This window comes from Pelophylax lessonae, assembly GCF_965119305.1.
Source record: "Pelophylax lessonae genome assembly, chromosome: 3".
Classification (NCBI taxonomy): domain Eukaryota; kingdom Metazoa; phylum Chordata; class Amphibia; order Anura; family Ranidae; genus Pelophylax; species Pelophylax lessonae.
In genome coordinates this window covers 654,213,316-654,357,494 of record NC_138770.1, presented here as the reverse complement: position 1 = coordinate 654,357,494, position 144,179 = coordinate 654,213,316, and the positions used below count along the sequence as shown (strand labels likewise).

The 144,179-nt window shown below is 45.8% G+C and overlaps 3 protein-coding genes across 3 annotated transcripts in view; 1 reads left to right on the top strand and 2 right to left on the bottom strand.

Moving 5' to 3' along the window:
- Positions 1-132: 132 nt before the first annotated feature.
- Positions 133-2,675, top strand: GPR75 (G protein-coupled receptor 75). Its single transcript, XM_082252077.1, has 2 exons — positions 133-312; positions 757-2,675. Exon 2 carries the CDS (start codon positions 901-903, stop codon positions 2,512-2,514), a length of 1,614 nt encoding a protein of 537 aa, XP_082108203.1. The 5' UTR covers positions 133-312; positions 757-900; the 3' UTR covers positions 2,515-2,675.
- Positions 2,676-36,940: 34,265 nt separating this feature from the next.
- ERLEC1 (endoplasmic reticulum lectin 1) lies at positions 36,941-94,894 on the bottom strand. The gene is made up of 14 exons (XM_082249456.1): positions 94,629-94,894; positions 85,752-85,856; positions 84,106-84,186; positions 82,945-83,022; positions 82,803-82,860; positions 80,166-80,206; positions 58,990-59,213; positions 56,984-57,113; positions 51,524-51,682; positions 49,234-49,293; positions 47,189-47,313; positions 44,102-44,179; positions 41,432-41,507; positions 36,941-37,137 (listed from the first exon to the last, which is right to left on the bottom strand). Exons 1-14 carry the CDS (start codon positions 94,782-94,784, stop codon positions 37,066-37,068), a joined length of 1,443 nt encoding a protein of 480 aa, XP_082105582.1. The 5' UTR covers positions 94,785-94,894; the 3' UTR covers positions 36,941-37,065.
- Positions 94,895-139,925: 45,031 nt separating this feature from the next.
- Positions 139,926-144,179, bottom strand: part of CHAC2 (ChaC glutathione specific gamma-glutamylcyclotransferase 2) — an 86,347-nt gene continuing 82,093 nt past the window's right edge. Inside the window, exon 3 of the mRNA XM_082252008.1 lies at positions 139,926-140,521. Within this exon, the coding sequence (XP_082108134.1) occupies positions 140,138-140,521 (384 nt within the window). The 3' untranslated portion in view covers positions 139,926-140,137. The remainder of the gene's footprint in view (positions 140,522-144,179) is intronic.

The window sequence follows — 144,179 nt, the reverse complement described above, 5'->3', positions numbered from 1 at the left end:
TAGATGAGGATGACGTCACAGATGATTTCTCAGGGTCGTGCGATCCCCCCACCATTGTCTATACTACGAGCTCCTTAAATCAGCATCAGCATCAGCGGCGAGCACAGAGCGAGCCCAGCATCTCGTGCGGCCAGCCAATCAGCGGCGGCGTCTCTTGGTGCGCTGCGCCTGGTGGTGCTGGGTAGCGGGCGGGTATTGGAGGGGATGGGCACACATTGGTAATTGGCTGGTAGTGCGGAGCTGGCCATGTCTAGCAGGGTGCTCGTATCTCCGGATCGGTCCTCCCGGTGTACCGGATTGCAGCCGTCACAGGTAAGGGATCTCTCTTCTTGTCATCATGTCATTGCTCCTCTGTCACCTTCCTCCTCCTCCCCCCATGTCTGTGCATGATGATTGCTGCAGAGGGCCCTCCGCTTGTGTGGCTGTATAGGAGAAATGGTGGATAGGTGGGTGGTCGGATGGTTGGATTTGGAATAGATGAAGGTTGTAGAAGGCTGGTGGTGTCACCATGGAAGGGGGATGGGGTGATGGGGGGGCTCCAGTGCAGATGAGGAGGAGGAGGAGGAGGCCAGTGCTGATAATGCAGAGGCTTGTTGTGATGATGGAGGGGAGGAAGAATCAGGAGATTTTTCCTCTATTGCAATGCAATCTGATTTTATTTATTTGGTCTCCATCCATCCGGATAGCTTTGTATTTTAGGAGATTTCTTGTGATCACATGATTGGCAATCATTGATGTTTTTTTTTTTTTCACCAGGCCCCGTCCAGATTGACAGATTTGGCTTGCTCTCAGCCTGAAGAAAGTGCCGTTGAATGGTGCGGCTCCATCCATGGACTCTCCGGGGAGAGGGAATTCTCTAATCCGGCACAATAGGCCACCTGGAGCCCTTCAGTCTTCACAATGAATTTATCCGACAGAATGACTGATTTTGCCGATCAGAACCGCTACGACTATGTCAACAGCACCTCCGTGTCTCACGTGGGCAACGGTACACTGCGAGACATCCAGCAGATCATCCACACGGCCACGTTGGTCACCTGCACCTTCCTCCTGGTGATTATCTTCTGCCTGGGGTCCTACGGGAACCTTGTGGTCTTCTTGTCCTTCTTCGACCCTGCCTTTAGGAAATTTAGGACGAATTTTGACTTCATGATCTTGAACTTGTCCTTCTGCGACCTCTTTATTTGTTGCATCTCCGCCCCCATGTTTGCCTTCGTCTTGTTTTTCGATACCGGCAGCAACGTCCCCGACGCATTTTGCTTCACCTTTCACCTTACCAGTTCCGGGTTTATCATCATGTCTTTAAAAACCGTAGCGGTGATCGCCCTTCACCGGCTGAGGATGGTTCTCGGACAGCAGCCTAATCGGACGGCCTCCTTTCCCTGCACTTTGATGCTCACGGTGCTCCTTTGGACCACGAGCTTCACCCTTGCCACGCTGGCCACACTAAGGACACGAAAGTCTCGGATATGTTTACCTATGTACAGCCTTATCAGCGGAGAGGGTAAAATTATCCTGTATTTGTATGTCATAGACTTCACTTTTTGCGTGGCGGTTGTGTCCGCGTCCTACATCATGATTGCCCAAGCTTTGAGGAAAAATGCCCAAGTGAGGAAATGTCCCATCATCACAGTGGACTCCACAAGGCCCCAGCCATTCATTGGGCCTGGCGTGGATGGTGTACAATGTACTGTCCCTGCTCTGTACAGGAACCAGAATTATAACAAGCTTCAGCATATCCAGACACATGCCTACACCAAAAAACTGAGCCAAATGCCCGTCCCGGGAAGCAGACTGCAGCTCGTGTCAGCCGTCAACCTATCCACAGCCAAGGATTCCAAAGCAGTGGTGACTTGTGTAGTCATTGTCCTCTCTGTGCTCATCTGTTGCCTCCCGTTGGGGATCTCTTTGGTCCAAGACGTGTTGACCAACAGCAGCAGCTTTGTCCTGTACCAGTTTGAACTTTGCGGGTTCACTCTGATCTTTTTAAAGTCGGGCTTAAACCCCTTTATCTACTCCCGTAACAGCGCTGGACTGAGGCGGAGGGTGCTGTGGTGCATCCAGTATGTGGCGTTGGGATTTTTATGCTGCAAACATAAAACCAGACTGCGCGCTATGGGAAAAGGCAGCTTGGAGGCCAACCGCAACAAGTCCTCCCACCACGAAACCAACTCCGCGTATATGTTGTCACCAAAGCCGCAGAAAAAGTTTGTAGACCAAGCCTGCGGCCCGAGCCATTCTAAAGACAGCGTGCTGAGCCCGAAAGGCTCTGGGGGGCATCAGCATTATGCCCAGAGCAGCTCCACCCCAATTAATACCCGTATAGAGCCCTACTATAGTATCTATAATAGCAGCCCCTCCCAAGAGATAAGCACCCCCAATAGCCTGCAGCCAGTAAATTCCACATTCGGTTTTGCCAAATCGTATATTGCCATGCATTATCACACCACTAATGATTTAATGCAAGAGTGTGAGACCACTTCTGCCAAGCAAATACCTGTGCCATCTGTCTGACCATGAGACTGTAATATGCATCTTGTAAGCATCTCCAACATGTGTTATTGCCATACAGCTATAGGTTTACAGTTTACTATTTCACAAGTATTAGGACTCACGTAATGGAAAAAGATATTTTTCATATAACTTTATTAAACAATGTAACAGTTCACATTAAACAGAGTGGGTTTTTCTATGTTTCATTAAAGAATTGATCTATAGCAATCTATATATCAACTAGGGTTCATCCAAAGGTTCCTTGTGTAGTGGGTAGTCAACTGATCTCCTGCCTGGTGGAGCCCGTATATTTCTGACAATACTGCCACTTGGCAGCACCAGTGGTGTGGGACCAGTGGAGCTTTTCTGATCCTTTCTCAGGTAAGAAACAAGTGACACCAGTGACCATGTTATCTGTTAATGGAGCATTTTTACCACTGACCACCAATGTAAGGGACATTCTTCCCATTGACCACCAATGTAAGGAACATTCTTCCCACTGACCACCAATGTAAGGAACATTCTTCCTCACTGACCACCTACGTAAAGACTATTCTTCCCACTGACCACCAATGTCGGAGGGCAGTCTTTTCCCTGGTTCCAAGTGTAAGGGGACCCTCTCCCTGCATAGTTAATCATTTTTATAGGGGATCCCCGAGAGCTAAATTTTATTTTCAAGGTTCTCCCAAAGGTTGAGAGCGTCTGTTCTATAGCATTGTTCATTTTAATCTTGGGAGCCATTTGTGTGTGATATTTTATTTTCATATTATAAAGCCTCCCGTTTAATCTGGATTACTACTATAATAAGTTACTTTATTGTGCATTAGCAGGTCGCTGGTATCTCTCTCCAGCATTGCACAGATATGCAGGATTCTATCACAATGGAACACAGTGAAGGTGTTGCCCATAGTCCAGTAGGATACCAGAGAGTTAAACTACATGATTGCGGCTCTCCTTTCTTCTACTGCAGCTTTGAGATTTGGTAAGTTCTGACTGGTTGCTGTTGGCTACACTGACACTTTACCTTAAAGGAGAACTCCAGCCAAGTTAAACATAACCATTGAAGCTGAACTGAGCTGAGCAGGCTGATATAAAATAACACCAATGCTGTCATGTATCCTGTAAAATATAATTAAAAGTATTTTGCTTTGTACTTGTACTTGTAGCTTGGCATTAACCTCTTGTGATACTGTTATCCAATGAGGTGTGCTGCGTTCAATGGCAAGGAATATGCTGGCAGGAGGAGAGAGCAGAGTGATATATTGCAGATCTTTTGCTGCTGCTACTTTATTTCCCAGTCACAGGCTGGGGGCATGGAAGTGACTAAGTTGTATTGCTAAACTGCAGACCATAAAACTCGGGTCACCGGGATGGCTGTGCTGACTATCAGGGCTGTGTACATTTCTGGAATGGTTGGACAAAAATACAAATTATTTTGCAGGTTAAACAGCTCCCAGATATGTATTTCTACTGTGAATATTGCTGTTTGCCTGGAGTTCTGCTTTAAATCTACAAAATTAATTATGTGCTAACGTAGGCCTAATGTTTCTGGTAAAAAGGGACTTGCTGCAAAGGAAGAGGGTGACTACCTATCTGTACTGCTTCAGGAGGAATTGTGTGCAATCGAGAGAGCACACGCTCCCTGCTGATTAGAGAGTTGTAGTTCTGATTTAGCAGGGGGCGTGTTGGAGCTCTGCAGAGAGACCGCTGCTTCCATACAGAGAGCAAAGTGTCCTTCATTCTGGCAGGGACAGGCTTCTCTACTCAGGTTGTGTCTGCTTTCTAAAGAAGATGATTTAACCTGAACATTTTGTTTGGGCTTTAGGTTGTTGCATTCACCCTGGGCCTTGCGTTTTTGAGTATTTTTTTGGGTGTTTGCATGCACATTTTCAGCATTTTTGAGCATTTTGCTCAGTGTATTTAAAGCATATTTTGAGCTTTGGTTTTTGTTTTTTTTTATTAGCCAATATAGAAAAATATCATCTGTTTTATCATTTGTTGCTTTGTTTTTCAGCTTTTTCATCCACTTTTGCTATTTATTATTACTATTCATGTATTGATTTACTTTTTTTTTTGTAGGGGGTAAGGGTTAGGGGTTAAAGGTTATAGTTACGTTTTGGGGGCTAATTTATTTTATTTACTTTTTTTTTTTTTAGGTTAGGATTAGGGGTTAATGTTAGTGTATGGACTAGGAGGTAATATTAGGGGTTAATGTTAGGGGTTGGGGTTAGGATTAGGAGGTAATATTAGGGGTTAATGTTAGGGGTTGGGTTTAGGATTAGTGGTTAATATTAGTGTTAGGGGTTAGGATTAGGAATTAATATTAGGGGTTAATGTTAGGGGTTGGGGTTAGGAATTAATATTAGGGGGTTAATATTAGGGGTTGGATTAGGTTTAGGGGTTAATATTAGGATTAGTGGTTAATATTAGTGTTAGGGGTTAGGATTAGGAATCAATATTAGGGGTTAATGTTAGGGATTAGGGTTAAGAGTTAATATTAGGGTTTAATGTTAGGGGTTGGGTTTAGGATTAGTGGTTAATATTAGTGTTAGGGGTTAGGATTAGCAATTAATATTAGGGGTTAATATTAGTGGTTAATATTAGGGGTTGGGGTTAGGATTAAGAGGTAATATTAGGGGTTAATGTTAGGGGTTGGGTTTAGGATTAGTGGTTAATATTAGTGTTAGGGGTTAGGATTAGGAATTAATATTAGGGGGTAATGTTAGGGATTAGGGTTAGAGGTTAGGAGTTAACATTATGGGTTATTGTTAGGGGTTGGGGTTAGAATTATTTAATTTTTTACTTTATTGTATTTTATGTATTTATTTTTATGTATGAATGATTATTATTGTTTTAGGTATTTTACTGATTGTATTTATTTATTTATTTATTAGTACATTAATTATTTTGATTTTTTTATAAATTATTGCATTTGAGCAGACAAACGCTCAAAAACGCACAAAACCACGCAAATAAAGTGCTTCCATGCATTTCTTTAAAACGCTTAAAAAACTCATCCATCTGTCTGATTAGAGCAACAAAAAAAGCTGCAGAACTTTTTTGAGCATCAAGCGTTTGGCTTCAGGCGACTTGTAGCGGAGATGTGAACCGTCTCTGTAGAGAATAATTGATTATTTTTTTTCTTCGCATTTTGGCGCTTCGTGCTTAAAGCTAAAAAAAAAACGCTGAGGTGTGAATGGGGCCTTAAAGCTGAACTCCAGGTATGATCCGTACTGCATATTTACATGGGTCCAGCTTGGCACAGTGTAAGCGTATACGTTCTATCTCATAACTGAGCGACCATTGTGCAGTCTGATAATGACTGTAGAAGTTGGTGCTACTACGGTGAAAGCCGCTATTTTCCAGCTGACCCATTGCACTCTGACCACAGTTAGTTGTTTGCTCTGCTATCATTTATAGATGTCATTCATGTTTTCAATAACTACAAGGAGTTTTCTGGGGTGGTAATGTCACAATCTCCAACTTATCCAATCAGGGAATGTCTTGTATTAACCGCATGCTGACCGGCCGGCGCACATATACTGCAGCAGGTCGGCTCTATTACACGAAACAATGTACCTGTACGTAGTTTCCTGTAAAAGCCATTGGGGGCGCACGCGCGATTGTCAAGAAGGCGAGCCAATCAGCAAGTCCGGCGGATGCGATGTCCGCCGGCCACCCATGATTGCTCCCCATAGAGACAGAACGGTGGTCTGCCTATGTAAACAGATGAACACAGGGATCTTGTGTTCCTGCTATTTAGGAACACAGATCTCGGTGTTCATCTAGTGAGTCCACCCCCCACACAGTTAGAAAGCACCTCCTAGGGCAGTGATGGCGAACCTTGGCACCCCAGATGTTTTGGAACTACATTTCCCATGATGCTCAACTACACTGCAGAGTGCATGATCATCATAAGAAATGTAGTTCCAAAACATCTGGGGTGCCAGGATTCGCCATCACTGTCCTAGGGACACACTTAACCCTTTGATCACCCCCCTAGTGTTAACCCCTTCCCTGCCAGTGTCATTAATACAGTGACAATGCATATTTTTAGCTCTGATTACTGTAGTAATGTCACTGGTCCCCTCGAAAGTGTCAAAAATGTCAGTTAGGTGTCAGATTTGTCCGCCACAATGTCGCAGTCCCGCTAAAAATCGCTGATCGCCGCCATTAAAAAAATTAAATAAATTAAAATGCCATAAATCTATCCCCTAGTTTGTAGATGTAATAACTATTGAGCAAACCAATCAATATACACTTATTGGGATTTTTGTTTACCAAAAATATGTAGCAGAAAACATATTGGCCTAAAATTATGAAAAAATTAGATTTTTAATTTTTTTTTATTGCCTGTGTTTTATAGTAGAAAGTAAAAAAAAAACATTTTATTTATTTACTTTTTATTTTCAGAATTTTCACTCTTTTTGTTTTTAGTGCAAAAAATAAAAACCACAGAGGTGGTCAAATACCAGCAAAAAAAAGCTCTATTTGTGGGAAAAAAGGGACATCAAATATATTTGGGTACAGCATCATACGACCGCGCAACTGTCAGCTAAAATAACGCAGTGCGTATCACAAAAAGATGGCCTGGTCATTAAAGGGGTAAAACCTTCCGATCTAGAAGTGATTAATTCATTGAAAAAAAATACAAAGCATTCTGTGAATGGCAGCCATCCTGAGCAGCAGTACGGTGTGCAGAGGGGAAAATGCTTGGCACAGGACCCAGAAGATCATTTGAATTAGCCCCGGCTTCCACAGTGATTATTACCTCCCTCAGGTATGAGATATGCAAACTGGAATATTGTAAGTATAAAATAAAGCGCATACCCAGAGTTTAGTTTTATTGTGGTTTGTAGAGGTGCAGTGGGCTTTAAACAGCTCCTGGTGGCTAGGGAGGCCCCGCTTGAAGCAGAACTAAAGGCAAAACTTTATTTTTGTTTTCATTTTGGACAGAGTAATGTGATGTACCAATACCATTCATTTTTTTACAAGTACGAGTATCGATACTGTTTTTGTAGTACTTCCTGATACCAATTACCAAAACCTACCGCAGCTCTTTTGTTTATGCTTCAGCTGTCAGCAACGGCACAATGCATTGAAAAGTTATAAATAGTTATAAATATTAACAAACAATGCAAACAAAAATAAAAGTTTTATTATTAATAGTTTATAAAATAGAAGTAACAAAAAAGAAGGAGAATAAGGAGTTAATTAAGGCAGATTAGAGGAAATTAAGGGTTAATAAAGGGGTTAAATAAACAGAGCAACATTATAACATATGTTTTTTTTTTTTTGTTTTATTTTACATAACAAGTTGCTTCAAACTGACTTCATCTGCAGATCGAAGTTCATCCCTTTGATCTGTAGATAAACAGAAAGATACAAAAAAAAACAATGTTTCTTTTTATCTTTCTGTTTTTAGCAGCTGGGCAATGTTGTTGATAAATATTTGGCTGCTTTTTTTTTTTTTTTTTGACAACTCCAATTGCAGGGACTTGGTTTACACTTCAGTGCCGGTTCACATTTGTGCGATGCGGGAACGCTGCGAATATGCAGCGTGATCCCGCATCGCATCGCACATCTGGCAGTTCGCACTGCCATATGCGATACGCAGGGGGTGTCAATTAAATGTTAACGACACCCCCAGTTTGATCGCATATCGCAGTGCGATCTGACAGTTCACACAGAATCGGATGGCACAAGTGTGAACCACTGTGTGATCCGATTCTGATGCGGCTGAAAAAATGCCTCATGTGTGTGTTTGGTGCGGATACAGTGTGAATTCAGCCATACAAAGTGTATGGCTGAATTCAAATCCGCACATCAGATCGCATGTAATGAAGGAGCAGTGCGCTCCGAATTACATGCGATCTCGCAAGCCGCACAAATGTGAACCGACACTCAGAGAGAACCCCACTGACAGCTGAACAAGTCATCAAATGTTAAGGACCCGGCGGCCCCGCTCCTTAACCACTTAAGCCCCGGAGGATTTTCCTGCTCAAAGACCAGGGCCTATTTTGCGATTCGGCACTGCATAACTTTAACGGACAATTCCGTGCGACGCTGTACCTAAATGAAATTGAGGTCCTTTTTTTCCCATAAACAGAGCTTTCTTTTGGTGGTATTTGATCACCTGTGCGATTTTTTTTTTTTGCGCTATACACAAAAAAAGCGACAATATTTTTCACATTTTTTTATATGAAATTCTCAAAAAATAAAAAAAGGTAAAAATCTAAATTTGTTAACATTTTAGGCCAATTTGTTTTCTGCTACATATTTTTGGTAAAAAAATCGCAATAAGCGTATTTTGATTGGTTTGCGCAAAAGTTATTGCGTTTAATAACTACGGGAAAGATTTATGTCATTTTTATTGGTTTTTTTTTTTAACGAGTAATGGCGGCGATCTGTGATTTTTTTTTTCGCGGGACTGCGACATTGCGGCAAACAGATAAGACCCTTGACTGACATTTTTGACACTTTTGGGGGTGCCAGTGACATTACTACAGTAATCAGTGCTATACATATGCACTGTGACTGTAAAAATGACATTGGCAGGGAAGGGGTTAACTTTATTAGAGATCCAGGAGTTAAGTGTGTCCCTAGGGGCGTGCTTCTAACTTTCAAGGGGTGTGGCTTGTGATGTAACCACAGAGACATACAATCCTACATAGCAGGATCGTGTAGTCTCTGCAGTTACACCAGGGAGAATGACAGGCGGCTTTGTTTACATCAGCCGCCTGCCTTTCTCCCTCTCCAGTGGGAGATCGTGAGTGGCCGGCGGACACTCGCGCGGGGATGCCTGTGAACGAGGGGGGGGGGGCGGGAGCGCGCCTCCGGCGGGGCATGCTCACCCCCTGCAGGCTCCTGGGCGAGCGACGTAGTACTACGTCACTTTGCCCAGGAGGGGCTGACCGCCGCAGTAAATGTACTTGCAGCGGTCGGCAAGTGGTTAACAACCGATAACTGCCAATACTCGCACAAATGCTTAGTATTTGCATCAATACTGGTATCGGTACAATCCTAGTTATAACCCCTGTGAGGTTTTTGTGCCATCCATGTCCTATTGGGGAGAGTCGCTCTTCACTTCCTGTCCCATAGCCACAACAGGAAGCGATTGGAAATCTCTCCAAAGTGAGGGAATCCCTGGGGGTCATCAGGATCACTCGAACTAGTGTCTCTATTTCCCCTCTTTTCCTGTTCTGATGACAAGAGATTGAGAATGGTAAGCAGAACAAATAGAGAGGGGGAATCTCCCTAACAGAGACACAGACAGCAATAAAAACTGACAGGTGTTCTAATCCATCACCACTCTATCCAAAACTAAGGTATACTTTAACCATCCTGGACCTATGGCCCCTTCTTAGCTGGGACCACGATTCCCGCTCTTCCCTATTCCCAACTATATTCCTGTCCACCTGGGAGTTTCAGTGGTCCCGTCTATTGAGTGCTCCATCATTACTGCTATAAACCATGAAGAGATGGAGCGTGGGAACCACCCACACCGTCCCTGGGAGATAAAAAAAAAAACGTCTACCAAAAGCTAAAAAAAAAAAAAAAAGAACGTAAGTTGTCACGATTTCCTCTTTTAAATCAGGTCAGGTAATTAAAAAAAAAAAAAAAAAATTTGGATTGGATTTTTGGGGGCTCTGCAGGAGGACAGTTGTCTCAAAAAGATGCTGCTTTGCTAAATGCTTACCAATCTTAGGCCTGGCGTACACTTGCATCCAGGGAGTGGTAATCCATGGTTTTACTGCCCCTCAACCCCCTACTGCCCTCTTAACACAGCTACCTTTGGGGGGTTGTACATATTCAGCTGCAAGAATTATACCCCCTGACACCCCCCACCATGAAACTCAACCCAATAAAGTGAATGAGGCCATGCCACAACCGCCCTGCAAGCCCGTGCATGGTAAATGTTTCACATACCTTTTGGAAATGCATGGGTTGAATGTAGGGGGGTCAGCACTGAGGCTGGAGTGCCAATACCATACAATACCATACCCTGTGGACACTCCATCCATGGTGCACCTTCAGCATCTTGCTAGCTAGGTTGTTGGCTGACACAGGTGAGTCGGGTCACATGACCAGACCAGAGCGGGTGAAAATATGTAAGTATACACATCTTTTTTTTTCTTTTTTTTTTTTTTACACAAGTTAGTCAGCAAAAATGTTAGGAGGTGGGAGGAGACATTTTAAAGACTAGTTAGGTTTAGGCTTGCAATATACTGTACATGCAAAGATGCCAAACTGCCCCCCCCCCTTAGGGTTAGGGTAAAGGCGCCTCCATCCCTGCAATAAACTATTGCGCCCAGGGCAGCCGTCCCTCCTGCCCAACCCTTGTCTCGGCCCTGTATCCCTCTATAGTGTGTACTTGTCTGAATCCAGAGCACTAAGTGCCATTTCTCTCTGCTGATTCCTTCCTCTGCTATCAGCATGAATCACTTCTGACAAGTTTTCCTGACACCAAAAGAAAAGAAAAAACTTGACAGGGGAGGAAGCTCCAGCTGATTGTCTCAGCTCTGTTCCTGTGTGAAGGGGGTGTAACCCTTCCCTCAAATCAGCTCTCAGAGTTCTCCACCCCCTGCTTTTCAGAGCTGAGAGATATTGTGTAAATTCTGCACTTTGAATGGATGTAGAGAAGAGAAGACTGCAGATAAACAAACACAACTTATGTAGAAGGATTCGTTTTATCTCTGTGTATCCTCTAAGGCCAGTCACTTCACTGGGTATATGTAAGGGTTTACAACCACTTTAAGGTTACCATTAGTGCAAACAAGCCTAAACTCTTTAATTAATTAAAAAGTAAAATCCAGTGTACTCACAAAAGGAGAAATAACACAGGCATTACAATATCCAAGATACCACCAGGCACATCCATCAGATTTAGCAAATCTAACGCGTTTTAAGGGTCATGCCCTCTTCCTCAAGCTAGCTCTGAGGCAGAGGGCATTGGCCCTCGAATTGCGGTAACTGCACCCATCCTGACATATATGCGCCTGGTGGTGTCTTAGATATTGTAATGCCTTTGTTATTTCTCCTTTTGTGAGTACAATGGATTTTTACCTTTTTTAAAGTGGAAGTTCACCCTAATACTAAAATCTCCAAATCTCCTGGCATCTGCAATCTATGACTAACCTATCTAGCCCTGTAAAAAATAAATCGCTATCCATACCTTTTCTGAAGCCGCTCCGGTCCGGTTTCCAGCAGAGAGCCAGCCAACAATGGCTGCGAAATGCCTGGCAAGTGACTACTATGGGGCTTCCGTTGTCGGCTGCCTCCTTTGCACCCGCCTTCACATTAAAGCCACCACTGACAGCTCAGCGTGGGACCGGATCGGCTTCAGAAAACGTAGGTATAGCAATTTCTTCTTTACAGGGCTAGATAGGTTAGTCTTAGATTTTGGATGCCAGTAGATTTAGAGCATATGTGTGCACAGCTTATTGCATTATGGTGTGCACTCCAAAGTGTGTGTGTGTGTGTGTGTGTGTGTGTGTGTGTGTGTGTGTGTGTGTGTGTGTGTGTGTGTGTGTGTGTGTGTGTGTGTGTGTGTGTGTGTGTGTGTGTGTGTGTGTGTGTTTTATATATATACACAGTAGGGCAATGGACAGTGTCACTAGGGCAGTGGTTGGCGTCATTAGAGTAGTGGACGATGTCAGTAGGGCAGAGAATATTGTCTGTAGTTTAATTGTATTATTATTATTATTTTTTATAATTTTTTATTTTTTTACAATTTATTAGGAGCCCTATTGGGGAGCTTTGGTAAAATATCAGGGCTCTAAACAGACCTGATGTCTCACTTTTCAGACAGATTCTCCAGTCCCTTTCTCTGCAGCCAAGCAAGCAGCAGACAAAATCTGTGCAGCACAGAGTGATTAGGGTGTGCCCAGGCACACCTGGCACACCCTGTGTGCACGCCTATGATTTAGAGATTTAAGTACTAGGGTGAACTTCTACCTTATTCGTTAAAGAGTTTTACAGTAATGCAGTAGGCTGGTGCCCCTTCTTTGAATGTTTGTGTTTTAGCATTGGTTTTCCCCGAATTGAAAAGGGCAGCAAGGCTTCAGTGCACATTGGTGGTAATCTACAGTGGTCCATTTTGGTGGTTTAAGGTGGAAGATCTGTCCATTTGGGTTCCATGAAGATTGGACTGTCGGGAAGGTTGTCATACCTGTAGCACGGACTTTGTGTACCATGAGTCTAGGACAAGACTTCCATTACCATCCAACGGCTCAATGTGTTGAAGAAAATGCTCCAAAACTGCCATTGATTCCATTTAGTTTGGTTCAACAGAAACTCAGCCAAACCAAGGCAAGGGGGAGCGGGAACTGTCTACTGATTAAACACCCAGAACAGCCCCCAGACCCATCTGATGGGCACTCCTGATATCACTGGTCATGAGGGATATAGCTTTTTTTTTGTTTGTTTGGTAATTGTTTTCATTTTGTCTTTTTTTTTTTTTTATCTCTTCTATTTTATTTCATACCAGCCCTGAATCAGAATACAGCCATGATGGTCATTTTCCTAACTGAGCCTGTGAGATGTCTACATATCCAGGCCCGAGTACAATGCTTCCCACGGCTTCTCATGGGGTACACCCACTATTGTTCTTTTTTTGTAAATTTCCATGTTTGTTGATCACAATTGTCTGATTCCTGAATTTTCAGCATTTGTGTGAATTGAACCCTACACAGAGACTGCACCACAGAGAAATCTGTACCCGCTTTTGTGTGATCATTTGACACTTTGTAAATGTATACACATCATGTTCTTCACAATTGTAACAATTGTTACTATGGTCACTGTGTAACTAATGTGTTACATTTGGCCTCAATGATCTAAGTAAGACCTTGTTCTACATTCCAGGAAAGACACCATTCAGATTAAAGACCTGTACTGAAAAGTGACAGTTGAAGAAAGAAGTTTTGCATCTGATTGTTGATTGTGATCAAATGTAGAAGTTCTTAACCACTTAAGCCCCGGAGGATTTGGCTGCTCAAAGATCAGGGTCTATTTTGCGATTCGGCACTGCGTGATTTAACGGACAATTGCGCGGTCGTGCGACACTGTACCCAAATGAAATTGACGTCCTTTTTTCCCACAAACAGAGCTTTCTTTTGGTGGTATTTGATCACCTCTGCGATTTCTACTTTTTGCGCTATAAACAAAAAAAGAGCGACAATTTTGAAAAAAATTTTTTTAACTAGTAATGGCGGGGATCTGCGATTTTTTTTGCGGGACTGCGACATTGCGGCAGACAGATTGGACCCTCTTCCTCAAGCTAGCTCTGAGGCAGAGGGCATGGCCCTCGAAACGCGTTAGCTGCACCCAATCTGACAGATTTGCGCCTGGTGGTGTCTTAGATATTGTAATGCCTGTGTGATTTCTCCTTCTGTAAGTACAATGGATTTTTACCTTTTTTAAAGTGGAAGTTTACTCTAAAATCTCTAAATCACCTGGTATCTACAATCTACGACTAACCTATCTAGCCTTGTAAAAAAGAAATCACCATACATACCCTTTTCTGAAGTCGCTCCGGTCCAGTCTTCAGCAGTGGAAGCTCTGCAGAAGAGACGGCCAACAACCGCTGGGAAATGCCTGGCAAGTGACATCGCCCATAGAGTTACTATGGTGCTTCCGTTGGCTGCCTCCTCTGCACCCGCCGCCACTTACAGCTCTGCGTGGGACCGGACCGGATCTGCTTTAGAAATTGTATGTATAGCGATTTCTTCTTCACAGGGCTAGATAGGTTAGTCTTAGATTTTGGAAGAAAGGAGATTTAGAGATTTTAGTATTAGGGTGAACTTCTACTTTATTCATTAACCACTTAAGCCCCGGAGGATTTGGCTGCTCAAAGACCAGGGCCCATTTTGCGATTCGGCACTGCGTAACTTTAACGGACAATTGCGCAGTCATGCAACGCTGTACCTAAATGAAATTGACATCCTTTTCTTCCCACAAACTGAGCTTTCTTTTGGTGGTATTTGATCACCTGTGCGATTTTTACTTTTTGGGCTATAAACAAAAAAATAGCGACAATTGTGAAAAAATAACAATATTTTTCACATTTTTTTAAATGATATTCTCAAAAAAAAAAAGTAAAAATCAAAATTTTCTAACATTTTAGGAAAATTTGTTTTGTGCTACATATTTTTGGTAAAAAAAAATTGCAATAAGCGGATTTTGATTGGTTTGCGCAACAGTTATTACGTTTACTAACTGCGGGAAAGATTTATGTCATTTTTATTGTTTTTTTTTTTTAACTAATAATGGTGGTGATCTGCAATTTTATTTTTGCGGGACTGCGACATTCCGGCAGGCAGATCTGACCCCTGACTGACATTTTTGACACTTTTGGGGGAACCAGTGACATTACTACAGTAATCAGTGCTATACATATGCACTGTTACTGTAAAAATGACACTGGCAAGGAAGGGGTTAGCTTTATTGGTGATCAGTGGGTTAAATGTATCCCTAGGGGCGTGATTCTAACTGTGGGGGGGGCGTGGCTTGTGATGTAACCACAGAGACATACGATCCTACATAGCAGGACCGTTAGATCTCTGCTGTTACATCAGGGAGAATGACAGGCGGCTTTGTTTACATCAGCCGTCTGCCTTTCTCCCTCTCCAGCGGGAGATCGCGAGTGACCGGCAGACATCGGAGCTGCCGGTCACATGCGCGGGGATGTTAGTGAACGAGCGGGGGCTCGCCCCCTAGAGGCTCATGGGCGAGCGACGTAGCCCTACGTCGCTTTGCCTGTAGGGGGCTGACTGCCGCAGTAAATAGTCATGCAGCGGTCGGCAAGCGGTTAAAGAGTTTTACAGTAATGCAGTAGGCTGGTGCGCCTTCTTTGAATTTTTGTGTTTTAGCATTGGTTTTCCCCAAACTGAAGAGGGCAACAAGGCTTCAGTGCACACATTGGTGGTAATCTACAGTGGTCCATTTTGGTGGTTTAAGGTGGAAGATCTGTCCATTTGGGCTCCGTGAAGATTGGACTGTCGGGAAGGTTGCCATACCCATAGCACGGACTTTGTGTACCATGAGTCTAGGACAAGACTTCCATTACCATCCATCAGCACAATGTGTTGAAGAAAACTTCAAAACTGCCACTGATTCCATGCAGTTTGGTTCAGAATGTGAAAAATATATTTTTTTTTCAGAATTGTCGCTCTTTTTTTGTTTATAGCGAAAAAAATAAAAATTGCACAGGTGATCAAATACCACCAAAAGAAAGCTCTATTTGTGAGAAAAAGGACATCAATTTTATTTGGGTACAGCAAAGCAATAACCGCGCAATTTTCCATTAAAGTACGCAGTGCCGCATCGCAAAAAATGGCCTGGTCATTAAGGGGGTAAATCCTTCCGATCCATAACTGGTTAAAGTGGAACTTTAGTCAGAAAATGAAGTCCCGCTAGATCACGTCAGGGTGACCCTTTTTGTAGGTATAGCTATGTAAAACATTATAAATAAGTGTCTATACTGTTTTTAACCCAGTAATACACTGTCTCACCCTGCTCTGCACATGCTCAGTTGCTCTCCAGTTTTAGGCCTTGCTGAGTTTGTAGAGGACGATCTGCTGAATGAAACCCTCCAATCCTTTACAGCCAAGGAAGCTGCTTCTGTTTGTTCTGCAACTCAGTGGCGTCACTAGGGTTGATGCCACCTGGTGCAGTAAAACATGGTGTCAGCTCCCAGGGGCAGGGCTGCTGTTAGAAATTACAGGGCCCCGTGCAGCCTACCTGGCACCCCCCCCCCCCCCTCCGTACAGCCTACCTGGCACCCCCCGAATATATCAAGACAAAATTCTCACAAACAATACATTGAAATCATTATTAGCGGACACAAACATAACAGAACAGAGTGTGAATTAGCCCTTTTTAATAGTTTTTTTTACATCTAAAAAAAATAAAATTATAATTTATTTTAAAATGTTTACAATTGTTTTATTTTAACAATTTGTTTTAAATTCATTACGTTTATTATTTTTTTTACAATTTATTTTTTTACAGGACAGGGAAGCTTGCAGCGCTGCAGGGGGTGGCACAGTGAAAGGAGGGCTCATGAGGAGGAGGGGGGGGGGTCAGAAGCAGGCAGAACAGGGAGGGGGGATCAGTGTCAGAGAAGCAATTAAAGGAACGATGCCATGTGTCTGTGTCTCTCCCTGCAGCAGCTGAAAGCTGGCAGGAATGGGAGAAACTGGCTTTCAGCTGCAGCAGGGAGCCACACAGGGCTTTCTTATGTGATTGCCCCTCCACACAGATGCCCTGTGCTGTTGGAGTCCCCCTGTGTGCCCGGGCCCCCTACAGGAGGACTGGTAGTCTCCCCATCAGTGGCCCTGCCCGGGGGCATGGAGCAGGCTAGTGCATCGGCACGGCTCTCTCCCGCTAGCCTGCTACAGTGCTCTGTCCTGTCACTGCAGAGTGACAGCAGGAGCAGGACAGAGCAGTAGATACTCTCTCCTATCTAGTCTGCCACAGTACCCTACTGGGCAAGCTAGTTTCAGGCTGAAGCGCATGGTCACAGTGGGCACCCCAAACTGACCCCTTTAAAAAACAACGTGCCCAGTGCCAGCACGCCAACCCATGCGCCATCATGGAAGTGACTGTATTGCGGTCGTATATCACTTCTTATTTGATGGCGTCCCTCATGCACCGACTGGAGCAAAAAAATAGGCCTGAGCATTTCAGACTGAGCAGGCCAGTGTAATCCCCCACACTCTAATCCTCCCAGTGTAATTCCCCTAAGTGTAAATCCTCCCAGTGTAACAGTGTTATCCCCCAGTGTACTCTCTCAGTTTAATCCCTTGCAATGTAAATCCCCCCCCCATTGTACATTCCCTCAATGTACTGCCCCAAAGTACTCTCCCTCAGTGTAATCCCATCCCATGTAAATCCCCCCTTATTGTAATCCCCTGCAGTGTAATCCCCCCAATGTAACAGTGGAATCCCCTCCAGTGTAAACTTCCCCAGCATAATACCCCCCTATTGCACTCCCCCATGTAAACCCGCCAATCTACTGTTCCAAAGTACTCCCCCTCAGTGTAATCCCGTCCCATGTAAATCCCCCACCTTATTGTAACCCCCTGCAGTGTAATCCCCCCCCCCCAGTGTAAAACCCCTTAAGTGTATTCCGCCTCTAGTTTAACCTCCCCCAGCATAATCCCCCCCCCCCCCCATTGTACTCCCCCATGTAAACCCTCCAATGTACTGCCCCAAAGTACTCCCCTTCAGTGTAATCCCGTCCCATGTAAATCCCCCTCCCACCCCCATTGTAATACCCTGCAGTGTAACAGTGGACCCCTCCAGTGTAAACTCCCTCGTAAATCCCCCCCAGTGTAAATCTGACCAGTGCGACTGTGCTCAGCGTAAATCTCTCTCCCTATATTTACATACCTCAGATCAGCGTGGCTCTGTCCACACAGATGTCCCTCCTCCTAGACTCTGTTCACACATGTCCCTTCTCCTAGGCTCTGTTGACACAGATGTCCCTCCTCCTAGGCTCTGCCCACAGAGATGTCCCACCTCCTAGGCTCTGCCCACACAGATGTCCCACCTCCTAGGATCTGCCCACACAGATGTCCCTCCTCCTAGGATCTGCCCACACAGATGTCCCACCTCCTTAGCTTTTCCCACACAGATGTCCCTCCTCCTAGGCTCTGCCCACACAAATGTCCCTCCTCCTAGGCTCTGTCCACACATATGTCCCTCCTCCTAGGCTCTGTCCACACAGATGTCCCTCTTCCTAGGCTCTGTCCACACAGATGTCCCTCCTAGGCTCTGCCCACACAGATGTCCCTTCTTCTAGGCTCTGTCCACACAGATGTCCCTCCTCCTAGGCTCTGTCCACACAGATGTCCCTCCTCCTAGGCTCTGTCCACACAGATGTCCCTCCTCCTAGGCTCTGTCCACACAGATGTCCCTCCTCCTAGGCTGTCCACACAGATGTCCCTCCTCCTAGGCTCTGTCCACACAGATGTCCCTCCTCCTAGGCTCTGTTCACACAAATGTCCCTTTTCCTAGGCTTTGTCCACACAAATGTCCCTCCTCCTAGGCTCTGTCCACATGGATGCCCCTCCCCCTAGGCTCTGTCCACACGGATGTCCCTCCTCCTAGGCTCTGTCCACACAGATGTCCCTCCTCCTAGGCTCTGTCCACACAGATGTCCCTCCTCCTAGGCTGTCCACACAGATGTCCCTCCTCCTAGGCTCTGTCCACACAGATGTCCCTCCTCCTAGGCTCTGTCCACACAAATGTCCCTTTTCCTAGGCTTTGTCCACACAAATGTCCCTCCTCCTAGGCTCTGTCCACATGGATGCCCCTCCCCCTAGGCTCTGTCCACACGGATGTCCCTCCTCCTAGGCTCTGTCCACATGGATGCCCCTCCCCCTAGGCTCTGTCCACACGGATGTCCCTCCTCCTAGGCTCTGTCCACACAAATGTCCCTCCTCCCAAGTTCTGTCCACACAGATGTCCCTCCTCCTACGCTCTGTCCACAGAGATGTTTCTCCTCCTAGGCTCTGTCAACACAAATGTCCCTCCTCCTAGGCTCTGCCCACACAAATGTCCCTCCTCCAAGGCTCTGTCCTCACAAACATGCAAGTTAGCATACCTGGCATGCTGGGAATGTACAGTATCTCACAAACGTGAGTAGACCCCTCACATTTTTGTAAATATTTTATTCTATCTTTTCATGTGACAACACTGAAGGAATGACACTGCTACAATGTAAAATATTGAGTGTACAGCTTGTTTAACAGTGTAAATTTGCTGTCTCCTCAAAATAACTCAACACACAGCCATTCATTTCTAAACCTCTGGCAACAAAAGTGAGTACACCCCTAAGTGACAATGTCCAATTTGGGCCCAAAGTGTCAATATTTTTTGCGGCCACCATTATTTTCCAGCACTGCCTTAACCTTCTTGGGTGTGGAGTTCACCAAAGCTTCACAGGTTGCCACTGGAGTCCTCTTCCACTCCTCCATGACGACATCACGAAGCTGGTGGATATCAGAGACCCTGCGCTCCCCCACCTTCTGTTTGAGGATGCTCTACAGATGTTTAATAGGGTTTAGGTCTGGAGACATGCTTGGCCAGTCCATCACCTTTACCCTCAGCTTCTTTAGCAAGGCAGTGGTCGTCTTGGAGGTGTGTTTGGGGTCGTTATCATGTTGGAATACTGCCCTGTGGCCCATATTGACACTTTGGGCCCAAATTGGACATTGTCACTTAGGGGTGTACTCACTTTTGTTGCCAGAGGTTTAGAAATGAATGGCTGTGTGTTGAGTTATTTTGAGGGGACAGCAAATTTACACTGTTATACAAGCTGTACACTACTTTACATTGCAGCAAAGTGTAATATCTTCAGTGTTGTCACAGGAAAAGATATAATAAAATATCTACAAAAATGTGAGGGGTGTCTGGAACGCATAGACATCACCAGGCGCTGGGTTTCATCCCTGGTGATGCTCTGCCAGGCCTCTACTGCAACTGTCTTCAGTTCCTGCTTGTTCTTGGGGCATTTTTCCTTCAGTTTTGTCTTCAGCAACTGAAATGCATGCTCAATTGGATTCAGGTCAGGTGATTGACTTGGCCATTGCATAACATTCCACTTCTTTCCTTTAAAAAACTCTTTGGTTGCTTTCGCAGTTTGCTTCGGGTCATTGTCCATCTGCACTGTGAAGCGCCGTCCAATGAGTTCTGAAGCATTTGGCTGAATATGAGCCGATAATATTGCCCGAAACACTTCAGAATTCATCCTGCTGCTTTTGTCAGCAGTCACGTCATCAATAAATACAAGAGAACCAGTTCCATTGGCAGCCATACATGCCCACGCCATGACACTACCACCACCATGCTTCACTGATGAGGTGGTATGCTTTGGATTATGAGCAGTTCCTTTCCTTCTCCATACTATTCTCTTCCCATCCCTCTGGTACAAGTTGATCCTGGTCTCATTTGTCCATAGGATGTTGTTCCAGAAGAACTGTGAAGGCTCTTTTAGATGTTGTTTGGCAAACTCTAATCTGGCCTTCCTGTTTTGAGGCTCACCAATGGTTTACATCTTGTGGTGAACCCTCTGTATTCACTCTGGTGAAGTCTTCTCTTGATTGTTGACTTTGACACACATACACCTACCTCCTGGAGAGTGTTCTTGATCTGGCCAACTGTTGTGAAGGGTGTTTTCTTCACCAGGGAAAGAATTCTTCGGTCATCCACCACAGTTGTTTTCTGTGGTCTTCCGGGTCTTTTGGTGTTGCTGAGCTCACCGGTGCATTCTTTCTTTTTAAGGATTATTCCAAACAGTTGATTTGGCCACACCTAATATTTTTGCTATTTCTCTGATGGGTTTGTTTTGTTTTTTTTCAGCCTAATGATGGCTTGCTTCACTGATAGTGACAGCTCTTTGGATCTCATATTGAGAGTTGACAGCAACAGATTCCAAATGCAAATAGCACACTTGAAATGAACTCTGGACCTTTTATCTGCTCCTTGTAAATGGGATAATGAGGGAATAACACACACCTGGCCATGGAACAGCTGAGCAGCCAATTGTCCCATTACTTTTGGTACCTTAAAAAGTGGGAGGCACATATACAAACTGTTGTAATTCCTACACCGTTCACCTGATTTGGATGTAAATACTCTCAAATTAAAGCTAAAAATTCTGCTTGTTTGTTTCATTACAAATCCATTGTGGTGGTGTATAGAGCCAAAAAGATTAGAATTGTGTTGATGTCCCAATATTTATGGACCTGACTGTATTTCCATTTAAAAAAATCATGCCCCATTCAGTTTTGGCGTTTTGTGATCTTGAGCAGATTCGTTGCAATTCTGCCCCGCGATTCCAAATCGCACTGCAATGATGGCAAAACTCACCATGCATGTTGACAAAAGCATCTAAACATGGTGCGATTTTGACGCAATTGTAGCGCAACCACAAAGCTTGTCTCCCAAAAAGAAGCAGGAGCTTATATTAGACAACAAGCTTTGCATGTTGTGGTTGGCCACGATTGCTGAGCAATTTATTTTGCGACCATCAAGGCAAAACTGCACTGCGTTTAAGGGCTATTGAAAATGAATGGCACCCAAACACGCCTGGTGCGTTTTGTCATTATTGCAGTGCAATTTGGGATCGCGGGCAGAATCTCATCCAATGATCAGAAAACACCAGATGTGAACGAGGCACGATTCATTTTTAAAGTGGAACTTATCTATTTAATGGTTTCAAAAAACAGCTACATCCCTGGCATTCCGAGAATGCTAAGTATATATAGATATAGGCAGTGCTAAATCCTAATTGCTGGTAATGCTCCAATATGTGCAAGATGCAAATGATGTGCAAACTACATATGCAAAAAAGTGTAAACAATATGATTATATTCAAAGGTGCAATACCTGAAAGTGCAATGTCTATGATCAAACCATAAATTCATCAAAAGTGCAATACCTGAAAGTACAATGCTGTATAAAGTGCTTCTCTGTGCAAAAATGCAATTAAATGTATATATAGAATTAAACCATATATGATGAGTAAAAGTGCAATATGAAAGTGCAATAATTAATGTGCAGCAATTACGTGCTCAAGTGTGTATGCATATGAAGGTGCACAGTAACTGTGCATATGAAACTCCAAGCAACAAACAGTCCAAATAATGAGTCCCTTGTGCAAAAAATGTGGCAGCCCAACATGGTGACTGTGCGCGATACAAGCAGTAGTGGTGGCACCCTCCAAATCACCGCCAAACTGTGGAAGGAATGCAGACTCACCAGATGGTGTTGATCTTCGTTGGCATATGTCAACTAAAGATCAGTTTGCAATTTGGGGTCTCCGTGTGTACACAAAAATGCCGTGCAGTATAGGCCCTTACCCCTGTTGGAGACTAGTAAAAAACATTGGGATAGAAAAAAGATGGGGCTTTACGGGCCAGTGGGAGTAGAAGGATCAGAAACAAAACCAATTGTAAAACCAAAAATACATTTTATTGATATGAAGAGTAAAAAACAAGCATGGGCTACCATGCATATATACTGGTAACAGACTGACATAGAATTATAAAATCAAACATGTAACGTCACTGGTAAGATAGAAACATATCCCATAAAGGGATTATAGCCAAAACAAAGCCTGTATAAGGTGGAAGATGGGTCTCAAGCTGGATTCGGTCACGGGAGGTCCCCAGCAAGCCGACGCATTTCGCTCAAGGCTTCCTCAGGGCCTGAGAGACCATAACAGGCCGATGTTTCCTTCTTAGCAGTGACTTGTGTTAGGCGACAGGGCTGTAGCGATACAGAGGCTGTCCGGAAGATATTGCTTCCGTATTCACCGTACAAAATCTATATAAACATCAAAGACATATTTCTTGCACTGGATCCGGTATATTGGGTCCCAACTGTGTCATCAAGGGCAGGGCTTCTGGGTATAGCTCCACTGTAGCCTCTTGGGGTAGGTTACCCCTCAAAAGGTGGATGTCCTCTCCCTGGTTTATTCGTCCTTATATGTGCAATCACCTCCAGATATAATAAATCTCTCCTCAGTCTAAAAAGTGCTCCAGGCAGGAAAGGAGGCCTATATAAGCATATATTCCAATTAGGTGGACCAACGGTCCTGGGCTGCCCAAGCCCTCTGTATTTCGTACGCTCACCACCTTACTCTTCATATCAATAAAATGTATTTTTGCTTTTACAATTGGTTTTGTTTCTGATCCTTCTACTCCCACTGGCCCGTAAAGCCCTATCTTTTTTCTATCCCAATGTTTTTTACGGGTCTCCGTGTGCTGGATGTGCTGAGAATGCCAAGTGTCTCATTTGTTTGTGTTTTCAATCAAACTGTCAAACCAACCAATGGCTGGTGTCATAACTGATCATGTGCAGCACCATGACCGTTGCAGATCAAACAGAAGCAGCTTCCTTGCTTGAAAAGGATAGGGGAGCTTAGTTCCGCTATAATATTCAAATAATAATATTCAAAGCAAACTCTCCCATCCATCCATGGCTCAATGCTTTATTTTGTTGAGAAATCACTTAGAATCTCCCAAGCATCTCTAGCTGTGCTCATCTTAAAGTGGTTCTAAAGTCTTAAAGTTTTTTTCTTTAGCTCGATCTGATCCAGCGCTGTGCACAGGATCAGCGGCTCCTGCCGCTCTCTCTTTTCCCACTGGGCAGATTGATTATATCTTTTACTTGGATGTTATAATTTGGATAAAACAAAAACTTTTCATCTTTATTTCAGGATGCAAAGCAACAAAATGTGATTTCATTTAAGGGGGTGATGCTTTTCTATACCCACCATAATTGTGAGTGGTGCAGCCCTGCACCCACTTACAGTTTTTCAAATCACACTTTAGCAGCATGTAAGTAAAGATGCTAGTTTGGAAGATCATTGCACCCTTTTGTATCTCGCACTCTTTTTTTTTCTGCTCCCCACTATATTTCAAAAGCCGTCTCGCTTACATAAATGAAATGAAAGGGCAGCGAGACCTCACATGAAAATGACAGGACCCGGTATGCTATTAAATCTGCCTTTATTATATTATTATTATAGGAGCCATTGTGCTTGCTGGCAGGTTTGCAATTCACCCAAAAAGAAGAAAAAACCTGAACAAGCACAAAAAAAGCAAACTTTACCCTTTTACGGAAATTTTAATGTATAGTGAAGTTAGTAAAACCTAAATTGTTACACCTACCTACCTCAATGCTGCCTGACCTCCTCTTGTTCTTTTTATGGTGCCTCTCTGCTGCCTGTGCCCTCGTTCCCACACCGCCATTCTGAAACTCCTTTGTGGTGTCACAATATAATCCTAGTGCACATGCGTGAGATGGAGCGCATGACATCATGAGGGTCATCGGCTCATCTTGTGCAAGCGCCTTACAACATTAGGTTCATCTGTTTAACCACTTCCAATACAGGGCACTTTTATCTCCTTCCTGCCCAGGCCACTTTGTAGCTTTCAGCGCTGTCACACTTTGAATGACAATGGTGCGGTCATGCAACACTGCCCAAATAAAATTTCTATCTTTTTTTTTACACAAATAGAGCTTTCTTTTGGTGGTATTTAAAGTGGAGTTCCACCCTATTTTTATACTTACCTCCATCTTCTCGCTCCGGGTCACCTGAAAAAGAAATGGATAATCGCATATTTTTTTTTTTTTTTACTTACCTCGTAGCGAAGAAAATATACTTACCTTACTTCCTTCTTCCTCCTTCCTCGGCCGCGGCCCCTCGTCACTTCCTGGCTCTGCAATGATTCCTGGGAGCTGGACGTCATAGCTCCCAGGAATCATTGCGCCTGCACCAGCCCCGACGTCAGTTCCGGGTCGCGCGCGTCATCCCCTTCTAAACAGCTTCTGGGCATGCCCAGAAGCTGTGGAGGGGTGACGCGCGCGACCCGGAAGTGACCTCGGGGCCGGCGCAGAGCATCGTGGGACCACAGAAGGCGGAAGAAGACGCCGAAGAGGACGCGCTGGCTTCAAGCTGCCCACATCTGAGATGGCAGCGCTGGACAAGACGTTTGCAAGGTAAGTATTTCGTCTTGCAGGTAAGTGCAACCCGGGACAGATCAGAGGCTAGCCATTGTGGAATGCACTAGCCCTGACTGTCTCGGGGGTATTAAAAAAAAAAAAAAAAACAAATCCAGGGTGGAACTCCGCTTTAATCACAACTGGGTTTTTTTTTTATTTTGTACTAAATAAACCAAAAAATACTAAACATTTTTTTGGAGGGGTGTGTTTTTCTTCGTTATAAAATTTTGCAAAATAATAAAAAAAAATATTCTTTATTCATAAATTTAGGCCAAAATTTATTCAGCTACATTCTTTGGTGAAAATAACCCCAATCAGTATGTATTATTTAGTCTGCAAGAAAGTTAAAAAGTCCACAGACTATGGTATGTATCTAAAAATTGATCAATCCTGATGTACTGATGGCCTTTATCATTTCTTGAGGCCTTAAAATGCCAGGACAGTACAAATATCCCCTAAATGACCTTTTTGGAAAGTAGACAGTCTAAGGTATTTAGTAAGGGGCATGGCACGTTTTTTTAAATTGTAATTTTTAGTTTGTTTTTTTGGAAAATTAAAAATGTTATGGTTTAATAGTCACCAGTGCAGTACAGCGTCGTAATTGAACTGGTGTGACTGGTGACCAGTGTGTAAAAAATAAAAAAAATAATTTTTTTTTTTTTTTTTACATACTGGTCACCAAACATTTTTTATATTTTCTTTCTTTTTAACATACTGTGTTCAGAGCAATACAGTGTTATAGTAACACTGTACCACTCTGGGAAGTTGATCAGATAATTTTTTTTTACATACTATGAGGGCTTATAGCAGTGAATTTCACTGCTATAAGCAAATATTTTTACTGAATGACAATGTGAAGACACTGTGTATTGTTGGCCACAGCTAATCGCATGGTACAAATGGGCTGTGATTGGCCCTGTCTGTGTACCATGTAATCACCATGACTAATCACAGCTAGAAAACACAATTGTATACAATAAATGGTATAAAAGGAAGCCATTCATTGTTTACAACTGTCATGTGATTTGTTAGAGAGATCATATGGTACCGGCAACGGGCTGAAATAATCAGTCATCCGCTGTGTCCACCCAGATCACACCGGAGTGCGGCCCGTTCTTGGGAGAACATCATATGATGTCCCCCAGAACAAGAGGGTTCCCACCCGTCCATTTTACAATGGCCCAGGCGGGAAGCAAATAAAAAATAAAAAGCCTTTTCCTTTTAAACCGATTACTGGCACACAGTACATGTGCAGACTGGTCATTTCCATCTCACACATATGCAGTATGACAATACTGCAATATCGTTCAGATTAGGTACAAGATCTTCCTGAAGGCACTAATAACGTTGCCTACCCAGGGGATATCAGCACAGCCGGGGTTTTTGTCATCGGTGCCTCCAGAGAAACCAGAAGGCGGACACAAGGAAACCCCACAGTGTTAGATTATTTTACATCAGAATTCAGAGATGCATGTTGATATGAATTTTAGTAAAAGAGGGAAAAGTCCGCTTTAACCTTCAATTATACTGCTGCCTACAGGGGAATTGAACATTGGTGAAACAAAATTGTAGGCCAGCCCAGGATAACTCTTCCTACTAACCAGCATGCGTCAGTTTTGTAGCAAAGCAGAACAAAGCATGATCACAAACACAGTGGGATGTGAAACTGTTCCTCAATGGGTTTTAAGAAAATTATTTTTCTGCAAGAAAAAAAAAAAAAAAAAAAAAATTTGATTTTTGACTTACCGTAAAATCCATTTCTCTGATGTTCATTGACGGACACAGCTACTGATATTCCTAACCATTGGGCTATACTGCCCCCTACAGGAGTAGGACACTAGGCAGAAAAAATGTCTGGCTCCGTCCATAGGGGGTATACTCCCTCTCTCTGCTATAGGTACTCAGTTTTGTTACAAGCAGTCTCAGAAGAATTACAACTCCACAGAGGGGTGGGTGCTGTGTTCGTCAATGAACATCAGAGAAATGTATTTTACGGTAAGTCAAAAATCCCATTTTCTCTTTCGTTCACTGACGGACACAGCTCCTGATCTTCTTAACCATTGGGACGTCCCAAAGCAGTGTTAAACATGAGAGGAGGGAACAGCGAAAAATAAATTCCCAAGGCTAAACTATAGCCAAACAGGAAAACAGCAGCTCAACCACAACAACTGGAGCCCACCTGAAACAAACAATCTCAAAGAGGACCAGGTTCTCTAAACAGCAGCCTGCAAAACCTTGCACCCAAAAGAAGCATCTGCAGATGTCAACACATCAACTTTATAGAACTTTGTGAAAGTGTGCACCAATGACCAAGTGGCCACCTTGCAAACCTGCATCACTCACGCCTGATGACAGAAAGCCCCAGAAGCACTGAGCGCCTGAGTAGAGTGCGCCTTGACAGGGAAAGGAGGAACCTGACACTTCATGGAATAGGCCTGAATCGCCATCTGTCTGATCCATCTGGAAATGGTCGCAGAGGAAGCGGACAACCCTTTCCGATGCCAATCCGTGAGAACAAATAGTAAGACAGGGGTGAACAACCACCTTATCTCTGTGAACCACCAAGTAAGGTGAATGACAGGATAACGCCAATTCGGGCACCCTGCGCGCAGAGGTGATAGCCACCAAAAGTCTACCTTCTGAGACAGCGTAAGCAGAGGAATCTCCATAAGATTCTCAAAAGGAGGCTTCTGGAAGACCGAGTAACAAATTGAGGTCCCAAGGCGGCAACGGAGACCGGACTGGAGGAGTCAAGTGCCGAACTTCCTGAAGAAAAGTACGCACCAGGGAGTGTGTGGCCAAGGGGAGTTGAAAAAGACCGCCAAGGCCAACACCTAGCCCTTGATAGTACTCAAGGCCAGTTTCTGCTCAACTCCCCGTTGAAGGAAGGCCAAGATCTGAGCCACCGGAAAAAGAGCATAGATGAACCTGAAGATAATCACAACACGCAATGTACATCTTCCACGAACGATGGTAGATCTTCCGAGAAGTAGATTTCCTAGCTTTTAACAGCATTGGAATCACTGACTCAGACAAACCTCTATCCTTCAGCATCTGGCGTTCAACAGCCAAGCCATCAAAGCCAGGGACTGTAAAGCAGGATGGAAGATTGGCCCTTGGGACAGCAGATCCTCTCCGAGAGGAAGCTTCCAAGGAACGTCAGCAACCAGCGGCACCAGATCGGCGTACCAAGCCCGGCAAGGCCAGTCCGGGGCCACTAAGGTGACCGGAATCCCTTCTGCCTCCAACCTGCGTAAAGTCTTGGCAAAAGCTTGAGAGGAGACCGTGCCACAAACCTCTGCACCTTTGTTGAGCCGAGACACCAACAGATAAACCTCAGAGATGCCCCACTGGAGACACAACTGATGAAACACCTCTGGATGAAGGAACCACTACCTTTGGTTCCAACACCTGTCGATTGAAGTAATCTGCCTGCCAGTTTTCCACCCCGGGAATGTGTACGGCGGAGAGGACTGGAACAAAATGTTCTGCCCACCTTAGAATGCCGGCTACCTCCAGAGCTGCCAGGACACTTCTTGTGTCCCCCTGGTAATTGACCTAAACCACTGTCATGGCATGGTCCGATTAAATACGCACTGGACATCCCTGGAGACGATCTATCCAATGTTCCAGGCACAGTCTGACAATTGATCGGTAGTCTGGATTCTTCCAGTGTCAATACCTCCTGAGCAGAATATTTGCCGAGGACGCCTCTCCACCCAGACAGGCTGGCATCTGTGGTGATCACTGTCCAATACAAGGGGAGGAAGGATTTGCCCAGCCAAAGGGCCAGAGAACGAAGCCACCATATCAGGGACTCTTTCGTTCCCCGGCTCGGCCGGATCGGATTGTCCAGAGACTGCGGATTCTTGTCCCATTTGCCCAGAATCTCCCTTTGCAGGGACCTCGTATGGAACTGTGCATATGGAACCGCCTCAAAGATAGACACAATCAGGCCCAGCACCCGCATGCAAGTCAGAAGGGATAACCATCTGCTGGACAGCAGGAGACGAATTGCAGCCTGCAGTTTCTGGAGTATGTCCAGAGGAAGGAGTACTCTGGCCAAGGCGGAGTCCAGAGTAAGACCCAGATAGTCCAGCTGTATGGACGGAACCAGAGCAGACTTCTGAAAATTCAGAATCCAGCCGAACTCTCTCAGAGTCCGTATGGGGATTTCCAGGTTTTCCACCAGAGCAGGAGACTCCGCTCACAGAAGGAAGTCATCCAAGTAGCTCAGTACTGCGATCCCCCGCTGGCGTGGCACCGGGATAAACACTATTGTGAAGACCCGAGGAGCGGAGGCGAGACAGAGGCTAGACAAAAGGGTAATGCCACAAACTGATAAAGCTCCTTTCCCACGGCAAAGCCAGGGACCGGCACTGACTGGAATGTAAAGGTAGGCGTCCTAGATGTCGATAGAGGCAAGAAAATCCCCGATGCAGGGATGCCACCACCATGCAAATGGACTACATTCTGAACTTCTGCACCCGTACAAAGCAGTTCAGCGCCTTGAGGTCCAGAATTGGACGCACCTTGCCTTCCTTCCTGGGAACTGTAAACAGGTTTGAGTAAAACCCCTGAAAACATTCCGATGTCGGAACCAGGACAATCAACCCTTTAACAGGTCTTGCACCACCCCAAAAAGACCCTGTAAGCGGCCTGGGGACAGGCTCAAGTTGGAAGGAAAGAATCTCTTTCTGGAGAGTAAGAACAAAACTCAATACGGACTTGTATCCGGACCATATGACTTTGTGGACCCACTTGTCTTGTACCAGGGAAGTCCATGGGTCCGGAAACCCCACCCCCGATATGGGTGAGAGCGCACACTCATTCTGAAGGAGCCTTTTCAGTGAGTCTGGAGAAGTCCGCTCTCGACTTGCCAGACCAAGTTTGCCTGGATCCACCAGAGGAGGCCCTGAAGGGCTTCAATCTCTGGTCAGTCGCCCGAGGGACGATAAAACTTCTTATGAGCAAAAAAAGATGGCCCACGTCTTGCCTCGTGAGACCCTTAATGATGTCATCCAGGGTAGCTACAAACATGCAATCTACCTGAAAAGGAAGATCAGTCAGGCCTTTTTGGAAGTCTGGTCCGCAGACCAGCTGCTCCCCCTCCAGGTCACAGCATAAAAGCTTAGCTCACTCGGTCAGAGTTTGAGACGACAGAGCAATGGTGAATACCGGTCACAGTGCCCAACCAGCCACAGTGTACATATTGCGGGCCACAGCCTCTGCCTTCCTGTCAGCCGGGTCCTTGAAGGCTGCTTAGGGATTACAAGGGGACCGCTTGGTTGTTCCCAGTCTTTAGCGACAATTCTGTCAAAATAGGAGGGAAAAGGAAACACCTTTTATGCTCTGGATGGCTTGTGAGTGCCCAAGGGAACTGACCCCTCGGTTGCTGCGTCTCCCATCTTCAAGGTCTCACGGATAGATACAATTAGTGCATCCACCAGCGCCTTTTCGTGCACGGCTACAGGAGTGGAGGAATCATCCTCACTACCTGAGAACTAAGGACGCGTGGTTGCAGACCCAGCAGAGTGAATCACATTCGTGGCGATCAAATCAGATTCAGGATCTGAGTAGACAGAAGAGGCCGGGGGCACATTTTGCCAGCCCGTCACCCAAAAACCACCTCCACCTGGGACACAAAGGAATCCAGGCCCGCTGTCAGTGCATCAATAGATGGTTGGGACCTGGAGGGCCCCGCAGCCTCAGAGGGAATCAGGTGGGGAAATGTGCTCCAAGGACTTCATGAGTCAATAGGGGGAACCCCACAAAAAAAAGGTGTAAAAACACTACTAAGGGACATCCCCCATTGCTCCCGCAGCACCACCCGTTCGCCAGTAACAGAGCACCAATCCATCCTCAGCAGAGAGGGAGAGGACCATGTGACGGCGGGTTTCAGACACCTGGCCTTCTCATCCAACTCGTGACCAAAGACCAGGCAATCTCACACCCTGCCGTCACTTGCGTAACAATGCCACTCTCAGCTGCACCCGGCTTGCGATATGTTCAACTCGTAGGCCAGCCCACGTCTGGCGGGGCTATGTCACATCCAACCTAGCACGGAGCTGAGGTCTGTGTGCGCTCGCTGGCCAGACTGGGGTGACCACTGGATCTAGATTATCCAGCCTGTTGCCCAGTCCGGCAGTTGATTGTAGATCTCACAGGAAAAAAAACAGGAGAAAAAAAAAATCTAAAAAAGGAAAAATTGCCAGGACCAGAGATCCCAGCAAGGAACTAGGTCGTTAGTCCTGACTAGGCAGAAAAAAAAAACAGTACCTATAGCAGAGAGAGGGAGTATACCCCCCTGGGACTGCCCATAGACGTAGCCAGACTTTTTTCAGCCAAGTGTCCTACTCCTGTAGGGGGGCAATATAACCCAATGATTAGGATGATCAGGAGCTGTGTCCGTCAATGAATGAAAGAGAAATCCCATTTCCTTTCTCCTTTATTGTGGGGGGGGAAAAGGAAGTCTTAACCTTGGAGACATCCAAAAGCCATCCAAAATAGGGGTGGGCAACAGCAGACAAATACTAACAGACCCAAGAAAACAAAACAGAATTGGGGGCTGCTGCAGGTCAAAGTGTCACCTAAAGGACCTTACACCAGAAGCTGCCCTCAGGTGAGGCCTGAACATCCACATGGTAGAACTTGAGAGAACATGTAAATAGAAGACCAGGTGGCAGCCTTGCAAAGTTGGAAAACAGCCTTATGTCTAAGAACCCAAGAAGCACATACAGATCTACACCCTGTTACAATTATTCTATTTAAGTGTAACAAAGATTAAATATTTTGTTTTTTAGTTTAACTCATGGATGGCATTGTGTCTCAGGGCTCTTTTGATCACTGAAAACAATCTCTGACATCTGCGATAATTAGATTGCCAGGTGAGCCCAATTTAAGGAAAAACTACTATAGGAGGATGTGCCACATTATTAAGCAGAGCACCATTTTCATACAATATGGGGAAGAAAAAGGATCTCTTTGCTGCCGAAAAGAGTGAAATAGTTCAATGCCTTGGACGAGGTATGAAAACATGAGATATTTCACAAAAACTTAAGCGTGATCATCGCACTATTAAGAGATTTGTGGCTGATTCAGAGCACAGACGGGTTTGTGCAGATAAAGGCACATTGAGGAAGATTTCTGTCAGATTCATGCATCGGATCAAGAGAGCAGCTGCTAAAAACATTACATAGCAGCAAACTGATATTTGAAGCTGCTGGTGCCTCTGCAGTCCCACAGACATCAAGGTGTAGAGTCCTCCAGAGTCTTGCAACCGTGCATAAACCTTCTATTTTGGCCACCACTAACCAATGCTCACAAGCAGAAATGGCTGCATTGGGCAGAAAAATATATGAAGACTAATTTTCAAACAGTCTTGTTCACTGATGAGTGCCGTGCAACTCTGGATGGTCCAGATGGATGGAGTAGTGTATGGTTGGTGGATGACCACCCTGTTCCAACAAGGCTACGTTGTCAGCAAGGCGGTGGTGGAGTCATGTTTTGGGCCAGAATCATGGGAAGAGAGCTGGTCGGCCCCTTAAGGGTCCCCGAAGATGTAAAGATGACCTCTACAAAGTATGTGGAGTTTCTGACTGACCACTTTCTTCCCTGGTACAGAAGGATGAACTTTCTGTAATAAAATCATCTTCATGCATGACAATGCACCATCTCATGCTGCAAAGAATGTCTCTGCATCAATGGCTGCTATGGGGATAAAAGGAGAGAAAGTCATGGTGTGGCCTCCATCCTCCCCTGACCTCAATCCCATTGAGAACCTTTGGAGCATCCTCAAGCAAACGATCTATGAGGGTGGGAGGCAGTTTACATCCAAACAGCAGCTCTGGGAGGCTATTCTGACATCTTTCAAACAAATTCAAGCAGAAACTGTCCGAAAACTACACAAGTTCAATGGATGCAAGACTTGTGAAGCTGCTATCAAATAAGGGGTCCAATGTTAAAATGTAACGTGACCTGTTAAAATGTTTAAAAAGTTAAAATGTTGTTATAAGCTTGATTGAAATAGCTTTTGATTTCAGTAAATATGCTGCAAACAACAACAAATGACAATTTTCAGTTCTTTACAACCTATAAAGTGTTTTGAAACGTACTGTGCGTAATAATTTGGAACAGTGCATTGTAAGTTTTCTATGTTTAAAAAAAAAAATACTGTTATTAGGTTTGTTCAATAAAATTTGAATTGTACTCCTAATACGTAGTTGATAACATGGGAATTATGCTGACTGTTATTTACATCAATTATTTAGGTAAATGAGAAAAATATAATTTGCATAATAATTTGGAACAGGGTGTAGGAGAGTGCATCTTGACAGGACAGGGTGGAAACTGATCCTTGGGATCACCTTGGGTTGATTTATCTAGGCCATCCAGAGATGGTGGAATGAGAAGCAGGTTCACCCTTATGAGAACCATCAAGGATGACAAAAAGGGAACCAGTCTTTCTACAAGAAGCAGTGGCCAAGAGATACGCTCTAATAGCCTAAACCAAATCCAGACAACAGAGGGGCATCTCCTTTTGGTGAACTGGAGCAAGATAGAGGGAGAGGAACAATGTCATGATTGAGGTGAAAAGCCGAAAATGCTGCACCTTGGGTAGAAACTCCTGTGCTGTAACACCACCTTGTCTTTGTACAAGACTAGAAATGACTCTTTACAGGATAAAGCTGACAGCTTAAATACTCGCTTTGTAGAGATGTGGATTACTAAAAACACCTCCTTGTGGATGAATGTGGTAAGGGGAATGTCTCAGATGAGCTCAAACTGTGATTTTTGTACAGCGGAGAGAACCAGGTTCAGATCCCTTAGAGCAGGGGTGTCAAACTCAATTTCATTGCGGGCCGCATCAGCAATTTGGTTGCCCTCAAAGGGCCGGTTAGATCTAAGAATAGATGTCCAGAGCACCCCATGCCCCCTTACATGAGATGTTAAGAGCCCCCCCCCCCCACCATCATAGGTCAAGAGTCACCCACCCTTCCTTACATCACAATGCACCCCCTTACCTTGTGCTACTGCCAGGAAGAGGATGTGGGTGGATCAGGGAAGAAGAAAGTGCAAGGTCTGGAGGAGGGCTGGAATCAGCTTAAAGAGTCTGCTGAATGCGGAGACCAGGGGAGGCAGAGACAAGGTGGTGTTGTGGCTGCACAAAGAGGTGCAGGATCTGTAGGAGGAGTTCTATCCTCCTCTCAGCTGCAGACTGCGGAGAAGGGGGGTGGGCAAAGACAAGCCTTTTTGTAGCAGCACAGAGAAGCACAGAATCTGGCAAAGGAGTTCTGTTCTCTGCTGCCGACTACTAAGACAAGCTGGAGGCAGAGACAAAGGGGTTGCCGCAGCTGCAGGAGAGGTGCGAGGGCCACATGAAACGCATTCAGACCGCGGGCCTTGTGTTTGACACCTGTGCCTTAGAGTCTCAGGAGTAGGAACACGGGAAGACCCGTTGAACAAAAGTCTTAAAGTGTCACTAAACCCACATCAAAAAAAAAAAGAATATCAATAAATGGTGTATTATGCTGTTCATACTCAGTCACTGAGACTCGTTTTCTGCAAGAAACCTGGTTGATCCTGCTGCTCTCTATCTCCCCCTTCTGTTCATGTCCTCAATTCAGCTAGGGATTTGGCAGCTGTGGTGGCAGCTCTGCACATGCTCAGTTTTCTGTGAGTGTCTATGCGGAGCATTTCCTCCCTATCACATCTGAGCAGCCCGTGTGACTATAGTGTCAAAAATGTGGGCGTATACACAGTGGTAAATGACAGCCCACTCTCTCCCTCCTCACTAATCAGCTAAACACAATGGGGGGCGGTGTTGCATGTAGATTGATGGAGGCTTCACATCACTATTATTCTAAGACACAGGCTGGAGGGGGGTGATACAACCTGTGACTGGCAGAAATCCACCAACACCAAGTTATTGCTAAAAAATAATAAAGATTTGATTTTCAAATATATATTTGTATGATAATTTAAACAGTTTATTGATATTTAATTTATTTTTACTTTGCATTCCAAAGGCTTTTTTTATTTTTATTTTGAACACGTGACCAGCAGCACAGGACTAGAAGCTCCTCCTGCTTAGGTTTCCCTTCAGACAGGCAGTGAAAGATCTGGGTCATGTGACAGCTGGACATTGATTAGGAAAAAGTACTTAAATGCTTTAAGTAACCAGTTTACGACCACCCTATAGCAGATTTACTGCTACAGGGCGGCAGTTTTGTGCAGAATCACATATATACATGTGATTCTGCAATTCCATCTAGGGGGTGCACGTGCACTGCTTCTGCTGTGACCATTTCTGCACCCACTGATCATGGAGGAGAGAGGCTGGACGGAGCTCGCATATGTAAACAATGCAGAGCTCCATCCTGTCAACAGAGATGTGATGGGATTTTCTTTCCCCGCAGGGACTCAAATCCAGCACACCCCTTAGTGAAAGCAGCACACAGTACAGAAAAACACTGGTTAGGCACACATTTAATCCTAGATTTTTAACCCCCTTCCCAGTCAATGTCATTGGTACAGGGACAGTGTAAATTTTTAGCATTGATCACTGTATTGGTCCCCACAAAGTGTCAATCTGTCCACCGCAATCCCACTATTTCCATTACTAGTAAAAAAAAAAAAAATCCCAGTATATATACACACCATAGTTTGAAGACACCAACTTTTGCGCAAACCAATCAATATACACTTATTGGGACTTTTGTTACCAAAAATATAAAGCAGAATACATATTGGCCTAAATGTATGACGTTTTTTTTATTGGATGTGTTTTAAAGCAGAAAGTGAAAAAAAAAAAAATGTTTTTAAATGGTTTGTCGTTTATAGTGCAAACAATTAAAAACCGCAGAGATGATCAGATATCACCAAATGAAAGCTCGATTTGTAGGAAAACAAATTATATAAATTTAATTGATGTAAAGGCTTGCACGTTCTCGCCACTGTCAGTCAATATAACAGTGCCGTATCTCAAAAGATGGCCTGGTCATGAAGGGGGTAAACCTTCCCGAGGTGAAGTGGCTAAAGTAATGAAGGGCTGTTTGCAGAAAACGGAGTGGTGATGGGGGGGGGGGTAAATCTTCCAGAGGGCAGGTGGTTAAAATAATTACAGTGCCATCGTCCATATACAGAAATAGAAGGGAGAATGTAAGTTAAACTGTGTGTGTTTAGTACCACTTTAATGTCCCTTAGTTTGGGCCAAGCTGGCTCAAATTAACTACTTACAGCACGTATGTCAAACACAAGGCCCGTGGGCCGAATGCGGCCCTTCAGATCATTTAATGTGGCCCTCGCACCTCTTCTGCAGCTATCCCCTCATCTCTGTCTCCACCTGGTCAGCAGTCAGAACCAGAGAGGAGGATAGAATGCCTCATACAGATTCTGTAGCTCTCTGTTCAGCTGCAGAACCACCTCATCTCTGCTTTGCCTGGTCTTAGCATTCGGCAAACTCCAGCCCTCCTTTGGTCCTCCTCCAGACCCTGCACTAAAGGGGGTGCACTTTGATGTAAGCAAAAGGTGGGGGACTTTTGATAGTGGAGGGACTCTTGACATCTGATAGAAGGGGGGAGTGGGGTGCTCTGGACTTACAGATACAACTGGCACTTTGAGGACAACCATAATGCTGATGCGGCCCGCTATGAAATGTAATTTGACACCCTTAACTTACAGCACTAACAGGTGAGCTTGCTGAGCATGCTGCATGAATTTTATTTGACTTTAGCTACATCTAGTATCCAGCGCTGCGTTCCCCCAGTGCGACAAGTTCTTCCCGGCCTGGAAGTGTGCTCAGATTTACCTTCTATACTTTCAATTATTATTATTAGTGAATATGCGTTTTTCAAAGCGATCAGAATCTACCTCTTAAGTAAATCACCTCTAAAACTGAATAAAAAAAAAAAAAAAAGAAGCCATATGTATTTAAAATCTGTATTTCCAATATATACACACACATATACACAAATCTTAGAACAGTTCTCCTTTGTACAGTGTTGCTCCCGCTGATTCAGGTCCCAGATTTTTCAGCATCATTTTTAGGTCTCAGTTAGGAACTGAGAGGAGGCCGTTTTCATCAGCAGTATCCAGAATCTTGCATATCACCGGAGATTCCACCTAGGGGCATTGGAGGAAGACACAATGAATGCCACTCCAGACATGTAGGCTGGCTTAAAGCACAGGCAAGAGTTAATTGGTTAATCCATCCACAAATGATTACTTCTTTTGAGGACATTTTAAGGCTTGCATACAGCAATCTAACCCTGGTATCCCAGCTAACATGAAAATGCTAACTGCCTGGCTGTCATATTGACTCAATGCCTTTATTATTTTAAAGTGCTGACCCAAATACAAGTTACGGATTTGTTCATGACCAGCTAGTCACAAAATGCTGTCAGCAGATAGAGGCATGTAACTAGTAAAGGTTTCCTTTAACCATTTAATCCCTTCCTTCTCAAGCCTATTCTGGCACTTCCTCCTACATGTAAAAATCTACTTTTTTTGCTAGAAAATTACCCCCAAACATTATATATTTATTTTTTTTAGAAGAGGCCCTATAGCACAAAATGAATGGTAGGTGTTGAAATGTTTTATGTCACACGGTATTTGCGCAGCAGTTTTTCCAAATGCAATTTATCTGGAAAAAAAACACATTCATGAAAAAAATATAAAAAAACAAAACCGTAAAGTTAGCTCAATTTTTTTATATAATATGAAAGAAGATATGTTGAGCAAATAGATACCCAACATGTCACGCTTTAAAATTGCGTCTGCCCGTGGAACGGCAGTACAGGAGGTCTGGTGCTAGAATGATTTCTTTCACTCGGACGTTCGCGACAGAACCTCACATGTGGTGCGATCACCATTTACATATGCGTGCAGGAGTAATGTATGCGATCGCATTTGCGTGTAAGAAGGGTGGGACGTTGGCGCTTCAAATTTTTATTTATTTTTTTACATTTTTTTTTTTTTAGCATGGGCCATGACAGGTTCTCCTTATGGAGAGATTTGGGGTCTACTAGACCCCAAATCTCTCTTCTGTCGCCCATGCAGCGGTCCAATCGGCTGCTTCTCTGGCCGCTGGTGGCCAGGTAAACAAAGGGACGGAACCGGAAGTGACGAATACTCGTTGCTCCCGGTTTCCAGAGAGAGAGGAACAACATCAGTTCCTCTCTCTCTGTACCAGGCAGCCATCGACGCATCATTCCCGGCCTCAGCGATGGGACCGGAGAGCCCAGCAGAGGCGGCAGGAGGGGGATGGGACCCCCTTCCCACACCCGCAGAAGTGATCCAGTGGCTAATTAGTCACAGAAATTAATGATACCGGGATGATGTCTGTAGGTGCAGGCATCATCTCGGTATAACCACTGAAACCCAAGGGCGTACCCGGGAAGTGGTTAAAGACCGGTCCTTTTCTGACATCTTTTGTATAAATCAGCTTATTTTGCTAGAAAATTACTTAGAACCACCAGACATTATATATTTTTTAGCAGAGGCCGTAGAGAATAAAATGGTGGGGTTTTGCAATTTTGTTATGTCACACGATCATTTGTGAAGCGGTTTTTCAAATGCAAATTTCTTGGGAAAAAACTCTTAATGAATTTTAATGCACACAAACATAATGTAATACCCAATTTTTCGCTAAGGTATAAAAGAGGTTACTCTGAGTAAATCGATACCCAACATGTCACGTTTTAAAATTGTGCCAACCTATTAAAATACTTTAAAAGCCTTTACAGGCTACCGGTGGAGGAGGACTTGGTAGTAAGATTATTTCTCTTTCCTCTTGTTCGTGGCAAAACTTTACGTGTGTGGTGCGATCGTAGTTTAGGATTGTGTGCGGTACCAACGAGTGCATTTGCCTTGTTTCCCTTGTGACAGCAATAGGCAGTGACAGGTAATCTTTATGGCGATCTGGGGTCTCCTCTGCCCTTAAAAGCATTTGATCAAACCAAGATCAAAGTGATCAGATGCTTTTCTAATTTAGAAATGGAGCTGTTTACATCCAGGGAAACCAGAAGTGACGAAAATGCTTGTGGTGTCCGTTTTCCTATACCGTAGAGCTCATCAGGGACCTGTAGATACGTATTCGCCAGCACACCAAGGATCTTGCAAAAGCAGTCAAAAAACTTTATTCCAGAGAAGATCACATCAAAAAAATTAGTGCGCACTAATTTTTTTGATGTGATCTTTTCTGGAATAAAGTTTTTGGGCTGCTTTTGCAAGATCCTTGGTGTGCTGGCGAATACGTATCTACTTGTAACCGATCCAGTGGCCAACTGGTGATCGCTTCAGCACCCAGTACACAAAAGCCTACAAACCAGGAAGGTGTGCGATAGGAATATGAACTATATCTCATCGGGGAGCTTTCGGTTACTCAAAAAGCTCTATGGTAAGCCGCGGAAGTGTAGGCTTCAGTTCTGGGTTTTCCAGTTGGGAACGGAGATTCCAGAGAGGCACTGGTGGGCATCATCCAGCTACACCACTTAAAAGCCGCAACATAAATATAGGTATTACGGTCTTCAAGTGGTTAATTGGAAGTGTTTTTTTTTTTTTTTTTTGGAAGGTTTAACCCACTAAGTGCATAACTATCCACGTATTTTTTTTTTTTATTAAAGTCTAATAACGAATACTAATGAATAACGACTGACTAAATTAACTAATGAATACTAAACTCCTTGATAAATCACTGCCTACTAGACAGTCTGTTTCTTCACCTGACATTTTTCTTTAACCACTTCCGCACTGCTCACTAGAGCTGTACAGCGGCAAAGTGGCTCGATAACGTCTGGCGACGTAGACCTACGTCACCAGACACTCCCCCTCCTCGGCAGCGCGCGCGCGCCGCCGGAGGCTCACTCCCGCTGTATTCAGTCACAGCGGGAGTCGGGCCAGGGGAGGAGTGGCGGTGATCGCCGCTGCTCTTCCCGATTGTCGGTGAATCGAGTGTGGAGATCCGCCTGCTTGTGTAAACACAAGCGGGCGGATCTCCTAAGTGACAGACTGGATCAGATTGCAGGGTTCAGCATAGCTGAACATCCGATCTGTCCTTGTGTCACATAGTCCCCTCCCCCCACACACGTCAGTAAGCACCAGGCATACATTAACCCCTTGATCACCAATAAAAATGAACCCCTTCCCTGCCAGTGTCATTTTTACAGTAACAGTGCATATATATAGCACTGATTACTGTAGTAATGTCACTGGTACCCCCAAAAGTGTCAAAAATGTCAGTCAATGGTCCGATCTGTCCGCCGCAATGTCGCAGTCCCGCAACAAAAATCGCCGATCGCCGCCATTACTAGTTAAAAAAAAAAACAACAAAAATCTTTACCTTAGTTAGTAAACGCAATAACTTTTGCGCAAACCAATCAAAATATGCTTATTGCGATTTTTTTTTACCAAACATAGGTAGCAGAAAAATTGGCCAAAAATTAAAAAAAAATTTGATTTTTACATTTTTTTGGGGGGAATTTCATACAAAAAAAATGTGAAAAATTTTGTTATTTTTTCAAAATTTACGCTTTTTGTTTATAGCGCAAAAAGAAAAAAAAAAAAAATCGCACAGGTGATCAAATACCACCAAAAGAAAGCTCTGTTTGTGGGAAAAAAAGAATGTAAATTTAGTTTGGATACGGCGTCGCACTTCCGCGCAATTGTCAGTTAAAGTCGCACAGTGCCGAACCGCAAAAAGTGGACCAGACGAAAGACAGCAAAATCCTCCGGTGGTAAAGTGGTTAATTTAATTAGAGTTACACTGTCCATAAACTAGCAGATTTTTAAAACAGACATTTGTACGAATATTTTTCTGGTCAACCAGACTCCTCCAAAACAAGGAAGCAGGTAATTTAAGTTGTAGAATTAAACAAATTGCCAGAATTGTTTTTTTTTTGGTAGACTACCTTTCAAATGGCAATACTAATAATTCACTTTAACATTAAAAAAAAAAAAATCATGAGTATTTTAAATATGTAATTGATTCACAAAAATGATCAAAATTAATGTCTAATTTATGTCTACACTTAATTCTTTATTGTATCTATGACGGGGACATGTTTGCCACCCAGGCTGGTCCCCACACCGTCATTTTTGCTGACATCAGTAGGGCTGACTGTCTATTCCTGGCGCAGCCATCCCTGAGTGTTTTACACAGCCCCAAAGCCTACTATGATGGGTATCCCAGGACGTTTTTGGCATGGGGTTTCATTCTCGCCTAGCCACAAAAAAAAAAAAAAAAAAAAAAAAGGTATCCCCTAAAGAATTTTTTTACAATATTTTTTATCGATTTGCTGAAGGTAGGGAAATTATATTGGATTTTCTACACAATCTATATGATCAGGACTCAAAATATACTCTTATAGACAGAATTTTTCACTGATTGTTTATAATGAAGTGAGAAAACAGTACTTACCCCGAGAACATACTGGCATGTTTGTGGCTCGAGCATATATACAGTAACAGCATGTGGGGACTCTGACTCTTTACACCTATCAGAAAGAACAGTAATCAAGCCAACATAAGTGACAACCCGCTACAGTGGGGAAAATAATTTTTTGATCACCTGCAGATTTTGTAAGTTTGCCCACTTACAAATAAATGAAGGGTCTATAATTTTTATCAAATGGGTGTTTTTTTGTTTTTTTTTAAATGATAGAGACAGAATATCAACTAAAAATCCAGGAAAATACAAAAAAATGTGCTATAAATTAGGTTGCAGTTCAGTGAGTATAATAAGTATTTGATCCCCAAGCAAAACTTGGTACTTGGTGGAGAAACCCTTGCTGGCAAGCACAGAGGTATGACGTTTCTTGTAGTAGGTTAGCAGGTTTGAACACATCTCAGGAGGGATTTTGGTCCACCACTTTTTGAAAGCTCTTCTCTAAATCTTTAAAGAGGAAGTAAACCCTCCTCTACAACTTGTACCTATAGGTAAGCCTATGATAAGGCTTACCTATAGGTACTGTAAATATCTCCTAAACTTGCACCGTTTAGGAGATATTTACCTTACATGTCGCCAGTGACGTCACTGGCGCATGCGCTCTGAAGGAACGGCCGATCGTGCCGTTCCTTCAGAGCCCCGTGCCGTGACTGTCGGCTCCCGCACGCGTGCGCGGGAGTGACGTCACCGCGGCTCCGGCCAATCAGATGGCCGGATGCCGCGATCCCGGAAGACGGGCGACTAGACATGTCGCCCGTCATAGAGGTGAGTGAGCGGCACGGCGGGGGCTCGTTCTGAGGTAAGTATTGCATAATGAGCTAGTATGCGATGCATACTAGCTCATTATGTCTTTCTTTTGCAGGGTGTAAAAAAAAAAAAAAAAAAAACTCAAACGAGTTTACAACCTCTTTAAGGTTTCTTGGCTGTCTCTTGGAAACTCAAAGTTTCAGCTCCCTCCATACATTTTCTATAGGATTAGGTTCTTAAGATTGACTAGGCTACTCTATGACCTTAATGGGTTTCTTCTTGAGCCACTCATGTGTTGCCTTGGCGGTATGTTATAGTCATGCTGAAGACCCATCCATGACCCATCTTCAGTGTTCTGGCTGAGGGAAGAAGGTTCTCATCCAAGATTTTACAATACATGGCCCCTCAAGGCGGCAAAGTCGGCCTGTACTTTAGCAAAGAAACAGCCCCAAAGCATAATCTTTCCACCTCCGTGTTTGAAGGTAGGGATGGTGTTCTTAGGGTCATAGTCAGCATTTTTCTTCCTCCAATCATGGCGAGTCGAGTTAATGCCAGAGAGCTCAATTTTGGTCTCATCTGACCACAGGGCTTTTTCCTAATCCTTGTCCATTGGCATGAATGTACATGTGACTTCTTGAGGACGACGACTCTCCCTGTTTGGAGGAATAAAAATGCAATGATCCTAAGAACACCATCCCTTCAGTCAAGCATGGAGGTGGAAACATTATACTTTGGGGCTGTTTCTCTGCTAAAGGTACAGGCCGACTTTGTCATTGTGGGGCCAATGGACAGGACCATGTATTGTGAAATCTTAGATGAGAACCTTCTTTCCTCAGCCAGAACACTGAAGATGGGTAATGGATGGGTCTTCCAGCATGACAATGACCCAAAGGCAACAAAGGAATGCAAAGGCAACAAAGGAATGGCTCAAGAAGAAGCACATTAAGGTCATGGACTGGCCTAGCCAACCTCCAGACCTTAATCCTATTGAAAATGTATGGAGGGAGCTGAAACTTCGAATTGCCAAGTGACAGCAAAGAAACCTTAAGGATTTGCAGAAGATCCGTAAAGAAGAGTGGACCAAAATTCTTCCTGAGATGTGTGCAAACCTGGTCACCAACTACAAGTAACATCTTCCCTCTGTGCTTGCCGACAAGGGATTCTCCATCAAGTACCAAATCATGGTTTGCTTGGGGGGTCAAATACTTATTTTACTCACTGAACTGCATCTCAATTTATAACATTTGTATCATGTGTTTTTTTTTCTGGATTTTTGGTTGATATTCTGTCTCGATCATTTAAAGCGGTTGTAAACCTTTAAAAAAAAAAAAAAAAAAAAAAAAACCCAGCAAGACAAAGGCATAATGAGCTAGTATGCATCGCATACTAGCTCATTATGAATTACTTACCTTAGAACGAAGCCCCGACACGGACCGGGCGCTGACATGATCCCATGGCGTCTCTCCCGGGTTCGGCAGCTCTGGCGCTGTGATTGGCCGGAGCCGCGATGACATCACTCCCGCGCATGCGCGCAGGAGTAATTTTCCTGCAAGCTCCCGGCAAGGGAAGTTGAAGGTCCGCCGGACCTTCAGAGCGCATGCGCCGCTCGCGTGAGCAGCTGCATGCATTGCAAATATCTCCTAAACAGTGCAGGTTTAGGAGATATTAATTGTACCTACAGGTAAGCCTTATTATAGGCTTACCTGTAGTTAAAAGTGAAAAAAAGTGGTATGCTACCACTTTAAAATACACCTATGAGAAAAATTATAGACCCTTCATTTCTTTGTAAGTGGGCAAACTTACAAAATCTGCAGGGGATCAAATAATTATTTTCCCCACTGTATATAAACAGCCTTAAATAATGATGGAGAACACACACATACACAATATACTCACTTTAATTTTACTATGACGTGTCTAGGCTTATTCGTGAAGTCACAAATATCTCCTCCGCCGTAGTAATGGGACACCATCCTGGAAAACATTAGGTAGGAAAGCCTTTTTTTTTTTTAAGTAAAAACACAAAAACAAAAAAAACACCTACATAGGATTTCTCTTCGCAGGTTTTGGAGATTCCGCGCATGGCCTACAGGTATGACATTGAAAAGAATCTCCTTTTTCAATACCTGAACAACGTTTGTTTTTCTTTTTTACTGTACAGGGGACACAGGGATGCATGGGTACATTTACTGTATTGTAAAAGGTGAACTAACCCTAACTAAAGTTGAAGAAAAATATTAAGAAATACATTGTACTTCTAGCCTTTGATTTCATAGTTTCTTTTATTGAAGGCATTTTACAAGTGAAAATTATTTAAAAATAATAACATATGGCAGTGCAGGAATTTAAAAAAGGAAAACAAAAAAAATGCAAGACCTGGGCTTTAACCACTTCAATACCGGCCCTTCCTGCCCAGGCCAATTTTCAGCTTTCTGCGTTGTCACACTCCGAATGACTATTGCGCCATCATCCAACGCTGTCCCCATATGACATTTTTGTCATTTTTTTGAGACAGACAGAGCTTTTTTTTTTAGTAGTATTTAACCACTTCAATACAGGGCACTTTCACACCCTTCCTGCCCAGGCCAATTTTCCCCTTTTAGCGCTGTTGCATTTTGAATGATAATTGCGCGGTCATGCAACACTGTATACCTAAACCAAATTTATGTCATTTTCTTTTTAATTTTTCTTTCTTTTGGTGGCATTTGATCACCTCTGGGTTTTTTCCTTTTTGCTAAACAAATAAAAAAAGACCGAAAAGTTTGAAAAAAAAAAAAAAAAAAAAAAAGTTTTTTTGTTTACGTTATACAATTTTGTAAATGAATACGTTTTTTCGAGCACTGATGAGGAGGCACTGATAGGGTGGCACTGATAGGCAGCATTGGTGGGCACTTATAGGCGACACTGCTGGGCACTGATAGGCGGCATTGATGGGCACTGATGGCCACTGACGGGCGGCACTGGTGGGCAATAATGGGCACTGGTGGGCGACTGATAGATGGCAATGATGGGCACTGGTGGGCAGCACTGATAGGGAGGGAACTGGTGGGCAGCACTGATGGGGAGGGCAATGGGGGGCTCCCTGAGCCCTGATTGCCATCCCTGGTGGCCATAGTGGGCATCCCTGGGGTCATGGGTGGGCATCCCTGGTGGTTCTAGTGACCCCCCCCCCCCCCCCGAGGATCTGCACTGGTAATCAATGATCTGATTGCCAGTGCCGACGCCCCCCTGTCAGGGGAGCCGCCGATCGGCGCTCCTTTACTCGTGCCTGCCAGGCACGTACTGAGGAAAGCCGATCAACGGCTCTTCCTGTTTACTATGTGACCAGTCATGATTGGACACGGCTGGTCACATGGTAAAGAGCCTACGTCAGTAGGCTCTTTACCGAGATCGGAGATGCAGGGAGTCAGACTGAGACCTCGCATCACCGATCGCCGGGGGGCGCGCAGAGCATATTATCCTGCCGCCGTCATATGACGTCCGGTCAGGATAATACAACCACATTCCCGCCGTCAATCTGCTATAGGGCAGGCGGGATGTGGTTAATCACCACTGGGGTTTTTCTTATTTGCTAAATAAAATGAAAAAGCTGATCACGTGGTAAAGGAGTGCTGTGATTGGTCCTTTACCGCAATCTGGTATTACCGGGCTCGCAAGGGGCATGGTTCTGGGGGGACGTTTATGGACAAGAGAGCCACACTGTAGCCATCTTTGGGTTATAGTGAGGGCCCAAGGTGGGTAAAGTATAACTAAAAGCAACACTTTTTTTTTTTTAGTTTTGGATAGAGTGGAGATCAGTTAGAACCCTTGTCAGGTTTTTATTGCCGTCTATACCCTTATAAGGGAGATTCACCCTCTCTTTGTCCTGTTTAGCATTATCATTGAAAGTGAAAGTAAAAGAAAATCCCAATTTTTGGGTTGTCCCCAGAAAAGTAATTAAATAGGAAATCTTCCAACTAGGACAATAGTTTAGGTGACCTGGGAGCCCCAACAGATTCCCTTAATTTGCAGGTATTTTCTCTCACTTCCTGATTTGACTATAGGACAGAAAGTGAAGGTTAATCTCCCCAATGGGTCACAGATGGAAAAAAAACCTGACGGGTCATAACCCTCCGTTACTCTACTCAAAAAGAAAAAAAAATAGTTTGCCTTTAGTTCGGCTTTAATCCCTTGGATTCTAAACACCTCTGAAACAGTCTATTCTCTATAGCAGGGCCGAATGTGGCCCTTTGCTTGCCTTTATACGGCCCCTGGGGCACTATTCCTCCCACTGACGCCAACGATGGGGCACTATTCCTCCCACTGACGCCAACGATGGGGCACTATTCCTCCCACTGACGCCAACGATGGGGCACTATTCCTCCCACTATTCCTCTCAATGACAAAGGGGCACCATTTCTCTCAGTGACAACAATGGGGCACCATTTCTCTCAGTGACAACAATGGGGCACCATTTCTCTCAGTGACAACAATGGGGCACCATTTCTCTCAGTGACAACAATGGGGCACCATTTCTCTCAATGACAACAATGGGGCACTATTTCTCTCAGTGACAACAATGGGGCACTATTTCTCTCAGTGATAACAATGGGGCACTATTGCTCTCATTGCCAGAAATGATGACATTGTTTACTCCCACTGACATCAGGACATTTTATACGCCCAAAGGCCACAGTCCAGCTCCTCCTAAAAGTCTCAAGGACCGTAAACTGACCCTTTGTTTTTGAAAGTTTGGAGGCCCCTAATCTAACGGATTGAAAATTGGCAAGCCAACCTCCAGCAGCAGAGAAGGACCTCCAAGGCAATAATTAAAAATGTCAAATAAGAAAAACAAAATGCTGCTTGTAGACCCTGTGATGTTGTGGCAGGGCACTATAATACTGTAAGGCTGTGACTCAGCCATGAGGACATGTGTAACCACCTCATTTCCATGTTCTCCAATATTACACTAATAGAGGGACATGCAGTAGTACAGTGACTTGCCTCACAGTCTGGACTCCGTCTCCTGGAGGGTGGAACAGCCTTGCAGCATTCTTCTTTGCCCAGTCTAGATGTTGCTCTTCTTTCCATTGGCCAACAACAAGTGTAGTCCTGCCAGTGTCTTTATCCTACAAATTAAAAAATGTGAATAAATGTAAAATAACCATCAGACTGCCAACCGGGGTCAGCAAACAAGTGGATGCTGCTGGATTTCAGGACTACCGGAAAGTGTCACCGATACACATTTTAGTTATTCATAGAAGCTAGTAAGCAGAATATACTGGTAGTTTTATCTCTCTCAGATAGCACCTACTGTTCACCATAAATGAAGGCCCCAAGCACATTGGGCGTTTAGCCTCACAGCATGGGGCTCCGGCATTTAGCTGCAGGCGGAGGGCACAGGTACACTATCCATCCCCACTGCTTGCAATCCAACAATCTTCATGAGAGACTGCCCACTGCTGTACGGTGCACCTTGCTGTACCTAGGTTTAGGATCAGTATTCACCCTAAGACGAATGCCTTGAACACAGACCTTGCGTTTCGGACATTCGTCCTTGGGTGCATACTGCCCTAAACATAAGTGTCACTCCATGCCCTGTCCAATTACAGCAGCTGTCAGTCTCTCAGTTTGACAGGCTGTGCCGTCAGTAGGGCTAAACGCCAGAGCCCCATTTAATGTAGCTGAATGTCCAGTGTGCATAGGACCTAAAAACAATGAAAAAGCAATTAAAAGTAAAACCCTAATGCGTAACCTCTGCAGCAAATGGGTGCAGTTGGAACTCAAGTGCAGTGATATTACTGGAGTCCTGAAGTACACAAGAATCCAGTTGATAGTAGGGATCCACCGATTATCGGCAAAGCCGATATATTGAGGGTCGATCTGCACTTTCCCCGATATATCAGAATCGGCCCCTGAGGTTACCGATATTGCCAATATTTCGGAAAGTTCTTGTACCGGAGTGATGCCTGCAGCTGGAGGCATCACCCCGGTACCGGCGTCCATAGCCGACAGGTCGGCTGTCTTGTAATGACAACCGATGCGGCTGGGAAGCCACTCAGCTGTCATTACAAGGAGCAGGAGGGGACGGGTCTCCCATCCCACCGGGAGACCCGGGCATCCTACCTGCACGGCCGCCGAAGACCCGATCAAAGTCGCATTCGGCATCACTTCTGGGTGCTCAGTGCCAAATTTAAAAAAAATGTAACTTGGCTTTTGGAAGCTTTTAAGTGCAGAGGAAGGGCCCTTTAGACCCCCAGATCCCTCTACAAGAGTACCCATCAAAGAAAAAAAAATAACATTTTTTTTAAAAAAAAATGTACAAAAATATCGGCTGATATGCATTGACCAAAATATCGGTATTGGCAAAAAAAAAACTGATATCGGTCGATCACTAGTTCATAGGTAAAACGACATCTAACCAAAATTAAAATACAGATTTACAGAAAAAAACAGATTTCAGAAAATTACAACAGCTGCAGATTGAAAAGGAAGGTAATTTTTAATAACATTCAATTACAAAATAACTTTTGTCGCCATTGTATACGCTATATTAATTTTTCTTTATTTTCTATTTTTTTTCCCCTACGAAAGTAGAGTTACCCTTTAAATACACGCAAATTGCAATGCATTTGGAGCACACCTGGAGTGATTTTTGTGGTGTGAGCCAGCTCAGTGTTTATAATAAATACTTCTCAACAAATCCCAAAAAATTCCGTAAACGCCCCCCAATTACCCCAGATCCCCAACTTCTAGAACTTCATCCATCCCTGGCCTACTGTCCATTAAAGCAGAAAAGTCATCCTTTATTTTAGACTAAGTTCTACAAGAAAACAAATGATTGGTTCATACTTTCAGGAATTACCTGAAGAAATAAACATACTGAATAAATCAAATAAATCATGTATGCAGTAAAACGAGACAAACTTCCATGTGGCACGATGATGAGGATGATGATGATGAGCACAGCAACGTTTCTAAAGACGGCCTATCCCTGCATGCATGGCTCATTATCGCCATCTCGTGGTTGTAGCGAGTATTGCAATTACCTCATGGTATTGATGAACATGTTTTCCATAGCAGAATTCGTACTTCCACCAGCCAACACCCTGAGAATGGCATCAGAAAACATACATAAGCAATGCTGTAAATAATGTAAATGATCTCAGAGCAACCAAACAAAGCACACTGCATGCAATAATATTCTGTATATATAAAGACAATGTATAAGTGTTTTTTTTTAAACCTGGCAATCAAAACCATGAATCGTTTCACCTTACTAGCTCATCCTAGCCACCAGAGAGATAGTCACCAAGGCCACAGTACTGGAAATGGCTCTATTACTTAAAGTGGTTGTAAAACTCACTATAGTGTGTACTTGTCTCAGTTAAGAGCACAAAGTGTCATTTCTGTCTGCTACTTCATTCCTCTGCTATCAGCATAAATCCCTTCCGACAGGTTTTCCTGACACCAAGGGAAAAATGGTGACAGTGAAGGGACGTCCAGCTGATTGACAGTCCAAGATCTTTTCCTGTCAGCTGTCAGAGCTCTCCTCACTGAGCTCTGGAAAGTACCTTCAGCTCTCCATCCCCTTTTTTCAGAACTCTCAGACAAGCTTAGAGGTTCAGAACTTTGAACGGCAGAGATTCCAAGCCTTCCGTGTACTATCCAAAACTAAAACAAAAGTTTTGATCAGAATTACACTTTAAAGTGTATGTTTGGGTCGGTGTATATCTGCAACACGTGCACAGTTTCCCACTTTTTGTCTCTTTAAAAGAAGCAGCAAATACAGAAAAGTCTCTGAAGATAAAGATATCCCTCAAGTCCAGGGGCTCATCACAGGCTCTACTGAGAAACCCCTATGTGCCGGTATTCGACAAAGCACTCTTCAACATGATACAAGTCAGAGGTGACACCAGCTGCAATCTAATAAGAAAAGTTGCTTCAACTCAACATGCCAGTGCTTAGCGGAACTAAACCCATCTATTTAAGAGTTTCAAAAGAGCAGTTGCATATCACTCATGTGCCAGGATTGCCAACTGTCACATTTGCTTGTGTTCTCAACCAAACTGTCAAACCATCAAATACGGCTGGAGTCATAACGGATCACATGTGCAGCATCAGGGCAGTTACAGCTCAAACAGAGGCTAATATGGCAACTTCCTTGGCTGAAAGGAATAGGAGAGTTTAGTTCCGCTTTAACTTCCAGTTGTAGGGCTCTTTCACACACGGAGTCCGCCAGGTGGACTCTGTTTTTCTCAGCGAGGGATCAATCCGCCGATCCCCCGCTGAGCAGGCGGATTACAGCTGTGTCTCCACGCTGTGTGCAGAGACACAGCTGTCAGGTCCCTGCTGTTCTCTATGGGGGAATCGGATGGGAACGGACCGTCTGTCCGATCTGCCAGACGAATGGAAAATAGGGTTTCCATCCGTCCGGTTTTGACACATCGGATGTAAGCAAACATGTCTCCGCTGACATCCAATGCCCCATAGAGATGCATGGGGCATCCATTCAGATCCGCCAAAAAAACTGACAGGTGGATCTGAACGGACTCCATGTGTGAAAGGGGCTGTAGGCTGACAACAGTGCCTCTGCTGCACCAAAAGTTCAAGCAGAGTTCACCTCTGCTAAAGTACAGAAGACATCTCCCTCTCCATAACATAAGGAGGAGGTGTCCTGTAGCCCAGCAAAGAAGAAGAACAGGCTGACGATAATGCTCATGATTTCAGTTAAGCAGAGGCAACTGTGTTACCTAAAATCAAGAGCCCACTGGGTTTTTGGCAGATCAACAGGTATTTTATATGTATCTATTGCAATAATAAAAAAAAAAAAAAAAGACAAAACATGGGGAAAAATATTAGTGTACTGAATATTTTCGCTTTTTTTTTTTTATTGCCGAGACATACTCTACCCCACGTGTCAAACACAAGGCCCGCGGGCCAAATCCGGCCCTCCAGGCCATTTCATGTGGCCTTCACACCTCTCCTGCAGCTGCAGAAGAGCTCAAGCCCCTGTACTTTGTGTTTGCTTTCCAACAATGCCTACACCTTTATCCCAGCAGATACACAAGATAAGGGGGGTTCACTGTGATGTAAGAAAGGGTGAGGGACTCAACTTCTGATGGTGGTGAGGCTCTTAACATCTTATGTAAGGGTAGGGGATGCTCTAGACATCTAGTCTTACAGATACAACCGGCCCTTTTGAGGGCAATCATAATGCTGATGCGGCCCGCGATTTTAATTGAGTTTGACACCCCCTACCCAGTGCTAGCTTTGAATACAATCAAGAGATAGCATGGCACTGTACAGATACAATACAAGCCAAAATGTCTTCCTTACCCCATGAAAGCAGTAGGATCCGCTAAGAAACTCTTTGATCAGCTGCTCATCGGTCAGCTTGGAGATGTGTGTGGTTCCCACAGTCACATGCTGCTGAGATCCCACAGTGACCGGCTTGTGAATGGTGGAAAACTTGTCCTTCATGGATGGTTTCTCTTCCTGTAATAACATGTATAAAACATACAATGACAAACATATTCAGAGCATTTTCTTACTTCCCACAGTAGATCCAAGACATGCAAAATCATTCCTGTCTCTGGTGGGTAGCCAAATATTTTCTGGAGGGTGGGGTTGGGCATATGCCTTTATGAGTGCACCCAAAATTTGTGATCATACAGTGGACATTAATGGCTCCATATTTAGGAGCCAATCAGTACATTGTTTAGTCATGTGATCATGCCATTAATTAACTACTTCCAGCTCACCCACAGTAGTTGTACTGCAGGCAGGATCTACAAGCCGATCGATGTACATGTACATCATGCCCGTTCTTCCAGTATGCATGCATGCACCCCCCTGCCGACTCATGCTGTGATTGGATGGACCCCAAACTCACATCCATGTCTTTATGGACTTTGCTTTGTACACTGGTGCGCAGCCATGTTGGAACAGGAAGGGGCCATCTCCCTTTCTGTTGGGAGCATTAACCTCCCTGGATGAAGCATGAGTTTGTTAGCTGATTTCAGCCAATGAGCGGCTGAAGTCAGCTGATCGGCTGTGGCCCATCACTCACAGAGGGGAGATTTACTAAAACTGGAGTGTGCAAAATCTGGTGCAGTTTTGCATGGAAACCAAACCAATCAGATTCCAGGTTTTATGGTCAAAGCTTAAATAAACAAGCAGAAGTTAAAAGCAGAATGGCTGCCATGCAGAGCTACCCCAGATTGTGCACTTTCCAGTGTTAGTAAATCAAACTGCAAAAAACACAGAACTTGGTTTACTGTGAACAGCAATCTGGCAAAGCAGGGAGAAAAACCAGATAGTAAAGTAAAAGCAGCACGCATTACACATTGTTAGGCACACAGTTAATCCCTTGATTGCCCCTAGAGATTAACCTCTTCCTAACCAGTGTCATGATAAGTGTCAGTGTACAGTATTATTACTGTATTAGTGTCACTTATGTCTCGTTTCCACTGAGCAGCACGGTTCGGTACGCTACGCAATTTTTTGCCGTTTTCATTGTGAATGGTACCCTAATTCCGAACTGTACCACTTTTTTGGGGTACCAAGCACATAACATTGCATACATTAACAGAGAACCGTCGATCACAGCTTTCCGGCTACACCATGCCTATAATGAAAGGATACTATTGGCAGTGGAAACACAAGGTGTACAGTTCCGTACCGTACTGAACCGAACCGTACTCAGTGGAAACAAGGCATTAGTGTACCTCCCAGCAAGAGTCTGTTAGTGCCAGATTGTCCACCACCCTATCACAGTCACACTATAACCACTTGACCGCCAGAAGATTTAACCCACTTCATGAGCAGGCCATTTTTAAGCTTTTTGGCACTGTGTTACCTTAACTGACAACTGCGCGTCATAGAACGCTGTACTCAAACTACATTTAGATCATGTTTTTCCACAAATCGAGCTTTCTATTGGAAGTATTTGATCACCATTGGGATTTTTTGAGCTATAAACGAAAAAAGTCCGACAATTTTGAAAAAAAAAAAAACATAATTTGTTACTTTCTGCTACAGATCTTTGGTTAAAAAAAAAAAAAAAAAATTCATATTCAATAAACTTTTTTTTTTAAATCTAATTTCTTTATAAATTTAGGCCAATATGTATTCTGCTACATCTTTGGTAAAAAAAAAAAAAAAAATCCCAATAAGAGTATGTTGGTTGTTTTTTTACGAAAGTTAAGGTGTCTACAAACTATGGGAAATATACTTACATAGTTACATAAATAGTTACATAGTAGGTGAGGTTGAATAAAGACAATAGTCCATCCAGTTCAACCTGTGTAGGTGTGTGTGGCTGTAATCATCTCACATAGCCCTGAAATCATTTTTTTTTATACTAGTAATGGTGACGATCAGCGACTTGTAACAGGACAGTAATAGTATGGTAGGCAGCCTGACACTGACACTTTGTGGGAACCAGTGACGCCAATACAGTGATTAGTGCTAAAAATAAGCACTGTCACTGTACTAATGACACTGGCTGGGAAGGTGTTAAAACATCTAGGGTGATCAAAGGGTTAAATGTGTGCCTAACCAGTGTTTATGTGTGTACTGTGTGGTGCTTTGACTAAGGGATGTGATGGTTTTTAATCCCCGCTTTGCAGGGAAGCAAAAACCACCACATCCCCACTGACTGGACAGAGCTCTGTATGGTTTACATACAGTGCCTTGAAAAAGTATTCATACCCCATGAAATTTTCCACATTTTGTCATGTTACAAACAAAAACATAAAATGTCTTATTGGGATTGTATGTGATAGACCCACACAAAGTGGCATAGAATTGTAAAGTGGAAGGAAAATGATAAATGGTTTTCAAAATTCTTCACATAAAATATCTGACAAGTGTGGTGTGCATTTGTATTCACCCCCCTGAGTCAATACTTTGTAGAACCGCCTATTACTGCAATTCCAGCTGCAACTCCTTTTTGGGGATGTCTCTACCAGCTTTGCACATCTAGAGTGTGACATTTTTGCCCATTCTTCTTTCAAAAATAGCTCAAGCTCTGTCAGATTGGATGAAGAGCGTCTGTGAACAGCAATTTTCAAGTTTTGTCACAGATTCTCAATTGGATTTAAGTCTGGACTTTGACTGGGCCATTCTAACACATAAATATGCTTTGATGTAAACCATTCCATTGTAGCTCTGGCTGTACGTTTAGGGTTGTCCTGCTGGAAGGTGAACCTCCGCCCCAGTCTCAAGTCTTTTGCAGTGGAAATACACTTTATGAAGAATATATGTTGAATTGTCACAAAGCCTTTATATTTTCTCTAAGTGTGGACAGATAACCCCCACAGGTCCAACCAGGAGATCTATCAACAAGGAGGCCATGAAAGAAGAGACTTCTGCTAAGAAAATAGGACTGTTCAATTTAAGTAGAAGTAAAAAAATATTAATATGTCCTTGTAATAATTATTCCTTCCTTTCTCTCTGCTATTACAATTTTATAGTACCTACTCTATCTCAGGAGCGAGCAAGAGAGGATAGCTACATTCCTACATACAGAGTAACTAGGTTGAATAACACTGCTGCCCTCTAACAGGAAGTCGGATCACAGAAAACAAAAAAAAAAAAAAAACCCCAAAAACTTCAAAACCAAACCAAAAACAACAAAAAAAACAAACCCAACTCAAAAAACAAAACCTAAACCAAAAAAAAAAAAAACCACCCAAAAACACCAAAACATAAAAAAACAAAAACAAAACTAAACTTGATAGAAAGGATTTTTTTTTTTCTAAAGGTCATCTTTTAAGTTCGTTTTTCGGGTGGAGTAACAATTTTCCCACTCCTGCGGCTCTCCCTCCCAATAACACCCCCCCCCCCCCGTGACAGCAGACCAGGGATCCTCTACCCACACCCCCTGTTCAAAATATGAAAAGAGTTCTGTGAACGAATGCATACAAGTTCCGTCAGCCTCTGCGGGTGTTGGATTGTAGTTCTCAATGAGCTGCGAGGGAGCTGGTGAGCACTCATAGTCCATTGAGCTTCCTGACATTCAGTAACTGCCTGCCCGTATCAGAGGTACAGGCAGACCGCTACACTGACCGTCTGCAAGAGCTGGACACTGCACACTCGGTCTGCTGATCACTGGTGCAATGCTTTACAGGACCCTAAAAAAAAAAAAAAAAATATGCATTTATTATTTAAAAAGGTAAACTTGGGTGTGATGGGCCGGGTTGAAAATGGTGCTCCTGCCTAAGCTACTATACATGCTCTGGCATTCTCCAACATACCTCCCTCTTAAGCACTTCCTTCAGTTAGAGTCCCTCCTCAAGCCCTTCATCGGGGGTCCAATAGACATGTACTTGCCTGGTGCAAACTTAAGAATCCCACTGACCTGGGGGGGGGGGTGGGGCTACCCGACTTCAATCTCTACTATCTGGCGGCCCAGCTCTCACAGCTCTTCCACCTTAACGCTGACAGGTCGAGGGTTCCTGGCCCCCATTTGGACGCCTGCATCCAAGCCCCCCCTGTCCATTGTAGTGATGGACCTCTGTGGAGCGGAGACGTGAGGCGATCGTAAATCTATGCTATTCCACTATAGACTGATTAGGGATGTGGTGTCCGCTAAGCTGGCTCTTCCCCTACTTCACGACCATACGCCCCTATGGTATAATCCCTGAATTCCATTCCATCCCAGATGCGTATGTGTGGGCCCAGTTCAGAATCATTTTTTTCTCCAATATCCTCGACTGTGACAGACGCTTAAGCCACTTAGTGCCATTGCCCCAGTTCCTATATTGGAAGTTGTCCAGAGCTCGGATCCTAAGTATCTTATCTCGATCCTATGTGACATGTTACACACGCCAGCCTCTAGGGTACTTGCATATGCCTCCAAGGTTAGGTGGGAGGATGATGTGGGTAGACTGGAAGATGATGAGTGGAGCGATGCACTTGACACCTGTAAATTGGCTTCTCCCTAAGCTGTCCGATCGCCTCACCCAGCTATATATTCTCCACCGCACTTACCTCACCTCCCTCATGACGGCAAGATACAGACATGACTCCTCATGTCCCATGTGCCAGTTGGATCGAGGAACTTTCTTCCATCTTATGTGGAGCTGTCCGGAGCTACGGGGATACTGGACGCAAGTCGTCAGGTTCCTACACGACACTATGGGCTCCCCCCTGTCGCTGCACCCCAAGCCATGTTTATTGGGGATCTTCCCCGATACTAGCGTAGACAAATTCACCACCCTCTTTCTCCATGAGATGCTGTTTCTTGCCAGACAGATGGTGGCATGTCAATGGATGCATGATAAACCCCCCACATTTCACGACATGCTGCGGGAGGTCAACAACACGGTGCCCTACAAAAAGCTACTATATACTCACCGAGGCTGCCCTACCAAATTCAATAAAATATGGGACAGGTGGCTGCAGGCTCCAGAAACGTGTATTTGAGTACTAAGTGACTAATATGCAGAGTACGCTGCTGCCTTCTTATGTCATATACTTGCAACCTTGTCTTGATTATGTTTGGCTATTTCCTTTTTGCCCTGCCTATGATTGATGTACCCAGGTATATTTTGAAATTCTATGCTCTGCTGTGTTCTCATGGTTTTTATCTTGTTTATTCACTTGTATGTCTTTTTTTTCAATAAAAGAACTCGTTTGATTTAAAAAAAAAAAAAAGGTAAATTTATCCTTAAATCTGAAGTGTACATACTTAAGTAGAATTTTTTCTTTCCACAGTATAGTGCTTGCATTACTGTGTATGTACTACGACCTACTGCAGAGCAAACAAGTGATTCAGCCCTAAACAATTACCTCTTTGTTGGGTTTAATAGGTGACTTTAGTGTCTCTTGTTGCTGTTCAAGCTTTTCCAGACTCTGAGGCCTTAGGGGTGACCCTGACAATGACTGGCAAAAAATATCATTTATAGGGGAGGTTTTAAACCTGTGAAAGAGAGAGAAAAGGGTTAAAATAAGCAAAAGTCATAGAAATGGGAGGTTGTGTGTCATTTTAACTTTTTTTTTTGCATTTTTTTTTTATGATTATTAAATTTTTTCACCTGATGAAGACTTTTTGTTTTACAAAGAAACATTTATGATACAACAAAAATCATTTCTACAGCTTACTTTGTATCTTTTGTCTTATTAAAAAAAAGCTAGTCCTGAACCTTCACTGCTGTGATGGCTCACCAAGTTCTAAAAACAACGGCCTTCCTTCAATAAATGTCATCAAAATGGCAATGCCATATATTAAAAGTAGACAAGTGCTCCATCTGCTGGCTCTATAACAGAATGCATTCATGCTATTATGCAATATTTCATATTTAACCACGTCGGAAGATTTTACCCCCTTTATAACCAGGCCATTTTTTTTGCTATTCTCCACTGCGCAACTGGTAATTGTGCGGTCTTCTAACACTGTACGCAAACAAAATTTTCATGATTTTTTCAAACAAAATAGAGCTTTATTTTGGTGGTATTTGATCACCTCTGCAGGTTTTTTTTTTTTTTTTAAAGCTAAAAAAAAAAAAAAAAAAATACTGACAATTTTGAAAAAACAAAAATAATATTTTTTACTTTCAGCTAATAAAAATATCCAATAAAAAAATAAAATGTATAAAAAAAAAAACAAATTCTGCATCAATTTAGGCCAATATAGAGAAATATATATATATATATATATATATATATATATATATATATATATATATATATATATATATATACACACACACACACACACACACACACACACACATATATATATAAATAATACAGTCATGTACACAATTTTCATATTTTTAAATGAATACATTTAAAGAAGTAGACCAAGAAGTATTCCCCAAAAAAAAAAAAAAAAAAATTTTCATGCTTTTAGGCCAATTTGTATTTTGCTACAAATTTTTGTTGCACAAAAAAAAAATCGTAATAAGCGTATTTTGATTGGTTTGCGCAAAAGTTATCGCGTCTACAAACTAGGGGAAAGATTTATGTCATTTTTATTTAATTATTTTTTACTAGTAATGGCGGCGATCTGAGATTTTTAGCGGGACTGCAACATTGTGGCGGACAGATCGGACCCCTAACTGACATTTTTAACACTTTTGGGAGGACCAGTGACATTACTACAGTAATCAGTGCTAAAAATATGCAGTTTCTGTAATAATGAGACTGGGAGGGAAGGGTTAACCTAGGGGTGATGAAAGGGTTAAATGTGAGCCTAGGGGAGTATTTACCAACTATGGGGGGAGGGGCTTGTAAAATTACCATAGGTACCTGTGGTCATATATAGGAGGATCACAAGCGCTCTGATTATTTCAGAGAGAACAACGGTCTGATGTTTAGTAATGAGACTGGGAGGGAAGGGGTTAACCTAGGCATGATCAAAGGGTTAAATGTGAGCCTAGGGGAGTATTTACCAACTATGGGGGGAGGGGCTTGTAAAATGACTATCGGACCTGTGGTCATATATAGGAGGATCACAGGCGCTCTGTGATTATTTCAGAGAGAACAACGGTCTGATGTGTTTACAATGGCACCCAGTGCCCTGGAGCAATTGGTGCCGCCGGTCTCGTGCATCAGCATCCTCACTGCCTAGTGGGGGCAGGGGTGCGCTCGCCCCTAGGACCGCTACCGTGAGTCAAAGTACCCCCTACGTCGGTTCGCGCAGCTGCGCAAGCCTCCCGCAGTAAATCTGCGGTGGGCAGTCAATAAGCGGTTAAAAAAAGTTCTCTCCCCCCTTCTATGCTGGCCAACCTGTGTAAAAAAAAAAAAAAAAAAAAAAAAAGGATGTGACCTGGCAGCACCTATGGTGAACTCACCTGTACTTTGGATGAGTGCACAGTAGTGGTGTCAAAATGATAACTTCATATTCACAGGTGATAACTTCTGCTACAGACAAGATCTCATGCTTGGCCTCCGGGTGGCATATATACATGACTGTACTGCTTCGTGGTAAGTTCTGTTTTAAGCTGCACGGTGTTCCGTCACTCATTTCCAATGGATAGTACGGAGTCATCTGTCCTTCAATATTTTTAGTGGGGATCTGAAAATAAAACAATGTTGAGAAAAATGAAGTGTGTATCAGAAAAAGAAGGGTCTTGGAGAAAAGTTGAAGGGTGAACACAAATTGAAAAGAGCAGCCTGACTAAAGAGCCAGCCACAACAAAACACCGATGGACACAAACTCCTCCCTCACTCCCAAAAGATTTTAATTGTATAGATCTACATCGGAGGGAGGAATTTGTGTAGGTAGTTGTTGCATCAAAGTTAAGGCTGCCATTGATGTCTTGAATTTCTGCTGAACCTGATGAAATTGGAGCTGTGGGTGGCCCCTCTCAGCACCGTCCAGATCAATGTGGTCTATCTTTAATCAACTTCTGTTGAAAGAGAGGGGTGGAAAATTGCCACAGTCACTGTTTAGGTTTTCTGACGCTGATTAGCGAGGATGGAGGAATCTAAAAAATTTCTCTTAACCACTTAAAGCGGAGTTCTGGCCTTGGGGGTGAATTTTAGATGAAAATACCCCCGGGACAGTCAGGGCTAGTACATTCCACAATAGATAGCCTCTGAACTGTCCCGGGTCGCACTTACTTGTAAGAAGAAATACTTACCTTGAAAATTTCTTCTCCAGCGCTGCCATCTCAGGTGTGGGCAGCTGAAGCCAGCACGTTCTCTTCTGCCTCCTCTTCGGTGACGTTGGAGTCCCAGAATGCCCTGCATCAGCCCCGCTCGTCCCTTCCGGTGCAGGCGCGGCATCCCTGCACAGTTTCTGGGCATGCCCAGAAGCTGCTTAGCAGGGAATGCCACGCTTGCACCGGAAGGGACGAGCGGGGCCGGTGCAGGTGCATTGACTCCTCCTGGGAGTGATGATGTTCAGCTCCCAGGAGTCATCGCAAGCCGGAAGTGACGGCGCAGGCCGCGGCCGCAGAGGGAGGAAGGGGAGTATATTTTCTTCAATATCAAGGTAAGTGAACAAAAACAATAAAAAATATCGGGAGCATCCATTTTATTTTCAGGTGACCCTCAGCAAGCGGATGGCCCAAAATAATTTTTTTTTTTTTCGATTTTGAGGCCGGAACTCCGCTTTAAAGGACCAGGCCCATTTCTGACACTTGTTGTTTACAAGGTAAAATCAGTATTTTTTGCTAGAAACTTTTTTAGAACCCCCCAACATTATAAATATTTTTTTTAGCAGAGACCCTAGAGAATAAAATGGAGATTGCTGCAATACTTTGTCACACCAGATTTGCTCAGCGGTATTACAAACGCAATTTCTTTTGAAAAAATACACTTTTTGAATTAAAAAAATAAGAACAGTAAAGTTAGCCAAATTTTATTTTCTAATGTTGTGAAAGAGAATGTTACGCCAAGTAAATAGATACCCAACATTCCATGACTCAAAATTGTGCACACTCATTGAATGGCGATAAACATTGGTACTTAAAAATCTCCATAGGCGACGTTATAAAAATGTCTACAGGTTACCAGTTTAGAGTTACAGAGGAGGTCTTGGGCTAGAATTATTGCTCTCGCTTTAACGATTGCAGCGATATCTCACATGTGTGGTTTGAATACCATTTACATATGTGGGCGCGACTTACATATGCGTTCACTTCTGCACGCGAGCTCAGAGGGACGGGGCGCTTTAAAGTTATCTATTTTACCTTTATTTTTACACTGTCCCTTTAAAAACTGAATTTTTGTGAAATCTTACCTGTAAAATTCCTTTCTCTGAGTCCTCCGACAGTCGCCGCCTCCTCTAAGTCATCACTGTGGGGTATTGTCTTCCTATCCGTAGGAATAGCTAGGCATATAGACTTAGTCCAAAGACAAAAGGCATTAGCATATACACACCCATGGGGGCTGTCCCATCCGGTCAATACCCCCCCTGCATCACCACTCCCAACTCAGTTTGGTAGCATAGCAGTAGGTAATTAGAACCCCAAAAGAGGGGCGGGGGCGGCGACTGTCGGAGGACTCAGAGAAAGGAATTTTACAGGTAATATTTTACAAAAATTCAGTTTTCTCTTACGTCCTCCGACAGTCGCCGCCTCCTCTAAGTCATCACTGTTGGGATGTACCAAAGCAGTATAGACATGAGGGGTGGGAGACGCAACCGTAGAAAAGGCAACGCAGTACCCACATCAGAGAAAGGAATCTTACATGCACCGTAAGAGAACCAACTGGGCAACAGAAAAAACAATGCTCAACAGGAGCAACAGCCCAGGAAAGCAAATGCCAACAGCCAGGGACCCAGAGAAAAAAATTCAAGGGTCCATCATGGCACAGCCGCACTGAGAACTATACGGCCAAAAGAAGCATCAGCTGATGCCAGAACGTGAAGTGTGCACCGACGACCAAGTCGCAGCCTTGCACACCTGGGCCACCGAGGCCCGATGCCAACAGGCCCAGGAAGTACTCAAAGACCTGGTAGAGTGCGCATTAACAGGGAAGGGTGGAACACGTCCCTTCAAAGCTTAAGCATGCTCAATGGTCTGTCTGATCCATTTGGCAATAGTTGCTGCGGACGCAGCCATGCCCTTCCGAGATCCCTCAGGAAGGACAAAGAGGGAATCCGTCTTCCGAAAGGATTCCATAGACAGGTAAACCCTGATCGCCCTGACAACATCCAAGGAATGCCAAGCAATCTCCTTTGGATGCTTAGGCTTCGTACAAAGCGAAGGCAGGACAATGTCCTCATTAAGGTGAAATTCAGAGATCACCTTGGGAAGGAAGGATGGGGGTGGTCGCAAAACCACCTTATCCTTGTGAATTATCAAGTAAGGGGAGCGGCAAGACAACGCCGCCAGCTCCGACACTGCGAGCCGAAGTGATCGCCACCAGAAAAGCAACCTTTTTGGACAGCAGAGGCAACGATATCTCCCTGATGTTTTCAAAGGGAGCACGTTGCAACGCGGACAAAACCAAGTTCAAGTCCCATGGAGGTAAGGGCTCCTTCCTGGGAATGAAGGTGCGCACCAAGGAATGAGACGCCACAGGGCGTTGGAAAAAGGACAGCCAGTGCAGACACCTGGCCCTTTATCGTGGCCAGCGCCAGGCGCTGATCCACTCCAGACTGGAGGAAAGCCAAGATTCTCGACACCGAGTAAGAGCGAGGGGAGAACCCCCTGGACTCACACCAGGTGAAATAGGCTTTCCAGGTACGGTAATAGATCTTACCAGAGGAGGATTTCCTAGCCTTGATTAGGGTAGGAATAACCTCAGGGGATAGACCCTTGTCCTTCAAGACCTGGGTCTCAACAGCCAGGCCATTAAAGCCAGCGACTGTAAAGCAGGATGGAAGATCGGACCTTGAGACAGGAGATCTTCCCGCAGAGGCAGGCGCCACAGAGGCGCCACTGCCAGGTAAACAACGTTGGCGTACCAGGACCGGCGAGGCGCCACCAGAATTACCATGTGCGGTTCCGAGACCAACCTGCGAAGGAACCGGGATAGTAACTCGGAGGAAAGGCATACATAAGACGATACTGATGCCAAGGGGCCACCAACGCATCCGAGGGGTCCGCCAACAGACCGGTTGCCCAGGACTCCACCCCAGCCCGACAGGCTGGCGTCCGTGGAAACCACTGTCCACACCAACGGATGGAAGGACTTGCCTTCCGCCACCGACGGGGACTGGATCCACCATAGAAGAGCCAATCTGGTCTGGCGACTCAGGGAGACATCCAGATCCAAGGACTGAGGAAGTCTGTCCCACCTGGCCAGGATCTCCGCCTGGAGAGCCCGCGTGTGGAACTGGGCAAAAGGTATCGCCTCGAAGGCCGACACCATCAACCCCAGGCCCCGCATGCAGGTCCTGAGTGACGAGGACGGATTGTCCCTGATGGACCCGAGTTCGTCCCATAAAGTCCGGAGCTTGTCCTCCGGCAAGAACACTTTTGCCTGAGCGGAGTCCAGAACCATTCCCAGATAGGGAAGGCGAAGCGACGGGGACAACGCTGATTTTTGAACGTTGATGGTCCATACGAACTCCTGGAGCGTCTGCACCGTGATGGACAGATCGCGCACAAGGTCCTGGCTGGCACGCGATCTCAGAAGCAGATCGTCCAGATACCCCAGGACCGCAATGCCCTGGGCCCGCAGCAGGCCCAGGACCAGTGCCAACACTTTGGTAAACACCCTTGGAGCCGAAGCGAGACCGAAAGGTAACGCCACAAACTGGTAGTGGTCCTCTGCGATAGCAAACCGAAGGTACCTCTGATGACCCTCGAAAATGGGGATGTGCAGGTACGCATCCTTCAGATCTATCGAAGCCAGGAATTCTCCTGGACTCAAGGAGTCCACAACCGAACGGAGAGACTCCATTCGAAACTTCCGAACATGCACGAATCGCTTCAGCGCTTTCAGGTCCAGAATAGGACGCACTTTGCCCTCCTTCCTGGGCACAGTGAACAGATTCGAATAAAACCCCCGAAACCTGTCCCGATGAGGCACCGGGACAATCACTCCCTGAGCAAGCAGGTCCTGCACCGCTTGATGCAAGTCCTGCAGACGCCCCGGAAGCAGATGGAGATTGGAGGGAAAGAATCTGTCCGCCGGCCGGGAAAGGAATTCGATCTTGTAACCTGATCGAACGATTTCCTGGACCCACTTGTCCAATATCCGGAGCAGCCAAGGTTGGAGGAAACCGCGCAAACGTCCCCCCACCCCTGAAATGGGTGAGGGCGCCCCTTCAGGCAGAGGTGGAATGTCCCGCCGAGCCGGCATTGCCGGACTTCTGCTTACCCGCCTAGGGTTTCTTCTGGTTGCCCTGGGCCTTGAAGGGCTTGCCCTTGGATTGGTTTCCGAAAGGAACGAAAGGACCCCTGATTGGATTTAGGCGCAGAACTCCACTTGCCTCGGAAAGACTTGTTCTTCGGGTTCTGGGGCAGCATAGTGCTCTTGCCCCCCGTGACGCCCTTCACCAGGGTATCCAACGCCTCGCCAAAAAGGCGAGAGCCAGCATAGGGAAAATCAGCAACTGTTTTCCGTGAGGACTGGTCGGCCGACCAGCTCTTCAGCCATATCAGTCTCCGGTTAAGTACCGCGACACTAGAGAGGCAAGCCACCAAGGGAGCCTCATTTAAGGCTGCATCACACAAATACATGACTCCTTGGTGGATCTGATCCAACATTTCCAGTCGGGCAGGCGGTACGTCATCAGACACTAGATTGCTTCTAAGCACCTTAGTCCAATCAGCCACCACCTGAGCCACCAGAACGGACGCGAAAACGGGTTTGAGCAACGAACCCGCCACCGTATAAGAATGGTGGGCTAGAGACTCCAACCGCCGGTCCGTGGGATCCCGGGAAAACCGGGGTATCTTCAGTAGGAACCAAGGTAGCCTTGTTCAACACGGCCACAGTGTGGTCTACCTGTGGAGGCACACACCATCGTGATTCCGTAGCCGGCGCAAAAGGATAACGGAATTTTTGTAAAATCTTACCTGTAAAATTCCTTTCTCTGAGTCCTCCGACAGTCGCCGCCATCTTCATATTTGTCACAATGGGTATTAGACTTTGCTCCGAAGGAGTAGCTAGGCAACAGAATATGTTAATATAAAAGCTTTTAACATATCCCACCCCCAGGGGGTGGTCCCCTCAGTCAATACCCTCCTACTTCCTGTATCCATACTTCAGTTTCAGTGGAATAGCAGTAGAGTATACAACCAACCCCAAAAGAGGGGCGGGGACGGCGACTGTCGGAGGACTCAGAGAAAGGAATTTTACAGGCAAGATTTTACAAAAATTCCGTTTTCTCTTTCGTCCGCCGACAGTCGCCGCCATCTTCATATTCGTCACAATGGGGAAGTCCCAAAGCAGTGCAAACATGAGGGGTGGGAAACACAGCCATGCCTAAGGCAACGCAGTCTCCACATCAAAGAAAGGAACCTTACCAAAGGAAGGAAACCAGCTGGGCAACATGAGAAAAACTTGCTCAACAGAAGCAATAACCCAGGAAAACAAATAACCTAGGGATAAAAACATATATCCCAAACAGCCAAGGAGCCCAATACAAGGGGCTCTAAGGAACCGCCGCACTAAGAACCTTGCGGCCAAAGGAAGCATCTGCCGATGCCTGAACATCCACTCTGTAGAATTTTGTGAAGGTGTGCACGGTCGACCAAGTCGCGGCCTTACACACCTGGGCCACAGAAGCCCCATGACGACAGGCCCAAGACGTACTCAGAGATCTGGTAGAGTGCGCCTTCACAGGCACAGGGGGAACTTTCCCCTTCAAAGCATAGGCCTGTTCAACAGTCTGTCTGATCCATTTGGCGATGGTAGAAGCCGACGCCGCCATGCCCTTCCGAGGTCCCTCAGGAAGGACAAACAAGGAATCAGACTTGCGGAAAGATTCAGCCGATTTCAGGTAAACCCTAATCGCCCGAACAACATCCAAGGAATGCAGCTCCACCTCCTTCGGATGTTTGGGCTTCACGCAGAGCGAAGGCAGGACAATATCCTCATTGAGGTGAAAATCCGAAACTCTTTTCGGAAGAAAAGAAGGGTTAGGTCTCAAGAACACCTTATCTAGATGGATGACCAGATACGGAGACTTGCAGGACAAAGCTGCCAGCTCCGAAACCCTGCGAGCCGAAGTGATCGCCACCAAAAAGGCGACTTTTTTGGACAACATGGACAACGAGATCTTCCTGATCTGTTCAAAGGGAGCATGTTGTAGCACGGACAGAACAAGATTCAAGTCCCAAGGAGGCAGAGGTTCCCTCCTAGGAGGGACCAGATGTCGCACCCCTTGCATAAAAGTACTAACCAAGGAGTTAGACGCCACAGGACGTTGAAAAAGAACGGCCAGCGCAGACACCTGACCCTTGACCGTAGCCAGCGCCAAACGCTGGTCGACACCCGTTTGAAGGAAGGACAACACCCTAGACACCGAGTATGTGCGAGGTGAAAACCCCCTGGACTCACACCAGGCAAAATAGGCCTTCCAAGTACGGTAATAGACCTTCCCCGAGGAAGATTTCCTCGTGTTGATCAAAGTGTGAATGACCTCCGGGCAGAGACCCCTATCCTTCAGGACCTCGGTCTCAACAGCCAGGCCGTCAAAGACAGCGACTGTAAAGCAAGATGGAATATCGGCCCTTGAGACAGGAGATCATCTCGAAGAGGCAGACGCCACGGGGCGTCGACCGCCAGATTCACGAGGTCCGCGTACCAGGACCGGCGAGGCCAGTCCGGCGCCACTAGAATCACCGTGTTGCGTTCCGAGTGCAACCTGCGAAGGAACCTGGACAGCAATTGAATCGGTGGAAACGCATACATCAGTCGGTACTGATGCCACGGAGCTACCAACGCGTCTGACGCGTCTGCCCGAGGATCGCGAGACCTTGCCACGAACCTTTTCACCTTGTTGTTCAGACGAGACGCGAACAGGTCCACATCTGGAAGACCCCACTTCGCGCACAACTTCTGAAAGACATCCGGGTGGAGAGACCATTCCCCCTGGTCCAGGGTCTGGCGGCTCAGATAATCCGCCTGCCAGTTCTCCACCCCAGGAATGTGAACTGCCGATATCGCCGGGACGTGAGTCTCGGCCCAAGACAGAATGTCGGCTACTTCCCGAGCCGCACGGGCACTCCTGGTGCCCCCTTGGTGGTTGATGTAAGCCACCGACGTGGCATTGTCCGTCTGCACCCGAACCGGACAGCCCTGTAGTCTGTCCGTCCAACGTTGAAGGCAGAGATTTATCGCCCACAATTCCAGAATGTTGATCGGAAGGGAGGATTCCTCCTCCGAGCAAGTCCCCTGGGCGGACAGAACGCCCAGAACACCACCCCAGCCCGACAGGCTGGCATCCGTGGTGATCACCGTCCAAGAAAGACGACGAAAAGACTTGCCCCCCGACACCGTAGGGGACTGGAGCCACCACAGAAGATCCCTTCTGGTGCGATGGCTCAATGAAATCTGAAGATCCAGAGATTGTGGTCGCCCGTCCCACCTGGACAGGATCTCCGCTTGGAGACCCCGCGTGTGAAACTGGGCGAATGGAATCGCCTCGAAAGCCGAGACCATCAACCCCAGACATCTCATGCACGTCCGGAGTGACGAGCACGGAACGTCCCTGAGGGACCTGACTTCCTCCTGAAGAGTCCCGAGCTTGTCGTCCGGCAAGAAGACCTTCGCCTGGACTGAGTCCAGGATCATTCCCAGGTAGGGAAGTCGAACCGACGGACCCAGCGTCGATTTCGGAAAATTTATCGTCCAACCAAACTCCTGTAGAGTTTGCAACGTGACGGACAGGTCCTTCTCCAGACCCTGCCTGGTCGCGGACCGAACCAGAATATCGTCCAGATACCCCAGGACAGAGATGCCCTGGGCTCTCAATAAGGCCAGAACCGGTGCAAGCACCTTGGTAAACACCCGCGGAGCCGAATCGAGACCAAAAGGTAACGCCACGAACTGGTAGTGATCCTCCGCAATGGCGAATCAAAGGTACCTCGAAAATGGGGATGTGAAGGTACGCATCCTTCAAATCGATGGAGGCCATGAATTCTCCTGGAACCAGGGCAGCCACCACCGACCGCAGGGATTCCATGCGGAACTTGCGAACCCGCACAAAGCGGTTCAGAGCCTTCAAGTCCAGGATCGGACGAACCTTGCCCTCCTTCCTGGGCACGGTGAACAGATTGGAATAGAACCCCCGAAATCTGTCCCGATGAGGAACCGGAACCACCACTCCCTGAGCCCTCAGGTCCGGCACCGCTAGGTGCAGATCCCGCAAACGCTCCGGAGACAGTTGAAGATTTGAGGGAAAGAATCTGCTCTCCGGCCGAGAGAGAAACTCGATCTTGTAGCCAGATCGAACGATTTCCTGAACCCACCTGTCCCGAACACGGGCCAGCCATGGAAGCGGAAAATCGAGCAAGCGTCCCCCCACCCCAGAACCGGGTGAGGGCGCCCCTTCAGGCCGCACTGTTGTGGGCAGCGGATCCGGACTGGCCGGATTTCTGCTTTCCTGTCCACGGCTTCTTTTGGGAGCCCTGACCTTTGAATGGCTTGCCCTTATAGTGCGACCGAAAGGCACGAAAGGACCCCTGAGAGGGTCGAAAGGAAGCATGCTTCTTACCAGGAGCCGCCTTAGCCTTGTGGGATTGGGGCAAGAGCGTGCTCTTACCCCCCGTGATCCCCTTTATCAGTGTATCCAAGGATTCGCCAAAAAGGCGGGAACCTTCATAGGGCAGATTGGCTAAGGTCTTGCGCAAAGATTGGTCCACCGACCAGCACTTCAACCAAACCAAGCGGCGAGACAACACCGCCACACCGTGTACACGTGCTGCCAACGGAACCATATCCAAGTCCGCATCACACAAATACATGACACCCTGATGGATTTGATCCACCATATCCAATGTCGCCTGAGGGGCAGAATCAGCCACCAAAACGCGTCTAAGCACCTGCGTCCAACTCGCGACAGCCTGGGCTGCCATAAGTGAAGCAAACAGAGGTTTCAGCATAGAACCCATAATAGAGTAGGTACTACGAGCAAGAGACTCCAGCCTCTTGTCCGTGGCATCCCAGAACACCGGGGTATCCTCAGCAGGAATCGCAGTGGATTTATTCAAAACCGCTATCGTGTGATCCACAGGAGGCGGTACACACCAATGCTTGTCAGTAGCGGGCGTGAAAGGATAACGCAATTTGAACCTACTTGGTACAGCAAAAGGCTTGCGTATATTACTCCATTGTTCCTTAACAGCACGCTGAAAATCATCAGTGCAGGGAAAAACCTGTGAAGTTTTGCGTCTTCTCTTCGTCCCATAAGCCGCCAAGGCAGCAGGGGGACATGGCTCATCCTGCAATCGCAGCGTTTGCTTGATAGAAGCAACCAATTCGTCCATGAGTGCAAGCTCTTCAGACGAGCCCGGGGAAGAATTATCAACCCCTTCAACCTCAGCCTCCACCTCGGACCCTACAAGATCCAGGGAGGAACGGGACCCCGACAAGGAGACCCCAGCCACAGCAGCCCCATCACCATCACCCTCTGAATCAGAGGAAATTGAAACTCTGGGACTTTTAGTGGATTGAGCAGCCACCAGCATTTGCACCTGAGCAGCAAGGTTAGCCACAACCGCAGCCAAATCTCCCCCTTGGGAGGAAACAGCAGTCCCCTGGCTTCCCACCAATGTGGCAGGGAATTTGCTTTCCTGAGAATCCATGCCCCAAAGTATGTGGAAAAATAAAGGGTTAACTGCCCCTTTAAAAAGCGCGGCGAGCGCAGCCCACCGCACACACACACACCACACAAGTTCGACCCCCACAGGGAGAAAGTACAACTCAGGCAAGGACACAGGGATAGGGAGGTAAAAACCTGGAGAGACCGCTGCTGCTTCTGCCTCGATCGGTGCGCTCCGGAGAAAGGAAGTGCTGACATGCAGGGCGCTCTATGAAAGCCTATGGAAGGCTACAAGAAAATGGCCGCCCACAGCTTAACCATGCGGCCGGAGCGATCGCCGCCAAAATGGCGGCATTTGGCGCCGAAACACCGCTCCTCCATGCAGTAATGCAAGGCAATGTAAAATAATGGCGGACCGCCTCAGCGGACGCCGCAAAGTGCACAAACATGATACAATCATGTCCCTCCGCACACAGTCTGGCACACAGTAAAATCACACAAACTGACACATGACAGTGCAGCATAACCCCCCCTCCTTTCAGCCCACAGAATGCAGCCAGCAGACAGGGAGACCAACAGTGTGACCAGAGGCAGGGTTACACAGTCCCAGACTGACACCCCCCACACAGACAGGTCCCCACACAGATACACTTACCTCATAAATGACGTGGGGAACCCGTACAGGCGAACAAGCCACTGCACACGTGACAGGGAGAGTCGCAGCCAGGACGCAGAAGAACTGGGGTTAAGAAACCGCACAGCGTCCAGTGAGGTAGCCACCTCACCATAGCATCCCTGCACCAAACAGGGATGGGTCGTTCAGAATGTCAGGAGTGGTACCCGACTGAACGCTCGAAGGCAGGCTGGGAAGCCACTGACTGCGACCAGGGGAATCAGCCCGAGACCCAGCCCGCACGAATCCTCTTCATCAGAAGAACTAACTAATGCTGACAAAAGTAACAGCTAAGTAAAGCAAGAGAAAAAACTCAAAGAAAATTAAAAGAGAAAAGAAAGGCTGAGACAAAATGCCCCAGCACAGAGACATCCAGCTACTCCTGACAAGCTAGACTTGAAACTGAAGTATGGATACAGGAAGTAGGAGGGTATTGACTGAGGGGACCACCCCCTGGGGGTGGGATATGTTAAAAGCTTTTATATTAACATATTCTGTTGCCTAGCTACTCCTTCGGAGCAAAGTCTAATACCCATTGTGACGAATATGAAGATGGCGGCGACTGTCGGAGGACGTAAGAGAAAAAGCAATTTGAACCAACTAGGTACCAGGAATGGACGTTTCAACATGCGCCACATTTCATTAACCGTGTAATGAAATTCAGCTGGGCAGGGAAAAACCTGCGCAGACTTGCGGGTCCTGTGCGTCCCAAACGAGGACACAACGCCCGGAGGACAGGGCTCATCCTCTAAATGTAAGGTTTCTTGAACAGAAACAATTAACTCATCCATGGTCGCCCGTTCTTCAGGTGACCCTGGGGAGGATGTGTCAACACCCTCCATGTCAGCCTCCCCTTCAGACCCCGGGGGGTCTAAAGATGAGCGGGACCCTGAAAAGGGCACGCTCGCAGCAGCCATATCCCCATCTGAATCAGAAGAGAGAGACAACCTGGGCCTCTTTCTCGCAGCCCGTTCAGACATTAGCATTTCCATATTTGCCACCAAAGTCGCAACTACAGCAGCCAGATCAGGTCGCAGCGGGGCCACAGGAGAACTGGGGCCCCCCACCAAAGCTGGAGGAAACTTGCTTTCCTGAGAATCCATGGCTCAAGTTACCCAAACAAACTACAGTGCAAAAAAGTGTACTGTCCCCTTAAAAAAGCGCTGCGGCGTGCGCAGCCCACCGCTACTGTCACAGCTATGAAAGACCCCCAAAGGAGAAAAGAAACTGAGCCAGAAGCAATATACAGAGGGAAATTGAGAGGAATAACCTGCAGAGCCCGCAGAGCGTTGCTGCCAGTGTCCTTGCTGCTGATGGAAAAAGGAAGTGCTGCTGGAGAGGGCTGGACTATAAGCCAGACCCCAGGAAAAAGGCTGCCCCATAGGGATGCATTGGAGGCTACGCCAAAATGGCCGCCGACATGCGGCCGGACCGATCGTTCCACCGCCCACAAAATGGCGGCGGATGGCGCCAAAATGACATGCATGATCGCCCCAGAGGAGCTATACATGTGTGTCCACAGTAAAGATGGCGGACCGCGCGAAAATGCAGCGCTGCGGTCGCCGTACAAATGTCTGAACCCCCAACATGCACCTAAGGTGACACAGGGATAGGGACCCCCAAGGCAACATACAGAAGTGCACAAGCGAACCCCGCAGGGATCGCACAGGGAGTCACACAGGCACAGACACGGGGAAACATACAGCAACACAGACTGTCGCCCCAAACAGAGGCCCCACACAGAAACGTACTTACCTGTACCAGATGGCGTGGGGAGCCTCCATGCACGGAAAACCTCTGTCCTCATCTGACAGGGAGTGCCGTGAGCCAGGGACATGATGCTGCAGCACCGCAGACTAGTCCTGTGAGGTAGCCACCTCACGGCTGCATCCCTGCAGCGAACAGGGATGGGTCGTTCATAATGCCAGGGCGAACCATAGCTGAACGCTCGATGGCGGGCTGGGGGTCCATCTGACCCTCTGTGCCCTGGAGAACCAGGGCGGTCAGTCCGAATCCCAGCACCGCATGATCCATCTTCATCCGAAGAGAAGACTAACACTAGAGCTGATAAAATAAACAGCTAATAAAGTAAGAGAGAAAACTGACATTTTCAAAGAAAATCAAATAAAAGATTAGGAAGGCTGAGACTGAAGCCCCAGCACAAGGTAGCCTGACGCTAGGCAGATTAAAACTGAGTTGGGAGTGGTGATGCAGGGGGGGTATTGACCGGATGGGACAGCCCCCATGGGTGTGTATATGCTAATGCCTTTTGTCTTTGGACTAAGTCTATATGCCTAGCTATTCCTACAGATAGGAAGACACCCAACAGTGATGACTTAGAGGAGGCGGCGACTATCGGAGGACGCAAGAGAAAAAAAATTTTTGATCACTTTTATTCCTATTACAAGGAATGTAAACATCTCTTGTAATAGAAATAAGCATGACGGGTCCTCTTTAATGTGAGATCTGGCGGTCAAAAAGACCTCACATCTCATATCTATACTTAAAAGCAAACCCCCCCCCCCCCCAAAAAAAAGTCATCCTTTTTCAGCATGAAAAAAAAAAAAAAAAAAAAATGGGCCCATTAAGGTTGTTGGGAGGAAGTGACGTCATATGTCATCTTGCCCTCACTCAACTTCTAGCCTGGGACATGGACGTACCGGATGGTTTTCCCCGCTATTGACAGCTCCGGTAATCCGGTAAGCGGGGAAAACAACCAGGAAGCAGCGGGTGGGGGGGGTCAACCTCTCCCTCCGCCCATAAAAGTGATCCCGCGGTGAATCTGCCACGAGAACCACTTTTATGTGAAAGAGGACTGCCTGCCCTGTAAGAAAATACCGGGGTTATGGCAGCTATCTTCTGCCATAACACCGGTATTTAACGTCAAAGTACCGGTGTAAAACTGCGGTGGGCGGTCCAGAAGTGGTTAAAGCATATAGATACTCCTGCTATGTATGTGTGATTCCAAAATATGTGCTGCTGTCCACTCAGTGCTAGATACACCTCGAAAAATACAATTATACAGCGCTTGCAAATGAAAATATTTAATCATAACAATGTGTTAAAAAAATAAATATAAAAAAAAAAAAACATACAAAGTCTTTCATATAAAGTGCTCGGTGCTCCAAACTCCATTAATAAGGTGCAGAAGGGCTTCATGTAAACATGCTGTGAAGGGTGTCACACTCTCCTCTCATATCCCCAATCACCAGAGAGATTGGACCCTCAGCTTTTCAGTCTGGGGGTCAACCAAGCTTGTATCTGGTGTTGTGGATATCAGGCCTCCGGGCGTCTAAATCGGGTCTCACCAATATTACTCTTGGGGTGGCTTTACTACCCTCCAGGCTTTTCTATTTGTAGATTGCAAGACAAGAGCACCAATAGAAAGCCGTATCTGTTCTCAGCCAAAACTCCCAGAGACTGTGAGAAGCGCTCTACACCACAGCCGCTAGAGGATCCCCGGGAGTACAGCGTCCGCAATACCCTGTATAGGCTGGAACAGAGCTATAGCTATAAATTTCCCTTGTTCAGTCTGAAGGATGAATGAGCGAAATCTGCATGTGTATGGCTAGCTTTAGCCCACGTTCACATTGGTCCAATGTCAAATCTGAGCCAATTGCCGGCAATGGCACCGTCCAAATCAGTGCGGCACCGCACTAATTCCCAAAAGTAGTTTCTGTATTACTTTTGGTGATTTGGGGGGGGGGGGGGGGGGGATTTCCATAGACATCTGTGCAGGAGCCTGCACAGAAGTCTATGAAATCACCCCCGTAGTCAAACAGAAATGCCTGCGAGTTTGATTTCAAAAGAGCCTCAGTGTAAACCTGGACTCACACTGGGTCAGAACTTGTGCAGCTGCTGTCTCCTGGAAATTTTCCAAGTTTGGCTGGAATGGGCAAAACCCAGTGCCTGAGGTGTAGAAGTGTCATGATGGTGCCTTGAAGCAGATCTTCATCCCCCAGATCATCTGAAGCTCTGTGCAGGGCAACTGCCTGTCACAATAAATTGGCACACTTTTTTTTTTTTTTTTTATTAACACCTTAGAATTGGTCTTGCCCACCAGCCGATATTCTCACCCAGGTGAGAATGATGTGTCCCTGCTGCCTCAGCCTCCTGGGGTTCCACATCACCTATCCCAGGAGGCTGTAGGAGCAGGGAATAGCAATGACCGGTGGGCAGAGCTGTGGTCATCATCAGGTGCCGGCTGCCTGAACTCGGAAGAGGCAGCCGGCTTCCAATGACTGAGGATGACCAAGTGGAGCTTTAAATAGAACTATAGACACAATTATTTTCCCCATCTATATCCCATTGTGGAGATTCCCCTTCACTTCCTATCCCATGGCCAAACAGGACGCGAGAGGAAATTCCTGCAAATTAACAGGGCCCCTGGGTACTCAAGTCACCAGAACTAGTGAGGAGCCTGCGGCACGACACGGAATTAGGGACGGGGGACGCGGCGGCCATCTTTTCGGTTAGAAACCACTCTACACGCCGGCGAATTGGGATAAGGCACATGACTCACTCTGTATCTTTTGGCGTAATGTGAGTTTGCCATTTATGTTAAATAAACTTGTTTGATCGTACTACACCATGAGGAGTGTTTGGTTGTCTTCCACATATCCTGAAGGTCTGTGAGAGGGACGCCAGGAATTCAGCTTGAGTGGGAAGCTGAAAGATTTTTTCTTGATGTCCATATTGGTTTGATCCCTGCTGTCTATGATCCCTGTAACAAGGATCATAGACTTCTGGTAAGAGGCCATTTAATCCCTCATGGTGGCGGCTTTCCTGTACATTGGTTTCGTTTGAAAGGAGATAGGTGGTTTCTACTTTTGAATTGAGCACCATCTCTTTGGGATTTCTTCCTTTGAAATGATCATGACTATAATGTTTCTTTTGGTGTGATGTGGACTTAATAGAGACTGTATAAGACATTAGTGCTACACTATTATTTTTTCACCAGAACTAGTGTCCCCATTGGAAGATTCCCCCTCTATTACTTTTCTGGGGACAACCCAAAATTTAGGATTTTCTTTTACTTTCACTTTCAATGATGATGGTAAATCGGACACACAGAGAGGGTGAACCTCCATAATGGGAATACACACAGCTATAAAAACTGACAGGTGTTTTAATCCCTATCCACTCCGTCCAAAACTAAAAAAAAAGGCATACTTTAAAAGTATTATAGATCCTCTTTAAACAGGCCCACCTTTGTATGAAGAGATTATGGGATGAGCAGATGTATTGTGGGGTAATACCAATGTATATCATAATAGATTATCACACACATCAGCATAAGGGAAATGCCTGGAGAGGAAATTCAAAAGCATCAAGTAGCCTATCCAATCCTGCAAATCATACTAAAGCAGTATGAATAAATAGGTGACACTACACTATGGCAATCTGTTGGTATGCAGATGCCATGCCTAGCTGGGTATGAAATTAGTGTCTTCCACTTCAGGCACACTACAGAACTGTGGAGCGGACTAGAAAATATTTGGCACGACAACAGAATGCCAATACTGGGCAAATCCCCACATCCAGAAAATCAAGGCACATGAAATATATTACATCAAATTTACTTTAACCACTCGCTTACTGGGCACTCTTTCACCCCCTTCCTGCCCAGGCCATTTTTTTTTTTATCTTTTAGTGCTATCACACTTTGAATGACAATTGCACGGTCATGGAACACTGAACTTATATGACATTTTTATCATTTATTTTGAGACAGATAGAGCTTTCTTTTGGCTGTATTTAATCACCACTGGGTTTTTTTTTTTTTTTGCTGCATGAAAAAAAAAAAAAAAAAAGAAATTTTTTTGAAAAATAACTTTTTTGTTTTGGTTATGTAATTTTTTTCTCCTTCACTGATGTGCACTGATCATCAGTGCCTTGATTATCTGTGTACATTTCCTGTGACACTGGCCGATTACTGGCTCTGCTTTCCTCACGCTGTCACAGTGTGTAAGGAAAGTACTGCTGATAAACCAGCAAGATGGTCTACATTGTGATCAGCTGTGATTGGACACAGCGGATCACATGGTAAAAGGACGCTGTGATTGGCCCTTGATCACAATCTGTGATTGGCCCTTTATCACAATCTGTGATTGGCGGTGTCCGAAGTACACAGGGGACACAAAGCATGCCGAATGTGTGCCCCGGGGGCACATGGGGGGGGGGGGGGGGGGGACATGGTTCCGGGAGGAACAGCAGAGCCATAATCAGATTGGAATCCTGCGAGCTACCCCCCTAATCTAGATTTTACAACTGCCACAAACACCTCACTCCTCAGAAAGTGCTCTGTGCTATAAATACAATAAATAGTGTTGCGCAAAAGTAAAAAACTGCCTAGTTGCTATTTTAACGATATTGGTGACCAATCCAGATTGCACTGTGTATGGTGTGCGGTCCAAAGATGTAAAATAAAATAAACCTGTGTGATATAAATTATTTCGTGAAAAGTCAATGTTTTGATGTGATTCCAATGCTGAATATGTAAATAAATGTGTAACCCGCTTCAATAATCATACAGTGTTACCAAATATAAAGTGCTGTGTGCTGATACCGTTGTGTTTAAAAAATCCTTGCAATCAATATTTGCTATGTTCTCTCATGCAAACTGAAACCAATATATATATAAAACAGGGCTCGACAATCCCCGGGCGCCAGGTCGCATTTGCGACTAGAATTAGCGACCTGGCGCCTGGGGGTGCCCTGCAGAAGGTGTCCTATCATTTTTGCCCGGACTTCCGCGCACGGAGTGCACGGACTTCCGGGTCGTCCGAAAATTGAGGCCCCGGCTTTTCGGCCTACTTGAGATGACTGGCTTCCAATGGGGAACTGGCGCCCTCTTGTGGAGGCCGGGAGTAATGACTGTTGTAATGACTGTTTCCACTGCCTTTTTGTTCTCAATTCATTACCATCTCCCTGTCCAGTTAATTACCTTTGACAGGGAGTGTGGTTATTATTATTTATTTAATTTATTTTTTAAATGTAAAAAAAAAAAATATATATATTTTTTTCTTTTTTTTTAATTATAAAAAAAAAAAAAAAAAAAATATTTTTCCAATTATTAAAAAAAAAAATATATAAATATATATCTATATATATCTATCTATATATATCTATCTATATATATATATATATATCTATATATATATATATATATATATATATATATATATATATATATATATATATATATATATATATATATATATATACACACTTTTTTTTTTCCCCCCTCATCGCCATGCCACAGCCGAAGGCCCCTTTCACACGGGCTGTCTGATCAGGTCCGCCTGTCAGTTTTTCAGGCAGACTTGATCGGACCCTTCATTCTCCTCTATGAAGCAGTAATCTGCCGCCATCTGATCCTGTCCACCAAAAGCAGACGGATGGTGGTTCTATTTTCTATCCATCCCGTGGATCGGATCAGATGGCATCGGATGGAAAGAGACAGACAGTCTGTTTTCATCCAATTGTGCTATAGAGGAGAGTGGGGTTCTAGTCGTATTTATCTGTAAATTTAGTATCCGTTTTATTAAATAAAGCTTGGTTGTTAGTTTAAAAAAAAAAAAAAACTGGCTCCTAACTTTTTTAGCTGGCTCCTAGATTTCAGGCAAATTTGTCAAGCCCTGTATAAAAGATTCTATATATATATAGTCCATAAAGTGCTTATAAGTGTTATAATCTGTGAGTCCTTAATATAAAGAAAAAGTGCCAGGTGCTTGTGGAATAATCAGCTGCAGGTGCTCAATCCACCAAGTCTGTGGACATGTGGGTGTGTTCCCAACCGGTATGCTTGACCGATATATCACCAAACTCCATGCACCCCCTCGTGATTGGGCGCTCACCTTAAGACCGATATAGATATGCCTCTAATAGTATACAATATTAACTCCTCTGGGGCACTTCTCCTCCCTTCCACTGAGATACCGAAAGATCGCTGGCAGTATCCTCCTACATGTAACTCCAACACTCCATAGGGGACGATACCATGTGAAAGAGATAGCTCCAGATAGTGCTTATATCGTTTTATACTTTTTATTAAATGCCAAGTGAAAAGTTGTACACTCACATTTCCAGGTGCATGTATGCACGTATGAATCGCTTTAACCGTTCCCGGATGCCATTCTGATAAATCCCGGATGCCTTTCGGGTTATCCCCCTAAGGAAGACACGAGGTCCCTGCGTCGTCACGCATAGGGGAGGGGCTAGGACGGACGGAGCATTGCACCCAGCGTAGGTGAGGCTGGCGGGCAGACCAAGGAGGACGGTCGCAAGCCGAGGCGGCTCCCTATTTTTTCCGAAAGGCATCCGGGAACGGTTAAAGCGATTCATACGTGCATACATGCACCTGGAAATGTGAGTGTACAACTTTTCACTTGTCATTTAATAAAAAGTATAAAACGATATAAGCACTATCTGGAGCTATCTCTTTCACATGGTATCGTCCCCTATGGAGTGTTGGAGTTACATGTAGGAGGATACTACCAGCGATCTTTCGGTATCTCAGTGGAAGGGAGGAGAAGTGCCCCAGAGGAGTTAATATTGTATACGATTAGAGGCATATCTATATTGGTCTTAAGGTGAGCGCCCAATCACGAGGGGGTGCATGGAGTTTGGTGATATATCGGTCAAGCATACCGTTTGGGAACACACCCACATGTCCACAGACTTGGTGGATTGAGCACCTGCAGCTGATTATTCCACAAGCACCTGGCACTTTCTTTATATTAAGGACTCACAGATTATAACACTTATAAGCACTTTATGGACTATTTATATATATTAGAATATTTTATATATAATGGTTTCAGTTTGCATGAGAGAACATAGCAAATATTGATTGCAAGGATTTTTTAAACACAAAGGTATCAGCACACAGCACTTTATATTTGCTAACACTGTATGATTATTGAAGCGGGTTACACATTTATTTACATATTCAGCATTGGAATCCCATCAAAATATTGACTTTTCACGAAATAATTTATATCACACAGGTTTATTTTATTTTACATCTTTGGACAGCACACCATACACAGTGCAATCTGGATTGGTCACCAACAGACTTGTATAAAGTACTCGAAATTTCTACTTGAGTAAAAGTACAAGTGCTCGATCAAAAAGTGACTTGAGTAGAAGTGGAAGTGCTCGCAGAAAAAGTTACTTAAGTAGAAGTACTAAAGTATTCAACATTTTTTTTACTTAAGTATTGCAAGTAGTTTTTTCAAAAAAATTGCTACTTAAGTACTAAAAGTAAAAAGTACCAGTAGTTTTGAAAAAAAAATTCTACTCAAGTACTGAAAGTAGAAGTACAAGTACTGTGTTATGTAGTTATTAAAGAAAGAAGTCAAAAGTTTGAACATCATATTTTTTATTATTTCAAATGATTTATTTAAATGATTAACCTGTGTTTGTTAGTAGTTTCTTGATGCACTTTAAGCGCTGTAGCACCATTTATTTGTTTGTTTCATATTTTCTTTTTATTGGAAAGATTTGGTATAGCAGCTTTTATTATACACAGCCTTTATTTTCGTATGCGCTGATTTACAAATGACATTATACACATTTTTTTAGCTTTATGCAACCTGCCATCTACTGTTCTGGCAGTGGTCATTTTTTTAAAAGTAACAAGTAACTATGCAGCACAAAAAAAAAATACTTGAGTAGAAGTATCGAAATCATCGAAAAAATGTAGTGAAGTAAAAGTAGAAGTAGGAGAAAAAAATTCTACTCTAGGAAAGTACAGATACCGCATTTCGGTACTTAAGTACAGTACTTAAGTAGTTCTACTTCGTTACTATACATCTCTGGTCACCAATATCGTTGAAATAGCAACTAGGCAGATTTTTACTTTTGCGCAACACTATTTATTGTATTTATAACAGAGCCATGCTGTAGCCATCTTTCAGCTATAGTGCGGTAAGGAAGTAGATAATATATCATTATGATCAGTGAAAGCATACAGATTGGCCATGGCTGCCCCTTCCTATCTATTCTAACTTATTCCTAGAGCAATTCAAAGAATAAAACGCTTATAAGGGATGCATTTGGTCTTCTGCTTTGCTTTAATTATAATAAAACCCAAGAAAATCATCCTAACAATACAAGAGATGCCGCTATGCTTTGTAAAATGTATCATCGCTTTATATCTAGATATTTGCTTTACTCACTTTATTGCTCTCAGCTTTCCCTCCTTCATGCCGCCGGTCCCCTGCAGGACATAGTAAACAAACATTATTAGCCAATAAACATTCTCAATGGAATATTTAGAATTATAAACAAAAGTAATGGTGGTTGGGAGTGGTAGCAACCATTTAATGGGAAACCATAGGTTAAAGTGGTTGTAAACCTCAGACATGAAATATGAACAAAGTATATCCCTCTCTATAGTGTGTACTTGTCTCAATTCAGAGCACTCAGTGTCATTTCTGTCTGCTGCCTCCTTCCTCTGCTACCAGCATGAATCACTTCTGACAAGTTTTCCTGACACCGAGAGGAAAAATGGTGACCGGGGAGGGACCTCCAGCTGATTGACAGCCCCAGCTCTGTTCCTGTGTGTTGTGTGGAGGGGGTGTGTCCATTCCCTCCAATCAGCTCTCCTTACTGAGCTCTGCAGTGTGTAATTTCAGCTCTCTGCCCCCTTTTTTTCAGAACTCCCAGACAAGCTTTATAATTTAGCACTTTGAATGGATGTAGAGAGGAGAAGACTATAAACAGGTACAACTTATGTAGCAGCATTTATTTCATCTATGTGTATCACCTGAGACCAGACACGTCATTGGGTATATGGAATGGTTTACAACCACTTTAAATTAGCTTGTGTGGAAACATAAATGCATCAAAAACAGCACCATTTATGCATTATATATGGGGTGGGGTTGCACCGCAACCGGATTTTTATTGGCGGGTATCAATACTTCCAGTCACGTACTCGCTGATACCGAGTACCGATAACTTTGCAGTGCAATTTGAGCCCATACAAAATGAATGGACTCAAATGGCACTGCAAAGAATCCCATGAGATTTTAATAGGACTGAGGTGCGATTCCTGTCCAAACCACATGTGGTTTCCCGCACCGCTCCACTGTGTGAACCCTGGCTTGTCAGTGATTTCACATAAAAGCAGTGCGAGAAACCACATGCATCTCGAACAGGAATCGCACCGCAGTCCTGTTTAAATTGCATGTGATTCTTTGTGGTGTGATTAGAGCCCATTCATTTTGTATGGGCTCAAATCGCACAGCAAATGTTGCCGGTATCGACGCATTTTCAGGAGCACTCGTGAAAAATACTCGGCATCGGTGCAACCCTAAAACAGGGTTAAGGAATGAAAGTTGAGGGGAGATAAAGAATGCTGTAAACCCTCAAAAATAATATCAGAGTCCAATGTTATTAATGGGAAATTGAATCACAAACTCCCAGCTGTGCTACTTCTGTAGGGGGGGGGGGGGGGAGGCAAAAGAGAGCACAAGTCCTCGTCATTTATTGGCAGCAGATTGGGACACTTTGGGGTTGATTTACTAAAACTGGAGAGTGCAAAATCTGGCACAGCTGTGCATGGTAGCCAATCAGTTTCTAACGTCTGCTTGTTCAATTAAAGAGGAGCTCCAGTTTCCCCCCCAATAAAATGAAAAGTCAGCAGCTACAAATACTGTAGCTGCTGATTTTTAATATAAGGACACTTCCCTGTCCAGGGATCCAGCGATGTCGGCACCTGAGCCAATTCTTCAATCGGCTTCAGGCGCCGGCATCTTCACTAAGGGAAACTGGCAGGGAAGCTCGAGGGCTTCACGCCAGTTCCCTACTACGCATACCTGAGTCACGTTGCGCATTCTGAATGGTCACGCCATCTTCTGGAACCTGTGTGTGTCCCAGAAGACAGCGAGGGGGGTTGGGGGAGGAGGAGCCAGACATACTTGAAAATTGCAGTGATCTTACCCTCTAACTGGAAGTGGGAGCGGGCACCTGTCAAGACCAGGTACCCCTTCCCCCCCTAAAATTGCCAATGGTGGCAGTTGGGGGGGGGGGGTGGTTTGCAAACAAGTGGAGCTTCCCCTTTTGGGTGCAGTTCTGCTTTAAGCTTTGACAATAAAACCTGGAAGCCGATTGGTTTATATTCACAGCTGCACCAGATTTTGTACCCTACCAGATTTAGTAAGTGGCTTGGTCACGTCATAGCGTTACGCAGAAGTGGAGGTGGACACCATCTTGCTTGATCGGGATTTGTTTATGGAGACATGCGAATGATTATTTTCTTGTGCGAGTAGCACTTTCTTACAAAAAAATAAAATCGTTTTAGTGTTTTACATATTCAGTGCTTTTTATTATTCTGTACAATGTTATTGGGAGCTGGAGATATCTTCCTGGATTTATACCCCAATACATCATCCCTGAGGTTGTGTTTTCTGGTTTAAGTACTGCTAGAGGGAGCAAATCCCCAAAAGCCCTGTTGACTCGCCTGCATTTAGGGGGTCCAGGAACTCTGGTAAGAGGATATATTAGGGTGTTGGCGATTGGCCTCTTTGATGAGGTGAAGGAGATGACATTCATCTTCACTCTTTTGGCTGTTGGAACCATACATCCTTCACCATTTCTTTCTAGACTGCTTTTTCCCCATTAGATTTATACAGAATTATTATATATTGACTTGATAGAATTTTATTTATCGCAACACTTTGGGTTTACAAATCCCACAATCTTCTTTGGGAAATAAAAAGCTAAAGGGGGATTCAGCCCACTGGTACCCACCTAAACCTGAAAAGTTTTGAAGTTGGCTTTCAGAGGTCAAAGTATTTTAAATGCCAAACCTGCTTCATGTGAGCTCTTCTTCACCATGTTTCCAAGGTAATACTCCTGAATACTTGTCTGTTTTTAAGAGAAAAAAAAAAAAATTTACAGCGTAGGTTTCTTTGAAAGTTCTCCAAGCTGAATAGATTTATATGCACACACCTGTCCAGCTTCTTTCTCCTCATGGTATTGCCGTATGTGCTTCCCATGGCACACCTCATACGTCCAGTATGACTCGATCTACAATGCAAAAAGGCTGGATATTGGTAAAGGAACCACAAGGCCATAAAATTTACTAGCTTTATATATATTTAAATACATATACCCAAATGAGGGTTTTTCAGGGGGGGGAAATTGGATATAGTGAGGGATGGTGTGGGGGGGGGGGGGGGGGGGAATGGGGGATGTGTGTTGCATACAGGTTTTATTTTTTGCATAATATATGCACAATAAATTTCGAGAGATCCAGATATAGATTGGTAGATAGATACATACCGGTATACAAATATATCTATCTATATCTCTAGATATAAGTATCTTGTCTAGATATATCAATATCTCTCTAGATAGATATAGCTATCGCCATCTTTTTTCTCTTTTTATATACACTATTTTATTTTTTTGACTACAGCCTCTAGGTCTTTATACTCTGCAGGGTTTCCATGACCATACATTTTTAGATTTTTTTTTTTCTGTAGATTTATATCACAAACTGCCTACTTGTTCCAAGTCAGTGACTGACAAAGGACTAGAGTCACTACACAAGCATGACTACTAAGAAAAAAAAAAAAATCTAAAAGAGCGTCAGCAATGGAAGCCTATGACCCAGGTATCTTGTAGGAAAATGCAGTAAAAACACATGTGTCAAACACAAGGCCCGAGGGCTGAATCCGGCCCTCCAGGCCATTTGATGTGGCCCTCGCACCTCTCCTCTCACCTCCCATCCGTCTCAGTAGTTGACAGGACTCTTCCCACAGTTTCTACACCTCTCTGTGCAGCCGCAGCCCCACCTGGTCTCCACCTCCCCGGTCTCAGCATTTAGCAGACTCAGGCCATCCTTGGGTCCTCCTCTAGACCCTGCACTTTCTGCTTCCCAGCTTCACCCCAGGTTCTTCCCGGCAGCAGCACAGGGTAAGAGGGGGGGCACTGTGATGTAAGGGAGAGTAGGGGACTCTTGACTACTAATGGTGGGGAGGGCTTGCTCTGGGCATGCAGTTTTACAGATACAACCGGCCCTTGGAGGGCAACCATAATGCTGATACAGCCCGCGCTGAAATGGAGTTTGAAACCCCTGCAGTAGAAGAAAGGTTCAAGAACACATACCCGATATGAACAGCTGGTCTGTCTGAAGAGAGGTTCTAGCAGTTCGGCTGGTGATGGACCTTTATAATCCCGTTCTTCCTCCTTTAAAAAAAAAAAAAAAATTATATTATATTATAATATATATATATATATATATATATATATATATATATATATATATATATATATATATATATATATACAGTCATGTACACAATTTTCATATTTTTAAATGAATACATTTAAAGAAGTAGACCAAGAAAGAGTTACACTTCATCCAATTCATGACAGACGTGGATGTTCAGGAAATAAACATCTTATTTGAATATTACTTCCAGAAGAGCCGAGTGAAATCTGAGACCTTATCTGAAATCTGTAGACACACACACAATGTTAGCATGTCTGTAGAAATGCTACACATACAGTGGATATAAAAAGTCTGGCACCCCAAACGCTGTGCGATGTTGCCGCGATTTCCGCCTGCCGAATTGCGGTAACATTGCGCAAACAGAATCGCATGACGCACAAAAGAAGCTCTTCTACCTTTTTTGGGCGTCATGCGTCCCGCGATTTTGTTTGCGCGATGTTACCGCAATTCGGCAGGCGGAAATCGCGGCAACATCGCACAGCATTTGGGGTGCCATTGCAAATCACGGGCATTGCACAGGCGTCCAGCGATTTGCAATGATTCCAGATCGCGGGCAGAATCATGGTGATTCTGCCCGTGATCCGCTACGCCCACATGTGAACGTAGCCTAAAGATATAAGCAATGAAGTGGTGTCATGACATCACTTCTGGGTACTCGGCGCCAGATTCAAAAAAAATGACAGCATTCAAAACAGCCAAACTTGGTGTTTTGAATGCTTTTAAGTGCAGAGGAGGGGTTTGGGGTCTATTAGACCCCCAGATCCCTCCACAAGAATACCTGTCAAGTGATTAAAATATATATATTTTTTAAATGTATGAAAATATCGGCCGATACCGATATGCAATGGCCAAAATATCGGTATCGGCAACGAAAAACCGATATCGGTCGATCACTAGTTTATATATAATACATGAATTTTGTATATTTATAGTTATTCAGAATTGTTTTTAATATTGGATCCATATGCACTTTCATTATTGCACTTTGTCACTTTATGATTTCGTTTTCTCACACAGATTTAAATGCATTTTAAGACTCCATTCACACTAGCGCGACTTGTCAGGCGACCAAGTCGCCTGACAAGTCGCTGTCGGTCGCTCGCCATTGAATAGTACAGGACCCGTTCCAATAGGAGCGACGCAAGTCGCTCCGACTTTGAAAAAGGGTCCTGTACTACTTTGGGGCGACCTGGAGGCGACTTGTATTGACTTCAATTATATGAAGTCCGTGCAAGTCGCGCCGAAGTCGCGGTGCACTTCACAGGTCGCCCCACAAAATCGTGTTGCGCCAGTCTGAAAGGGCTGTAAGGGTGCACTTTGTCACTTTAAATGTAGTAGCGCCACAATATTTGTTTGTTGTATTTATTGTGAATTGTCTTTCGTTTTTGCTGGCTGCTAATCATCACATACTGTTAGCGCCGTATAATTTTCCTTTTATGCACATATAATCATAGGAAGAGGATTATTAAAACGGGCTAATGACAGGGTATCTTTAAAGCCCAGACAATAGAGTAGTTACCTGATTCTCACTGGCAGAAGGTGGAAGCAGACACTTGTATTTCTCTTTATCAGCAGTTGTCATAATGATGTAATTGTCCTCCTTGTAAGGAATTCCCGTGGTTGGCTGTAAGAAAAATATATTTGTCACAATACATTTCAATCTCAGCACAGTGTGGCCATGTTTGCTGTTCTAGAACAGTCAGCAAAGATCTATGGTTTTTTTTTTTTTATTTTGTATTTGTATAGTGATGATCACTGTATAAGCAATAGCTATAGTTGTCATGAACAGCTTGCTTTTGATTGTGATTGGCTAAGTTAATCACATGACATACAGGTAGCCACGTACCATGTGATTGCTTTGGGCCAATCACAGATCACAACATGAATGGAAAACCATTAATGACAGGTTGCCTACATTATGATCGTTATGATCACTCACAGCGATCATATACCGGTTACTGGGTCTGGGGAACAGAGATCCTCACACAGTGGTGACACAGCAGTCACAGGAGGGGCGCACAGGACGCTCCTAAACCTCAGCAGGCTCAATTATATAGCGCAGAAAGTGGTTAAACAACAAAGAAAAATGATATAAAATGTATTTGGGTACAGTATTGGATGATGGAGCAATTGTCAAACTAACCATTGAAAAAATTACCTGATAATAAAGGGGTATTACAGGCTGAAAATTAAGTTGTGTAAACGTATGTTAACCCGAACGATGAATTATTTCCTATCTGCTCCCTTTTGGTCTGGTAAATATAATATTGAAAGTTTTGTTTATATAATATATATATATATATATATATATATATATATATATATATATATATATATATATATATATATATATATATATATTAAACACACACACACACAGAGCGGGTAAAATAAGTATTGAACACGTCACAATTTTTCTAGGTAAATATATTTCTAAAAGATGCTATTACCATGAAATTTTCACCACGTCGGTAACAACCCATGCAATCCATACATACAAAGAAACCAGAAAAAAAGAAAATTCAGAAATAAAAAAAGTTATGTGTAATAAAATAGAATTACACAGGGAAAAAAGTATTGCACACATGAAGAAAGGGAGGTGCATAAAAGGCATGGAAAGCCAAGAAACCAGCTAAAATGTATCAGTAATTAGAATGCAACCCTGCCCCTTGTCAGTGCAAATTAATATCAGATGGTTCAGTCTCAATGATGGCCTATAAAAATTGTGTCTCATTACCAAGGCATCGCACAAGAAACATCTCATGATGGGTAAATGCAAAGAACTCTCGCAAGACCTTATTGAAAAACATACTGATGGCATTGGTTACAGAAGGATTTCTGAATGTTCCAGTGAACACTGTTGGGGCCATAATCCGGAAGTGGAAAGAACATCATTTCACCATAAACCAGCCATGACCAGGTTCTCCTCGCAAGATTTCTGAGGAGTGAAAAGAATTATCAGAAGAGTTGTCCAAGATCCAAGAACTACTTGTTGAGGGTAGTGCTGCAACGATGCGTCGACGTGCCACGCGTGACGTCACACGCCCCCTGCTCGCATTGCCAGCCGGGCCGCTGCATTGATTGGGGCCGCAGCAGGCTGCACTGCCCCACCCCTGGCTGCGCTCCAGTCCAGAGTGTCCGTCTCTTCTACGTCAGCCGATGTGAGCGGCATGACGTCCCGGGGCGGCTGCGCCTGCGCGGCGGTGCATCAACTGAGCTGACTCTCTGTGGCTGCAGACTGCCCTCAATGCCAACGATAACCTCCCACTGTCCCACACAGACGAGACGTCACGCGCCACTCCAGCAGCATCATGTGATCGCAGGTGAGCCTGAGGGGTCTGCACTGGGAGGGGGGCTTACTAATGGCGTTTTTTCACTGCATGGATTTCACTGCACGGTTCGGCACGCTTTTGTGCTTTTCCACTGCTGGTACCGCATGGTATAGGGTCGGAACGGTTCGGCACGGTACGGTATAGGTTTGCTTTTCCACTGCATGGAACCGAACGGTACGGCTCTGAAAAAACAGTACCTACTCGATTGTGGTTCCAACAGGTACCAAACTGGTACCATATCCCACAATCCTTTGCATGCAGTCACTACTAGCCACTGATTGGTCAGAGAATCCCACCCACCCCGTTGTTATCCCACCTACTTAACTTTAGTACTACTTTAGTGGAAAAGCAAACCTATACCGTACCGTACCAAACCGTTCCGACACTATACCTTGCGGTACCAGCAGTGGAAAAGCAAACCGGGCCAAGCAGGGCCGAGTAGAGCCGAGCCGGTACTTGCAGTGGAAAAGTGCCATAAGTGGTCTGTACTAGGTGGGAGGGCTTACTGAGGGGTCTGTACTGGGTGGGAGGGCTTACTGAGGGGTCTGTACTGGGAGGGGGCTTACTGAGGGGTCTGTACTGGGAGGGGGCTTACTGATGGGTCTGTACTGGGAGGGGGCTTACTGATGGGTCTGTACTGGGAGGGGGCTTACTGATGGGTCTGTACTGGGAGGGGGCTTACTGAGGGGTCTGTACTAGGTGGGAGGGCTTACTGATGGGTCTGTACTGGGAGGGGGCTTACTGATGGGTCTGTACTGGGAGGGGGCTTACTGATGGGTCTGTACTGGGAGGGGGCTTACTGATGGGTCTGTACTGGGAGGGGGCTTACTGAGGGGTCTGTACTAGGTGGGAGGGCTTACTGAGGGGTCTGTACTAGGTGGGAGGGCTTACTGAGGGGTCTGTACTAGGTGGGAGGGCTTTCTGAGGGGTCTGTACTAGGTGGGAGGGCTTACTGAGGGGTCTGTACTGGGAGGAGGGGTCTGTACTTTTTGTTATTCAAAGGATTAATTAGCTAATCAAAAAAAGAACACTCAATTAAGCAAAAAAAATCAAATAAAAATAATCGTTAGATTAGTCGACAGACAAAATAATCGTTAGTTGCAGCCCTAGTGGAGAGCTTCGGAAAGACCTGGAATTAGCAGGTACAATTGTTTCAAAGAAAATAAGTAATGCACTCAACCGCCATGGGCTGTACGCACACTCACCACGCAAGGCTCCATTGCTGAAGAAAAAGCATGTTGAAGTTTGATTAAAGTTTGCTGCACATTTGCACAAGTCTGTGAAATTCTGGGAGAATATAGTCTGGTCAGATGAGACCAAAATTTAACTCTTTGGATGCCGTAATACACACCATGTATGGGCTCATATGGCACATCACCCCAAAACCCCCCCTAACAGTGAGGTTTGGAGGTGGGAACATCATGGTGTGGGGCTGTTTTTCAGTATACGGTACTGGCAAACTTCATATCATTGAAGGAAGGTTGAATAGAAAAATGTACCAAGATATTCTTGATAAAAATCTGCTGCCATCTACCAGGATGATGAAGATGAAACGAGGGGGGACATTTCAGCAAGACAATGATCCCAAACATAAAGCCAAGGAAACTCTTATTTGGTTTCAAAGAAAGAAAGTAAAGCTGCTAGAATGGCCCAGCCAATCCCCTGACTTGAATCCAATAGAAAATCTATGGAAAGAACTAAAGATCTGAGTTGATAGAAGCGGCCTACAGAACCTTCAAGATTTGAAAACTGTATGTGTGGAAGAATGGGCCAAAATCACACCTGAGCAATGCATGCGACTAGTTTCTCCATACAGGAGGTGTCTGGAAGCCATCATTACCAACAAAGGATTTTGTACCAAGTATGAAATACATTTCAGTTAGCGTGCTCAATACTTTTTCCCTGTGTCATTCCATTTTATTACACATAACTTCATTTCTGAACATAATTGTTTTTGTTTCTTTGAATGTATGGATAGCATGGGTTGTTACCGACATGTGGTGAAAATGTCATGTTAACCACTTGCCGACCGCCGCACGACTATCTACGTCGGCGGTCAGCCCCTCACAGGCAAACTAACGTAGGGCTACGTTGCTTGCTTGTGAGGGTCTAGGGAGCGAGCGCGCGCCCCCGGAGGCGTGGTCACGGACCCCCCCGCGCGTGTGACCAGCGGACCCGATGTCCGCCGGCCACTCGGCGATCGGCGGGGGAGAGGGAGAATGTCAGGCAGCTTGTGTGAACAAGCTGCCTGTCATTCTCCTCGCTGCAAAGACACTGATCACATGGATCTACTATGTAGATCCGTTGATCAGTGTCCTTACAGCTGAAGCCACAGCCAATCACAGTATAAAGCACGCCCCTAGGGACACACACAGCCCCTCCCTCCCAAATAAAGTTAACCCCTTCACTACCAGTGTATTTTTACAGTAACAGTGCATATGTATAGCACTGATTACTGTAGAAATGTCACTGGTAACCCCAAAAGTGTCACAAATGTCAGTCAAGGGTCCGATCTGTCCGCCGCAATGTCGCAGTACCGCAAAAAAAAAAAAAAAAAAAAAAAAAAAAAAAAAATCGCAGATCGCCGCCATTACGCGTTAAAAAAAAAAAAAAAACAACAAAAATGACAAAAGTCTTTCCCTTTGTTAGTAAACGCGATAACTTTTGCGCAAACCAATCAAAATACGCTTTTTGCAATTTTTTTTACCAAACATAGGTAGCATAAAACAAATTGGCTGAAAATGTTAAAAAATTTTGATTTTTACATTTTTTTGGGGGGAATTTCATATAAAAAAAATGTGAAAAATATTGTTATTTTTGCAAAATTGACGCTCTTTTTTTGTTTATAGCGCGTGATCAAAAAATCGCACAGGTGATCAAATACCACCAAAAGAAAGCTCTGTTTGTGGGAAAAAAAAGGACGCCAAATTCGTTTAGGTACAGCGTCGCACGACCGCGCAATTGTCCATTAAACTCACCCAGTGCCGAATCGCAAAATACCCCCTGGTCGGAATGGGGGTAAAATCTTCCGGGGCTTAAGTGGTTAATAGCACCCTTAGTGCCGGTTCACACTAGCACGACTTGGTCAGCCTGACAAGTCGCGGACTGTCGCAGTCCATTGTGTGGTACCGAGACGGTTCTAATAGGAGCGACACAAGTCGCTCCGACTTAGAAAAAGGGTCCTGTACTACTTTGGGGCGACTTGCATAGACATTAATGAAGTCTGTGCAAGTCGCGCCGAAGTCGAGGTGCACGCGACTTCACAGGTCGCCCCAGAAGTCATGCCGCTTCAGTGTGAACCGGCACTTAGAAATATATTTACCAAATGTAGGACCATAGTGGCACAATAACCACGATCGTTCATCATATTGTCTGTACAACATTTTGTTTTTTCCCTTTCTGAATATTCAAATAAAGACATTGTGTTCAATACTCATTTTACCCGCTGTATACAGTGCATCCGGAGAGTATTCACAGTGCTTCACATTTATGTTACAGCTTTATTCCAAAATAGATTCAATTCATTATTTTCCTCAAAATTCTACAAACAATACCCTATAATAGCAATGGGAAAGAAGTTTTTGAAATCTTTGCAAATTTATCAAAAATAAAACGGAAAAAAAATTTCCATGTACATAAGTATTCACAGCCTTTGCCATGACACTCAAAATTGAGCTCAGGTCCATCCTGTTTCCACTGATCCTCCTTGAGATGTTTCTACAACTTGGAGTCTACCGGTGGTAAATTAAGTTGATTGGGTAAGGTCCCACAGGAAAGGATCCTTTCACACGGGCTTTCCTCCGGTGGGGATCGATCCGCCGATAACTGCCAAGCAGGCGGATGACAGGTCTGTCTCCACTTACTTTGCAGAGACGGAGCTGTCAGATCCCTGCTCTCCTCTATGGGAGATCGGATGAAAACAGACCGCCTGTCCATTTTCATCCGATCCTCCAGATGGATGGAAAATAGGGGTTCCATCCACTTGGATTTCATGGACAGGATTAGATTGGATAGCATAGGACATGTCACCGCTGACATCTGCTGCTCCATAGGGGTGCATAGAGTGTTCGAAAAATTACAGGCGGACCGGATCGGAAAGCCCGTGTGAAAAGGGCCTAACAGTGCAGGAGTGGCTATGAGACAACTCTGTGAATGTCCTTGAGTGGCCCAGCCAGAGCCCAGATTTGAACCTGATTGAGCATCTCTGGAGAGATCTGAAAATGGCTGCTCACCTACGCCCCCCATCCAACCTGATGGAGTTTGAGAGGTCCTGCAAAGAAGAATGGGAGAAACTGCTCAAAAATAGGTGTGTCAAGCTTGTAGCATCATACCCAAAAAGACCTGAGGCTGTAATTGGTGCCAAAAGTGCTTCAACAAAGTATTGAGCAAAAGCTGTGAATATTTATGTACATGGGGTTTTTTTCATACATTTGCAAAGATTTCAAACAAACTTTTTTTTTTTTTTTTCTATAAACAGCGAGTTTATTGAAAAATAGTGCAGTACAAAGAAAATAGCATGGTAAAAAAAAAAAATCCGAACAAGTACAACAATACAGATATTTCACATGGAATAAAGAGTGGCAAAGGCAGCAGCCAAAAAAGCAGGTAGACAAGGTACAACCGATTAAAGCTAGGCAGTACAGTTTGGTAATGGTGCATGAAAATAAATAAAGACAAAAACGATGAAATGGGGGCATTATCCAGAACAAGCTTATACATTCGTGTCCGGGCAACTCACCCACCTGTCCCAAATTGTATCAAACTTGGCGGGGCACCCTCTGTGTTTATAGAGCAATACAGTTAAACCTTGGATTGCGAGCATAATTCGTTCCGGAAGCATGCTTGTAATCCAAAGCACTCTTATATCAAAGCGAATTTCCCCATAAGAAATAATGGAAACTCAGATGATTCGTTCCACAACCATTTATTCATAAATCCTTCAATTTATAGTCCATATAAAAAGATTATAGCATTGCGATAGTTTATATAACCATAAAATGTCCATCCACAAATAGCCGCTTCCACAACGGGATTAGAAGCAAAATCCAGCAGGAGCTACAGAGTATCAAAGAGAAGAGAGGCGCCTCTAAGTGTAGCAATATGGTTCCATTTAATGAAGGTGCAATATTTAGCAACTCACAAGGTTGATGAATAAAACAGGCACATCTAAGTATGCAGGCATCTGGGGTAAAGCTGTCCACATAGACCATCTTCTGCACCGCCGGCTGCCAGTCTGTAATCCTGACCGGGAAGACCACCCTGCAGTAAAGCGATCTGAAAGCGAGGGGCAGCATGGAAAGGATGATGTAGATGACGGTGCGGAGGATGATCCTATGTGGACAGCTTTACCCCTGATGCCTGCATACTTAGATGTGCCTGTTCCAATCATCAACTATGTGAGTTGCTAAATGTTGTACCTTCATTAAATGTAACCATATTGCTACACTTAGAGGCGCCTCTCTTCTCTTTTATACTCAGCTGTGACTTGAGGCTACTTGTATATCAAGACATCGTTTGTATATCAAGTCAAAATGTATTTGAAAATTTTGCTTGTCTTGCAAAGCGCTCTCAAACCAAGGTTTTACTGTATATGAAAAGGGAATATTGGTATTCACCTCACGTATAAACAAACTTCTTTCACGTTGTCATTATGGGGGATTGTTTGTAGAATTTTGAGAAAAATAATGAATTCCATTTTATAATGGAATAAGGCTGTAACATAACATAATGTGGAAAAAGTGAAGCTTCCTTATTCTGATGCTCGGTTTGAACTTCAGGAAGTCATCTTCATCACACCTAGATTTCTAAATGCATTGAGTTGCTGTCATGATGTGATTGGCTGATTAGCAACGTGTGTTACCAAGCAATTGAACACTAATAACGTGACCTGTGAGTGTGCATATATATATATATATAAAATACACACACATACACATATATACACACACATATACATACATATACACACACATATACATACATATACACACACACACACACATATATATATATATATATATATATATATATATATATATATATATATATATATATATATATATATATATATATATATACACATATACACACACACATATATATATATATATATATATATATATATATATATATATATATATATATATATATATATATATACACACACACACTCACACATTATATATATAATTGCTAAAATAAGCACACACAGTAGTTTAGATCAGGGCTCGACAAAACCCAGGCACCAGGTCGCCATGGCGCCTAGAAATTGTGTCCCGGAGCCTGGCCTTTTGTCAGCCCATTCACTGTTGACAAATCCTATCCCTCCACACCCAGGATATGTAGTTCTGGGTGCCAGGCAGGCAGTATTTTTTAACATTTAGCCCTGCTGCGGACAAGCAGGAGGGTTTACTTGTCAGATAGAAGCCTTCAGATGGCTGGAATGTACCCCGGGTTTTGCTTGCTCACCTGTAGGCCCGGCTAGAGGGGAGGGAGGAGATTGGACACAGGTCCGCTCTCCTCCCCTTTTTGTTGCTGACCCCGGAAGCATGACATCACCTCCGGGTCCCTGGTTACAGTTTCCCACCCACCATGGGTGGGAATGAATGTAATGTGGTGCGCTGTGCATTGCGTTTAGCGGAGTACAGAAGAGACATGGGGGGGATCAGTGACAGGTGGCTATAAGGCGTTCTCTGATTGGACAAGGAGAGGTGGGATAACTGAATGACATGGCTGCAACAGTTCCTTTTTTTTTTACATTTTTGTTGTGCGCTCTATGACATCACTCGGCTCACCGTTCAGCATACTGGTCCATGTACAGCCTCCTAAGATTGGCGCAGACTTTGGCGGACAAGTCTACGCTCGTCGCTGCTTTATAAATAGGACCTGAGTGTTCCTAAGAGGCATTTCTGGGGGGGGGGGGGGGGCACAGAACCTGCAGAACCGGAAGTGCCCGTGCAGAGATTAATGCTGCACCCCCCAATTCCGGTGTCACATTATACCCCAGATCTAGAGTCACGTGACCGTACCACACACCCCCCCTCTTTCCCCAGCAGCAGACTGACCAGCGAGAAGTCCGGTCCCGGCCAGTTGAGTCGGAATGGGACGTCATCGCTGAGAGCCGGCAGAGTCCTCCCTCCATGACACAACCGGAGCAGCCCGCACAGGGTGACCAGAAGCGGGGCAGCGGCAGCACTCCCAGCCCGCTCTCTCCTGCTCATCCTCTTCTTCTCCCGGACTGGCTGCACACCAATGCTGCTCCTCCCGGCCAATCACATCGCTGAGCGGCGCGCGGACACCGCTGGACACGCCACGTCTCTTCCGGGAGGAAGCAAACCACAGGCTTCAGAGAGCGACAGCTCAGCACTTCCGGGTGCAGGACGTCTTTTTTTTTTTTCTTCCTCTCAATAAACTTTATTATAACAAACATTGTTCTAATACTGTTCAACTGTAGAGTTGTCCATGTTATATACATACAGTATTGTCATTTCCTGATAAGCCACTTCTTCTTGTAAATATTTAGCTGTGGATGAACAATGAATCATTCTGGATAGTTCAGGGAGTTCCACTTGTTTTCCTTGGAAGTTTTGATTCCAGAAATGGCCTCAGTAGTAATAAACAAGCAAAAAATTGGGGGAGAAAACCCTGAACATGTATATCTAAAGCCGGTGCAGCTATGGACCAAGCAACATGTATATTAAAAAGGAATATGAAGAAGTTAACTCCATTTTTCTTATGCAATCATCTGTTCCCATTAGATAAGTCTGAGCCACACCTAACATTGTTTGAGGTATATGCAATATTTAGTAACTTATCTGGAGCTCAAGATCCAGCTTTGCGGAGAAATGTTTTTCTTTTCTTTAGTTATCTATATGATTTTAGCTAAATTGCACTTTTTGTATTAGCTCATAGAATGTTGCCATTTCAGCATGTTTCCTGATAAGAGAACCACTACTCCACCCTGCTTCTATCTATATAAACTGGATACAATATTAAAACTTTTGAGAATTGATTCACCCATAAACCTGTCTGCATGTCTCATTCTGTGGTGAATTCTTTCTCCCGGGTTCCTGCTTGCATAGAGTTGACTGGTCATCTGATGGTCGGAGGGCTATCCATAGAAGGGTCAAGCTGACCACCAACAGAATAGCGCACACATGCAAAATAAATGACTATCAAATATGGAGACAATCCATAAATAAAAATGGGAATTTGGTCCCACCATATGGCCATATCGTGCTCAAGCCCACCACTGCGTCAAAGTACCTCATTATCAGTGGGTCCTACACTATCCATAAAAAGTAGTACATACCTGCCAACTGTCCCATTTTTCCAGGGACAGTCCCTGCAATTAGGACCCTGTCCCGGGTAATTTAATTTGTCCCGGCTGTCCTTGAATGCCCCATACGGGCAGCCGGCGACCGTAAAAAAAAAATGGTTGTGGGCCGAAATCGTAACTGTGCATGCGCTGTTCCGAGGCCTGCCGAGCTTGGGAAAGCTCGTACAAGCTGGCCGGGCGGGCGGGGGCGTGCGCAGTTACGTAATGGCGCTATTTTTAAATCAAAGGCACTCGTTCTCAGCAGCACCTAGCTGGCGCCGGCCGCCACTGTCAGCTGCAGGACATCACCCAGAAGTGCTGCTGGACATTACTTGCCCCTTGCAGGGGATGAACATATGCTGTGGAAGATGAGAAAGACTTTCATTTTGAATGGGTTTTGGGGGGCAATCTCTGACAAGTAGAAGCATTCAAAGGAGAAAATGTAAGAGATAGGCAACAGGACTACAAGGACCATTGGAAACTTATTCTGCACCTACTACCCTTCATCAAAAATAAACATAGGATTTATGAGTGCAAGGCTTCGCTTATAAAAATAATGCTATGCATTAAAACTTGGAAAAGCACATATTGAAAGAACCATTTTAAGTTACAATTTCAGCCTTAAAGTGGAGTTCCACCCTATTTTTATACTTACCTCCATCTTCTCGCTCCGGGTCACCTGAAAAAGAAATGGATAATCGCATATTTTTTTTTTTTTTACTTACCTCGTAGCGAAGAAAAAATACTTACCTTACTTCCTTCTTCCTCCTTCCTCGGCCGCGGCCCGTCGTCACTTCCTGGCTCTGCAATGATTCCTGGGAGCTGAACGTCATCGCTCCCAGGAATCATTGCGCCTGCACCGGCCCCGACGTCAGTTCCGGGTCGCGCGCGTCATCCCCTTCTAAACAGCTTCTGGGCATGCCCAGAAGCTGTAGAGGGATGACGCGCGCGACCCGGAAGTGACGTCGGGGCCGGCGCAGAGCATCGTGGGACCAAAGAAGGCGGAAGAAGACGCCGAAGGGGATCTCGCTGGCTTCAAGCTGCCCACATCTGAGATGGCAGCGCTGGACAAGACGTTTGCAAGGTAAGTATTTGTCCTAACAGGTAAGTGCAACCCGGGACAGATCAGAGGCTAGCCATTGTGGAATGTACTAGCCCTGACTGTCCCGGGGGTATTAAAAAAAAAATAAAAAAATCCAGGGTGGAACTCCGCTTTAACCACTTTAGGACCGGAGGATTTTCCTGCTTTACGTCTGGGCCACTTTTTGCAACTTGGCACTGTGCAACTTTACCTGACAATTGCGCGGTCCTGCAACACCGTACCCAAACAAAATTTACGCCCTTTTTTTCCCACAAACAGAGCTTTCTTTTGGTGGTATTTGATCACCTCTGCGCTTTTCATTTTTTGCGATATTATTAAAAAAAAGAGCGACAATTTCGAAAAAATAACTATTTTTCTACTTCGACAGTTAAAAAATATCCAATATATTCAATTTTTGTCATATATTTAGCCCAAAATGTATTTAGCTACATGTCTTTGACAAAAAAATTCTCAATGAGCGTATTTTTAACCACTTTAAGACCAGAAGATTTTACCCCATTCCTGACCAGGCCATATTTTGTGATTCGGCACTGTGTTACTTTAACGAACAATTGCGCGGTTGTGCGACGCTGTATCCAAATTAATTTAATGTCCTTTTTTCCTCACAAACAGAGCTTTCTATTGGTGGTATTTGATCACCTGTGCGATTTTTACTTTTTGCGCTATAAACAAAAAAAGAGCGACAATTTTGAAAAAATAACAATATTTTTCACATTTTGTTATATGAAATTCCCCCCCAAAAAAATGTAAAAATCAAAATTTTTTAAAATTTTAGGCCAATTTGTTTTCTGCTACATATTTTTGGTAAAAAAATCGCAATAAGCGTATTTTGATTGGTTTGCGCAAAAGTTATCGCAGCTACTAACTACGGGAAAGATTTATGTCATTTATGTCATTTTTATTTGGTTTTTTTTTTTAACGAGTAATGGCGGCGATCTGCGTTTTTTTTTTTTTGCGGGACTGCGACATTGCGGGCAGATTTCCTCACTCGATCCCCGACAATCAGGGAAGAGCGGCGGTGATCACCGCCTCTCCTCCCTGGCCCGACTCCCGCTGTGTCGCAGGAGCGAGCCTCTGGCGGCGCGCGCACGGCGCCCACAAGGGGAGGAGTCCAGCGTAGGTCTACGTCGCTGGATGGAATCAAGCCACTTTGCCACAGTACGCTCCATGTGAGCGGTCGCAAGTGGTTAAACTGGAGTTCCGGCCTCAAAAACAACTTTGGGCCATGCGCTTGCTTTAAATCATCTAAAAAACAAATTGGATACTCCCGATTTTATTTTTTTGCTTTACTTACCTTGTTTTTGAAGATAATATACTCACCTTCCTTCTACTTCCTCCCTCTGCGGCCCGCGCCGTCACTTCCTGCTTGCGTTGACTCCTGGGAGCTGAACGTCATCGCTCCCAGGAGTCAATGCACCTGCACCGGTCCCACTCGTCACTTCCGGTGCAGGCGCGGCATTCCCTGCTAAACAGCTTCTGGGTAGAGGGCTGCGCTGACTTTTGACTTGATAAAACACAATGGGCCAACACCAGTAGATGACATGGCTCCCCAAATCAATCACTGACTGTGGACAATTTTGCATTTCATTTGGAAATCAAGGTCCCAGAGTCTGGAGGAAGAGTTGAGAGGCACAGAGTCCAAGCTGCATGAGGTCCAGTGTGAAGTTTCCACAGTAAGTGATTATTTAGGGAGCCATGTCATCTTGCTAGTATTGGGTTGGACCCCATTTTGCCTTCAGAACTGCCTTTATTCTTCGTGGCACAGATTTAACAAGGTGTTGGAAACATTCCTTAGAGATAGCATCACGCAGTTGCTGCAGATTTGTTGGCTGCACATCCATGATGCGACTCTCTTGTTCCACCAAATCCCAAATGTGCTCTATTGGATTGGAATCTGGTGAGTGTGGAGACCATTGGAGGACAGTGACCTCATTGTCATGTTGAAGAAACCAGTGGTGAGATGATTGGAGCTTTGTGACATGGTGCATTATCGGAAGGAGCCATCAGAAGATGGGGACACTGTAGTCATAAAGGGATGGACATGGTCAGCAACAATACTCAGGTAGCCCGTGGCGTAAACAGTGCTCAATTGGTTCTAAGGGGCCCAAAGTGTGCCAAGAAAATATCCCACACCATTACACCACCACCAGCCTGAACCGGTGATACAAGGCAGGATGGATCCATGCTTTCATGTTGTTTACGTCAAATTCTGACCCTACTGTCTGAATGTCACATCTGAAACTCAGACTCATCAGAGCAGGCAATGTATTTCCACCCTTCTATTGTCCAATTTTAGTGAACCTGTGCGAATTGTAGCCTCAGTTTCCTGTTCTTAGTTGATAGGAGTGGCAACCAGTGTGGTCTTCTGCTGCTGTAGTCTATCGACTTCAAGGATTTGACATGTGTGTTCAGAGATGGTATTCTGCATATCTTGGTTGTAACAAGTGGGTATTGGATTTACTGTTGCCTTTCTATCATCTCAAACCAGTCTGCCCATTCTCCTCTGACCTTAAGAAGGCATTTTCATCCACACAACTGCCGCTCACTGGATATTTTCTCATTTTCACATCATTCTCTGTAAACCTGAGAGATGGTTGCATGTAAAAATCCCAGTAGATCAGCAGTTTTTGAGATACTCAGAGCAGCACGTCTTGCACCAACAACCATGCCACGTTCAAAGTCACTTAAATCCCCTTACTTCCCCGTTCTGATGCTCAGTTTGTTTGAACTTCAGCAAGTTGTCTTCACCACGTCTAGATGCCTAAATGCATTGAGTGGCTGCCATGTGATTGGCTGATTAGCAATTTGTGTTACCAAGCAATTGAACAGGTGTATCTAATAAAGTGGCCAGCCAGTGAGTGTATATACTGCCAGTGACCATAAACATGTACAGTATCTCACAAAAGTGAGTACACCCCTCACATTTTTGTAAATATTTTATTATATCTTTTCATGTGACAACACTGAGGAAATGACACTTTGCTACAATGTAAAGTAGTGAGTGTACAGCTTGTATAACAGTGTAAATTTGCTGTCCCCTCAAAATAACTCCACACACAGCCATTAAAGTGGACTTCCGGCCACAAAATCATGCCTGTAGATTTTATGGCATCCGCTTCCTTATCCTTACCTGAGCAATATTGGATATTCCCGGCCTTTTTTTTTTTTTAACTTACCTTATTAGAGAGCATAATATACTCACCTTACCATCCACTTCCTCCTTCTTCGGCCGAGCGGCCCGCGCCGTCATTTCCTGTCCCGCAATGCGTCCTGGGAGCTCTTACTCGTGGCTCCCAGGATGCAATGGGCAGTGACAAAGGCGGCCGGCCGCTCCTCTCATCGCGTGATTTCCAAACAGGAAATAACGCGATGTTAGGCGGAGCACAGTGGGGACGCTGCTGTCCCTATGGAAACAAACACTATGCTGATCGCATAGTACTGGACATGCGCGAGATTTCGCGCTGGATTCACCGGCCTCCGCCCACTACAACCAGGAAGCAGGGCAGACATTTCCCCACAACGGACTCGGCGATTCAGGACAAAGATGGCGGCGCTCACAATAATTTTTATAAAGTAAGATTTCATGCTTGCAAACATATTATTACAATGTATGAAACAGGATTAGCGGATGTATAGAGGTCGAAGGGTCACTGTTTGGGGGACATTAAAAAAAAAGGATTCTGTGGCCGGAACTCCGCTTTAATGTCTAAACCACTGGTAACAAAAGTGAGATACTATATATGAGTATATTTCCCCACTAATTAATACATTGCCAACTGATGGGGGCAAAATAACATGGTGATCCTCAAAGGATCATGCATGGGAAGCTCTGAAGTAGAACTTTATATAGGTGGTAATGGCTCTATAAAGTCCTCAGTTTAGATTGGATGTACAAGCAAATGACCATTGTCCAATGTGTGATGTTTGATGAATATAGGGGAATCCAACAAAGTTGTACAGGTTGTAATTCAGTGGTATAGAGGAGGTTACCTAACCCCTGCCCGCCGATGTAAAGCAAATATGGGACCTCACCTTCAAGGGGTTGTACCGGGGTATCACTGATTGTACCAAGGCATCACCCCGGTACCATTTTTTTAGAGCTGATGGTCAGCTTTCTTGTAATAACAACCGATGCGGCTAATCAGCCGCTCGGTTGTTATTACATGGAGTGTGGGGGGAGCATTTCTCGTCTGATGAGGAGACCCAAGCAACCAGCCGGCACTTCCGCTGGCTGGCCAGAAACCCGAACTAAGCCGTAATTGGCTTTGATCGGGTCTCCAATGTGGAAAGCCGGAATTGGTCATGACATCACTTACCTTAAGGTAAGTGATTAAAGGAGCCTTAAAGGTGCCAGATTTTTTTTAAAAAAATTACAGCATTGAAAACAGCCGATTGTGGTGTTTTGATTGCTTTTAAGTGCAGTGGAGGGATCTGGGGTTTTTTAGACCCCAGATCCCTCCATAAAGAGTATCTGTCACTGCCTATTACCGTCACAAGGGATGTTTACATTCCCTGTGACATCAATAAATGTGATCAAAATTATTATTTTGTTTTTAAAAGGACAGTGTTAAAAAAAAAAATGATAAGGAAAAAATATAAACCCGTACAGAAACGAAGGAACGCAAGTCGTGCCCGCATTTGTAAACTATATTTAAACCACGCACGTGAGGTATCGCCATGATCATTAGAGTGGGAGCAATAATTCTATCACAGGACCTCCTCTATACCTCTAAATAGGTAACCTTTAACATTTTGTAAAGCGTCGCCTATGGAGATTTTTAAGTACTGAAGTTTGTTTCCATTGCACGAGTGTGCGCAAATTTAAAGCGTGACATGTTAGATATCTATTTACTCTGCGTAAAATCATCTTTCACATTATACAAAAAATTGAGCTAACTTTACGGTTTTGTTTTTTTTTTTCAATTTATGAAAGGGTATTTCTTCCCAAAAAATTGCATTTGAAAGACCGCTGCGCAAGTACTGTGTGTCATAAAATATTGCAACGATCGCCATTTTATTCTCTAGGGGCTCTGCTAAAAAAGAAAATACATATATATATATATATATATATATATATATATATATAATGCTTTGGGGTTCCAAGTAGTTTTCTAGCAAAAATTACTGATTTAACTTGTGAACAACAAATGTCAGAAAAAGTCTTAGGCCCCTTTCACACTTGCGGACCGTTCAGATCTGAACGCATGCCCCATGCATCTCTATGGGGCATCGGATGTCAGCGGAGACATGTCCGCTGACATTCAATCCGATCCTGTCCGTCTGGCAGATCGGATCGGATGAGAACGGACAGGCGATCCGTTCATATCCGATTCCCCCATAGAGAAGAGCGGGAACCTGACAGCTCTGTCTCTGCACACAGAGCGGAGACAGAGCTGCCATCCGCCTGCTCAGGGGGGATCGGCAGATCGATCCCCCACTGAGAAAAACGGAGTCTGCCGACGGACTGGCAAGTGTGAAAGGGGCCTTAGGCATGAGGAGGTTAATCAAAGTTTATAACAGAAGTCAAGCTTTCCCTGTGGGTCAGCAGAAAGTCCTGCCTGCATAACCATGCCAGGGAATATCAATCTATCTACTTTGCAGTCCTCCCTTGCACTGTAGGTAAAGTACAAGTGAATAGAAAAATGTATCCAAAAAGCAGACTTCTGGGAACTCCACTGCACATCCCCAACAGTATAGCCATAGCTGTGTGCAGTGGGTGTGCCAGGTATGCCTGGGCACACCCAGGGCCGGTGCTAGACTATTTTACACCCTAGGCATGACCAGATACTTGCGCCCCCCCCCCAAAAAAATAAAATAAAAAGGGAAGGGGTTAAAAACTTCTATATGTCGTACCCAATGACCCTGATCTGATGGTTCCTCCATGTTATGCTGTCGTACCCAGTAACCCCCATATTCCTCCATGTCACACCTGGGGACCTTGATGTCACTCTATGTCACCCAGGGACCCTGTTGTTTTTCCATGTCACATTCTGGGACCCCAATATTCCTCCATGTCTTGCTGTTATACCCACTGACCCCGATGTTCCTCCATGTGGCACCCAGGGACCCCCGTGTTCCTCCATGTCATGCTGTCATACCCAGTGACCCCAATGTTCCTATATGTCACCCCAGGGGCCCCTGATGTTCCTCCATGTCATACCTGGAGAGACCCTGATGTTTTTCCATGTCACGCCTGGGGACCCTGATGTTCCTCCATGTCACACCTGGGGACCTCAATCCCCAATGGCACACCCAGGGACCCCAATTCCTCATGGCACACCCAGGGACCCCAATTCCTCATGGCACACCTGGTGACCCCGAACCCCTGTTACACCCGGTGACCCCTATCCCCATGTCACACCTGGGGACTCTGATTCCCCATGGCACACCTGGTGACCCCAATTCCCTTTCACACCAGGGATCCTCCATGTCACACCCAGGGACACGGATCCCCTGTTCTGGGGACACTCACTGGGCAGAATTAAGAGAGTGGCCTGCACTCTCCCCTTCTTCACTGTGATTCCTTTTCCCAGGACACCTCTTCTGGACCACAGTGCTCACCACAGCTCCAAAAGGCTCCTGGTGGAGAAAGAAGCAGCAGTCAGAGAGCTCCACACATCCTTCATCACCAACCTCCTCAGACCATTCCGGTGCCTCGTCGGCCGTCGCTTCTGCTCCAGTAAAGGTGTCGTTCCTCCAGTGCCGAGCTCCGGCTCAGGTTCAGCTCTCCTCCACTCCCTGGTCAGTACCGACCCAGGGAAATGACGGCTGCCCACCAGCTCAGTGCAGATAATCACTTCCTGTCCGAGGTTTAGGCCACTCAGCTCCAGCCGAAGAGGATCATCATGCAGGCAGCACTCTGGTGGACTCCCTTCCTGCCTTCTGGGGCCCCCCTCCAAAGCCAAGTCTTGTTAGTTCCGCCACTGCCCCAGACACCTGGCGTCTTCCTCTGTCCCTTCTTCCTCCCCCACTGCCGCCCCTCCCCTCAGCTCACAAGGATCATTAATAAAGGAGAGAGAGTGCCGACTCCTGGCTGCGCCCCTAGGTGACAATGCGCCCTAGGCGGCTGCTTAGCTTGCCTAGTGGAAGCACCGGCCCTGGGCATACCCTAATCACTACGTGCAGTGCCGATTCCCCCTACTGCCTGGGCTTCCCCCGTGTTGCACCCCCCCCCCCCCAAAACCCAACAGTGCTCCTGGCTTCCCTCCTCTCCTCTCCTCTCCCCACAGCTGCTGCAGAGGATGTTTCAGGATGGAGAGTGGGGGAGGGGGCTAGTAAATATGTATTTTACCAGCGCCTTCTTTTTTTAAATTAACAGTGAACACACTCACTGTGTTCATTAACAACTGAAGCTGTGTTTACTACATTTCTGTTTGTGAATGAACAGGAAGCTGCTGAACACAGAGCACTTTCTAATTAATTCACTGTCCCATGCAGCTGAGGCTGCAGATAAACATATGTGTTTGAGCTTTGGGGTGCACATCCTAGTGCAATAGGCTGCGCACACCTATGAGTATAGCATAGCCGATTCCAAAAAAGTTGGGACACAGTAAAAACGGAATGGACTCATTTACAAATCTCATAAACTTATATTTTATTCACAATATAATATAGATAACATATCAAATGTTGAAAGTGAGACATTTTGAAATGTCATGCCAAATATTGGCTCATTTTGGATTTCATGAGAGCTACACATTCCAAAAAAGTTGGGACAGGTAGCAATAAGAGGCCGGAGAAGTTAAATGTACATATAAGGAACAGCTGGAGGACCAATTTGCAACTTATTAGGTCAATTGGCAACAGGATTGGGTATAAAAAGAGCCTCTCAGAGTGGCAGTGTCTCTCAGAAGTCAAGATGGGCAGAGGATCACCAATTCCCCCAATGCTGCGGCGAAAAATAGTGGAGCAATATCAGAAAGGAGTTTCTCAGAGAAAAATTGCAAAGAGTTTAGAGTTATCATCATCTACAGTGCATGATATCATCCAAAGATTCAGAGAATCTGGAACAATCTCTGTGTGTAAGGGTCAAGGCCGGAAAACCATACTGGACGGCCATGATCTTCGGGCCCTTAGACGGCACTGCATCACATACAGGAATGTCACTGTAATGGAAATCACAACATGGGCTCAGGAATACTTCCAGAAAACATTGTCGGTGAACACAATCCACCGTGCCATTCGCCGTTTCCGGCTAAAACTCTATAGGCCAAAAAAGAAGCCATATCTAAACATGATACAGAAGCGCAGGCTCATTTAAAATGGACTGTGGCAAAGTGGAAAACTGTTCTGTGGTCAGACGAATCAAAATTTGAAGTTCTTTTTGGAAAACTGGGACGCCATGTCATCCGGACTAAAGAGGACAAGGACAACCCAAGTTGTTATCAGCGCTCAGTTCAGAAGCCTGCATCTCTGATGGTATGGGGTTGCAAGAGTGCGTGTGGCATGGGCAGCTTACACATCTGGAAAGGCACCATCAATGCAGAAAGGTATATCCAAGTTCTAGAACAACATATGCTCCCATCCAGACGTCGTCTCTTTCAGGGAAGACCTTGCATTTTCCAACATGACAACGCCAGACCACATACTGCATCAATTACATCATCATGGCTGCATAGAAGAAGGATCCGGGTACTGAAATGGCCAGCCTGCAGTCCAGATCTTTCACCCATAGAAAACATTTGGCACATCATAAAGAGGAAGATGCGACAAAGAAGACCTAAGACAGTTGAGCAACTAGAAGCCTGTATTAGACAAGAATGGGACAACATTTCTATTCCTAATCTTGAGCAACTTGTCTCCTCAGTCCCCAGACATTTGCAGACTGTTATAAAAAGAAAAGGGGATGCCACACAGTGGAAAACATGGCCTTGTCCCAACTTTTTTGAGGTGTGTTGATGCCATGACATTTAAAATCTACATATTTTTCCCTTAAAATTATAAATTTTCTCAGTTTAATCATTTGATATGTCATCTATGTTGTACTCTGAATAAAATATTGAAATTTGAAACTTCCACATCATTGCATTCTGTTTTTATCCACAATTTGTACAGTGTCCCAACTTTTTTGGAATCGGGTTTGTAGAAAGTCCTCGTAAATCCTATAGTTAGATCATGGTCAGTGTCCCAGCATCCACAAGAAGCATGTATACAGTGATACTTATCAGATCCTGTTGCCTGTGGTGGTCTCTGAGCCAGTAGATGTAACATCCATCCTAGAGCAACCCCATCCCATACAGGTCACTGGTTGGTCACAGTGAGACTCTGGCATAATTCTACATTTTCAATGTTGAGAATAAAGGATTATGTCAGAGTCTCACTGGCAGACTTACTGGCCGGATCACCAGATAAAAATAGAACGAACTCTAAAAAACGAAAACAAATGCATCCATTACATCTAAGCATTGGTAAGCTGAAATATTTTTGTGTTTAAGGCTTGGTTCACATTAGAGTGGGCCGCGCGTCCCATATGTGCTTGGGCACAGCGGCACATTCATCTATTTGGGCTGCTGTGCCTCGTGAAAAGCATGCATCTTTTTAAAAACTCAGCTGCAGGAAAACCGCATGGTCTTTTTGACCATCAGAATAAATGGCAGCCCTGTGCGCCTCACAAGAGCATTTCCACACTGGCAACCAGAGTGCGGGCTAGTGTGAATCTAGCCTCATACTGCCTTACCTCCCTGGCGGTCTGATTATGTCAGAATTTTTGATCTCTAAGCGGTACATTGTTTTGCATGGAAATATGTTTTATATTTTAGGCCTGTAATTCTTAGGAATAACTCACTTAAATCTGTCCAAACAAGAGTCTAGTAGACATCCCGGGTATGATAACGTTTGAAACACGAAATCATAAATTATAATATAATAATAATACATTTTATTTAAATGTCATCTTTGGTCACTGGTTCCCACTTTCTGCATCTTGAAAACCTCCGATGCGTAGCACACTGTTGCTCTTTGTACCGGTTGGTCTCGGTAACTTTTTTTTCAATAACTTCATCGGTCAAAAATAATTGTAGGTATGCCAAGGGGTTGTCATGGTCAACGTCAACTTTAATACCAGGTGCTCCAGTAAATGGGAATCGTGGGGGCGCTGCCTGATCCGTACCGCAGTCAATAGAGCACCAAGTCCGCACATCGCTGAGCTCAGTCGCAGAATCGTTGCTGTCGTCACTTTCAGTATCTGATGACGAATTTTCCCATGAATCACGCGAAGAGCTGTATCGACGCCCCCCCCCCCCCCAAGAGAGAGGGTTTGACAGAGAGAGACAGAGGGGTTTGTCAGAGAGAGGGGGTGACAGAGAGAGAAGGGGGTGACAGAGAGAGAGAGAAGGGGGTGACAGAGAGAGAGAGGGAGGTGACAGGGTGAGAGGGGGGTGAAAGGGAGAGAGGGGGGGCGACAGGGAGAGGGTGGGGGGTGACAGGGAGAGAGAGGGGTGACAGGGAGAGAGGCGATGACAGGGAGAGAGGGGGGGGGGTGACAGGGAGAGAGGGGGGGTGACTGGGAGAGAGGGGGGGTGACTGGGAGAGAAGTGGGGTGACAGGGAAAGAGGGGGGTGACAGGGAGAGAATGCTTCTGGTACCTGAGAGGCCAGCCAGGCCTTCCATTGCTGCAGTACATTAATGCCTGGAGGAGTCGACTGATGATGATGTCATGTGGGTGGAGGCGAGAGGGTTTGACAGAGAGAGACAGGGGGGTTTGTCAGAGAGAGGGGGTGACAGAGAGAGAGAGAAGGGGGCGACAGAGAGAGAGAGAAGGGGGTGACAGAGAGAGAGAGAAGGGGGCGACAGAGAGAGAGAGAAGGGGTGACAGAGTAGAGAGAGAAGGGATGACAGAGAGAGAGAGGGAGGTGACAGGGAAAGAGGGGGGTGACAGGGTGAGAGGGGGGTGACGGGGAGAGAGGGGGGGTGACAGGGAGGGTGACAGAGAGAGAAAGGGGGGTGACAGGGAGAGAGAGGGGTGACAGGGAGAGAGGGGGGGGGGCCGGGAGAGAGGGGGGGTGAGGGGGGGTGACAGGAAGAGAGGGGGATGACAGGGAGAGAATGCTTCAGGTAACTGAGAGGACAGCCAGGCCTTCCGTTGCTGCAGTACATTCATGCCTGGAGGAGTCGACTGATGATGATGTCATGTGGGTGGAGGCGGAGCCCTGTGACGAGGGGAGCTGCCTATTGCATGGAGCTCCTACACTGACTGTCGCTGCCTGCCTCAGTGCGCAGAGAGCATTGGATTGGAGCGGGGGGGGCGTGGCTGCCAGCTGCCGGGGCCGCAGGCTGAGCGGAGGAGCGGTAATTCACTGCTACACTGCCAATGTTTTTGCGCCCCCCCCTCGGCCTGCGCCCCTGGTGTGCGCCGTTCTGGCCAACCCCACAGTACACCCCTGCTTCTTCAAATAATTCCGATTCATTGTCGCTGTTTTCCAGATCATATAAAAGCACTTTTGATCTAAAAGAACGCTTTTTGGAAGCCATGGACGTTCTAAATTTGCCAGGCGCAAAGAACCGCAAAAGTACAGGCAGGGCACTGGAAAAGCCACTAGGTGAAAAGCTGGGGGTAAACTGGCATGATATAAAGTTGTAATCCTATCAGATTACACTGTATCATGTCATTTATTTTATTCATTTTTTTGATTTACCTGCCGGTTCCACCCCCCTGCGTCGCGGCGCTCGTAGGGAAGGGAACTGGAAGACAGGTGATGGCTCCGGCCGGATCACACAGCGAGGACAGCGAGAGGATGGCAGGAGGCCGGCGGGGGATCATAGTGGACGGTAAGTGTGATTGTGAGGTATTCCTGAGTGTGGCTTGGGGTTTCTGCTTTTGCCACTGTATATTAACCCCGAGCCAAGTTCGAGAATACTGCCAGGGAGGTTAAAGGGTTAATTAAACCCACAACAGTAATACCAGTCTATATATGCAGTAAAGCATGCTTGTTATACTCACTGTGGATCCTAAGGGGTTAATCCTCCGGATTGTGTAAAAAGGCTGTTTGATCCTGTCTTCTCTGATTCTCCCCTTCTTCCACTGTCCCCAACCCATCTCCTGATAGAACAGAGCCTTGAAGGCACTATGCACATGCTCAGTTTGGTGTGTATTGCTAGAGAGTAGGGATGCACCTATATATCGGCGGCCTAAAATTATAAGATGAAAATAGAATTGTGGGTGTATTGCCAATAGAAATAATGGCCACCTTAAAAACACGCGCGATTCTGCCTTTTAGGGGGCGTTTTTCATAGGTTATGTGACTCGAAAAAAGCATCAAAAGTGCAAACGTGTGCATTTTCAATGCATTGTAATGGGTAGGTGCGTTTTGTGTTACTTTTTTTTAACTGACCAAATATACACCAAAAATGGTTTCCCAGAAAAATAGTGTTCCTGTCTGTCCGTCATTTTACAATGACATGGGTGGGAAGGAGTTAAAGTGGCAATCAGCACTCCTATTGGGATCTGTGTTCAGCATTTACAAACTGGACCAGAATGGTACTTTATCCACCTCAATACCGGGCACCTTCACCCCCTTCCTGCCCAGGCCAATTTTCAGCTCTATCACACTTTGAATGATGATTGCGCAGTCATGCAACACTGTACCCAAATTCTATTTTTTTCACACAAATAGAGCTTTCTTTTGGTGGTATTTAATCACTGCTTGGTTTTTTATTTTTTGCTGAAGACCGAAAATTTTGATAAAAAATGATTTTTTTCTTAATTTCGGTTATAACATTTTGCAAATAAGTAGTTTTTCTTCTTCACTGATATGCAATGATAAGGCTACACTAATGGGCACTGGTGGGGCTGCACTGATGATCAGTGCCCTGAATATCAGTGTAAATGTCCCCTGTCACACTTGCCAGTTACCAGTTCTCCGTTCTTCATGTTGTGACAGCACGTGAGGCAGGGACTGCTGAGAACTGATAAGTTTGTTTATATGTGGTCAGCTGTGATTGGCCCTTCCTTTACCTAAATCTGTGCTCAGCAGTGTCCAAAGGATAGAGCGATTACAGAGGGGGTGTTCTGGGAAGACATCCATGGACGCCCTCCCAGAACAACAGACCAGGGCTGTAGCTGTCTTTCAGGTATGGTGCAGTATTGAGGTTGTAAAAGCTTTAACAATGCCTGCTGAAATCTCTGCAAATGCTTTGTAAAAGCTTGCGGTTCACACTGCTCTTATAGCAGTTGAAGTTTGTGAGGAACAGGCCTAGCTCAGGACCATTATGGCACTTTTCCACTGCAAGTACCGGCTCGGCGCCACTCGGCCCTGCTTGGCTCTGTTTGGTTTTCCACTGCATGGTACGGTGTTGGAACGGTTCGGTATGGTTTGGTACGGTTTGCTTTTCCACTAAAGTAGTAAGTGGGTGGGATAACAACGATTCTCTGACCAATCAGTGGCTAGTAGTGACAAACAGTCAAGGCTGCATGCAAAGGGTTGTGGGATATGGTACCGGTACGGCCCTCTTGGAACTACAACCGAGGTGGTACTGTTTAAGCGAGCCGTACCGTTCGGTTCCATGTAGTGGAAAAGCGCCGCCGTACCATACCGAACCGTTCCAACACCGTACCATGCAGTGGAAAAGCACAAAAGCGAGCCAAACCGTTCGGTTCCATGCAGTGGAAAAGCGCCATTAGATACAGTTTGGCGTGGCTTTCTTGTATTAGCCCCATTCCTACTCCACCTTCTGTCCCTTATTTTGCCAGAACAAAGATGGGGATACTACCCATGCTTCAGAAGAGAAAATCAGGCACCACTGATCTCGCTATCGGATACATTTTATTGTAATAAAATCCTGTACAGACATTGTAGAACATGGATGGTTGCAGTGATTGGATTCCTATAGCAGAGGTATAGAATGAAGACTGTGCTTCTCCGTACATTTGTAAACTTTTTTGTAAACAATGTTTCAAGTCCTATACAATGATTGTGAAAGTGGCAGTTAAAGCAGTTTACTGACAAACACAAATAAAGTTTTGTTAGACAGTGACAGCGAATCAGGCAAGATTCTGAGGGTAACAAGGCTAACACCCAAAGGGGCCAAGACTGTCCATGGTGGAAATCTAGAGCTTACAGTCTAGTACTGATATATAGGAAATCGGAAACAAATTTAGCAAAAAATAACCATCTTCAATAAAGCGGGATGTACATGTGAGGGTCAGCGCAGCCAAAACGAATATTCAGTTTTTGACTTTTTAAATGTTTTAGGATATCAGCAGAGACTTGTTTCTGCTTCAGATCTAAAACCCCCATTTCTATTCCCCCAAGTTACAATTCCCATATTATGGAGTATACTAAATGTTCAACAGGGAGAAGAAGGAACTCATTGAAAAAGCTTTGCCTGGTGTGTAGATTACTTAGGTGTAGAGATGTCACCACCGGAGATTCTGAAGGACCATCAAGTGGAATTCCAGCTTAAACCTAATTAACCTTTAAAATGTCCCCTCCCCAATCCTAACACCTATGCTGAACAGTGAGAGAAAATGGAAAATTGTATCAAGTATTTACCATTATTTTCCTTTCCTGGAGCCAATTCACGGCGGCATAAATGTGGCAATGTAGTATACTGCCATGTTGGTGGCAGGAAAATGGAAAATGTAATCAAATACCGTAATTCTCCTTTCCTGGCGCCAATTCATGGTAGCATACCACATATATGCTGCCAGGAAAAAATTGGATTTTTGACTTACCGTAAAATCCATTTCTCTGATGTTCATTGACGGACACAGCTCATGATATTGCTAACCATTGGTTTATACTGCCCCCTACAGGAGCAGGACACTAGACAGAAAAAAAATCTGGCTATGCCTATGGGCAGTCCCAGGGGGTATACTCCCTCTCTGCTATAGGTACTCGGTTTTGTTACAAGCAGTGTCAGAGAAAATACAACTCCACAGAGGGGTGGGTGCTGTGTCCATCAATGAACATCAGAGAAATTGATTTTAGGGTAAGTCAAAAATCCCATTTTCTCTTTCGTTCATTGACGGACACAGCTTCTGATATTTTTAACCATGGGGACGGCCCAAAGCAGAAACATGAGAGGTGGGAACAGTGAAAAATTCCCAAGGCTAAAAACAGTAGCCAACCAGGCAGCAGGGGCTCAACCAAAACAACTGGAGTCCACCTAAAAAAAAACAATACACCCTTAAAGAAGACCAGTCCTCCAAACAGCAGCCTGCAAAACCTTGCGGCCAAAAGAGGCATCCGCAGATGCCAACACATCCACTTTATAGAAGTTTGTGAAAGTGTGAACCGACTACTAGGTGGCCTCCTTGCAAACCTGCGTCACTGACGCCTGGAGGCACTGAGCGCCCAAGTAAAGTGGGCCTTGATAGGGAAAGGAGGAACCGTCTGTCTGATCCATCTGGGAATGGGCGCTGAGGAAGCAGGCAACCCTGTCCGAGACCCAGCTGTAAGTACAAATAGTGGGTCTGACTTCCTAAAAGACTCCATAGCTGCCAGGTACACACTAATTGCCGAAAAAACATGCAAGATAACTTGCTTAGGATGTTTTGGCCCAGGACACAGGGAAGGCAACAATGTCTTCATTCAAATGGAAATCAGAGGCAACCTTTGGAAGGACGGACAGGGCCGAAGAAACACCTTATCTTTGTGAACCACCAAGCAAGGTGAACGACAGGATAACGCTGCCAGTCAACACGATGTCTTCATTCCCACCTTCTGAGACAGCATAAACAAGGGAATCTCCCGAAGAATCTCAAAAGGTAAAATTCTGGAGGACCAAAAGCACCAAATTGAGGTCCCAAGGCGACAACGGAGACCGCACTGGAAGAACCAAATGGCGAACACCCCGAAGAAAGGTACGCAACAGGGAGTGTGTGGCCAAGGGTCATAGAAAGAAGACCGTCAAAGCCGACACTTGGCCTTTGATGGTACTCAAGGCCAATTTCTGTTCAACCCCCAGTGAAGGAAGGTCAAGACCCGAGCCACGAGAAAGCGTGTGAATGAACCCCAAGGGACTGAAACCACGCAATGTACGTCTTCCACGTACGATGGTAGATCTTTCTAAAAGTAGATTTCCTAGCTTTTAATAGCATTGGAATCACCAATTAAGACCAACCCCTATCCTTCAGTACCTGGCTTTCAACAGTCAAGCCGTCAAAGCCAGCGAATGTAAAGCAGGGTGGAAAATTGGCCCTTGGGACAGCAGATCCTCCCTGAGAGGAAGCTTCCAAGGAATGTCAGTGACCAGCTGCACCAGATCAGCGTACCAAGCCCGGCGAGGCCAGTCGGTGCCACTAAGATGACCGGAATCCCTTCTGCCTTGATCATGCATAGAAGTCTTGGCAAAAGCTTGAGAGGAGGGAAGGCGTAAAATTAGAGGATACTGACCCCACAGGTCCACCAGCCCATCTGTGGCATCCGCCAGAGGATCCCATGACCAAGCCGCAAACCTTTGCACCTTTCTGTTGACCTGAGACGCCAACAGATCCACCTCGGTGGTGCCCGACTGGAGACACAACTTATGAAAACACCTCTGGATGAAGAGACCATTCCCCCTGGTTCATCGCCTGCCGACTGAGGTAATCCGCCTGCCAGTTTTGCACTCTGGGAATGTGTGCGGCTGAAAGGGCTGGAAGGGCTGGAACGAATGTTCTGCCCACCTGAGAATGCCGGCTACCTCCAGAGCCGCCAGGACACTTCTTATGCCCCCTTGATGATTGACATAAGCCACAGCTGTGGCATTGTCTGATTGAATGCGCACTGGATATCCTCGGAGATGGTCCGTCCAATGTTCCAGGCACAGTCTGATCGCTCAGAGCTCCAGGACTGCGGAGTCTTGTCCGATTTAATCATAATCTCCCTTGCAGGGACCTTGTATGGAACCATGAAAATGGGACCACCTCAAAAGGTAGACACCATCAGGCCCAGCATTCGCATGCAAGTTCGGAGGAATGACTGGACTGCAGGAGGCGAATTGCAGGCTGCAGTTTCTCAGGTTTGTCCAGAGGAACGAGTACTCTGGCTAAGGTCGAGTCCAGAGTCAGACCCAGATAGTTTAGTTTCGTGGAAGGAATCAAGGCAGACTTCTTAAGATTCAGAATCGAGCTGAACTTCCCCAGGGTCCGTATTGAGATCTTCAGGTTTTCCACCAGCCCAGTAGACTCTGCTCCCTGAAGAAGGTCATTCAAGTAGCCCAAGACCGTGATCCCCTACACTAAAAACGGCGGCCAACACTTTTGTGAAGACCCAAGGAGCGGAGGCGAGACCAAAGGGTAACGCCACAAACTGATAATGCTCCTCTCCCGCGACAAAGCGGAGGAAGCGCTGGTGAGTAGCACATATTGGAATATGAAGGTAAGCGTCCTTGCTGTTGATGGAGGCAAGAAAATCCCCCTGATGCAGGGAAGCCACCACCATGCGAACAGACTCCATTCTGAACTTCTGCACCTGCACAAGCAGTTCAGCACCTTGAGGTCCAGGATGAGACGCACCTTGCCTTCCTTTCTGGGAACTGTAAACAGGTTTAAGTAAAACTCCTGAAAACATTTCGAAGTCGGAACCGGGACAATTGCCCCTTGAAGTAAAAGGTCTTGCACCGTCCCAAAGAGAGCCTGTAAGCGGACCGGGAACAGTCGTACGTTGGAAGGAAAGAACCTTTCCAGGGGGTAAGAACGAAAGTCGATCTTGAAGCCAGACCGTATGACTTTGTGGACCCACTTAACTTGTCAGACCAAGCTCGTTTGAATCCTACAGAGGAGGCCCTGAAGGGCTTCGATCCCTTGTCAGTCAACCCTGAGGGATGATAGAACTTATGAGCCGAGAAGGAGGGAGGGCCCACTTCTACGACGAGGGTCCTTGCCCTGTGGAAGAAGGGTACTCTTCCCCCCCTGTGAGACCTTTAATGATATCATCCAGGGTAGCACCAAACAGGTGATCTCCTTAAACGTGAAGATCAGTCAAGGCCTTTTTAGAAGTGTGGTCCACAGACCAGCATTTAAGACATGCCGAAAAACCACTGTCAAAACAGAGAGCCGAGCCACTAGGGGAGCTGCATCCAAAGAGGGATCACAGATAAACTGCAGCCCCTGGATCAGCTGGTCCCCCAGCTTAGCACAGGCGGAGGAGGGGGCTGCTCCCCCTCCAGGTTACAGCGCAACAGCTTAGCCCATTCGGTCAGAGTCTGTGACACCAGGGCAATAGTGAGTGAGCCTCAGTGCCGAACCAGCCAGGGTGTACATATTGCGGGCACAGCCTCAGCATTCCTGTCAGCCGTGTCCTTAAAGGCCAGGGACTCTTCAACCGGAATCATGGTTGCCTTGTTTAATCTGGAAACCAGAGGGTCCACCACCGGTGGAACAGTCCACTTCTTAAGAAGGGACTCCTTATAGGGGTATCGCCTAGCAAAGCGCTTAGGGACCCCAAGGGGACGCTTTGGTCGTCTCCACTCTTTAGCGACAATTCAGTCAAAATAGGAGAAAGGTTACACCTTTACCATTCTGGATGGCTTTTGAGTGCCAAAGGGGACTTGAGCCTCTGTCTCAGCTGCATCCTCCATCTTTAAGGTCTCACGCACAGATACAATAAGAGCATCCCCCTGAGCCTTTTCATGCGCGGTTGCAAAAGTGGAGGAATCCTCCAAACTATCTGAGGATTCAAGGTGCGTGGTTGTAGACCCATGCAGGGTGACCCACATCCGCCGAATCAGATTCAGGATCCGAGGGGACAGATGAGGCAGGGGAAGGCGGGGGGGGGGGGGGGGGCGCTTTTTTGCCAGCCCGTCGCCCAAAAGCCAACTCCACCCAGGACACAAAGGACTCCAGGACCGTTGTCAGTGCGTCGATTATTGGTTGGGACCCGAAGGGCCCTGCGGCCTCAGAGAGGGGAACAGGTGGGGAGATGTGCTTTAAACGACTCCATGAGTCAACAGGGGGACCCCACAAATAAGTGTAAAACACTACTAAGGGACCACCCCCACCGCTCTGACAGCACACCTGATTGCCAATCACAGAGCACCAATCAATGCTTAGCGGAGAGGGAGAGGACCCCACCAGACTCACCACCTCGCAGAAACCAGGCATTGCAGCCACCAAGAGAATCTGCACTACACGTAAGGAGATCAGGAAAGGAAAGGATCCAGAAGTCAGCACCAGGGGCTCCCACCACCAAAATCGCCGCCTATAGGGCTCCACTATCATGCCCGTTGTTTCTTTCTACGGCAAGCCAATGCAAAATGGCTGCCGGATTACACAAACATGGCCGCCGTGCATTGCAGCACAAAGGCTACAAGAAAATGGTGGCCCCACGAGGCTCCCAGGATGCATCCTTAGGCCTCAGGACAGGCACAGGCAGGATGGGGGGCCCTGGCAGGAGCCCCACCAGGTACAACCCACCCACGCACAGCCAATCGTCCAGTCCTGGAGGGGGGTATGATGGGGGAACAGTTAAGGGGGGTGCCTAACAGGAAGGAGGGGAACCCGGGGGGTCCGATTGTCCCATGGAGGGGCCCGTGTCCACCCCAAAACCCTCCAGGGGGAGAGGGGGGACAGCTACTCACCATACCAGGAACGAGATGGGCACCGCTCCAGACAGAACCCCTCACCATTTAAATGGGGGGCTGTCGGCCAGGAGGAACGCTGCGACTTGGGCTGAGACCCAGTCGTATGGGACCTTGCAAGGCATTTAACTCACACACCAGCACTCATCCAGTGGGGCTATGTCACGGCCGACCTAGCGGGGAACTGAGGACTGCACGTGCCTGCTGGCCAGACTGGGGTGATTGCTGGATCTAGATTATCCAGCCCATCACCCAGTCCGTCAGTTGAATGTAGATCTCACAGTAAAAACCAGGAGAAAAAAATCTATCTAAAAGAAAAATTTTAGCCAGGACCAGAGATCCCAAGGAATGGCAAGGAACTAGCTCCTTACTCCAGGCAGAAAAAAAACTGAGTACCTATAGCAGAGAGAGGGAGTATACCCCCTGGGACTGCCTATAGGCATAGCCAGACTTTTTTCAGCCTAGTGTCCTACTCCTGTAGGGGGCAGTATAACCCAATGGTTAAGAATATTAGGAGCTGTGTTTGTCAATGAATGAAAGAGAAATGTATATACTTACCAATTTTTAGGCAGTCTGATGATCCCCTGTGTCAGCTAGCACCAGCTACGGGGGAGAGGAGAGAGCACCCACAATGGCTGGTAAAGCCAGGAACAATGGTATCACCGTAGGCTTCTATGACCCATCTGTTGTCTGCACTCCTCCCTCTCCCCTACAGCCGCCGCTGGCAGACACTGAGAACCAAATCACATGGCCGGAGTGGGCTGAAAATAGGCAGGTATATACAGCTTTCATACACAGGTTAGTCAGCATTGGTGTTAGGAGGGGGAAGGGGACCGTTTTAAGACTAGTTAGGTTTATTCCACTTAAAAATTACATGAAGGGTCAGTACACCTATGAATTATCTTTATTTATAATCATTTCTATTTATAATTATCCATTTTTTGTAGGGAGGGAGGAGAAAGGAGATAAATATTGCTTTGCACTGTCCTCATTGCCGGGACACAATGGACACTAACCCGCACATTCAAATGGGTCATTTGCCATGTGGTGAGTATAAAGGTCCCTTAATGCATTCTAGGGACAAATATGTTTCACATTATGCTACCAAAATTAGTGTGTGTTGTAAATTGCCTCCAGCATTGCTCGTGTTTCCACTTGCATTTTGTTGAAGCCCAGTGCCATCACTTCCCTTCAGAAACACCTTCTGTCCTATGTCTCAAAAACCACATCACTTTCTCTAATTAAAATATGTACATTTCCAGCCTTGATTGTATGTTTCGGCTCATCTAGAGAAGAAGGCTGACAGGAGCTTAGTGCTGAAGTTCACAGGCTGAGATGAGGGAGAAATGACAGAAAAGCAGGGAGAGAAGATACTTTTGTGTATCCCTGGCAGCAGAGTTTGTCCTGTCACCTCTCATGCTATTCTACTCTCCCTCCCTAATCTGTGTTCCCTCCACACAATTTGTGTCATTCCTGTTGCTTTCTCCCCCTTCAGAAACAGTAAATCTTAAAGCAGTCAGCTGATCATCCTCTAGGTGCTCTGGTTTTAGGTACAGTGCTCAGAATAGAAAGCAACAGAGCATGTGCAGAGCAGGGTGAGATAGCGCATTATTGGATTTTAAACAGTATAGGCACTTATTTTTAATATTTTACATAGCTATATCTGCAAAAGGAGCCAGAATGAAGTAATCTATCAGAATTAATTTTAGGACTAAAGCTCCATATTAAAGGAGAAGTATAGCCAAAGCTCGTTTTCCACTCCTATGACCCGTTTTCAGCTGACAGTGGGCTAAAGCCACTTAGCCCAGACTCTGGATTGATTGTAACTTTACAGTTGGTATCCAACCAGATGCCTGGACCGGCATCTGGCTTAGCCTCTCAGTGAGCCGCTGGGAGACGGAGCCAGCTGCTCTCAACACTTCCACAGCCCAGCACTCCAGCAAGCACTTTAGGGGCAGAGCACCCATGACCAACTCTCTACTCACTGAAGGCAGAGACCTGACCGATCAGCGGTCTTTGATCACTCAGTTCTTAGTCTTAGAAGCAGCAGGGGATAGATACAGCATCAAATCAATGCTGCATCCACCAATGTGAATATAAATGTTTATTTTTATTTTTTTAAAACCTCATACTTCTCTTTTAAAGAGGAAGTAAACCCTCCTCTGACACTTTTACCTATAGGTAAACCTATAATAAGGCTTACCTATAGGTACTGTAAATATCTCCTAAACATGTACCGTTTAGGAGATATTTACCTTACATGCAGCCAGTGACGTCACTGGCGCATGCGCTCTGAAGGAACGGCCGATGGTGCCGTTTCTTCAGAGCCCCGTGCCGTAACTGTCGGCTCCTGAGCGCGTGCGCGGGAGTGACGTCATTGCGGCTCCGGCCAATCAGATGGACTGGACATGTCGCCCGTCATACAGGTAAGCAGGCGACACGGCGGGGGCTCGTTCTAAGGTAAGTATTTCATAATGAGCTAGTATGCGATGCATACTAGCTCATTTTGTGTTTCTCTTACAGGTTGCAAAAAAAAAAAAAAAAAAGTTGTATGGGTTTACAACCTCTTTAAGTTCCTGGGTCTGCACAGCTGTGGTCATTATGAGGTGTCTCACATTCTCTATTGGATTTTTTCTTTCTTTTATAATAAAGAAAAGCACATCAGGAGCTGCTAGAACACGTAAAAGGGGTGGGTGACCAAAAGCTCCCACATAGGACAGGAACAGAGTTTGGATTTATGGCAGGGAGTTACTTGTGGCATCCTCAAGACATATAAGCCAGAGACTTACTGAGATCACCATAATCAACTAATACTTAAAATATAGCAACCCATTTCTAAAAACTTTACTTAGAATTGAGAAAGACTGTTAGAAAACTCCCTACAGTAATATTAGGGCTCGTTTTAACTTTACTCCCATCATTGGCGATGGTAGTTCTGTTGTCCGTTTAACCTTAGGAAATTATGTCTTGTCTACTCAGCCACAGTCAGTAGGACAATTCGAAAAAAGTGGAAGAACCCCTTACGGCCCGTACACACGATAAGAAAATCTGAAGGGAAAATTCGTCCGACGACCGATCTGCCAATTTTCGGATTGTTAGGGTCCATGTACACGGGACGCTGGAAATGGCCGTTTAGGACTAGTTGGGCGTTTTTTTCAGAAGCCCCTGAACTCATCTACATTTTATCTTATCTGTCCATGTACACCAGGTCGTTTACAGTCATTTGCAGACAGTTGCGTTCAGGGACTTTTTTTAGAACGCAATTATTTGCGTTCGAACGTGTGTTTCCCGGCGTTTCAAACGCACAAACGCGTCTGAACGCGATGACCCGCGTTTAGCGTTCGCGTTTTTCCATTTTAAAGGGGAATAATTTTTTTGACCTCTAGGAACGGTTCTAAACGCAAACGCCCGCTAAACGTGGGTACAAACGCGACCGAACGGACGTTTCAAACGTCCTAAAAATTCCAGCATTCAAAGGGACTTTTAACAACGTCCCATGTACATGGAGCCTAAGTATGGTGCTTTCGACAGCCAACTCCGACTTTTCGGCTGACAAAATCCTGATGTGCAGGCTATAAAATTTTTGTCGTCCGTAATAAAACGTCTGATTTTCGTCTCATTAGTACCGATTTCGACGGAAAAAAAATCTTAAGAGCATGGTCAGAGACGAAAGAACACATACAAAACAATCCAACACATGACATCACTTCTGAAGTAGAATTCTGTCGTACGGGAAAATTCGTATGAAAATAACCTCTTCATTTTCCACATCAGACTAGCATGCCACAAAAAATGGACGACAGATCGTTCGATAATCTGATCGTGTGTACGGGGCTTTAGGTTTACTAAATAGCAAGGTTTCAAACAAGCAATTTACTTTAATTTTAAACCCATGGAAGACGAGGAAGTACAGTGAACATGGAAACAAGAAAACAGAGGCTTATTGACACACAGTAATACATATTTTTTTTCTTTACCATCATGAGAAATTTTAATTCATTAAAATAAGTTTTTATCAAAAAGCTTTTTTGATGCTTGAAAAATATGCAGAAAAATTCGATATTTTTTCTAGTATCATTTATCATTTTTGTTGAACATTTGTTAATGAAATACTGATTTCTTTTCATAATGGGTTTTTTTTTTATACTTTTTTTGGTTCCTGTGCATCAATAAGCCTTTTTTGTTCCTTAGTTCTCATATGTTTGAAAGGTAAAATTGCACAGTAGAATATTTTTTTCTATGCACTGATCTGGGTAGATGAAAATTTACTTCATATAAAAAGTTAAGTGGTTCTAAAGTCAATTTTTTTTCTTAAGTCATTCTCTGCATTAAAGTAAAAAAACACCCAACTATCCATCCTACCCATGCCCATTCCTAAACACTTACCAGATTCATCTCACCAATCCAGTGCTGTCTCCGCTGCTGCACCGCTGTTCTCACTTCCTGGTCTCACAGGAGACACTGAGAGCAACAGGAACCACAGGCTCTCACTGCTGTCAATCAATGTGAGGCAGGAGTGTGGGCATGGCTTACCAGTGCTGTGTGCACCTATGGATGCACATAGCCCAGCGTGGGAGCGCATGCACGGGTGCACCCATCTTGCTAAGGAGGCACCCAGAGGAAGGAGGATCGGACAGTACTGGTGGGAGGCAGTCAAAGAGAAAGTAAGGGACCACTTTGTGCAATATCCTTGCACAGAGCAGGTAAGTAAAACCTCTTTATTTGAATAAAAAAAAAAAACATTTTTAGTAAGGACAGTGTAAGATCTATTTCAATTCCACATGCAATGCACTTTGATTTTTAAACATTTTATGTGTAATAGGAGCTTTTAATTAGGAATCGATCGATTATCGGTAGGGCCGATATATCTGTATTGGCCGATATTCCAAATATTGCTCATGTAAGGGTAAAATGATGTCACATAGAATCATTCCGTTTACAAATGTTATTGAATATGCCACTCCCATATGTACAAATCAAAGATATAAGCAATTAAGTGATCTCATGACATCACTTCCGGGTACTGGCGCCAGATTAAAAAAAATGACAGCATTCAAAACAGCCTAACACATTATATATATATATATGTACAGTAAACTGCAGGAAAAGGCACTGGGGGGCAAACTAATATTTTATTTTGTAATGAAATCAGTGTGTTTGGTGTTTTTTACTTTTCAAACTTCCCGCCGGTTCCACCCCCCTGCGAGCGTCACATCGCAGGAGACGGAAACCGGGGCTCACAAGCATCGGGCGGAAGATCCGGCCGCCGTATGCCGAAGGAACACATCGCTGGATCCCGGTGACAAGGTAAATAACCCCTTTACCAGGATCCAGCGATGCTCCCTGGCGGTACCCCGAGTGTGGCTCGGGGTTATCGCTTATGGCAGTCAAATCCCACCCCGAGCCACACTCGGGAATACCGCCAGGGAGGTTAAATCGCACGGATACGCGGCTTTGAAATCACGCTGAAGTAGTGCCACACCGGTGTGAACCGGCGCTAACAGTTATGGTCATGGTGAAGAGACCAGAAGCCATACCCAGCTGCTACCTGGTGTCATTTTAGAACAATCACTTGACAACGCAGTCCTGTCTAAACCCCACTGCATCACAACAGTTTGTTTCCCTTCACCCACTACAGTAAGGGGAAATAGAAAGACACAGCACTACTGTAGTAGAATGATTGTTGGACTGAGAATGGAAAAAAAAAATGCAGTGCTGCATACCTGTGCAATGCAGTACTGTGGCAGAAAAAGTGCACCAAGCAATGTAAAGAGCAGCTGCCGGGGGCTCATTCACAAAGGACTGCTGAAAAATGAATGTGCTATGGTGTGTTAATGCATATGTGTTTTCACAAACCCATTAAGAGGTATTTTTACCCAATGCGCTTTAAAAAAAACAAAAGTACTGGTGTGAACAGAGCCTGAAAAAAAAAAAAAAAAAAAAAAAAAAAAAAAAAAGAAGAATCCTCTAATGGTAATGGAACCCATAACTATGCACCTAGTGAGAACTGAGCCATAGGTGTCTAGAGTGGAAGTTATTATATCTTGGGTTTCAAGAAAAATGTTTGTTGCCTGTTATTGCTGAAAAAGATGCCAGTGATACTATTTTATATGACGGCTGTACTGAAAGTAATACAAAAGTGGGTATATATATATATATATATATATATATATATAAAATTATATAACTTTTTTTTTTTTTTTTGTCAACTTACATAGGTTGTTCAAATTTCACAAAATTGGTAAAGTAACTTTATCTATAGCAGTGATCTCCAAACTGTGGCCCCTCTGGAGAAAATGGCCCTTTTCTTGCCTTTATCCGGCCCTTAGGGCCCTATTCCTCCCACTGAGAGGAGGACCATTCCTTCCACTGACAACAGTGGGGCACTATTCAGCCCACTGACACAAACTATGGAGTATTGTTCCTTCCACTGACATCAACGATGGGGCAATATTGTTTCCACTGACACTGATGCCTTGTACACACGCAACGATTATCGGCCGACTTTTGTCCAGTGTTATTTTGTTGGTTGAAATGTGCTCTAGACTGCACACAAATTTTCTAGGCCAACAAAAATCTACTTCAGAAGTGATCTCATGTGCTAGTTTACTTTCCGTGTGTTTTTTCTTCTGTGAGCATGCCCAGTCTTGCTCATCAGATTTTTTCTGCCGAAATCTGTATTGACTGACGAAAAATCGGCCGTTGTGTTGACGGCCAACAAAAATTTTATAGCATGCACACCAGATTTTATTCGGCTGAAAAGTCGCAGTCGGTTGTCGAAAGCATCATACTAACAAGCCGACAATCGGCCGATCGGACGTTGGCCGAAAATTCACGGCCAACTATCGATGCGTGTGTACGAGGCATAAGTTCAAACATATCGGGCAAATCGTATGTCTGTCTTCACTGCGATTAAAAAAAAAAACGTAATTTTTGTAAAATCTTACCTGTAAAATTCCTTTCTCTGAGTCCTCCGACAGTCGCCGCCTCTTCATATTCGTCACTAATGGGGTTATTGACCTTTGCTCCGTAGGAGTAGCTAGGCAACAGAATATATTAATATCAAAGCTTTTAGCATATCCCACCCCCAGGGGGTGGTCCCCTCAGTCCATACCTCCCTGCTTCCTGCATTTCCAACTCAGTTTCAGTAGCATAGCAGTAGAGTATATAAACAAACCCCAAAAGAGGGGCGGGGGCGGCGACTGTCGGAGGACTCAGAGAAAGGAATTTTACAGGTAAGATTTTACAAAAATTCCGTTTTCTCTTACGTCCTCCGACAGTCGCCGCCTCTTCATATTCGTCACTAATGGGGACGTCCCATAGCAGTGTAGACATGAGGGGTGGGAAAAAAGCAGCCGCGCCTAAAGCAACGCAGTACCCACATCAGAGAAAGGAACCTTACCAAAGTAAGAGAACCAACTGGGCAACAGGAAAACGTGCTCAACAGGAGCAACAACCCAGGAAAGAACAAGTAACCTAGGGGAAAAACACCCCAACAGCCAAAGGCCCAAACAAGGGACCCTAAGGCACCGCCGCACTAAGAACTTTACGGCCAAAGGAAGCATCTGCCGATGCCTGAACATCCACTTTGTAAAATTTCGAGAAGGTGTGAACGGACGACCAAGTCGCCGCCTTACACACCTGGGCCACAGAAGCCTGATGACGATAGGCCCAAGACGTACTCAGAGACCTGGTAGAGTGCGCCTTCACAGGAAAAGGAGGAACCTTCCCCTTCAAAGCATAGGCTTGCACAATGGTCTGTCTGATCCATTTGGCGATGGTCGAAACCGACGCCGCCATGCCCTTCCGAGGTCCCTCAGGAAGGACAAAGAGATAGACATGATAGGTAAACCCTGATCGCCCTAACAACATCCAAGGAATGCAAAGCCACCTCCTTCGGATGCTTAAGCTTCGCGCAAAGCGAAGGCAGAACAATATCCTCATTGAGGGGAAATTCCGAGATCCTCTTCGGAAGAAAAGACGGGTTAGGTCGCAAGACCACCTTATCCAAGTGAATCACCAAATACGGAGATTTGCAGGACAAGACCGCCAGCTCCGACACCCTGCGAGCCGAAGTGATCGCCACCAAGAAGGCAACCTTCTTCGACAACAGAGACAACGAGATCTCCCTGATATTTTCAAAAGGAGCATGTTGCAACACGGACAGAACAAGGTTCAAATCCAATGGAGGCAAAGGCTCCCTCCTAGGAGGTACCAAATGTCGCACCCCTTGAACAAAGGTGCTAACCAAAGAGTTAGACGCCCCAGGGTGTTGAAAGAGAACGGCCAGCGCAGAAATCTGACCCTTAATCGTGGCCAACGCCAAACGCTGGTCCACGCCCGTTTGAAGGAAAGCCAACACTCTCGACACCAAGTACGAGCGAGGGGAATACCCCCTGGACTCACACCAGGCAAAGTAAGCCTTCCAAGTACGGTAGTAAATCTTCCCCGAAGAGGCCTTCCTAGCCTTGATCAAAGTGGGAATGACCTCAGGGGAAAGACCCCTATCCTTCAGGACCTGGCTTTCAACAGCCAGGCCGTTAAAGCCAGTGACTGTAAAGCAGGATGGAATATCAGTCCTTGAGACAGGAGATCTTCTCGAAGTGGCAGACGCCACGGAGCGTCGACCGCCAGATTCACGAGATCTGCGTACCAAGACCGGCGAGGCCAGTCCGGTGCCACCAGAATCACCGTGTGCGGTTCCGAGGCCAACCTGCGAAGGAGCCTGGACAGCAGCTGAATCGGTGGAAAGGCATACATCAGGAGATACTGATGCCAGGGCGCCACTAACGCATCTGAGGCGTCTGCCCGAGGATCGCGCGTCCTTGCCACGAATCTGTCCACCTTGTTGTTTAGACGAGACGCGAACAGGTCCACATCGGGGGACCCCCACTTCGCGCACAACATCTGGAAGACATCCGGGTGAAGGGACCATTCTCCCTGGTCCAGGGTCTGGCGGCTCAGATAATCCGCTTGCCAGTTCTCCACCCCCGGAATGTGAACTGCAGATATCGCCGGAACGTGCGTCTCGGCCCAAGACAAAATGTCGGCTACTTCCCGAGCCGCTCGGGCAGTCCTGGTGCCCCCTTGGTGGTTGATGTAGGCCACCGCTGTGGCATTGTCCGTCTGTACCCGAACTGGACGGCCCTGAAGCCTGTCCGTCCAACGCAGAAGACAAAGATTTATCGCTCGCAATTCCAGAATGTTGATCGGAAGGGAGGATTCCTCCTCCGACCAAGTTACCTGGGCGGACAGAACGTCCAGAACACCACCCCAGCCCGACAGGCTGGCATCCGTGGTGATCACCGTCCACGACAAAGGACGAAAGGACTTGCCCCCCAACACCGCCGGGGACTGGAGCCACCACAAAAGACCCCTTCGGGTGAGATGGCTCAACGACAGCCGCAGATCCAGAGATTGCGGACGCCCGTCCCACTTGGCCAGGACCTCCGCCTGAAGCTCCCGTGTGTGAAACTGGGCGAAGGGAATCGCCTCGAAGGCCGAAACCATCAATCCCAGACACCTCATACACGTCCGGAGGGACGAGCACTGATTGTCCCTGAGGGACCTGACTTCGAAGTGTCCGAAGCTTGTCTTCCGGCAGGAAGATCTTCGCTTGAACAGAGTCCAGAATCATCCCCAGGTAGGGAAGACGAACCGACAGACACAACGTTGATTTTGGAAAATTTATCGTCCAGCCGAATTCCTGCAGAGTCTGCATTGTGATGGACAGGTCGTTCACCAGGCCCTGACTGGTCGCGGACCGAATCAGGATATCGTCCAGATACCCCAGGACAGAAATGCCCTGGGCCCTCAATAAGGCCAGAACCGGCGCCAGCACCTTGGTGAAAACCCGCGGAGCCGAAGCGAGACCAAAGGGCAACGCCACGAATTGATAATGATCCTCCGCAATGGCAAATCGAAGGTACCTTTGGTGACCCTCGAAAATGGGGATGTGAAGGTATGCATCCTTCAAGTCGATGGAGGCCATGAATTCCCCCGGAACCAGGGCAGCCACCACTGATCGCAGAGATTCCATGCGGAACTTGCGAACCCGCACAAAGCGGTTCAGAGCTTTCAAGTCCAGAATCGGACGTACCTTGCCCTCCTTTCTGGGCACAGTGAACAGATTGGAATAGAACCCCCGAAATCTGTCCCAATGAGGCACCGGAACCACCACTCCCTGGGCCCCGCACCGCCAGGTGCAGATTCTGCAAGCGCTCTGGAGTCAGCTGAAGGTTTGAGGGGAAAAATCTGCCCGCCGGCCGAGAGAGAAACTCGATCTTGTATCCAGATCGAACGATTTCCTGAACCCACCTGTCCCGAACGCGGTCCAGCCAGGGTTGAAGAAAACCGAGCAAACGTCCCCCCAACCCAGAAACGGGTGAGGGCGCCCCTTCAGGCCGCATTGTTATGGGCAGCGGATCCGGACTGGCCGGACTTCTGCTTACCCGTCCACGGCTTCTTCTGGGAGCCTTGGCCTTTGAAGGGCTTGCCCTTATAGTGCGACCAAAAGGCATGAAAGGACCCCTGAGAGGGCCTAAACGAGGCATTCTTGTGAGATTGGGGCAAGAGAGTGCTCTTACCCCCAGAAATACCCTTTATCAGAGTATCCAAAGATTCGCCAAAAAGGCGAGATCCCGCGTAGGGCAAATTAGCTAAAGTCTTGCGGGAAGATTGGTCAACAGACCAACATTTCAGCCATATCAGGCGACGGTTCAAGACCGCCACACTAGAAAGACGTGCAGCCAAAGGGACTAAATCCAAGTCCGCATCACACAAATACATGACACCCTGATGAATCTGATCCACCATAGCCAAAGTTGTTGGCGGGACAGAGTCAGCCACCAGAGTGCGCCTGAGCACCTGCATCCAATCCGCAATAGCCTGGGCTGCCTTAATGGAAACAAAAATAGGCTTCAGCATAGAGCCAGCAACCGTATAAGCATGACGGGCCAGAGATTCCAACCTCCTGTCCGTCGGGTCCCGGAACAACGGGGTATCCTCAGCAGGGATCGCAGTTGATTTATTTAAAATCGCCACCGCGTGATCCACCTGAGGCGGCACACACCAACGCTCATCAGTAGCTGGTGTAAAGGGATAACGCAGCTTGAACCTACTCGGCACAGCAAAAGGCTTCTTTAAATTGCGCCATTGCTCATCAACCGCGCGCTGAAATTCCGTAGAGCAAGGAAAAACCTGCAATGTTTTGCGTTTCCTTTGCGTCCCATAAGAAGACATCAAAGCAGGAGGACATGGTTCATCCTGCAAATGCAGCGTTTGTTTGATAGAAGCAACCAACTCATCCATGAGTGCAAGCTCTTCAGACGAGCAAGGGGGAGAATTATCAACCCCTTCCACCTCAGCCTCCCTGTCAGACCCCACAAGGTCTAGGGATGAGTGAGACCCTGAGAAGGGCACTCCAGCCATAGCAGCCCCATTGCCCTCTGAATCAGAGGAAATAGACACCCTGGGCCATTTTGTGGATCGATCAGCCACCAGCATCTGCACTTGAGCAGCTAAGTTTGCCACAATAGTGGCCAGATCAGCCCCCTCGGGGGAAGCAGCAGCCCCTTGGCCCCCCACCAAGGTGGGAGGAAACTTGCAATCCTGAGAATCCATGCCCCAGCAAAATAAGTAATAAAGGGGTACTGCCCCTTTAAGATCGCGACGAGCGTAGCCCACCGCACCCACTGACTACACCGACCCCCACAGGGACAAGAAACTGGGCAAGGAATACAGGAAAAAAGGAAATATAAAAACCTGGAGAGATCACACAGGCTGCTGCACCGATCGCTGTCCCAGAGCAAAAGGAAGTGATGCAAGACTGACCGCCCCTATGAAGCCTATGCAAGGCTACACAAAAATGGCCGCTCGGCTGAGGAAACCTTGGGCAAATAGAACATGGCGCCGACATGTGGCCTGATCGATCGCCGCTCAAAATGGCGGCGTTTGGCGCCAAAAACGCCGTGCATTACCTCACAGGACCTGCCACCATGATTTTGCCTCAAAAAAAATGGCGGATCGCTGCACAGCATGCCTAAAATCTGACTGCTTCACTATGACACCCAGCAAAGCGGGAGAGCCCCCCCCTTCACAGCCCACACACAGGCAGCAAGTCCACACAGGAACTGACAGGGAGCACAGCAGCCACACAGACATGCAAGGTCACACAGTCCCAGACTGACACCCAAATAGACAGGTCCCCACATAGAGTTACACTTACCAGTCCGGATGGCGTGGGGAGCCTGCTCCAGCGACCAAACTGCTGCACTGAGGACAGGGAGTGTCGCAAGCATGACGCAGAGGAACTGCGGTGCGAAACCGCAATGGCGTCCAGTGAGGTAGCCACCTCACCGATAGCATCCCTGCAGCGAACAGGGATGGGTCGTTCAATGTGCCAGGGCAAAACCTAAGCTGAACGCTCGATGGCAGGCTGGGAAGCCCCTGGCCCTGAGATCCAGGGTGGCCAGACTGAGACCCAGCTCCGCACAATCATCTTCATCAGAAGAAACTAACTAACGCTGAAAATAAACAGCTAAGTAAAAGAAAGAGAAAAAAACTTCAAAGAAAATCAAAAAGAGAAAAGAAGCTGAGACTAAGAGCCCCAGCACAGGAACAGCCCAACCTACTCCTGAGCTAGGCATTAGAAACTGAGTTGGAAATGCAGGAAGCAGGGAGGTATGGACTGAGGGGACCACCCCCTGGGGGTGGGATATGCTAAAAGCTTTGATATTAATATATTCTGTTGCCTAGCTACTCCTACGGAGCAAAGGTCAATAACCCCATTAGTGACGAATATGAAGAGGCGGCGACTGTCGGAGGACGTAAAAGAAAAAGCATTTGTTCAGTGATTCAGGTGCGCTTTTGATGCGTTAATGCAAATTTGCAAAAAACTTAGAAGCAGATTTTTGTCACAGCTGCAATTTTAGTGCTGACCCATAAATAGTAGATAAAGGGCATCAACTCCTGTAGTAGGAGAGCAATCAGTGCTGAAATCCTAAACCCAACTGAACACGTAAAACATAGAACTCAATGATCCTGGGATTTACACTTGAACCGCACCGCAGTGCTCAGAAAACACACAGGACTCTCTTTAAATTTGCATCGCTGATGCATCGCATATATGTGAACAGGTTCAATGAAAATGAATTGTTGTTTTGCATGTCATGCAAATTGAATGCTATTCAAAACGATTGAATTTGTATATATGTGAACCGAGCCCCATTGTTGGTATCCGTAGGAGGAATAGTGCCCCATTGTTGATGTCTGTAGGAGGAATAGTGCACCATTGTTGGTGTCCGCTGGAGGAATAGTGCCCCATTGTTGGTGTCCGTTGGAGGAATAGTACCCCCATTGTCAGGGACCATTGGAGGAATAGTGCCCCATTGTCGGTGTCAGTAGGAGGAATAGTGCCCCATTGTTGGTGTCCGTTGAAGGAATAGTACCCCATTGTCGGGGACCATTGGAGGAATAGTGCCCCATTGTCGGTGTCCGTTGGAGGAATAGTACCCCATTGTCAGGGACCATTGGAGGAATAGTGCCCCATTGTCGGTGTCAGTAGGAGGAATAGTGCCCCATTGTTGGTGTCAGTCGGAGGAATAGTACCCCATTGTCGGGGACCATTGGAGGAATAGTGCCCCATTGTCGGTGTCCGTTGGAGGAATAGTACCCCATTGTCGGGGACCGTTGGAGGAATAGTGCCCCATTGTTGGTGTCAGTCGGAGGAATAGTGCCCCATTGTCGGTGTCCGTTGGAGGAATAGTGCCCCATTGTTGGTGTCAGTGGGAGGAATAGTGCCCCATTGTTTGTGTCAGTAAGAGGAATAGTGCCCCATTGTTGGTGTCAGTAGGAGGAATAGTACCCCATTGTTGGTTTCAGTAGGAGGAATAGTGCCTTGTATCAGTGGCAATAAAAGTGCCTCAAGGGCCGCCAAAAGGAAAGCAAAGGGCTGCATCTGGCCCCTGGGCCACAGTTTGGAGACCACTGCTATAGAGGAAGGGTTACTCCACCAACATGTGAAATTTGATGACCTTTGTAAATTAAATAATAAAAAAAAAAATGATGCCCACTTTTTGCATTACATTCAGTACAGCCCTCGTATAATTCCTTGTAGCATTGCTCAGCGAGCTCGGATTCTCAATGAGCCTAGCTGGATATCCTAAATATTATGTGTGTAAATTGACTGACACAGAGTAAAAAATACTGGTCAGAACCCCATCATGGGAAAACAGAAATGTGTATCTCAGTACACAGTGCTTTATGAGCAGGCCCTGGCTTTGGTGTACTCCAGCCTTTCTCAACACGGAGGAACCCTTGAAATAACTTAGTCTCAGGGAACTCCTATTCATAATGACTATAACTACAACTCATGATGCATTAGTGTGATGGCCAGTGGGAAGAACACGTGTGGTCATTGAGGAAAAAGGACTCCCTTACAGATAGCTAAAAAGATTAATGGTGTCAGTGGGAGAAAGGAACTCCTAGCAACCTCTGGTGGAACCCTGGTGTGCTTTTTTTTTTTAACCGCTTTCGATACTTTTTTGTGTTCTGTTCCCCAAGGGAACAAGTACATGTAGTCATTTGTTTCATCTTCCTATATGCATTCTAAGGCTAGCTGTGAGGTTGGACAGGGAACGCCTTCTCCCTCCACAGCTGTCCGACAACGCAGCTAGCAAGGAGAAGGCAGGAGGAGGAGGAGAAGGCAGGAGGAGGAGGAGAAGGCGGGAGGAGGAGGCAGGAGAAGGGAGGAGGAGAAGGGGGGAGAAGGGAGAAGGCGGGAGGAGAAGGCGGAAGGCAGGAGGAGAAGGCAGGAGGAGGGGGGAGGAGGAGGGGGGAGGAGGAGGCTGTCAGCTAAAAGGTTCCAGACAAGCAGGAAAAGGCTTGTAGACAAGAGAAAAGCACCTAGTGTAAAACTGAATTTTTGTAAAGTCTTACCGTAAAATTCCTTTCTCTGAGTCCTCCGACAGTCGCCGCCCACTCACAAGTCTTCACCAATGGGTATTGACCTTTGCTCCGTAGGAGTAGCTAGGCAACAAGAATTGTTAATACAAAAGCTTTTAGCATAGACACACCCCTAGGGGCTGTCCCCTCAGTCAATACCTCCCTGCACCAGCATTCCCAACTCAGTTTGGTAGCATAGCAGTAAGAGTACACAAAAACCCCCAAAGAGGGGCGGGGGGCGGCGACTGTCGGAGGACTCAGAGAAAGGAATTTTACGGTAAGATTTTACAAAAATTCCGTTTTCTCTTACGTCCTCCGACAGTCGCCGCCCACTCACAAGTCTTCACCAATGGGATGTCCCAAAGCAGTGTAGACATGAGGGGTGGGAGACGCAACCGTAGAAAAGGCAACGCAGTACCCACATCAGAGAAAGGCACCTTACCACAGCAAGAGAACCGACTGGGCAACATGAAAATGTGCTCAACAGGAGCAACAACCCAGGAAAAACAAGTCACCCAGGGGTAAAACACCCCAACAACCAAGGGCCCACGAAAACAAGGGTCCCTAGGAAACTGCCGCACTGAGAACTTTACGGCCAAAGGAGGCATCAGCCGATGCCTGAACATCCACCTTATTATAGAACTTTGAGAAGGTGTGAACGGACGACCAAGTCGCCGCCTTACACACCTGGGCCACAGAAGCCTGATGACGGTAAGCCCAAGACGTACTCAAAGACCTGGTAGAGTGCGCCTTCACAGGGAAGGGAGGAACCTTCCCCTTCAAGGCATAGGCTTGTTCCATGATCTGTCTGATCCATTTGGCGATGGTCGCAGCCGACGCCGCCATGCCCTTCCGAGGTCCCTCAGGAAGGACAAAGAGGGAATCCGACTTGCGTAAAGATTTAGTGGACGACAGGTAAACTCTGATCGCCCGGACAACATCCAAGGAGTGTAAGGCAACCTCCTTCGGATGCTTAGGCTTCGCGCAGAGCGAAGGCAAGACAATGTCTTCATTCAGGTGAAATTCCAATATCCGTTTCGGAAGAAAAGATGGGTTAGGCCGCAGGACAACCTTATCCTTGTGGACCACCAGGTAGGGAGAATTGCAGGACAAAGCCGCTAGCTCCGACACCCTGCGAGCCGAAGTGATTGCCACCAAAAAGGCAACCTTCTTGGACAACAGAGACAACGAGATCTCCCTGATCTTTTCAAAGGGAGCCTGTTGCAACACGGACAGAACCAAGTTCAAGTCCCATGGAGGTAAAGGGTCCCTCCTAGGAGGGGCCAAATGTCGCACCCCCTGAACAAAGGCGCTAACCAATGAATAAGACGCCACAGGGCGTTGAAAGAGAACGGTCAGCGCAGAAATCTGACCCTTAATCGTGGCCAACGCCAAACGCTGGTCCACTCCCGTTTGAAGGAAAGCCAACACTCTCGACACCGAGTATGAGCGAGGGGAATACCCCCTGGACTCACACCAGGCAAAATACGCCTTCCAAGTACGGTAGTAAATCTTCCCCGAAGAGGCTTTCCTAGCCTTGATCAAGGTGGGAATGACCTCAGGGGAGAGACCCCTATCCTTCAGGACCTGGCTTTCAACAGCCAGGCAGTTAAAGCCAGCGGACTGTAAAGCAGGATGGAATATCGGTCCTTGAGATAGGAGATCTTCTCGAAGTGGCAGACGCCACGGAACGTCGACTGCCAGGTTTACGAGGTCCGCGTACCAGGACCGGTGAGGCCAGTCCGGCGCTACCAGGATCACCGTGTGCGGTTCCGAGGCCAACCTGCGAAGAAGCCTGGACAGCAGCTGAATCGGCGGAAAGGCATACATCAGACGATACTGATGCCAGGGCGCCACTAACGCGTCTGCCCGAGGATCGCGCGTCCTTGCCACGGACCTTTCCACCTTGTTGTTCAGACGAGACGCGAACCGGTCCACATCTGGGGAGCCCCACTTCGCGCACAACATCTGGAAGACATCCGGGTGAAGGGCCCATTCTCCCTGGTCCAGGGTCTGGCGACTCAGATAATCCGCCTGCCAGTTCTCCACCCCCGGAATGTGAACTGCCGTTATCGCCGGGACGTGCGTCTCGGCCCAAGACAGAATGTCGGCTACTCCACGAGCCGCCCGGGCACTCCTGGTGCCCCCTTGGTGGTTGATGTAGGCCACCGCGGTGGCATTGTCCGTCTGAACCCGAACTGGACGGCCCCGAAGCCGGTCCGTCCATCTCAGAAGGCAAAGCTTTATCGCTCTTAATTCCAGAATGTTGATCGGAAGGGAGGACTCCCCCCTCCAACCAGGTTCCCTGGGCGGACAGAACGCCCATAACACCATCCCAGCCCGACAGGCTGGCATCCGTGATGAGTACCGTCCATAACAACGGACGAAAAGACTTGCCCCCCGACACCGCCGGGTACTGGAGCCACCACAGAAGATCTCTTCTGGTTTCGTGGCTCAACGAGATCCGCAGATCCAGGGATTGCGTCCGCCCGTCCCACTCGGCCAGAATCTCCGCTTGGAGACCCCGCGTGTGAAACTGGGCAAAAGGGATCGCCTCGAAAGACGAGACCATTAAACCGAGACATCTCATGCATGTCCGGAGAGATGAGTGCCGGTTGTTCCTGAGGGACCTGACCTCGTCCTGAAGGGTCCGAAGCTTGTCCTCCGACAGGAAGACCTTTGCTTGGACAGAGTCCAGAATCATCCCCAGGTAGGGGAGACGAACCGAAGGACACAGAGTCGACTTCGGAATGTTGATCGTCCAACCGAACTCCTGCAGAGTCCGCATCGTGGTGGACAGGTCGCTCACCAGGCTCTGACTGGCGTTTGACCGAATCAGGATATCGTCCAGATACCCCAAGACAGCAATGCCCTGTGCTCGCAACAGGGCCAGAACCGGCGCCAGCACTTTGGTAAAAACCAGCGGAGCCGAAGCGAGACCGAAAGGTAACGCCACGAATTGGTAATGATCTTCCGCAATGGCGAAACGAAGGTACCTCTGGTGACCCTCGAAAATGGGGATGTGTAAGTACGCATCCTTCAGATCGATGGAGGCCATGAATTCCCCCGGACTCAGGGCAGCCACCACTGAGCGCAGGGATTCCATGCAAAACTTGCGAACCCGCACAAAGCGGTTCAGAGCTTTCAAGTCCAGAATCGGACGCACTTTGCCCTCCTTTCTGGGCACAGTGAACAGATTGGAGTAAAACCCCCCGAAACTGTCCCGATGAGGCACCGGGACCACCACCCCCTGGGCCCGCAGGTCCCGCACCGCCAGGTGCAAATCCTGCAAGCGCTCCGGAGACAGCTGAAGATTTGAGGGAAAAAATCTGCCCGCCGGCCGAGAGAGAAATTCGATCTTGTAACCAGATCGAACGATTTCCTGAACCCACCTGTCCCGAACGCGGGCCAGCCAAGGTTGTAGGAAACTGCGCAGACGTCCCCCCACCCCAGAAACGGGTGAGGGCGCCCCTTCAGGCGGAAGTGGTATGGGAAGTCGAACCGGACTGGCCGGACTTCTGCTTCCCTGCCCACGGCTTCTTCTGGGAGCCTTGGCCTTTGAAGGGCTTGCCCTTGGACTGCGACCGAAAGGCACGAAAGGACCCCGAGAGGGCCTAGACGAGGAACTCCGCTTCCCACGGAAAGACTTATGCTTGAAAGACTGGGGCAGGAGAGTACTCTTGCCCCCCGTAACCCCTTTTATCAGGGTATTCAAAGCCTCGCCAAAAAGGCGAGACCCCGCGTAGGGAAAATCCGCCAGCGTCTTGCGAGAGGATTGGTCGACCGACCAATTCTTCAGCCAAATCAGACGGTTCAGTACCGCCACGCTGGGCAGGCGCTCAGCCAAGGGAGCTAAATTCAAGTCCGCATCACACAAGTACATGACACCCTGATGGATCTGGTCCACCATAGCCAACGTGGTAGGCGGAGCGGAATCAGCCGCCAAGGTGCGCCTGAGCATCTTGGTCCAATCAGCAACAGCCTGTGCCGCCATAATGGAAGCAAAAATAGGCTTCAGCATAGAACCAACCACCATATAGGCATGACGGGCAAGAGACTCTATCCTCCTGTCCGTAGGGTCCCGGAAAACCGGGGTATCCTCGGAGGGCACCGCAGTAGCTTTGTTCAAAACGGCTACGGCGTGATCCACCGGAGGCGCCACACACCAACGCTCGTCGGTGGCAGGCGCAAACGGATAAAGCAATTTAAACTTATTTGGCACAGTAAAAGGTTTCTTTAAATTGCGCCACTGTTCATCAACCGTATGGTGAAATTCAGCAGGGCAGGGAAAAACCTGCGCTGATTTGCGAGCCCTCTGTGTTCCGAAAGCAGACATCCTAGCAGGAGGAGTAGGCTCATCCTCCAAGTGCAAGGTGTCCTTTATGGAGGCAATCAGCTCATTCATGAGTGCAAGCTCTTCAGGCGAGCCAGGGGGAGAAACATCAACCCCCTCCACCTCAGGCTCTCCCTCAGACCCCACAAGGTCCAACGATGAGCAGGACCCTGAGAAGGGCACGCCAGCCACAGCAGCCACATCGCCCTCTGAATCAGAGGAAATGGATAACCTGGCCCTTTTTGCGGATCGTTCAGCCAGCAGCATCTGCACCTGAGACACCAAGGAAGCCACTACAGCGGCCAGATCGGTCCCCTCGGAGGATGCAGCAGCCCCCTGGTCCAAGGGGAAACTTGCTATCCTGAGAATCCATGTCCCAGTACAGAAAAGTAATAAAGGTACTGGCGCTTTAAAACCACGGCGAGCGCAGCCCACCGCACACTGCTGTATGCACTGACCCCGCAAGGATAGACAAATACTGAGCAAGGAATGACAGGACAGACAGGTAAAACCGGGGAAAGAGGGGAAAGAGGAAGTGATGCAAGGCTGACTGATAGATATAGCCTATGGAAGGCTCCAACAAAATGGCCGCTCGGCAGAGGAAAAAAGGCTACAATAAAATGGCGCCGCCATGTGCATGAACAGTATCGCCCGCCAAAATGGCGGCGAATGGCGCCAAAACACGGCGCTGCATAGAGACAGGGCCGGTCACAGTATACAGTCAAATAAAATGGCGGATCGCCGCAGCGATCGCCGCACACACACGTCTGCACACAAACTGCACCCAGAGCATAATAAAACAGCAGAGCAGGATGGCCCCCCCTCGCACCCCACAGGCATGCAGCCACACAGGGATCTGACAGGGAGCCCGCAGTTACACAGACATGGAGGGAAATACACAGCCACAGACTGACACCCATACAGAAAGGTCCCCACACAGAAGGTGCTTACCGTACCAGATGGCGTGGGGAGCCGTCTCCAGCGACAAACCGCTATCAGGGCAGACAGGGAGTGCCGCAGCCAGGACGCTTGTGGACCGCAGTCATGGCGGCCAGTGAGGTAGCCACCTCACAGGCAGCATCCCTGCAGCGAACAGGGATGGGTCGTTCAATGTGCCAGGGTAAAACCTAAGCTGAACGCTCGATGGCAGGCTGGGGATCCATCTGGCTATCAGCCCTGGGATGCAGGGCGGCCAGTCCGAGACCCAGCTCCGCATGATGATTCTTCATCAGAAGATCCCTAAACTAAGGCTGACAAAATAACAGCTAGCAGGGAAAAGAGAAAAATACTTGAAATAAAATCATAGAAAGGGTAGAAGGCTGAGACTGAGCCCCAGCACAGGATAGCCAGCTACTCCTAAGCTAGGCAAAGTCAAACTGAGTTGGGAATGCTGGTGCAGGGAGGTATTGACTGAGGGGACAGCCCCTAGGGGTGTGTCTATGCTAAAAGCTTTTGTATTAACAATTCTTGTTGCCTAGCTACTCCTACGGAGCAAAGGTCAATACCCATTGGTGAAGACTTGTGAGTGGGCGGCGACTGTCGGAGGAAGTAAGAGAAAAGCAGTTTTCTCCTTGCTAGCTGTGTGTTCGGACAACTGTGACAGTAGGGGGGATGCCGTGTCCGACCTTGCAGAACTTACACAGAGCTTAGGAAGATGGGGCAAAGTACTTTGTCCCCTTTGATATAGATTACATCAACACAAAATTGAAAAAAGACTTCTACAAGTTAGAGTTATCTTTTTTATAACTACAGAACAGAATAATAAATAGTATTAGGGATATACAAAATAGGAGTTTACCAGAAGCCAGCTTTGATACAGGGCAGTGACAGTTTTGGTGAAAAGGTCCCCCCATTGCCACTGATACTCGCCTCTTCCGCCACCCCTCACCACTACCCTCCACGGTTAGCATCATAATACCCAGTGTCGGATCTAGTACTGCGACCGGTTCGTCCAGGGCAAAGATGCAGAACTGCACCCCCTTGCTAATCCATGCCATAGAATGGGTGTACCACTTCGTGGCCATTCTTTGCCACCTTGATCCAACTGCCCATGGTTTGCATGGAGTATGCCCTGCCCGTGCATTGCCAGTCACTTGATTCCTTGTGGCTAGAAGGTAGTTACACATGTATTGGGTGTTTTTGTGTCACCTGTAGGCAGATGGAGTGGAGAGCGGGTATGTTGGAGCACAGTGTTGATATCTCCCCGCATAGAGGTCAGTTTGCCGCTAGGCCCTAGCACGGTCATACCCAGAAGTATGAGTATTTTGATTTGGCTAATGCAGAGGAAGGGTCAGCTGAGGGTATGCTGGACTAATGGAGTATCAGACAATGTCAATTTGCCCTAAATTGAATCCAACTCAAGGCAAAACTGCTATATTTTTTTTTTTTTGTTTTGGGTAGAGTGGAGAAGACTTAGGCTACGTTCACATCTAAGCGTTGCTATTTTACAGGCATTTTTCAAGTTGTTTTTAGGTTGACCAATGGAAAGAAAATGAAAATGCCTGTAATCTAGATTGTAAGCTCTAACGAGCGGGGTCCTCTAGTTCCTCCTGTTTTGAATTGTATTGTAACTGTATTGTCTTCCCTCACATTGTAAAGCGCCGCGCAAACTGTTGGCGCTATATAAATCCTGTATAATAATAATGTATAATAATAATCTGCCCAAAAAGAAGCTCATATAATTTTGAGCGTCTGCCGTTTTGCTTAAAATGATGTGAACAGGGGCCATTGAAATGAATAGGATTTGTCTTGTTGGGCGTTTTTTGAGCTAATCCTTAGAGCTGAAAAATGCCCCAAAAACGCCAAGATGTGAACGTAGCCTTACAACCTGTGGATCTGATGGGTGTCACAAAGAAAATAAAGTGAATGGAATCCTCCCAAGAGCTCAGTCACAAGGACACATTCACAAGGAAACTGTACAGTGTACAGGAGTTTCCACAGAACCTCCATAAAAATTTCTCTGGGACCAACAGTTGCTGCATACAGCCACCTATAGACACCAATTACAAGGCGCTTGTGTAAAGCACGTGCATGGATGCCAACGCACACCTGCACCTTGTTATTGTCATCCATGGGGTGCTGTATGCAGCACCTGTAGGTCCCAGGGATTTTTTCTTGCAGAGCTCCTGGTCACCCATGCACACTCTATGGCCCCTTTACTGCCATGCGTATGAGCCCTAACAGGGACACAGGCAGCCATGGAAAACACATTTTATAATTGGGAAAGTTCAGGACCTCAGTCAGGATTTACCTGTTATCCATGTCCCCGAGAGGGAGCTTCCCCTCACTTTCTGTATAGTTAATGGGTGTCAGACCGAAGAAAAGAAATCTTCTACATAAAAGACACATGTCTGAAGCACTAACACAGAGAATGATTAAGAATTGCATTGGAATACAGCTAAACTACAATATAATCACACATATGAATGTGCTGTGGGGTTGTACGATTATACTAAAAAGTCCATAGGTCCAAAAAGGTATCCGTGGCAGCTCCTCAATGAGACTAAAGTAATCTCTGCAATATATAAAGGAAACAGCAGGGGGCACAAACTAAGTGCAGTATATCTTACCTTCATGCATCTTTAAAAGTTGCCACTTGTGATTTTTAATAAAGTATGTTCCTATACTGTTCAGTCGAAGGGATTGCATGAGGACAAGAGGGCATACAATGCGATTAGAGGAGAAGCGTTTTAACCTCAGGCAACGTGGGGGATTCCTTACTGTTAGGGCTACAAGATTGTGGAATTCTCTACCACAAGAGGTGGTTTCTGCGGGAAGTATGGTAGCTTTCAAAAGACTCTTAGACTTATATCTCAAGGATCAGAACATTCAGGGCTATGTGAGATGATTACAGCCACACACACCTACACAGGTTGAACTGGATGGACTATTGTCTTTATTCAACCTCACCTACTATGTAACTATATACTGCACTTACTTGGTGCCCTCTGTTTTCTTTATGTCTGAAGTACCAACACTTCCCCATCATGCCAAAAAAAAAAAAAAGTTTTGCTGAAGTTACTTTAAACTAAGCAGACTTTGTGGGTAAAAGATGCTCCACCCTTTAATATGTGGTCTCACATACTAGGTTATATAACTAAGCTTAGGAAAAATAAAATCATTACATTATTTTTCATAAAATAAATAGATCAATAACCAGTTTCTATGCATAAATAAAGCTAGATATACCTAAAGGAATTATCCCTCTGTGTCTGAAATAAGAACTGTCTGTGACCCCTAGCCATCAGAATTGGTCATCGTGGTGGTCTTTGGGGCAGGTCTGAACTGAGGCAGCTGTGACAAAGACTGTTCATATTTTGGACACTTCAAAGCCCAATATATACAACAGTACCTAGCTTATCCTATACATTGTTCCCCATCATATACAATTAATATGTTGGTGTCTCTCTAAAAGTTCTTTCACCAGCTTTTCTAAGGAGAAGAGATGCTCGTCTGCATCTTCTGGTACAAGGTCCCTGAGTGAATTGGCGAGTTCAAACAGGTATTCTGTGTTTTTTCCGCTGGGGCCGACCGCGTAGAAAATCTGCTCTGCGATGTCTTCTAAGGGAGCGGGGCCAAGGTAGTTGGGATTATCACAGGTTCCGATATAGAGGAGAACATTGAACGGTTTTATGGAAGGATCTTTGGGGTAAAAGACAACAGTTGTAGTCCTGTAGCCGCCCTTCTCTCGGAAATCGAGGTACGCTTTGACTTCATCCTCCTTTCCCTCTGGCAGCCTGTAAGCGACTCCCCATACACAGCCCTGTTAAGAAGAAAATATACTGTTAAAGTAGACCTCTCAGTGACTACATGTAATCATCATTATCAAAAAGTACTCCTTAAGGTGTAACTAATAAAAACCACATAGGGGTTTGCGACAGGAGTCACTTTGGTTGGGGGGCCTGTGGAACCCAGTTTACCTTAGAGAGGTTGGGAAATCCCTCTCTCAGCTCCCTAGGCCCCTCTTATGTGTAAGTCACCCGGTGTCTATTAGTGACATATGGTGACCAAGGAAATGATAGACAGCTACTTGATGGACACTGAGAATATGCTTTGAATTACTTCAACTGGTACAGTGATGTTTGTCAGCCATGTATCTCAAGTGAAGTTTATTCCTGGCCTCATGGATTCTGAACATGTTGATTGAAAGAGCTGGTCACATTGGCCTCTGTTCCATGTTCCTCAATGTCAGAGACGGACAGTCTGTCACTGGTGGTCTCTTCCTATTGTCTGTATAAAAAGGTGCTCTGTGTTTATACTTGGGATAATGTGTAATTTTGTTTTAGCCTTGTTGACAGCAGTCTGGTCTTCCAGGCTGGTTTAAGGGCGCTAAGTTAATTAGCATGTTAATGATAACCTTGTCTAGATGGGATTAGCCATGACTCAGTTGTACCTCGTTATCTAACCATTGTGTGAAGTTTTGGGTAAATATTCGAGTCATTGTTCATGTAGTGACTGACATACTAGTGTATAAAAAGTCTGTTTCTTGTTCAATAAAGGAATTGATGTTTTCAGATACATACAAGCGAAGTTGTCAGGCTAGTTTTGTATGTAGGGTGGCTGGAGTTTATGATATCTATGTTCAAGACCGTAGGAAGCCGTATACTGACGGAAACCCACAGAGCGTGGGTCGCGGTTCCGTTACAGGGCTATTTACTAAAGCTGTAGAGTGCAAAATTTGGTGCCGCTCTGTAAAGAAATCAATTCGCTTCCATGTTTTTTTTTTTTTTGTCAAAGCTTAATTGAAGTTAGGAGCCGATTAGTTTTTTTTCCATACAGAGCTGCACCAGATTTTGCCCTCTCCAGTTTTAGTAAATCAACCCCATTATGTAAATCAATGTATCTTCTGCAATGCTGCCCTGCGATAGAAATACACCCAGTGTTCATGAAAAAAAAATAAAAATAAAATCAACCATAAAAAGTGTCCATACTTAAAATTCATAGACCCACAAATTGGGGTGTTCAGATTCCCACATCAACTCCTCCAAAACGATCACCACTCCTTCAGGACAGGAGCTCACCACATGTACTGTATATGCCTCTCATATTATAGGCAGACATAAATGGCTTTAAATAAAGATCATTTGTGATCTGGTGGTTAAGCGGTGCGCTCCTTCACTCATCCCCATAATGGGTACCATTATAATCTCAAACATTCACAAGAAAAAACTCCAATGATGAAGTAAGCTCAAAAACTAAATATTTAAAATAAAAGAATCCTAAAAAGAGCCCTTTCACAACGAGGCGCTTAAAAATTGCTCATAAAAATGTTGAGCGCTTTTGCGGCGCTAGTGGTGCACTTATAAAAGAACCATTTTGAGGCGCTTCCTATTGTTTTCAATAGAGGGGGGCATTTTTTTTTTTTTAAGCGCTCCAAACATGCTCCAAAGAGGCTGCTTGCAAGATTTTTTTTCACCGCCCCACCAGCGCACCACCCCAGTGTGAAAGCGATCATTGATTTTAATAGGAGGAGGTTTTTGTGAGTTTTTCAGGCACTTTTTTTAGCGCCAAAGCACTGGAAAGGCATCTGTGTGAAAGGGCTCTTAAGCCCCGTACACACGTACCGATTGTCGGCCGTAAATATTCGGCCGCCAACCGATCAGCCGATTGTAGGCTTGTTAGTATGATGCTTCCGACAGCGCATTTTCGGCCGAATAGAATCTGTCGTGCAGACTTTAAAATTTTTGTTGTCCGTCACCAGAACGGCCGATTGTTCGCCAGTCAGTATAGATTTCGTCCGACAGACAGCAGATTAGCAAGACTGGGCATGCTCAGAAAAGAAAAAAAAAAGACAAGGAAAGTTAATCACATGACATCACTTCTGCAGTCGGCTGTTGTTGGCCGACAAAATTTGTGTGCAGTCTTTTGCACTTTTCAACAGACACGACAGCCCTGGACAAAAGACGGCCGATCGTTCGGCCGACGATCAGTACGCGTGTACGGGGCATTAGGCTCGATTCACACCTATGCATGTTGCTTTTGAGTGTTGCTGTAGTACTTTTTGCTGTGCTTTCCACAGTTTTTTACCGCAATTTATAATTACGTTCTTTTTATGCTTTTTTTTTGTGGAAAATTTGTTGGGCAGTTTTAAAAAAAAATGCAAATCGTGGCAAAAACGCAGTACTTGCTTTTCTGCAGCTTTTCCATTGAAGCCTATTGAACCAAACAAAGCACTGTTTTGCGTTTAAAAAAAGTCCCTGACCCTTTCCAAAAACGCATTGATGTGAACGTGTTCCATAGGAACCCATGTTACACAAAATGTCCTGCATTTCTGCAAAAAGCATGAAAAAAAAAAAAAAAAGCCTCGGTGTGAATGGAGCCTAACAAAGATAAAACTCGGCAGACATATCAAAACAAAATGGCTGGAAAATCAAAGAACAGACAGCATTACACTATACAGCGTACCACTCGGAATCTCACAGCTCCAGGGGCGTGGCCTGGCAAAAACTGTAAGTGATGTCAGGACTGCTGTTTGAACCCACAAGGCCCCAGACAGATAACCTGACGCCACATACAGCCAATGCTTCAGGTATGAATGAACAGTGTGTGATCAGTACCGGGGCAATTACTGGAACTGATCCTTTGTTTGGCTCTCTTTGCAGCAGCTGAAATCAAAAAAGGGAGGGGAGAAGCGGCCAGCTTTTAGCTGCTGCAGAGAGCCATACAGGAGATTAGTTTCAGTAATTGCCCCCCTGCCACACCGATCACCCTCCCTGCCCAGATCTGATTCACCCTGCTGCCTGCCTCCCCAGTTGGCCCCACCCCTGTACAGGGAGCCGGTGGTACCCCCCATCTACAGTCCTGAGTGATGTAACCAGACATGGCACCATACTGGTTCCTGTCGAAATGGGGAGATCCTGAGCGGTACACTGTATACCATCATGCGGTCTGTTCTTTGGTCTTATGGCCCTAGAAATTTTAGAGGGTGTTTCACAAAGTGATTTTTCAACAAAATAAAACAAAAACACTACCATTACACACAATCTAAAGGCCTATGTTCTGTTTCTATAGATTGTTCAGTTCTTACCACTCAGTTGTGGCCTACCAGACTTCCAGCCAGTTGCACATCCCCTCGCCTTCCATAGTGCCTATAACCTTCCATAATTGCCCTTTGTACCCCTCAATGTCCTGCAGTGACCCCACGCCCCTTGAATGCACTCAGCCCCCCCAGTGCCCCCCCCAACTTTCCACAGTTCCCTCCAGGCTTCAACAGTGCCCCTGTAAAGCCCCCAGCCTCCTGGAGAGACCCCAGTCCCCTCCATAAACCTCACCCACAACATGGCCAAGTTTGCTGCCAAGTCCCCTAACCCCCCTTCCAACAGTGATACCCAACCCAGCCCAGAGCCCTCCAGCATTTCAATACATTTTTTGCATTCCTGTTCTTTTCTGTTTCAATGGTTTTTAAAAAGCACCAAAAAAAA

Bases quoted from the DNA above. Each gene is read 5' to 3' on its own strand.
- GPR75 (XM_082252077.1), top strand. From the start codon at position 901: ATGAATTTATCCGACAGAATGACTGATTTTGCCGATCAGAACCGCTAC.
- ERLEC1 (XM_082249456.1), bottom strand. From the start codon at position 94,784: ATGAGCAGGAGAGAGCGGGCTGGGAGTGCTGCCGCTGCCCCGCTTCTG. The intron at 83,023-84,105 runs GTATGTGTTCTT...TTTGCATTGTAG, and splicing joins AGACCAGCTGTTCATATCGG to ATCGAGTCATACTGGACGTA. The intron at 47,314-49,233 runs GTAATTGCAATA...TTTAATTTGTAG, and splicing joins ATGTTCATCAATACCATGAG to GATAAAGACACTGGCAGGAC.